Source organism: Myzus persicae, unplaced genomic scaffold (assembly GCF_001856785.1).
Source record: "Myzus persicae strain clone G006 unplaced genomic scaffold, MPER_G0061.0, whole genome shotgun sequence".
NCBI lineage: Eukaryota > Metazoa > Arthropoda > Insecta > Hemiptera > Aphididae > Myzus > Myzus persicae.
This window is the reverse complement of record NW_019104110.1, coordinates 22007-149396: the sequence shown is the minus strand read 5'-3', so window position 1 is coordinate 149396 and position 127390 is coordinate 22007. Positions and strand designations below refer to the sequence as shown.

General features: G+C 26.2%; 8 protein-coding genes and 2 long non-coding RNA genes across 21 annotated transcripts in view; 6 read left to right on the top strand and 4 right to left on the bottom strand.

Annotated features, from left to right (window-relative positions):
* The first annotated feature begins 7768 nt into the window (after positions 1 to 7768).
* LOC111038843 (elongation of very long chain fatty acids protein AAEL008004-like) lies at positions 7769 to 16383 on the top strand. Its single transcript, XM_022322094.1, has 8 exons — positions 7769 to 7942; positions 9100 to 9192; positions 10151 to 10341; positions 11193 to 11282; positions 12791 to 12847; positions 13842 to 13947; positions 15458 to 15594; positions 15676 to 16383. The coding sequence occupies exons 2-8, from the start codon at positions 9111 to 9113 to the stop codon at positions 15847 to 15849; spliced, it is 837 nt and encodes a 278-aa protein (XP_022177786.1). The 5' UTR covers positions 7769 to 7942; positions 9100 to 9110; the 3' UTR covers positions 15850 to 16383.
* Positions 16384 to 18579: 2196 nt separating this feature from the next.
* On the bottom strand, positions 18580 to 37387 carry LOC111038844. Of its 3 annotated transcripts, none has more exons than XR_002605017.1 (4): positions 37179 to 37387; positions 34093 to 35729; positions 19537 to 19651; positions 18580 to 19290 (listed from the first exon to the last, which is right to left on the bottom strand). It is a non-coding gene; the product is annotated as an uncharacterized LOC111038844 (long non-coding RNA). The 3 variants fall into 3 exon arrangements; XR_002605018.1 differs by lacking the exons at positions 18580 to 19290; positions 19537 to 19651 and adding an exon at positions 31352 to 31436 and having other exon boundaries at positions 34093 to 34227; positions 35617 to 35729; XR_002605016.1 differs by lacking the exons at positions 18580 to 19290; positions 19537 to 19651 and adding an exon at positions 31352 to 31436.
* Positions 37388 to 49640: 12253 nt separating this feature from the next.
* Positions 49641 to 74661, top strand: LOC111038842 (elongation of very long chain fatty acids protein 4-like). Its single transcript, XM_022322093.1, has 8 exons — positions 49641 to 49932; positions 68039 to 68153; positions 68390 to 68580; positions 69025 to 69114; positions 69224 to 69280; positions 70854 to 70959; positions 72722 to 72858; positions 72945 to 74661. Exons 2-8 carry the CDS (start codon positions 68063 to 68065, stop codon positions 73122 to 73124), a joined length of 852 nt encoding a protein of 283 aa, XP_022177785.1. The 5' UTR covers positions 49641 to 49932; positions 68039 to 68062; the 3' UTR covers positions 73125 to 74661.
* A 5300-nt stretch (positions 74662 to 79961) lies between these two features.
* Positions 79962 to 81939, bottom strand: LOC111038837 (piggyBac transposable element-derived protein 3-like). Its single transcript, XM_022322077.1, has 2 exons — positions 81482 to 81939; positions 79962 to 81422 (listed from the first exon to the last, which is right to left on the bottom strand). Exons 1-2 carry the CDS (start codon positions 81929 to 81931, stop codon positions 80610 to 80612), a joined length of 1263 nt encoding a protein of 420 aa, XP_022177769.1. The 5' UTR covers positions 81932 to 81939; the 3' UTR covers positions 79962 to 80609.
* Positions 81851 to 83225, bottom strand: LOC111038839. Of its 3 annotated transcripts, none has more exons than XM_022322085.1 (5): positions 82844 to 83225; positions 82552 to 82696; positions 82299 to 82445; positions 82027 to 82235; positions 81851 to 81965 (listed from the first exon to the last, which is right to left on the bottom strand). In XM_022322085.1, exons 2-5 carry the CDS (start codon positions 82690 to 82692, stop codon positions 81938 to 81940), a joined length of 525 nt encoding a protein of 174 aa, XP_022177777.1. In that variant the 5' UTR covers positions 82693 to 82696; positions 82844 to 83225; the 3' UTR covers positions 81851 to 81937. The 3 variants fall into 3 exon arrangements, with proteins under 3 accessions (XP_022177777.1, XP_022177776.1, XP_022177775.1); XM_022322084.1 differs by having other exon boundaries at positions 82962 to 83223; XM_022322083.1 differs by having other exon boundaries at positions 82552 to 83224.
* A 226-nt stretch (positions 83226 to 83451) lies between these two features.
* On the top strand, positions 83452 to 90409 carry LOC111038838 (elongation of very long chain fatty acids protein 4-like). Of its 4 annotated transcripts, none has more exons than XM_022322081.1 (9): positions 83452 to 83697; positions 83928 to 84072; positions 84328 to 84518; positions 86025 to 86117; positions 88493 to 88549; positions 88657 to 88762; positions 89481 to 89617; positions 89707 to 89967; positions 90053 to 90235. In XM_022322081.1, exons 2-8 carry the CDS (start codon positions 83985 to 83987, stop codon positions 89944 to 89946), a joined length of 912 nt encoding a protein of 303 aa, XP_022177773.1. In that variant the 5' UTR covers positions 83452 to 83697; positions 83928 to 83984; the 3' UTR covers positions 89947 to 89967; positions 90053 to 90235. The 4 variants fall into 4 exon arrangements, with proteins under 4 accessions (XP_022177773.1, XP_022177772.1, XP_022177770.1 ...); XM_022322080.1 differs by having other exon boundaries at positions 83453 to 83697; positions 90028 to 90235; XM_022322078.1 differs by having other exon boundaries at positions 83454 to 83697; positions 89707 to 90409.
* Positions 90410 to 92608: 2199 nt separating this feature from the next.
* On the top strand, positions 92609 to 103758 carry LOC111038835 (elongation of very long chain fatty acids protein 4-like). Its single transcript, XM_022322076.1, has 8 exons — positions 92609 to 92833; positions 97103 to 97207; positions 97365 to 97555; positions 98210 to 98293; positions 100736 to 100792; positions 101951 to 102056; positions 103041 to 103177; positions 103253 to 103758. The coding sequence occupies exons 2-8, from the start codon at positions 97153 to 97155 to the stop codon at positions 103415 to 103417; spliced, it is 795 nt and encodes a 264-aa protein (XP_022177768.1). The 5' UTR covers positions 92609 to 92833; positions 97103 to 97152; the 3' UTR covers positions 103418 to 103758.
* LOC111038836 lies at positions 97592 to 98048 on the top strand. The gene is made up of 2 exons (XR_002605015.1): positions 97592 to 97824; positions 97925 to 98048. It is a non-coding gene; the product is annotated as an uncharacterized LOC111038836 (long non-coding RNA).
* A 656-nt stretch (positions 103759 to 104414) lies between the features above and the next one.
* Positions 104415 to 120160, top strand: LOC111038841 (elongation of very long chain fatty acids protein 4-like). Of its 3 annotated transcripts, none has more exons than XM_022322091.1 (9): positions 104415 to 104605; positions 114247 to 114413; positions 115131 to 115244; positions 115530 to 115720; positions 116720 to 116809; positions 117131 to 117187; positions 117574 to 117679; positions 118885 to 119021; positions 119832 to 120160. In XM_022322091.1, exons 3-9 carry the CDS (start codon positions 115163 to 115165, stop codon positions 119988 to 119990), a joined length of 822 nt encoding a protein of 273 aa, XP_022177783.1. In that variant the 5' UTR covers positions 104415 to 104605; positions 114247 to 114413; positions 115131 to 115162; the 3' UTR covers positions 119991 to 120160. The 3 variants fall into 3 exon arrangements, with proteins under 3 accessions (XP_022177783.1, XP_022177782.1, XP_022177781.1); XM_022322090.1 differs by lacking the exon at positions 104415 to 104605 and adding an exon at positions 109273 to 109509 and having other exon boundaries at positions 114274 to 114413; XM_022322089.1 differs by lacking the exon at positions 104415 to 104605 and adding an exon at positions 109273 to 109509.
* Positions 120161 to 123982: 3822 nt separating this feature from the next.
* Positions 123983 to 127390, bottom strand: part of LOC111038840 (ankyrin repeat, SAM and basic leucine zipper domain-containing protein 1-like) — a 5104-nt gene continuing 1696 nt past the window's right edge. For all 3 annotated transcript variants that reach the window (XM_022322088.1, XM_022322087.1, XM_022322086.1), the window contains exon 2: positions 123983 to 125336. In XM_022322088.1, coding sequence (XP_022177780.1) covers positions 123994 to 125319 — 1326 coding nt within the window. In that variant the 5' untranslated portion in view covers positions 125320 to 125336 and the 3' untranslated portion in view covers positions 123983 to 123993. The remainder of the gene's footprint in view (positions 125337 to 127390) is intronic.

Below are 127390 nucleotides of genomic sequence, written 5' to 3'. Positions count from 1 at the left end.
TTGTGTATCATTAATGTGAATAATAACGCAAACGTAAATTATAGTCTTTTATTGTCAAACATATAAATCGTAATGTCGTATAATGAAATTATGTGCTGGCTACTGTTCGATTGACAATCCCCTCCGATCGTAATATGATACTTATTATTATTAATTGTTAAACACTACGTTTCTTATATTATATAAATGCTGAATATGCAACAGTATTATAACAGTGTCATAGTTTATTTAAAATATATTAAATACAACAGAAACGAATAACGGATAACATATCGGTAAACGATAAACGATTGAAACGGATAACGGATAACGGAACAGAAACGATAAACGATTAAAATTAATATCGAATAACGCAACAAAAAACGATTAACGATTAAAAGTTGAATCATAACAAACATGTCAGACAACAAACGAAATTACGAAAATATTAAAAACTATCTATAGAATATAATTAGAATTTAGTTAGTTTTGTAGAACTGTTGCTTGATAGGACTATAATAATAAAGTGACTTTAATATTAGGTACTAATCAAAATTAATTAAATGTACATGGAACTATGAACGTTTAAAATAGCCATAAATATTTCAAAGAAATAATACGCATTATCAATTATATTTAGGCTTTCTTACAAAAGTAGAAAATATTTATAAATAATGTCTGGGTAAATAGTATTAAACCCGTTCAACGGATTCTACATTTCTTAGTAATGTATTTATAAAAAGTAACAATAATGATAATAATTATGGTACCAATATTATTGTTATTACTTATTGTTACTTTTTATAAATAACGTTTATTACCTAATTAATAATAGGTACCTATAGAAAACTTCGTTATTTTGAGAAAAACATAAATCCCGACGCGAAGAATAAACAAAAATAAAAACCAATAATGTCCTCGGAAATTAGATTCTTAAGACAGCAAGTTATATGCAAATGCAATGCATATCAAGTACAAATACTACAAACTGAGGTAACTACCATCATAGTATCACGGTGATTAAGTATTAACCGGAGATGGTAATACCATAGAACAATATAGAAGCGAAACTCGATCAGCTGATTGGGTCTTGGTTCTCAACGATCTGAAGTCTGAACCTCCGAAAAACAAGGAAATGGTTCGGTGCACTAACATAATGTTAGACCCAAAGGTTACCAATATAATGAAAATGGTTCCAAGTCGATGGTGGGGTATTCTGTGCGGGGTCAGCTTGTTTACCATTCCCAAATCTTAAGTTAATTTTTGTTCTGTATTTGTTCATTGAAATGTTTTCAAGGTCTTTGTCAATGCTCATATCAAATGGGTACCTAGTAGGGACTAGGGAGATCATAAGATCTATTCATATATGTATATTGTATTTATAATACATCACACTATATGCATAATGATACTACTCCCCTTCTGGCCCTTCTCAAAGAGGAGACATGTGCGGTCCTGAAGTGGGACCTAGTTGGAAATTGGATGACACAATCGAACAAGAAAGTGTAGAACACTAGAACCACAGAATTTTTGTTTTGCACTTTTTTATGAATCAAACTGAATTCTATGGGAGTCATAGTCAATCGTGTGACTCCACTTAAGATTTAAGAAGTTATTTTTATCTTATTAAAATTCTTTCTTTGGTACTTTTATAGTTTTATGTTATGACTTATGAATTTTAATTTATAATCACAAATACTTATTAGTTATTATAATATATTACTTATGAATTTATGATGTGTTGTGTCATCGTGTACCTATCTTGCAATTTAATATTTATATATATATTTCATTATACCTAAATTATAAAATATAAATTTGAAGTAACTAGTAAGTTACTAGTAGTAACAAACAAAAGTAATGAGTAAGTTATAACTAGTATTATAATATAACCCTCCCCAATTTTTCAAGTATCAAGACTAGTGTTTCATAAAGTTTAAACGTTTAAATTCTTTATAACGTTAAACGATAAATCGATCATAACGTTTAATATCATATAACGTTAAACGCTAAATTGATCATAACGTTTAATATCATATAACGGTAAACGGTATTATTTTTTTTTGATTTAAGCCCTGTTTCAAACTATATAATATACCTGCTATTAAAATGTTTGATTAAAAAATATGCGTCACACAGATAAATAGTTCATCAATGTAGTGAACTAAGTTACTTCAAATATTTTAGTTATAATATTAAAAAACTTACTTAACATTGTATCATTATAATATGATAAACTATCATTGAAGATTAAAAAATATTCTCTATTTATTTTACGTTATAAATTTGATAAGTCATAGTTGATACTTAAACAGTTAAAATTAATAATGCTGTATTAACTTACTTCTCATTCACATAAAATATTTATTTAGATGGCGGTGTACCTGTTATGTAGCACCTTGGCTATTTTATCGGGGTCAACTTGTTGTCATGATATTATACTTTATAAAATCGTTTAAAATATTTTGGTAACAAATAAAACTTCAAAACATATAAACATATGACTCTAATACATTCAAAAGATAAAAAGTCATACAAATACAATATTTGCAACTTACTTTTAAAATAAAAACACTGCACCTTTATATCATGTTTATTTAAATAACCGTACTTTATATGTAAGTTTGCTACGTAATTTTAATTATATACATGTATTCATTTTAATTTTTAGTAAGAATAATTGTTTTAATTCGTATTCTTTCATTAATCGAATGTTGCACCTACTAATATAAAGATTAATAATCTATTAATTATAATTACTTTATACTTAGATTATTTGCGAAGGTTTATCTAAATATGTACATTGAATATACATTCCTCTCCATTCCTGTAGTCTAAACTTTAAGTTATTATAATTAATAAGCCGTTAGCCCGGCATTAGATTTATTTATACCAACATTTTCAGAAATATATATCTCTGAACATTTAAAATTTAAATTTTAGGCCGCCATATGAAAATCAAAAGTTGATATTGTTTTAATAACGACGGGAGGGAAATACGATTTTATATTAAAAAATAATAAAACAATATAGAATACTAAATTGGATAAAGTCAAAAGAAAAAAATCAAAAAAAAATTATGGAGAAAATCTCATATAACATTAATGCGTTATTCACATTCAAAAGAAAATGATCCTACCTTTTGAATATGCTATATATACAAAACTAGAATTGCTCAAGGAAAAAATAAAAAATAAAAATGTATTTAGACACAACGCATTTGATTAAATTGCAATCTAAAGAAAAATTTAAAAAATGTCTTAATTCGTTGATATTAATAAAAAAAACAAAACAAAATTGAGAAATCTTACACGAATAAAATGAATTGAAAAGAAGAAACCGAAATAAAATTTGACTAAGGAATAGTCACCGGATTTTTCACCCGATCGGTACGGCATTACAACGTTCGTTTAATCGTTTAAACTGTATATTTAGGTAAACACGATCGTTACTGTACTTTTCACACATAGGTAATGTTTAAGGTTTAAAAACACCAATTTATTTGTAGGAATTGTAAGGATTTCAACTCACAATAATTATTATAAACATATCCAAATAGAATGCCCAAAGTATGAGACAACCGTAAGGAATGCTCACCTTTACCTTCAGCACTATTAAACTGTTCTCCGTGTCCACAAGATGAGAATAACGTTTATATAATAATAACATTCTTAACAAACACTAAAAATGTATAATTAAATATAAAAATATAAATGTGAAAAAAAATATAAGGAATTGCAATAAGTATAAATAGGTTACTTCCTAACATAAATAGTAACTAACTGACACATAAAAATAAAATTACAAATAAATATAACATAGGTAATTCAATGTGATATTCGTAAAATACTAAATATTATTTTTAAATAAATATGTATGTAATAGGGTGGTCCTTATTTTTAAAATTTCAAAATTTCAATATTATTTTAAGAGCAATTCTTTAAAAATTATCTAAATAACTACTAAGAAAAATCGTGAGAAAATAAATAAAAATTCTTGTTGGGATTTATTAAGTGTTCATATTATTATTTTTGGAGAAGACGAATAAATTATTAAGTGTTTTTTGTTGTATAAATAAAAGTATTTTTTTTTTTATTGGTCTTGAAATTATAATAATTTTTGCTTCAACTACTAAGGTCATTGCCATTACAATTGTATATACACTGAATAAAATATATAAAAAGAAGAAAAAAATACAGTTTTAAATTAAATATTTAGATATTTATGTAGGTATAACATTGCAATACATTTTTGGCTATATTAAATTTAGTATTTTGATTGTTTTAAAGTACTCTATTGTGTTGATTTCATTCTCAGTAGTTAGACCTAGACATGTTCCAATTGGCTTATGTTGAGTTACTCTCTTTGATTTTCGTACTTTCTATATTCCTCGAAAATGTGTTGGGTGGTCGTGTATAGGTGCAGCATAATTGGCATGATAGGCATATTGGTGGGTCACCTTTTGCCACAAAATATCCATGTGTCAGTATTGTAAATAAAGTATTATACTATGGTACTACTTCATAACCTTATGAATACAATTACAGACGACTTTCTCAAAAAATAATTTACACATTTGTGAAATTTAACTTTAGCAACTAATTCCAAAACAATACTTTCTTGAACGCCAACACTTAATCAAATAACCCTTTTTTCGCCCCAAAAAGGGAGTGCTTTTTCATTGTTTTAAATATCTATAAAAAATGCTCAATTAGAATTTTGAACTAACTTCCCATGTACCTGTCAATTACCATTTTTTTTTTATACAACGCAAAAAACTGAAATACAATTACAGCTACATAATTAAATTAGGCAACCATTTTAAACTTATTTTACTGAAGTAAGAGATGAGTAGAAAATATTAGCATTATTAATTAATATTATTATTTAGTATTTAGTATTCCAGCTCATAAGTAAAATGATATGAAATAAGTATAAATAGTACACTTACATACATTTTATAGGCACCTTATAGGTATATTGCACATTTACACACAAATATATACTATTTTACTCCTTACATATCCAGTACTCCAGTAGGTACACTAAAAACTGGTATTTGATGTAGTTCAATGAACATTGTTTAAGTTAACACTTAGAACGCGTCGATAACTTCTGCGAAAATGTCAACTGCTGTGGTGCGTACCTATGCACAAAATTGAAATATTGTGTACAGCATAATATGCATCAACGTGCACAGTGTTTATGTTAGACAATTTTATCTGCGTGTGCATTTCTCGATAATTTCAGAGGCAAACTTAAGTTATGCCTGTTTATCATACCGACGGCATGAACATTTATATCCTTAAGATTATATATAATTCATATATATTCTAAAAGTACGAGAAGAACATTTTGGCAAAGTTAATCGTAAGATACTACATTTTACAAATAATTTTAACGGTTTTAAATTATTATTTAATCACATATTCATTATTACGCCCAATATTGAACGTGTCGCGCAACAAACACACAAGATACTAAAAGGAAGTTATTTCAGTGATTTTATAGTTGTATAATATTTAAAGGCATATAGAATTATTTTTGTGTATGTAAAAGATTATGGGGGAATTTCAAAAGTTTCAACTTCTAAAAAATTGAATAAGAATTGAAAACAATACTAAAACAATTTTTCTCTCATCTTAAATTTTAGTTGACTTGATAATTTTATCATTCTCAACAAGTTGATATTGTCAAAATAATGATGTGGTTTTAATCTCATTATCTTCAACATAAATATAGTATAACTTTGAAAATGTATATATTTTATCTTGGGTTAATTTATTTTATTATGATATCGTTACTACCCAATAGTTGTTCAATTCTTCAGTAACATCCAAAATTAATTTTGAAGCTTTTGGAAACGTTGAATATGTTATGAATAAGATTAAACTAACATAAACTAATCTCGTCAATAACAATATTATCCATACAAGGCTATGTTGCTCAAAAACATTAATATATCTAAAATAATTTTAACAAAATGTACCAACTAAAATGTTGATGAATATGAAATGTTAAGGTATAGTCGACATGGCTTATAAATCTTTAATAAAATAAGATATATTTGGTTGATTTTAATAAGTAATAACTAGTAAGTTATTAATTATTATATAATATTACTAGTTGTATTACCCGGATTTGTCCGTGTGCAGTTTTGTTACGTAAAATATTTCAAATTGAATCACCAATGTGAACGGTAAGTAGATCTTTTGTTGAATAATGGTTTGTAAAAATAATTATTCAAAACCTATAATATATTATACATATTATAATATATAAAACCTTTATAAAAAAATAGATTTGTACATAGTTTTGTATAAGTACTTGTTTTATAAGTCTGAACAAACATGCATACAAGGAATTTCATATAATAGTATAGATATAGAAGCTGATAGTCCAATATATACAAATTTCTGTTTACTGGTATATATAGTATTCAAATAGTTCCATGATGATCTATACCCATGATTGGTTGGATACTTTTTCCAGGTGGTATTTTATATTAACCATATTTTTTGTAGTTTCAATAATCGTAAATATACTATGATATAAAAGATGATATTTTAAGCGTGCGTATCCATCCTATTTGTGTGCTTAAATTATGCATTTATAAAAGTTCAGATTTTTGTTATTTCAAAATTTTAAAATACACTTGGAGACTATTTTTCAAGTCATTCAAATTGCTTGTACCATTTAAGAATAATCGGGTAACAATAAAAACTTCAGTTTTTCAAATAAGAACCCCCTTTTTCATTCTTAATTATTAAGCAGATATTTTTTTGAGAATTTTTATCTATATAAATCATAACTCAAGACAGTAGTTTTTGAGTTATGTGACTTTATGTTTTACGGATAATAATATGTCTATGATAATGTTGGGTTGATGAATAGGAGGCTTAGACTATTTGAAAAAGTTAGCAACTACTATTTATTTATCAATATAAATAATTTCTAAAAATGATAAAAGTATAATAAATACTATATCTAACATCACATATAGTTTTATTTTTATAAAACCATTTTTAAGGATTATAGCATCTTAATAACTCAGAAACTACTCATTCAAATTTTGATTTAGATACATCAACATTTTCAAAAAAATCATCCACCAAATAATTTTCAGTAAAAAAGGTGATTCTCATTTGAAAAAATAGAAGTTTGTGTCGCCCCACAGAATACTCCTTAAATAGTGCAAAATTATCAGAAATTTGAAAATATGGTCTTAAGGTTTACTTAAAAATTCAAAAATCAAAATTTTAATAAATTTTCTATTTAAGGAAAGAAGCGATAAGCATGCTTAAAAAATTACATTGTATATCTAAAATATTTATTAAATATTTGAAGAAAACCCGTTTAAAATTATATTTTTTATCAATTTACCGGAAATATTTTGGAAGTCCGTCGTAGAAAAAAATTTAAACTTTTTTAAAAACTGTTTTTGAAACCATGATAAAAAAAGAGGCCACCAATTACAATGAAAAAAAAAACAGCACTACAATATTATTTGCATTATATTTCGAATTAAAACTAATCACTTTACAATTAATTAACAAACTGTACAGTAATAATATACAGTATATGTATAATATTTTATAATTTTAGCCAGTTCAGCTTTTTGTCAAGGATTCGCGTGCAAGTATTTGTTTACACGTAAATGTTAATGTTTTCCGGTTTACTGTTCCTACCGGCAAATAAAAACCCACCTTTGCTGTGCTGTTCACCTCGAATCCCCAAACCTGGTTTCAGTCACAAGGTATCTGAGATTATACCAGTGAATTTAAAATGAATGTGATCATGTCTGGATTAATCATATATATTCAGTTCTTCGTTAACCGCTCTTATCAATAGGTTGTGATCCACAATACCTTTAAAATTTGTTAAATCTATAGCGTAGTATCCATTGACGGATGGCAAACGGATTGAAATCCATCTATTGACATCGACGTGACATCAAACCCGAGTGAGTGAACAATAATTGAAATATAGTTGTCTACGAGCATATTTTTCTCTCTAAGATAGCTTCGTATTTGTTTTATTTGTTTTATCATGATTAATAATTTTTATTTATATGAACTGACCACATATATAAAATGTTATGCATACTTTATAAATATTTGTAATTATGTACAAGCCCAAATTCGTTATTGATTGATTTTAAAAGTTATTTATATGTAATACTTATATAAATACCTTTCTGAGCTGTCGGGTTTTTAACGGTATGTGTAAGTGTTTTATAAGACACTTTATAAAGTGGAAAAATACTCGGATATAAAACTTATAAAGAGTTAAATTGGTATTTTGGGTGGTCAATATAGTATACATTTGCCATAGTAAAATTTAAAAACATTATTTCTGGGGTACTTGCAACTTTTCAAATACCTATATTATTTTATTTTATACACTCAATGTAATTGTTGAATGCATTGTTTTAGTTAAAAATGCATTTAGCCTACTGTATTACTAAAAGTAAAATAAATTATAATATCAATTATATTATACAATATAATAAGTAATATAGGCTGACAGACCGTCTTCACTCAGAAACGTTTTTCGTATACAATGATTTTATGTTATCATTGAGTTCAAATTTAACACATCCTTTACGACAACCCACACGACATTATATAATGCCATTATTAATAATGTCAACGAAGATAATTTTTGATTTTTAACTATAAATTCAGTATTAATAGTATAGTGTTAATCGTAATAATATAAGACTACATATTATATTATGCAATGATAAAGTAATAATTTCTCTTGACTATAAAATTACTTGTTTGAATACAAAAAACAAGGGCATTCGTTTCTCGTATCGACCTTACTTCAGTTACCTGTTTCTGCAACGGGTAGTTCATACCATTGACAGGCTTTTGGAGCCAACCAGTTTTGATGGCAGTAGGTACATTATGTACTACATCTGACATTGAAAGTGTTTTACAAACATATTCAAGGATAACAATATTAAACAACCATCAAATGCATTATAAATTTAATATATTTTATATAAGTGTATAGCTATTTTGAATTCGTTTTTCCAAAAATATTGGACAAAAATAACTAAAAGTCTTGATATCAATTGCATTCAACATTAACTGTCTCGATTTCTTTTTCTAGCAACAACAATCATGGCAAACTTAACTAACATCCACTTCATCGCGGAAGCCAAAAATCAATTTTTCAACACATTGGAAAAAGAATTAGTATTCGGTAAGTATAACGGCTCACATTTTTATCGCCGTGTATATTATATATTGTATTGATTGTTTTGATTTGAAGTTTTCTAATGATCAATAATGTGAATTTAGTACAAAGCTTTAATATTATAGCCAATAGAGTTCGGGGGTTCATAGATCTCTTTATTCTGAATCAAACTATGGTTCATTACATATCTTATTAAATACCTAAAGCATTCTTTCTACTTTATTTAAGTGTCTATAATCATAATTTTGAAAAGTTTCTTCTTTTTTTGAAAATATTATTCATAATATATCATGTTTGTTTCTAATAAATTGTCATCGTATAAGTTTTACTTTGCCACTTTTATTTTTAAGCAAAATATTTTTAGAAATATTAATTGATACATCAAAACTATATTTCGAATAAGTAATTAATTAACTATACGTATTTAAAGCTTACGTAAGCGGAATAGAGTTACACAGTGGTAGGTACCCTGCAAAATGTCTTTTCACTATTTCACACATCAGAACTTTAAATACTCATAATAACGAAATAACTCCTCACTCGTTCAAAGTTTGATTTTTATGTAACGAAATACTCTGAAAAATGCTCAACTTTGTACTATAAAATTAAAAATGTATTATATCATTCAAAAAAGTAAGACTTAAGACAATTAAGATGTTTTCAAAAACATTTAACATTTTTTAAATAATACATTTTTACTTTGATAGATCATTTAATATAATATATATTATACTTGAAGGATGATATCACTGTTTTGGACTGAAAATGATTACCTAAAATACTTAACTGGTTCAACTCCTTATTTTCATAGTTTATGGATCTAGGTGTATTAGTATTTTCATACAAGTTATTTTATTTTTATTTTTATATAAACCATCCCTTAATAGGTATTCAAATAACATATTACATTTAGTTGTATATCAATTGTGCATTCAAATACATTAACAATTATTATTATTTATAGACGATGTGGTTGATTCGTGGTTTTTAATGCGATCACCATTGCCAGTTTTTTCTATTGTAGCAGTTTATTTATTGTTCATTTTAAAAATTGGTCCAAATATGATGAAGAACCGTGAACCATTCCGACTCAAACACATAATGTTAGCTTACAATCTTTTTCAAACAGCTTATAATGCATTTATACTGTATTTGGTAAGTTAAATATTTTAAATACATTACTTAACTATAATATTTGATAAGGTTTAACATATAAGCATATAACCTCTGTATAATTGTGTATAATTGTGTAATATTGTCTTGCATTTATGAGTTCAACAACTAACCATTGTGATTGATTTTGGATGTCTTGTATACATTTTGTAGCGCATCATATCCTCTATAAAATTAATTTATAGTTCAAAATTAAGTTTAATTTGAAAAATTCAATAAATTCTTTGCAATTCGTGTATATCACAGTTATCAATTACCACTTTCTAATAGTTGAAAAAAGGTTTTATTATATTTCATCAACTGTAAAAAAATACATATTTACAAAATTATAACGAAATTCAAAAACATGGAGCTCAATTTATAAAAGAGCGGTCAGATTATAAAAATGTTCTATTTATTGACAAAGATTAGAAATTACCTAAAGAGTCAATTCAGATTAAAATCATGAAATGTATAAAGTTATCCTGAGAGTGACAATACACGTTTTTTGTAAATAATCGATACATGGACATATTAATTTTAAATCTTAAAACATTAAAGTATTAAGAAACAAAAATACTATTTAGAAAAATGTGATACTCCCCACTTAATTTTTATGGTAATAAATTCATACCTAGCTACTTTAATGCAAACCTCAACCTCTCATATGTGATATGGTGTAATTTCTTCACACCCTTGGAAGGAATATTCTTTTCACTATCCACATATTTTAAAATCTTAAATAATTTGTTCACTTTTTATACAGAATACAAAAATTACTTTTGAACTATTTTACTTAAAAACAATATCTAATAAATAAAATGTAGTATTATACTGTGTGTGTTTTTTTTTAGTTATTTTTTACACCAGGAGGATTGAAAAGCATGTGGAATCATTCATGTCATCCAATTGAAAGAAGCAAAAATACATTCTTATTATATGAGGTAATTATAGTATTGTAAAGCTGCTAAATATTTTAGTCTGTGATCAGTTGTAGCCATAATATGCATTTTATTAAAACACTAAATAAGTGTTTATATACAAATATTTACAATTATCGCATATTCACATAAGTTATAATAATTAAAGATAATAATATATTATTAACGTCATGCAAGCGATTCACCACTACCAAATTTAAAATTATAACATTATTTAATTAAATTATAGTATTTTATACTAACTATAATAAATACATGGTAGGTACACAATTTTAACCTGACTAATGTATGTACAAAGTTATATGTAAATCTAAAGTAGGTCAATAATAAGGAATAAGGACTTAAGTAAGTTTTATTACGTTTTTACTCATATCATCATGATTTCGAATTTATCTCTTGATATTTAATAAAAATATTATAATTTTTCTATACATCATTTGGTGTTAATAATAAATATAATAAATTATACTATTATAATATTTCATAAACGTTAAATTTAAATATATATATATATATATTTTTAAATTCATTTTCCAGCTTCAAGTCCTAAAGTTATTATATCACAAAAACAAACATTCATTAATGATATCAAAGAGTATACCTACTCGGGGTAGAGTCTAAAAAAAGTTGTTCATGTTAATTTTTTTTTGAAAGAAAATAATTTTCTTAGGGTTCTTTTATTGTGGATTCAGACCATCACTCTCATCATTGCTCTCCGTAATTTTTAGGTTTGTTTAGCATGATATCGGCAATGCTTAAGAATAAATTTGATTTTTCCAATATCGACTCTAGCTTAGGTATAGTCTAAAAATCATCTATGATCTATCGATTCAGCCAGCTATCAATGCTTACCTAAAATCATATGATTTTCTTCTTACCCTTATTAAAATTACATTTACATTTGACTCGTTAACTAACTAATGCATTAACCAACATTACATGTGGTAATATTAATAATTTCCATATATTATATTGCATTCAAGTGGAAACTTATGATGGAATATCAAATGTAGGTTAGATTTTTTGTTCAAGATAATCTCATAATTACTCAAATATAACTACTTAATATGCATTATAGAATTGATATTGACCAAATCATTATTGTAACTCTTCCACTAGTACCTATAAAAAGATCTGGTGGAATCGATGAATCTCTTTCACGAAAGTGTCTAACTAAGGTTCGCCACATGTTTGGTAAAATCTAGTGTCCCTCTTCTCAAAATATGGCTTTTTGGTGTTCCTTATACTCAGTATGTGTACAATAACTTAATTTCCATGATTAGACGATCAAGGTTCAGGCACAGTTTTTGATTGCGTTAATTTCCAGTATGTTGTCATGATGTTTATATTTTTGTAGGTATATTTAATTAAAAATCAAATTATAATATTAAGTTTGATATAATAGTATAATAATATGAGTGCTAATGTACATAAATATTGGTCGAATATTGGTCTAGATCTAGTGAATAATATAGCGCATTATGTGTTCATGTCGTATTTTCATTTTTCAGTTGAATAAAGGTTCGTGGTACTTTTTCATCTCCAAAGTCATTGATTTATTGGATACGGTGAGAATATTAAGATTATTTAATCACATTAGTATTTAAATATGATTGTAATAATGTTGATAATAGATACATAGGGTATTATGCTGATTGTGTATAAATTAAACCATTATACAGAGTGTAACAGAAATATCTGACAAATTAATTAACTTTTGTTCTATTCAATATCTTTTTTTTTATAAATAATTTACAGAAGCTTGCGTTACACGTATAGTATAACATTTATTAACAATTTATCTATATTTTATAATACTGAAAATAAAAAATTTAAATCTGATTTAAATGTTTTTTGAAAACTTCAAAACTGCTTATTTGTAAATTTGGCTTTTAGTAACCTTATTATGGTAAAAACATTTATCTAAGCCAACGGATTTATTTTTTTTAATTTTATTTTTTAAGTAACTCATTATTTTGTTAAGTAAAAAATTTTTTAAAATTTATTTAGATTTTAACTTACAACTTTTTTTTAAAGTTTATACTTTTTAAATTTAAAATGTTTTTCTTTCCACTAGATCAACTTTATTTAACAAAATTAATAAAATTTCAAAATACTGTAAAAATAAACTGCTTTAAATAAATGTTTTTACTGTCAACCTTATTTTAAAAAACAAATTTTCAATTTGACTTTTTGAATTTTTCATTGAAATGTAAATCAGATTTAAACATTTTTATTGTTAGTATTGAAAATAAAAATAAAAATCGTTCCTTTATAATACGTGTAACGCAAGCGTCTGTAAATTTAAAAAAATTAAAAAATAGTGACCAGAACAACAATTATTTGATTTGTCAGGTATTCATATTACATCCTGTATATAATGATTTATTGTGTTATATATTATTAAATTAATAAGTGATTTTCAAATTATGATCTATAAGTCAATAATATTACAATTTTTCTAAAAAATATATTTTCAATCTATAAATAAAATAAAGGAAACAAAATTAACATACCCAAACCCATATTTAATGTTTTATATTATGCTTATCTGTATTACAGATATTCTTTGTTTTAAGAAAAAAACAGTCCCAAGTTACATTTTTACATGTATACCATCATTCAAATATGGTTATCACGTGTTGGGCATATTTGAGGTTCATCAAAGGTAAGACTGCACAATATTACGCATTTAATTTTAATTTCTATTTTTTTTTTTTTTTTTGAACAAAACGCTTCAACGGCAATTGTTATTACAGTTGGTACCGTACAGTTGTTTAAATATTTTATTATTATTGACCTAATACTCGAGATATCGTCTATGATAATTCTGAGCTATGATTAAAATAAACACCATGCACCTTCCATAATAATATTATGGCAACGACAAAGCTTTTTCGATTAAAGGCAGAGTGTCGAGAATGGCAGGTAGTAAACGAATAATAATTAATCGACGCTTATTTCTCATTTAGCCAGAAAAAAAATGTTTATGTCCTAGAGAAAAAACTCTGACCAACTTCATGAACGCTGATAAAGTATGGTTAACCGTCGGAGGCTTAAAAAAAAACTGACAAAAAATATTTTTTCGATATGTCCTTCCAATAATTACTGTTAAGTTTGATTTTTAGAATTTCTTTTTAGAGTACTCTTAAATTACTCATTTTTAAAAAATCAATAATTGAAAGCAAATATGATAATTATATTTATAGCAATATACTTATTGAAACATTATTTCTATTAGCAGAGGACGTTACATCAAAAAGTCTTCTATGTATATATTTTCCCGTCTCTCGCATAAAATATAGCAAAAACCAGTATATGATCAGATATGATTTTGAAGAAGTAATTTAAAATTGATTTGAGAATTAAATCAATGATTTTTAAAACTTAAGTATTCATAAATTTTGAGGGTATCCAGATGCGTTATTTTTAATTATATACCTAATAATATTATACAATTTGTGTTACCGGACTCCGCCCGGATGGTGATTTGTTGATAATCTAAATTGTAATTTTAAAATGTCATGATCAAAAACTTATAGATAGCGCCACGGATGTACTTCATAGGTTAATTTCATTGGAAAAGGCTCACTGAATTAAAACCATATTGAAAAAATGTGTTTTTTATTAATTTAAAAATAACTACTTGACGATTGCATAAGCGGTATCTTTATTTACTGTACCTTTAAAATACAATATCTTTTTTATCAATACATTCTTAGAAAAATATTATGTCACGATATTATGAGTAAATGATATCCTCTTGACATAAAAAAAAAACATTTATAGTTCCTTCCAAATAATAATAAATTATAGATAATATTACTTATTAATATTGTCATTAATAATTTTAATAATATTTTCTATGTATTAACAATGGCAAATTGTCAATTATTAATTTAAGGCCACTACTGGCTGATATAAAATATAGAAACTAACTGAATAATCTCAAGTAAAATACTCTTAAACAATTAACAATTAGTGAATGATAAATTATGATAACCATGATACAACTACAATATAGTATTATTATAATAAAGTAACGTCAGGTAATGAAATTAAATACCATGAATAAATACATACTTGAATTTATCACAATTAAATCTAAGCATGTCAAAATCAATCCCGGGAAATAAATTTCCTTGATTTTCTAGGAATCTAACAATTATTATTTTCAGGTGAACAATCAACATTACCAGGGGGAATTAATTCATTTATCCACACTATCATGTACTTCTATTACTTCCTAGCGGCCTTAGGGCCACAAATGCAACCTTATTTGTGGTGGAAGAGATATTTGACTAGAATGCAAATTGTAAGTATTTAATAATTTAAAACACGTATGCATAAATCATATTATTGCAGTTACTAATTACATTTTTAATTGTGTTTTCAGATTCAATTTGTAATTGTTTTACTCTGGTATATAGGACTTGTCTGTTTTAATTGCGATTATCCGAAAATTTACATTTATTACATGTTTGCGAATGTAACACTCTTTCTATACTTATTCTCGTTGTTTTACAAAAAAACGTACACCAAAAAACCCAAAACTGTCAAATCGAACTAAATATTAAAAAGAGCACATCATAATTATTGCAATAGTCTGAATGAGTCTATAATACCGATGAAGTATTATGAAATGATCTATTTTGACGAAACATTATGATATGTAAATCTGTTTAAAGTTCGAAATTCTGTTTCTGTAAATAGGTATAATTTATTATGTATAAATATTAAAAATAAGATGTAATTACATCAAGACGTTTAAAAGAATAAATTATTTTAAATAGATAAATTATTATAAATTATTACATATTTATTTTTTATTTTTATTTTTACTATTATTATATTTATGGATTTCAAGGTTATGATTAATATATTAATTTATCATCAATATTGTTCAATGTTTACATAAAATATCTAATATAATGAGTAATGCGTGTCAAGTTGTAAACATGCGATTTTGCAATGAAAACATGTTTTAATTAATTACCTGATATTATTGTTAAAGGTATGTGACTTAGGAAACTCTACAGCCTACAGGTATATAAACTTATGATATTGATATGTATTGTGTATGTAAATATTTAATTTGTAATATTACTGGTGGAGACAAATGAGTTATCCTGATGTAGCAAAACAGGAATAAACTTAAATAACTCAAAATTTAAGTTAAACGTCAATAACCGATTTATAATTATTCATAAATCATAAGTACACATTTGGAATTTCTTTACTTACGGTATTTTCATTGAACGAAAATATTCTTACTAGCTATTATTTAGTATAGACTACTGAGCAGCCACATTATCATAAGACATTAATTATATGAAGAGAATTTGGTTTACAAAAATATGAGATAAGAAGTAAGAACCAAACCGTTTCAGCTTTAGTTAATTAAATTCCATATGTTATGCATTTTTAACTATAAAATAAAATTTACTTACTTTCATAGTTTTGGCGATCTTCGTATACATTTGAACATTAGATGCATGGTGGATTTAAAAACAAATAAATTAATAATAAATATAAATAAATCATTTATAATTTATAAATCCACCTTGTTTATATGCTTACAAATAAATTTCCCAATCTATCTTCGATTTTTCAAATTGTATTTGTTGTTATTTTAATACATATTAAATGTTTAAGCTGCCTTACATACGAACGAAAATGTTATGATAAATCGTAAAATGTAATTTAAAATGTCTACAAATATCACAAAAGATGTCAATAAAATTCGAAAAATATATCTTGTATAAAAAATGATTATATATAAATATTTTGAGAAAAAGTTCAAGTGTCTACAGTTAATACATTTTGAAATACAACTAAATCCATTTTTAGTCAATAAATGGTTTTTAATGAAAATTTCCGATTTTCCTTAAAATTTATTTTTTCCTTGTCATGAAGAATAGTACAGACAGTTTTTAATTTTAGCATTTAGTTGAAAGATTGGAAGCAATTTTACTGATCCGAAATATCTTGTTACGAAAATATCAAGAAACAAAATGATATAAAAAACTTAAAAACATATCATTGTTAACCCAATACATTCATCATCCAGCACAAAATCTAAAATGTTGTATTATATTTTAAGACTTTAAAATGAAATATTTTATTTGGCAATAATATAAAATGTCATTAACAATTGATTGTTTTATAATTAAATTATGTTTCAATCCGATAACATGTTATTGTGATACAAAGAACAGCAATGTAGTATTTTGTGTATCATCAAGTTGCATGTGCAACTATTAATTTTTGTATCACAATACTGAACTTGTGATATCCGCTGATTGTTTATATATTTTTTTTGTGTGCTTGTTATAGTGTTTTGTACATATTAATCAATTATAAACCCAAGCAACTCAATAATAAATAACAAAAAAATTATCATTTATAATTCGTCTAATCATTAATGATTCATATTTTGTATTGTACTTTAGTATATCAAATAGTTTAGTTTGTATTTTTATTTTTTATACGACTATACAGTATCCAAAGAAAATGTACAATGTACATACCTTCTTGTCATATAATATTGACAATTGTTACACGTCGTTGTTTTTGTTGTATACGTACCTACATTAATATTAACACTACAAAAATAATTCTTTAAACAAAATTTATATTTGTTTTTTTAATGTCAAAGAGCATAAGACATACACAACAGTGATAAACCATACACAGAATAGATGATTTCATTTATTCTATGGTAATAAGTCACATATTACATAGGTACAATACACTATACCTATATATTGAGAGCCTCTACCTATATGACTATATATATTATATACACTATACAATTTAAACTGTACTAAAGTAATGTGTATTGTGTACCTACAACCAGAGTTGGATTTAACTTTTCTCGGCAGTGTTTACATTTTTAAAACGTTACCTGTTAAGTTAGATAAGATAATTGATTATATTATGTACTACCCGAAAATAGCGACAGAAATATAGGTACGTTTCATACGTTACAACATTACTTTTAATACATAAGACGTCTGTCAAACAGAAGTCGAAAAAGAAAAATGAAAGTGACACCGAAAACTCGCATGTATAGGTGGGCTGAAGGATAATTGCAGCATTGGCCGTTTGTGTACCATGTTAGGTCATTTTACAACGTTCAAATAAATTCGGGTTCCTGCAAGAAGGACTGGCTCTGAGTTACCACATTCAAGACCATTCCTATTAAGTACGTTACATATGTTGTAATAAGTATGCAACATTATGTGTTATAATGTTTTACAGGGCGAAGGAAGCATTGTTGTCGATTTCCTGATGGTTACTGAATCGCAATATTATCCAATATACCATTGCTTGGATCTGGACTGTATGCAATATTGACATAATATGTCACAATGTAAAAGTTATTAATAAAACACAAAAAAATATACATAAAATACTTGTAAAGCTAATAACCTGTGTAGTTGATGCTTAACCAAAAAAAGAAAAAATATATACACATAAAACATGATTCATATGTCTTTATTGAATCCACAGCACAATGGGCATAGACGACTAGACACTGTAAAGTGTTACAGCTACCTATCAGTCTACCCAAAGGTAATGACAATGACCGAGTGCGCATTTTCGTTTACCCGATCTTTTTTTCAATTTTACTGCCAGTATTTGTGGTTCTACGGTGGTGGCAGACTGGCAGCCGATTCCGCCGCCGTTGGTTTTTACATACTCGGTTTCTCGTTTTCTCGAATAGATATCTGAATAGCCAGTCGATGTTTCCATAGGACGGAACTTCCGGGTTTTATGTTTTTCCATTTTCACAACCATTTCGTCGATTTTACGCCCCGCAGTTTCGTTTTAGTTCCGTCCGCCATCGACCATATGATCCTAATTAAGTTAAAACCATGACATAATAGACACATGGGTAATACCGAATTGGCTCCCGGGTCTAAAAAAGTGTGTCTCTCAATCACCGATCACCCCTGCAGCATTCCCGATGTGGCAAAAACCGAAGTCGTAAAATCCTTATCTACAGCTTGAAAGGGATAAAACATATCAATATTAAAATTTTATTATTTGAATACCAAGCATATAACATTTTAATACACAACCATTTGATATAATCTATGTTGTTACTTGTTATATCATAACATTTTTACAGTTTGCGTGAAGAAGATATATCAGTGCGTGCATTACAACGACACTATGAGACCTTTAATGGACAGTGGTTACGAGTTGCCGTAGAAAATCCTACATTTGACTGAGCTTTGTTTTAACTTACCCAAAAACAATCGAGATGGTCTGTTCGTGATCCAAAAACCGTAGAAAAACTTGAGATATCAGCTGACCTGGTATAGCTTTGAAAGACGGGACTTCGTTCATTTTTCTGGATGCGACTGTCAACAAGACGAGCAGAATTATAATTTTCGGTTTTTTATCGAGTAAAAGTGCGTTGAAGGAATATTTCAAATTGTTTGTGTATGAAACTTTCAAGACTTGTAGTAATCAATTCACACAATTGTACACGTTTCACATCGATGTAATGCTCTAGTTTTTACGAGCCCAATGCTTTCCTTATCGTTTTTGTTCTTTTGTCCGATAAAAAGCATCAGTATTATTGTATCAACGTCTTTTTGACGAAATGAAAAATATTGGATTGAATCCACAGTATTTACACTTCGACTTCGAGAAAGCTGCAATCAACGCGTTGAGAACTACTTTTCTTCAAATAAAATGGACTAATGCCTCACAAAATTGGCCATATTACCGTCAAATTAGATTGATTATGTATATTTTACATTGAATACTAATAAATTGTTACATTATATAAAACTATTTAATTATCACATTTTACATTTTGCATTTCAACTCAGGGTCAACTACACTGAACGTATTTAACCCTCGTTTTTAAACACTCAGGGGTATTGCAAAATGCTCTGTCAGTCATGAGCCTGACCAAGTGTGAAGGGAAATGAGTGTGTACGCAAATAAGACTAGATTTTATTCTGGATAATTATGTTGTACGCAAGTGAGACAAATTGTCACTAAAAATAGACTGTACGCAAATGAGACTTACTCATCTGTGCCAGATCCGTACAAACAGTGACCAACATATTTTTTGGATGTATTTCATAATATGTTTCTGTTATGGTTGTGCTACCAACTCTTTTAGAATGGCAATAATTTAATATCGCGTTTGGTTTATCTGTCTTAACAGACGTCAGCGTTGAGCCCGCTTTGTCGATTAAACACGCAGTATTATTGTTCTGCTGCTGTTTCGTTTACTGCATCCACCATCAAAATTTGGCTTGGCTTTTTGCGATTTGATATGGGATGCATTTTCAATGTATTATCAATGCCCATATTATTTGAATTATATCTTTATTTTATGTGTACCTAGATAAATGTTGTTCAATTACCTTTTATCTTTACCTAGATTATATTTTGCAGTTATCTTTGTGCAACACTGCAGACGTGGACACGTGGTTGATTGTATCGATGTAAACCGATTGATCGGTTTTAATAAATGTGCTTTCTTACATTTAATGTTGTTCAATCGATTTCCATCATCATACCCTTTACTTTCATACAATTATTTTACACATCATTTTAAAATCGATACCTTCTTCCAGCTCTCAGTTTCATAAAAACTCATAATATAAATGGGTAATAATTGACATAATATTTCTATTCGTATGGTAATAATAACTGAGGTTTGCAAAATATATTAGTTAGTGGCAAAGGCATAGCCAGAAATTTTATATGGGGGAGACCTACAGAGGGACCATAGACTACTTAGCCCCCTTGGCTACGCCTCTGACTAGTGATCCTGCGGTTTGGCTTTCCTTGCCTTAGACGTATAAACACGACTACAATATATCAATTTTTTTTTTTTTGTTAGACTGCCTATGTATAGTTGTTTAGCTCGTGACCTAGTTAATAACTTGATTCCAGGAAGGACATCTCAAACCTTGTCCAGTTTTCCCTCTAATGAATGCCCTTGGACTCAACGTAATACTATTGAGTTTAAAATCGTTCATATTTTCACGCAGTAGAATATCATGCAATAACTAATTCTATTTTCTTTTTTCCCTCCTAACTTCTTATAAATAAACACACAATGAATTTCACATAATTTACATACAAAACCTATATCTACATTCTATTTATCATGTAACTCACAACTTACTTACAATTATATAACTTTTTTGTATACTACTATATTAATATTAATAGTTTGTTTTTATATTTTAGTTCTTGTGAACCACTCATTAATCTGACCATACATTATAATTGTTGAGTTATTGTTTAATATTGTTTTATGATTGTAATAGGTAATAAAAATTTAAAAAAAAAACAAATAAGTTCTATTTTGGCTTTTAAAACGTATTGCTTGAATTGTTATTGTATCCTTTTATAGTTGAGAGTTCATAAAAATATGGTAATTATTGTGGGTTCATACATTTGAATCCTAGATCAATCAACCGCAAGGGAAACCAATACGCTTTTTTTTTATTCTAAGTATAAAAATCGATAATATAATAATATATTGTATTATATCCTAACAGTAATTATTAGTGGTCTTATACTCACTTGGACAGTAATGAGAATGTATTGATTTTACATTGACTGCTGGATATTTTTTTGGTCTGTACATACAATATACCTATATAGAAGAAAAAATGCTTTGACTTTCAACTTCATCGTCTTCTTTGATAGGGAAGTGAACGCAGTTGGTACTTTTAAAATGCTCAAATCAAATATCCCCCGTACATTAATTAATAATTGGAAAAACATAAAAAAATGTATTGAAAACAGGAATTACAGTTTAACAGAAACGATATTTTACAGTATACATTTCTTATATAGTCAAAATATTTTGACTATTTTTGAGCTATTTATAACAAAAATGTTAAATTTATATAAATACGAAGACGATTCTGTGCGAAGGAGGTTTGTCAGTCTAGTAGAACATTACTAAGGATATTTTTTTATATTATTGTGATCAACATAAATAAATAACTTATTTTACTGTTAGACATTACTACATTAGTAATACAACAGTATCATCAAATAATTTTTGCCAAAAATATTGCATCAAAAAAATGTCAAATATGTATAAAATAAAATTATATACTTTAAATGTTTTTAGAACGCATGCATATTTATAAATTATAACAGAACCGATGAAATTTATTGAAACGGTTCAAAATATTTTGAAAATTGTATTATAAATAAAAATTGATAAAATAAACATTGTCTACGTATTTACGGTTAATAGTTTTTAAATAACAACAAAATAATAAAATGACTTTGTGAGAATTCGTTAATTTATGGGTGAATGTCTAATGTGTAACTCCAGTACTTCAACGTCATAAAAAATGTATTTGTCTTTCCGGAAAAACACTTTTTTTGTTTAAATGTATGAAACCTTATGAGTAATTTTGTAAATAATTTTTACATTAGTGCTATTTAAAGTAAATGTATAATTACCAGCATTAAAAACAATGATAAGTACCCACTACCATTATTTTTAGTTTGTGGATTTATGGAATTATAGTTTTTAGCGTTGTTGTGGAATATTTTTAGAAACCGGGAATTTAGCATGGTCACAGAATGAGCTTTCCTAACTTGTTTATCATTATTTTATAGATTTGATTTACAACATAGCTCCATTTTATTAGGTTTTATTACTATTCATCACATTTTTTCCCAGTACCTAGTACACTAGTCGACATATTTGAACGTTAACTTCATTACCTATTCAATTGGTTTGATTTTCACTACTTTTATTTAATCTGGTTTTCCAACAAACTAGGGTAACTTTTTTTAAAATAAATTATTATTTCATACCGTAATCTTTTTTTTTATTATTGATTATAATTTTATAGGAACGACACGTGTTTAAAATATATAGGTAGTATTACGCACCTAAATATTTATTAAATCTTCCTTTAGAAAGTCTAACAAATGTCAACATTTAATTTCAGTGTCTGCCTACAACCGTAAAACTCATTAAACGAAAGTTAATTTATAATTATGATTATTAATTGATGAGAACAGTGACAGTGTATTTAATTTGTAGTACCTTAATAGTCTTAAAAAAGTTGCCCATGCATATTGCCATTGTTCTCATAATGATATTTGAGGTCGTACTAATTTCTATCCCTCTTTCCTCGAAAATTCCACGACTCCATGCAGTACTGATAAACACATGAACCACGCATTACTTAGAATTAATTTAAAACAACAGTCAAACATAATATTATATATTTATACAGTGCGATTCGCCAAGCAAGCTAACCCCCATTTTTCATTTAATAATTAATGAAATTCTAATTCTAATTTTTAGCATTTTTAAATATACCCAAAAACCATATTTTAAAATTCTTGAATTTTTTTTTGTCCTACTTAAGAGATTCTGTGGTGATACAAACTTCTATTTTTCAAAAGAGAACCCCACTCTTTTACTGTAAGTTAATTAGTGGACAATTTTTTTGAAAATTATGATGTACCACATTCAAAATTCGAATGAGTAGTTACTTAGTTATTAAAATGTTTGTATTATGGATAATAGTCCTTAAAACTGGCTTTGCATAAATATAAAATATACTTAAATTAGGATCTAGTATTTATTTTACTTGGGCCATTTTTACAAATTATTAATATCGATAGATTTATATTAATGACTACAATTTTCAAATCACCATAGCAACCATATCTTATAAACTCATTACTATGGACCTTTTATCCTTAGAACAAAAATTGAAACAACTCAAAAATTGGTAGTACGAATTTTATTTTGATACGTCAAAAATGTCAAAACAATTATCTACTGTTTATTCTATAGTCGAATAGTGGTGTTATCATTCGAAAAACAGAAGTCTGTATATTCACAGGACACTCCTTAAGTAGAACAAAAAATCTGAAGAATTTTAAAATATGGTCTTAAAGTATATTAGTTATAAAGTACATATTTTAAAATTTTAAAATTTTTGAACAACTACGTTATTGAAGAAAAAAAGTGGTGAGCATGGTTGTTGAATCACCCTGTACGGTATAATTGTATATTTGTATTACGGTATACAGATAAAATATAAATGTATTTTTACATTGCACAATATATTGCAGTATTATATTTTATTATTATGATATTGTATTATTGAGTAATATAATGAATTATTATGTTTGTGATTGTTAATACCTACGGTGCTACGCAGTGATAACTAACATTACCAGTGTAATTTAGTATTTGAATAAAAATATTTTAATACTATTATTGTCAAGTATTTAAATCAACATTTTCTTAATATTTATTATTGGTAATATATAAGGTTTTGATTTCAAAGTTATTAATTTTTTTTCTAATAAATATTATAAAAATGTATAATTTGTATATACAAAATAAGTATTTCATTAGTTTCCATTAAATTTAATAAGTTTCAAGTTTTTTCAATGTTTTCGCTTTTTTAGCTTATAATTAAATTTTTTTATTTTTCCCTATAAACACTTTTTTGATATATTGCGTTAGATTATGAATGTATTACAATAATTTATATGTATTTGTGGTAACGTAATCAATAATGATAATATGACAGGAATTCGTCAATAACTAGTGTGGAGATTTAAAACACGAAAACAATTATCTAAACATGTTAAGTATTTATTATTATTAAAATCGATTGTACAAGTATATAATTTAAATTAATTTAAATAATATTATAATACTAAGAAATGTGTAGCAAGTAACAACTATAACATATTATTATATATAGCATATATTATTTAAAGTACGAAATCAAATTTAAATAGTAGTTAAATCCAAAAATAAATGTTGTATGAAATCATTACTTCACAAAATGAAAAAATCAATACAAACAGAAATTTGATTCGCTAATAAAAGAACCATATAGGGAAAAAAGCGACGGTCATCGTTTGCGCATCGTCTGTTTACCTGTGCCAAAATATCGTACATCGTTTACGCATCAGCGGCCAATGGTGTAACACGTTTCTACTAAAATTGTACCTTTCCTTTTTCCACCAGCAGGTACTATCATTTTCTCAAAATGAGATATTGACCAAGTTTCCATCAAAACAATTTCTGTACTTAAATTAATTTGGTAAGTTTATTTTAAATACTATGTAACATAGAAAAACAGTTTAATATTATACATTATAATTAAGAATTTGTGCAGCAATGATAATGTAACTCTGTGTCGGTACCTAAGTAGTGAGTTCTTCGAATACGTACCTACCTATTAATGTATAATATATTCATTATTCATATTTACGGTTTCTAAACGTACCTATTGTAATACAACCCAATAAACTATAATTTCATTTACAAATTAAAAATAATTTCGTAACTTTTAAATGTAGGTATCGATGTTTATAATATTTACTAATAGCCAGGTATAAATCTATATTACCTAAATACTGAACGCCAGTATTCATTTTTTTTTCATACTGGCTAGTTTACACTTTCCTTGTATAAAACTATAGAACCGTTGTAAAATATTGATACAAACAATCGTAACTAGTCTACAGACTATCAATTAATATCTTAATATCAACAATCTTAACTGTTTACTGCTGGTAACTAATGGGTGGGCGGACGGGCACAACGGAGATAATACAAGGTGTTCTAAACTTATATCTAGAAAGCTGAAACCCGCATTGAATAATAATAATTGTTATATTCAAAAATGCCCATATGCTACGATTTAAAAACAATCATACATGCTACACACATTATATTTTATTTTATTATTATTTATTTAGAAAATGTGACGTTGCATAATTCTGAATGAAATTTATTTTTAAAAAAAACTACTTATTACATATTGACTTTTTTTTTTTTAATGTGCATTTTCTATATTATGTAATCAACCAACTCACGACTTCGGGTGGATAGTTGGTACATAGTTATTAGAATTGCTTCATTATATTACTCAAATTAAAAATTCTCTGTTGTTCCATATTAGGTATACACCCACCTAGTTTTTCAAGCTATGAATTTTGATACTGAATTATAGTTTATAATAGTACAGCAAATAATTAGAAATTGTTTTGGTGGAAAGGAAACATATAAATTAGAAACATACAATCTTATTTGGTGTATACGAGTATCGTTTAAAAATTAAAAATAAAGGTATACTTTTGGTAGAGAAAAAAAGCAAATTCATGGCAGAACCGGGTATCGTCAGCAGACAATTATAGGTATCTTTTGTACCTGTTTCATTGTGTCAAAATATCGTACATCGTTTCCACATCAACAAATCGATGAAATTCAAAAAAATTATTAAAAAGTGTACAAGTTGCACTTCACGTACATAGTAAATCACCACAATCAAATTTATTGTTCACATAGTGTAATTTAGTGTGTAAAACAGTGAGTTTCGATTAATGTGATTACATTGGTGCATATCATTTTGATACTATTAACCAGTTGATGACATAAAACATTTTATCTTATGATTCTTTATTTTTACTTAAACATTAAACAAAATTAAAATAACCCAAAAAAGCGAGTAAATAGATGCTGTACATAAGTCGTCTAGACGGTCGCAGTAATGGGTGGTATTAAATTTGAATTTAATGATATAATATCATTGTATACGACAAAAGATTCTGAGCGGAGATAGTATGTCAGTCTAGGATATTTTATATAATATTATTATTTATTATTAATACGGTAGCCGGTAAGTTCGATTAATATTATTTATAATATTATTCTTAAAATATCAGTGATGCTGGGAACAAATTATATACATTTATGTAAAATTGGGCTGTTTTAGAACGGAATTACAACAAAATGACTAAAATCGTTATTTATTGTGTTAAAATGTAATTTGAACTTAAAATAACAATAAAAAAAGCTGTGTTTATGTTTATTTTTAGATTTTTTAGCAATGGAAAAAAATGTAGAACCTTGTTTTATATGTTCAGTTATTAGCTATAAAAATTAAAAATTTGATACATTTTTAACTACAAAATCATTTTTCAATTTTCAATTTAAGAAATGTTATTAAAATTTAAAATTTAAATGCTTATAAAAAAAATGTATTTTTAAAATTTTTTAATAAATATTGAAATAATATATAAAGAGTCCTTTATTAAATTGTCATGCTTTTTGACGAAACCAATACAATTTTATTGAAACTTATAGAAAAAAAATTTTAATTTAAAATATCTGAATACAGCTCAAAACGTGTCAAAATATTTTGAAAATTTCATCAAGTATATGAATTGATAAAGTAAACTTACGGTGTAAATTTCAAGTATTTTAACTATTTTTGTGTTTTTCCTTGATGTTATGTTTGTTTTTTCTGTTGCTTTTGAAAATTATTGGGAATTTCTAATGTTGACCTAAAGAATACACCAACTAGATTCGATTTTCTACCAGAAAATTTGATGTTGATAAAAATTGAAGCACTTTTACTGCCCTAAACCATGATGACAGACACAAAAATAATAAAAAGCACATCATTAGAATATCAATATACTCATCGTTCCTCAAAGAATCTAGAACACATTCAAAATAAGAAGAAGAAACTATCATTTTATTTTTAGATTGGATTTGAGTGACGTGTTACTTGATTTTTATATTAACCAGAAATTAAAACCCATGGATGCAATTGTCTGTTCGGTTTTCGGAAAAAACAAATTGTTTTTTCAACTTTCATCGATTTACTTACGATTTTTAAAATTTGGTTTAATATAAGGTGGGGAGTTTTCAAAATGAATGTCTCTTCTCTACGGGAACATTTTTCTAATTTATCAAAGTACCTAGTAAACCTTTTTTCTTTTGTCGGTACGTAACCTAATATCTATACCAGCTGTTGGTCTAACAAACTGATTACAGTTTGAAAACCCATATAATCAATAAAAATGTTTATAAAAGTGATTCAATTATCCGGTACATAGTGATTCCAATAAAAGGTCAATTCAACATTCGTAACATAAGATTTGGTTTATGTTTTTCCTTTTTGATCCCAATGATCGGTTGATTCTAATCAGCGATCACATTAAGCAAAACTCATTTTATTATTATACTCGTATTATAGGTACTATAGGTAATATAATATAAGTATTTGATAACACAAAATTGTATACTATAATATTATATCAATATTATAATATACCTTAAGTTTTGTTCTAGTACTCTTCAATACGCCATTATTTTGTCACCGTGAGTATAAAATATGTACCAATATAATAGTATCATTTTAATAGTTATAAATTATAATAAATTAATAACTGATGTTATTGGGTAACTAATGAAACGTAATTTATGCAGTTATTCTAACTTAAATGGCTTTCATGGGATTTGAGTTAAGTCAGAAATCTTTGATTTTAGTTCACATTTGGTTACAATATATAGTTACAAAATCTTTTGAAAATTTATAAACAAATCATTTCGAAAGATACTCGCCTTGTGTAGTGACGTCACCCCAGTATCCGGAATGAAAGTTTGGAATCCTGAACTATCTTATACATTACAAAAAAAGTTAATGTGGTTAAATAATCTTGTGAAATTTTGGTACAACAATTCTGAACTTGGGGGGCTGGAGTGACTGACTTCAAAAAATAATAAATAAAAAAATAATTATAACTCGCTAAAAAAAACTGGTTGTTTAGAAGGTGGCTGTTAGTTGATATATATATCAATTATCATTATTAAGATGTTTTTTCGTTTGTTTTAATCTGATTTAAATAAGTATTATTTCTTATTTTAAGGTATAAACGATAGGTATAAGGTACTAATTCCATTTTTAAAACCATACATCGTATGTATATTTACATTTAACTAAGATAGAAGAACCTTCTTGCGCATGCTGCTGGGTTCCCCTCGCAGTTAAACACATAATCACAAGAAACGGAGTGCAGTGCATCTATACAGCAGAGAAAGAGGAAGGATGCAAATATCTGACCACCCTGCTGAATTACCTAAACCCCGAACCATCCAAAATCATCAAGCTCTGCCAATTTCCTTCAGCAAAACACCTGATCAACTTATTATACCACAAATCATCATACCACATCAAATTATATATATACTAGCTGATCCCTTGCACTTTTTTGCCCGTTAAAAAAGGCCAACTCTATATGAGACTCGATGGTGATAATGCGAGCAATATATTATGCCTACCTGCTGTGGATTGCTGACCCCGCTTGATGAGTACTATATAAATAACATGTTTTATTTTTATTTTTATTGCATACAAACCGATGAGCAGCTATAAGTGCAACTCAGTCACCTTGGTAGGCCATTGTGTGCATGCGTATAAATGATCAGTCCGAAGAACCAATGCAGGCAAAAAATACTAATTTCTACTAAATATATTTATATTTTTTCTATAACCAATAGCAACCGTATATAAACAATTTTTTTCTTCGTAAATCTTAAAATCCCTGTTTGAGAAACTCCTCGGATCGCATTTATTTTATTTTATTGATCGTTTGACATTTTTTAATTTAAGTTCGACCCAAACAGTCCACAAAAATCTCATCAAACGATTTATTTAAGCATTTTATTTGAATATTATTAGTTTTATATAATATTATTATCTAATTTTTCTTTTAAACATTTTATTTTCTATATCATATTATAATAGATCTATATTAAATCGCTTAACTAAAAGCATAATTTTCATTTTTGTGTACCTTACTGATAAAACGATTTTTTTTATTTATGTTTCATTATGTTATTTTTGTTGTTGTTCGGCTTAAAATTAATTTTTAGTCAGTTGACGCGTGGGAACTGTGATTTTTAATAGATGTGTACGAACAAATAGTACATTATAGGTATAGTATAATATGGAGGAGGGCGTATATCAAATTATAAGGAAAATATCTGGTTCCGGCAACAAAATACATATTGTAATATTATTCTCATCGAGTATGAATTATAATATGGCTAATTATACATCGGAACAATTATTTGTTAAAATACATTAATTAAAAATGTATCTAATGGTAACCTTCAACGTTCACTTTCCTCGAACGATGTTTAAGTTATGCGGAACTATTCAATATTTCAAATTTATCGATTAAAAAATAAATTCAAAATATTCGGCCCAAAAGCAGTTATTGACAGTCTAGTAGTGACTTGCATCTAAAGAGTCTAGAATCAAGATAACAACCATTAAAATTGAAAAACAATTTTGAATATTTGGTGGTAGGTACCTACTGGTCCACCCTCTGCTACTAACGGTGATGTATTCGAAGGTGACGATCGGTATCTATTACGTTTCCAACGAATTGATAATCATCGTCTCGGTGCGATTTTATCAATTCAGTATACCGTATATACCATCTAAATAGGCTATACAATTGATGCTGGTCTCGGTGCCTTGGTTCACCGATTTCTATTAAAATCCATATGTATATCTTGTGAATAATTTATTTTCCAAAATAATGATTTTACAAGAAGCCCACCAGATAACGCAATCGTATTATCTGCAGTTCAATCTGTGCACAGTTATTTGAATAAATGGGTATTGGGCTTAAGCCGTCTAAACATGCTGCAGCAATGACCTACGTCATTAAAGTAATATATTATTGCGTTGTTTGCCAATAATATTTTTCTTGTTTTTTTTTAAGTTGCACTCTTGATTTTTATCCCGTATGCCGGATGGTTAAAATGTATTTCAATCATCACGTCAAAAGGAATAATTTAATAACAAATTGCATTTTTTCTATACATATACTATGTAGGTATGTATTATTAACTTAATCAACATAATAAAATAATTAAGGATTAAAGTATCGCTCAAATTACACACATGTCGTATGTTTATCGTAATGTAAATTTATAATAAACCTAATATAATTTATACAATAAAATAACTGTGGGTAGATACTTGCTACATCCAATAATTGTATTTACCTGCAATAATAAGTATGTGTTCAGCTATGCTAATCTTACTTTTATATTATAATTATCTTGAAATAATATGTTCAAGAAATTGAAATATAATTTACGGAGTATTTTTTGGGTGTTTTTTTGTTTTTTAAGCCAAAACGTATTATTTGGATCTCGAATGTGTTGTTTATCGACTCGGTCTTATGAGAAGCTTGCATTGTGACGCATTGATGAAAGCAAAAAATCCACTGGGAAATCGGTAAGCAGTTTAATGTTTAACCATAAGTAACCTGTTGTCTATTTAAACGTTTCCACTGTAAACAAAAACAATAACCCAATAGTTCGGTTTATTAATCACTACTTGAGTCTGATGCAAAACAAAAGATGGTTTTCAGAACAAAAACATAATATGAATGTATAAGTTTAACCCATATTATAATATGCCCATTATAAATATAATAAATGAACACTGATTAAAAAAAGAGACCATCTGCATTTAACTAACATGTTTTTAAAATGTACTTTTTCATTTCAAAATAAATATGCTTCTTTTAATAAAAAAAATCTATAAATACTCAAAATTAATATCAAAAATTAATTTGATGAATTAGAAATTGTTTTCACTCAACTGTAAACATTTAAAAATCAGATTCAAGCCATTATTATTATCAATGTTTCATATCCTACTTTATATTATATATGTATATTATTATATTTTTCAATAGATTTCATAACACATTGGAACTCCAAACGCCGTTATATTAAGAGAAGTAGCGAGCTCAAAATTGTGTGGTGTATATATGGCAAGCATATCCATTACCAAGATTTCCCATGGCTCTAGTCATAACAATAATATAGGTACTCTATTCTTTATAACCTTATACAAGTGAATAGAGTAAGTCTGCAGTGTATTTGAAATGTGTATATTAAATTAACTGCATATCGTTTCAATAATAATCTTACCCGATAGGTTTACCAGAACAAATATTGATTACAGTATTTAGTACAATTTTGAAAAAAGGATTGCCAATCAGTAACTTATATCAACTAAACAAAACTAAGTTGGTTCAGTGAAATTATTAAACATTTATACCTAAGCTATTGGTACCTACATAGCAGGTACTTCTATTTTGTAAATATTAGTTAATAAAATATAATACTAAGAACAATTAACAATGTAGAATATAATATATAATGTAATTCAGCTGTTGATATTTTCATGGTCATGAAAAAAAAAGCTTTTGCTGCAACTGATAATTACAATTGATATTTCTTAACTAAACTTTATAATACAAATTTATGCAATCGAAAATATATTAATAATTAGAAAACCTACCACTATAATTATAGTAGATATTATATAATATAATAGTCGCTGCAAAAATTAAACATTAACTTAAAGTTATGAATTTATGATACAAACATTTTTTGAATATAATTTGTATTCAGCTATTTAAAAATATTTAAATACTGGGTAAATTGTAAGAACTTATATTTAATACTTAATTGTCATTTCAACGAACATTTTCATGTAAAAGTTCATATCGTTAACCACGTAACCATCTGCTGACTCGAGCTGAGCCATAGACGTTATATTATAGTCTGTGTTGGGTAAAGTATTATTTGGATAAATGTTATTATTGAATTATAATCTAACTATCTCTCATTAATTTTATTGATTTATTATTGCTTTTATAAAATTAATTTTGTATAGATATCCGCCAATAAAATGTTATTATAGTTCTTTTACATTTATATTCACACTTTTTATAACCAACAACAACTATTGTAAGCAGTAAACATATTAGTTATAACACTTCGTATAATATAATTATTGATTTGTTATAAAAATTTGTATTCATATTTATGTTGCAAGCGTAGTGCAACGGACAATGGTATTCTCAAACTTATTTTCCTCGCGAAGAAAACATATAAGTTTACATTATATTATTAGGTAGGTACCTACTTAAAGTAACAACACATTTTCGATAAACATTCCTACAACATTGAACTTCTCTATAAAAAGTATCTAACAAGTCCAATAAAAACTAAAACTGGAGAAAACAAACATTAACCTATTCATATTAAAATATTTTTATGAAAATTACAAACTCGTATTTTTATATATATATACATATTACATGTATATAAATGTATATATATATATATATTAATTGTTATGTTTCGAGTAATATCAATTATACGTATTGGCAATGAAAATATTTTAGAAACTGTTTTTATAGTATTTCTAGTACCTACTATTTGTTATAGCCTAAACAAAAAAGTATACCTATACATTTTTCTTTGAAAAATAATATTTTAATATTAAATATGTATAATGTATATCAATTTAAATAAGTAAGGCTGGTAAAAAATATTGATTGTATTGTCTATATCTAAAAGTCTAATGACAAATGAAATATTATAATATTATATAAAATGACATATTAATACCTGAATGATTGCAAACACACACTTATGTACTCATATTTATTCATTTTAAAATATATATGTATTCAGTTTTTATACTAATTCCAAAAAAAAAGAAAACGATGACAATTTCCAGAAAAAAATGTATTTATTTTTTTATTTATTTATACATTTTATAGTAAAATTATTGTCTTTATCTTAACTTGATATATTGTTTGTTGTATCTAAATAATTCTTAACTGATTACGGTATTGTTACCCATAGAACACAATAATTTCTATTATTATAGCAAGTAGGTAATTCCTAAATATTTGTTTTAGACTTAAGATTACCACACATATATTGATATGAGAAAATGTTAAATTCTTACTGTTAATAAAAACACCGCTACTTAGCTAAGTTCCTACTTGTTGCATAAAATAATCACTCAAATTTGTTTCAAGGTATTTTTTCATTGTTTATATGGACTTATCTAGATTGATAATGAGTATAAAATTGTAGTCAAACAAAATTATTGAAACTAAATAAAATTCTAATTACCAGTATCACCCAAAATGTTCTCATCACAAGGAAATAAAAGTATTTATTCCAAACCTTGTGGAGTTATATTGATACTCAAATTTCCCAGGTCAAGATCGAGAACAATCTGGAATACTCCTTTCTCTCTCCAAACATCTAACAAAACACAGTTTCAATCAATTTCTTACAAGAAACAAATCTTATCAATCAAATTTTAAACATAAAAATATAAAAAATTAAAATTAAAAATAGAACCATGCGTATGTATACAGACACTATCTTATATTAGTAATCATTCTTAGATTTATGTCCATTAATGTGAAGTTTTCACTTAATCAATAACAAAAATACATGGAATAATAGTTAGGTACCGTCAAAAATCAAGCAAACAGCTCTTTACTCATTGTGATAAATAATAAATATCTGTCTGCCAGACATCGAAATACCTACGCATAATATTTTCAACCTTGCATTTAATGCGTATTAAATCAAATCAAATACCTATACATTCATCCGGCTTCTAAGATTGTTGTTATGAAAAATAATCCAAAACCCGTTTTTTTGTAATTGATTAACATACATTATAAAATTAAAAGTCTGTTACTACTTATCGACTAAATGACTTTACTACAAACTTTGACTATGTTTTTTAATAAATGTATCAAATATAATATATACAAATAAAATGTACAAATGCTCGTTTAAAAATATAAGGTACACTGTTAATATAGGTAAGTATTCACATTTTAAATATGAAAACAAAAAAAAGCAAATATTATTTTAACATAAGAATAATAAACCTATTTTCAGACACTGCGATGACATACTATATTAGTATAACAGTTTACAATGTTGAAGTAAATAGTAGGAAAATGTATTTATTACAAACGTAACTATTGCAGTAATTGCTATTTAACGACTCGCCATTGAAATCATATTTAATTTCTGATTCAAATACCACACAGACAAAATAAAACTATCAACAAAATATAATAGAACATTGTTATATTTCGATGTTTCATTATACAAATTATAGAAAAATTAGGTAGTTAGGTACTTAAAATGTATATTTCACTTTAAAAGGTTTACCAAAAAAAAAATACGTGTGTGTTAATATATACTAATGCAGGTGTCATGTTTATATTATTATGCCAAACTTCTTTATGCGTGCTTAAGCCATAGTTTAACATTTTTGATTGGTATTAACAAAAAAATGTTTGTACAGAGGCTTGTGCACATGGGATATATATAATATATAAATATTATACATTGTAAATATTGAAACACGAAGCTTTACTAAGTACATTACTATACTATAGCGATCACACAAGTATGGTTACATGAATTGTAATTGATAAGAAAAAAGTTATCCGGGTATTTAATGATATGGATTACAATTATTATGTCAAAAATGGTTTCAACTAAATAATTTATAATAGTGACATTTTCTAAAAAAAAATACTTATAATCTTGTCTTATTTTTTTGTACACGTTGAATTAGTGTTTAATCACCAAATAATGTGTACCATTTAATGCTGGCCTTACCTGATACGAATAGTGGTTAATTGATCTTTATGAAAATTGAACTGTCTATATTTCAATAATTTTTATCTGACCAATGACAGAAAATAAAACCATTTGTTTTTAAAACCAAAATGCTGAAAATACACAAGTAGGTACAATCAGTCAGAATTTGTGTTATATTATTTAACTTACAAAGTTTAAATTTAAAACATTAATTTTTTTTGTTATATTTTTGCAATATTATAAATTACACAAGACATTTTTCTCCATGAACATGTTTGTTATACCTTTCTAGGTAAACTGTGTTAATAATTTTAGAAACAAGGAAATAAGTTGCTATAATTCCAAAGTTGGGAAAAATTACACATTAGATAAAGCCACAGCTAGAGAGCCTTAATAATAATTATTATGATGTTAAAATATTCCATTTTTAAATTAAATTTGTTACATTTATGCTTTGTGTCATTCAGTTTTAAGTTATTTGTGATAAATTATCTGCGTCAACAATTTTTTTAAAATTTGTATTGGTTCATTCTGATTGCTAATATGTTTTACTTATTTCAATTTAAATACTAAGTGATAAATAGATTATAATTAATCGTAGTTTAATGTACCCCGAGCAATGCCAAATTATTATTTATTAAGATCATATAAAAATATATTATAATTATATATTATTTAGAAGTCTATAGATTAAACACGAGTGTAAAATCAAACAGCGATAAACGTTTAATAATTGGATGTGGTAATTAACGCATTAATTAACAAACTAACAAATTAACAAACCTGACTAAAAACTTACTTCACCTTAATACAATCAAAAAATAATAATAATTTGTTTACACATAAACCATTTTTATAATTATTGAAATCGATTCAATTATGTTCAATTTCCCCAGCGATCAATTCACCTTATAACGCTTGAACATATACATCTCAAGTAACATAATTAACATATATCACATTATATGGCCAAACACTATATTATTTAGTGCTGGGTAAAGCGGAAAAAAAATTTTGGTTCCTATATGTATAGTGATTTGTGATTATTTTTCACCTTGAATGAACACATCTCGGGACAGTTAAAAATATTTATACTTAGTATAATACTAAAGTAATAACTATAGTATAATAATTATTGATCTACATGTACCCATAGAATATTTAATATTTATTTATTTAAGTAACAAATATAAATTACAAACTATATAATACATACAAATTACAAACTTTTCTGGTTCCAAAAACCATACGAAAAATAAGCACAATATAAATTAATGACAAGAATATCGTATAACAAATCACGAATTTAGAGATGATAGAAGGATCGGTGCAAATTAGCTAATGACATACAATACCTACCAAAGAGGTTCATTATCTTCATAATGAGTAGGTAGCAAATCTAAAAATATAGAATGAAACAGAAAGAACAAATTGTCTTGGTACCAATTTGGGGAACTTGTAAACTATATATTGATTTTACTCTTAGCTTGTTATTTTTTTATTTTCCCTTACATTGTTTTCGATACGATATCTAAGACCTGTAAAACATTTTCAAAGGATAATTAGTGATCAATATTCACCTATTTCTAGACAAGGCAATGCCTGTTATCGATCATCACTTTTAGGAATTGATTTGAATATATTGATACATTTTTACATTAAACTCCTGCAGAACACTTTTGTTTTTATAAAATGAAAAGTTAAAATTAGAATTAGAAACATTAACAAATAAACTATGAGTTGAAAACACTTTTTACATAATGCGAGTATGCGTAATGACATTTGAAATTATCGTACGTAGAACATTTTTTTTTTAAATAAAATATAATGTAATTGTACGTGAACACGCAAGAACTGAAAACTAATTATGCTCATGAATATGAAAATAAATTACAACGGTAAACAGGTAATGGAAATCCAAGTGGTTGTCTCTGTTATTTTCCTTCTTGTAATCTGAATAAAAATTAAATTGCGATTGACTTTTTTAGTACCTATGTACAAACTAAATGTAGGTATGAAATATTTTATAAAAATAGCTTTGTCTATCATACACCATCTGAACATTTAATTAACAGTTGTAGTGTTTAATTCATTCTAATACTTAATTTATTTCACCAATAATAATATCATTATTAATTATAATGACTTTTAAAATGTAAAATATAATATATTCTTATACTTGTTATCACTAACAGTATCTTAATATACCTGTATAAATTGTTGAGTGTCGTTATTTAAGAGGTCTTGTACCACGATATTAATTGCAAGGGACCCAAATTTAGAGCCAAAAAAACAATGTAAAATATACACATATAATATACAATTTATTTAACAAATAATCCATTTATATTTATAAAATATTAGATAACTATTGAAAAGTATATTGTAGTAAATATTTATCAAGCATTATAATAAAAAAATTTAAGTGCATTGACTATCATGACGACTGCAACACATTAATATTTTCTTTTCTCGGCAAATCCTCAGTATGTTAAATTAGGGTTAAAAAAAAAGCTGAAGAGGACTCGTACCAATATTTTTTTTTATTAATATAATTTTATATTGAACTTCGTTATCATGAATATTAGCAGAAATCTCGTACTATTATTGGGGCCTAAATAATAAAATAAAATGTATATATATATAGGTAACTTTGCTGGAACTACCGATATTAAAATTGCACTATAGATAATGTTACAAAATTATTTGGTTTTTCCTTTTTTTATTTAATAGATATTCAAATACTGAAAATTCACAAATTATTTTGTTTTCAAACTTTATTGTATTTTGAATTTATTTACTTGAGTTTTAAAAATCTGGTACAATGTTCCACTGACGTTATTCTTATAGTAATTTAAAATATCAAAAAAACATCAACACAATTTTTTATTTTACGCGCAATCTTCTAAAGTTCAAAATTTCCGTCTCTTCAGCTAAAAACCGTTTTTATGTGTATAAGGTTTACATACAATGAATTGTTGAATTTTTTTTAATTCAAACTGATTAAGTTTCAAAAGTAAGCCTTTTAGATTTTATAATTTTTCTTTAAAATAAAGAAAGCCGGTTTCTGTTCATAAAGCACGTCAAGGAAAATAATAATATTAATAATAATAATTTTTTTTATTTAAAATATTATCACATATGGCTAAAAAAATATTGTGTATACATTTAATTTCATATACAATTATATGAACATTTTGGACAGTATTATTATAAGAGAATAGTGTATTATTTTTATAATTTTTCATTGTTGCTTGAAAGAATTTTTAGGGGACTAAGCCGCTCAATAACTCCTACTACCCACCAATGAGCATTATGGATCATTATAAGCATGATTAAAGAAATACTTTTTTTCTTTAACACCAGGTGACTCTTTTGTCACGAACAATTTATTATTTCAAACGGTATTGATGTTTTTAAAAATATTATTTTACATGGTTTCAAGTTGTTACAAAACGTTTTTTTTTTTTTTAAATTATATTTTTAATTATTAAAAAATTAATTATTTTTAAAATAACGAGTGGCTCACGATAAAAGAATCACCCTTTATACTCGTATTACTTTTTTAACTATGATTTTAAGTAGGAATCTATATGATATAACTGATATAAGATATTACAATATATTATTCCATGTGCACATTATAGACGATAGCAAAACAACAATGATATTATTATTCAGCAAACCTTGATTGTTCGGTAGTGGATAAAAGTAGGTGTTATAAAAATATGTGATTCATTTTAGTTCCGTAAATACTAAGTAGTGTGAATTAAAAATTATTGTCCTGGCGAGCGAGTTCTTGCTGTATTCGACCAGTGGCGGCTTTCCTGATGTGTTATCAAGCGCATGGTCATGTATACTCGTATGATGATCTCAAACATAAGAACATCGATAGTAAGGCGATAGTGATGAACTGATGATATTACCACAGATTATATTAAATTATTAATTATTTAAATAATAATTAATTAACTATTAAATATTTATATAATCTGTGATATTACGATTGACACGACTTGTGATTGAACATCAACTTATTTCCAACCCATCTGTTGCCCGTACCTTTTATTTGTATGTTTACAGTGTACAATCTTGTTGGGTGTTAGAACCTCAATCATATAGTTGAATAGAAGTCACAATTTCTGGTAAATTCTAAAAACGATCAGTTCTTGTAGATGAGTGAAGGGCCTGGAATTATTATATTCACTAAAAACGTACTAAATAGTAAATATACAAAGATTTATGCACTAAAATGTAAAAAATAAGTTAAAACTAAAAACAATTTAAAAAAATATTCATGTCCATTTAATTGAAACATGTTCAAATATATTATTAAATAATTGACTCATCAGGTTGCATATTGTACATTTTGAGTATTATTCGTTCGCCATTTAAATAAAAAGTAGTGAACGTTAATCAATTTAAAAAAATGTAGGACATTTTTATAACGTTTTTATGTATTACCTGGAGAGTTATGTTGAGTACAAACGACAGCCGACAGGTACCTACATTTTTAAATAAAAGTACAATATGCTAGTGTTCAGAAAAAGTATTGTTGAATCGGAAAAAACTTTTTTCTATACATCCACCTAAAAATAAAGTACACTAAGTTCTTAAATAGGTTTTTACACTAGATTTTCGCTATCGACGTCATCGCTGAGGTACCTACGGCAAACTTTATCTTATTATAATAGCTATCTCTATCGATGGCCAATAAAATGATTAAAGTATTAACAATGATAAGCCAAAAGGTCTACTATATAAAGGTAAACATAATTGATATATGAACACCTATATATTAAATAAACAATTAGTAATATTATATATTTTTAATAATATACAAATTCATATAATTCCGGTACCAAATTATTAAGCCAAGTACGTTGGAGAATCGTGTGTACTGGTATCATATCATATATTTTATGTATTTATAGGTATTTGCACGAAGGTACTCTTGTAAGTTGTAATTTATCAGTGGTATTTCAGGCATGTGTTTCTGTATTTAAATATGATAAGAACCTTAGCTCTAAATCTTAGCAGCGGTAACTTCGGTATCTACTCACAAATAAAGTCATCGCACCATAGTCTTCTGGCCAGAAAGAGCAGTTTCATAAATTTGAGTAAGTTGCCCGCAAAACTCAAATACAAAATGTACACAATTTATGTATAAACATTTGTGAATAAATATACAATTTACAGTTTATAGTTTATATATTTGTGTAAATATATAGAATAATACATTTTTTAAATGAACCAATTGTATAATAAACTTTGAAAATTATTTTTTGCATTTTGGGGTTAGCTCATCTTTGAATGATATAGTAAGCTACGGACAATGGGCTAAACATCTAAAAGAAACATCAGTAATCACTGTTTTTACGGAACTGCACTCAGACCGCTTTGAAAATAGAATGACTTATCATTAGTTTTAATTCTAGGACGCCTACACCAGAAATATATCCAACCAAGGTTCTTTCTTTCCTTTTATGTTGTACAATTTTATTTTCAACTTATACAAAGTATTTGTTTCACGCACACTTTTAATAATAATTTTCTCAGTCAAACACTAGAATTATATATTTACAATACAACCGAGATATAGCTATTGTTTAAATGTTGAAAATATATTTTTTCATAATAGAACCAATAATTGACTTTTAATTTTTAGGTATTTAAATTTAATTTTGTGGAATGGTGCATCATTATTTTTTTAGTTTTTTATGAATTAAAGGATTTTTACAGAGGAAATTTATAAATATTCTATGTTTTGCGATTCATCAAATTTATCCATCTAATTCCATGAACTTTAAACACGAAACTAAAAACCATGAAATTAAAAACACTAAAAAAATCCTATTTATTGTGAAACAACATAATATATTATATTAGTATGAATAGGCAATATATTATTCAGAAAAGAAAGAAATCTATACATTTTAAAAAGTTATGTGATGTACATTATAGACACAATTTCTTAACAATAATTATAATATTTATTAAATAATATGTAATATTGCATAATTTATTGAATTGGTTTAGCAAATATTATGTTATAATATTATATTTGATTGACAAGTTAGTATATTTTATGGGCATAGGTACAAATACTGTTCTGTCCATGAAAATTTTTTGTTCATTGTTCCATTAAAACTTTTAAATGTGTAATTGTATTATACAATTATTCTTTGTTGATAAAAGTGAAATTAGTCTAAAAACTTTCTTTTAAAACAAAAGTTTAAATTACATGACGGATGCAAATCTGATGATTGATGAGTCTCTTACTGTTTTTGTCTAATTTTTAAAGCTCGCGTGAATTTTAATTTTTCATTTAAATACAGTCAGTTTTAAAATTAATTTAAACACTTTAAATGTTGCTTAAATAATGATATAATATCACATTAAAATATTCATTAATAATATTAGAGAAATATAATCAATTATATAGTAAGTAATAACAATCATTTAAATTAAATTGTGTTTTACTTTTTACCAAGAATGTATATGGTTGTATTTGGCTACATTTAAATCGTTCCCAAAATATGTCGATACCCAACATATCGATTATATAGGTTGCAGGTACTTCTATATAATAATAACTAATAATAACTCGGACATTGAAACACGCAAGTATTTTCCGAAAATGAATGTGTCAAAATAGTGGAATCAGTTTTGGCAAAATGCCTATGCAAAATCCATTATTTTATGGGTGCTCTAGAACAATGCGTTTCAAATAGATACTTAATTCTTTTCATATAACAAATATTTTCTTCAAAAGTGAAATTTTTTTTTTATCATTTGCAGGTAATTTTATTTTTTTTAATGCATATAATATTAATATTTTAGTGTAAATTATAAAACTTAAATATTAGGTACCTATATCAAATAAAATGTTGTTTTCATAATATTTGGTTTAATAGTTTTTAGGAATGTTTTTCCGTATTAAATTCTAAATGTTCTATATAAAAGTGATAACGTTCAGTCTTATTTTCTATCAAAATTCAAATAACAACGAATACGTCAGTTGGATATACATAGCGATCAAATTTATTTGAAGTAGGTATCAATTCTGTTCCTGTTTATTTGCTTAAATTAAGTATTTAGTTTTTGTGTGATTATTATTTGTTAGTTTAGTTAAGATTAAGTCTTGAAAATTTCAAAAACTAAACATCGTGTGTCCATCAGTTGCACGGTTGTTGTCTGTAAAAATATTTTGGTTGTTTTTTAATAGCATTATTGCATTGAAAAGGCATTTATGGTAAAGCATTTCAATCTGGGCCTATCCATGGCACAGTGAATACGCAACATCAATTATTTCCTGAACGAGTTTTTAAAGTACTCATTACTATTTTTTATATGCATTTAAAGTTTAAATTTTAACAAAATTCATCAAAGTTCCTAGAATGAGTAAATTATGTTTCAGTTGAAAATTCATAAACAATTTTATTTTCATAGTTAACATTAGAAATTTGAATAGAAGATTTCCAACAAGTTTTTCTAAGTCCTTGAAAAAAAAAGTTCACAGGAAAGTTTAGCTATTTATGGCTATGAGATATTTAAAATTTTTTTTAACTATTAAGTTGTATTGGTTTGGAACAAGTATTTGTGGCAAGGATGGTGGACGTGTCTAGGATTTTGTTGCTACAAATCCCGAGTGGTCACCCATCCGCGAACTACGAGCTATGAGCCTTCACTCGACTACTCATAATACTTACCTATTAGTAAGTTAATATTATAATACGATTATCGTGAATTTTGGCGGTTTAAATTTATATATTTACATATTTATGATCATAAAAATATCTTATAGGTTCCTATCTATATTGATGTATTATAAATTTATAAGGCATTTTCATTCCCCTCTCATAACACTGCTGCAGAATTATTTTGTATTTATTTTCAGTACTTAGTACTTGCCAGTAGGTACCCATTATAATATTGCCATTAGTAAATATTCTTCGATCGGTTACTTATAAACGTTTATCTTAGTGAATACACACATAGACATTATAGTTACCCAAGTTTGCCATTAATTTTTTTTCTTAACTTATTAATTGAAGTTTAAGTAAAATCAGTAGTGTTTTTAACTTAATTTTTAATTTAATAGAAAAAAAAATAATTAACTTAATATTGTACTTCTACTGATTTAAAAAGTTGCAGTGACTTGCCTATCCCTTCCTATAGAATATCTATTATCTATTTAAACTAGTACCAAATTTAATATATTATGATGTTTGAAATTCCAAATACACGTGTATACAACTATTAGGTACTAATACAAATGCAAATTATAATTTGATATTAAGTAAATGCCTATTATTTTAAACACGTATGCACCGGGAGCAAAAAATAATAATTCGTTGACACAACCGTTGCTTACTCGCGAAATATATAATATTTAAGCGTACACAAATGAAATAAAATAATACAATTAATAAAATACCTATAAATATAATATAAATATCTATTCGAGACATTGTAGTATTAAAACAATCACCTATTCGAACCTAAGCATTTGATGACAATTATTGATGCCAAACACGATTATTAATATGATATAATAATAATAATGAGCTATTAGAATTTAGAGCTATACAGAATACAAATATTTAAAACACGGATATTAAAGCCTACAAACAATATTAAATAATTTATACATCGGGCAATTCGAATCGATTCATTTAATATACAATATAAGAAAAGAAACTAGTGACCAAAATTTAGCCACTGCCTGGTAAACATAAAAAATACGTAGGTTTACGGATCGGTAACTAATATTTACGGTGGACGAACACAGTCTAAGAGGGAAGACAACAATATACACGGGCGTTGGCCTTTCTTACATAATAGTGTATATTTGGTTATGTAATGGTGTGTGTGTGCGTGTAACTCAGTAATAGTGACAGTGAAATTAGACTTATTTTTACCTGAGCAGTATATTATATATGGTGATAGCGAGGGATGGCATATGGAGCGGTAAAGAATAGGTTCCAAGTGTTGTCGGATTCAACGAAACGTGTATCATTATATTATTCAATTCACTTGAATCAGATTCTTGTTTTTTTATTTGTTGAATTTAACATTTTTTAAATAAAATAATATTATTCATAGTGATACCTTACCTTTAATAATTAATAAATAAACATAATAATATAATATTGTTATAATTGTTGATACTAAATATATTATATCATATTATAATAATATGTATTAATAATTTAGACACCTACATACCTACTACTAATTTCAATATTCTTTTAAAGGTCTTTGCATTTAAAATGTGGGATGTGTTATAAATGTATTGTCTTATAAGAAATAATTGAATTTTAAATAATAAAGTAAATGTAAGACCATTGAATACATTGTATGCAATTATCATTACAATCTAAAGTATCAAACTAAACATTAATAAATTCAAATGTATTTAATTATTGTAGGTTTTTACTTATTGAACTATAATAACTTATCCGCATTAATACCTATATCTATATTCTAGCTACTACTATCTCAATTATTATTTTTCATTATTGTTATTTCGAAATGTATCTTATGTGGTTATGTATATCTGTATAATTGTTGAGCTATCATAGTTTACATTAAAAGCTAAACAACAAAACTCATCCATATTATTCAATTCATTTTAATCGGGTCTAATAATGTAACAGTTCCTATCAAATTTTAATGTAATTGATTTACAATGTTTAAAGCTGTCATATAGAAACACAACTAGATAGTTACTGAACACTGTCTACATTTGTTAAAATTGCTTCATATGTTAAATAAAATAAAGTATTAATTTTAGAAAATATCCTTGAATCGCCAACTTTAAAAGGATTTAAAATTACTTATTTGTAATTCATTCTTGTTTTTTTTTATTTCTCATCGAAAGTTGAATTAAATGCCCATCGAGATTCGTGTATTAATACATAACAACATCGAAGGATCAGCACTGATCATAACGAATAGTAATAAAAAAAAAAAAAAAATAGTATTGAATGAAATTAAATATCTAGAATGAAAGTGAACTATTCCCATATTTACTTTACACCATACGGTAACTTCAAGGTCAGAAGTATGAAGAAAGACTGGATCAACTGGTATTTTGTTTCAAAAAAGTGTCATAAACCTTTTCTATAATAATAAATCGAGCAACTGTCATTTTATACCAATTATTTTCATCAACTGTGTGTATTTGTAAGCAATATACAAACGTATAACAATATTATGAAGTTGGTATTCAATTATAATTAAACACTCCTAATAATATGAGACTAAATCATAACTATACAGATTAATTTATAACTCATTCACTAATGGTAGAATATAGAAATACATATTTTGTGTATTCAATTTTAAACATATTATACCTATAATACATAAAAACAAAATGGTTCACAGCATGAATTGGTCTTAAAGGATCGTCAATCCATTTAGTACAAAAATATTACCCTTTAAATGTATTTTACATTCATGAATAAAAAAGAAAAATATAAAAAAGAAGACACGCAACTGTACTGCAAGTTGCAACCATAATTTTACCAACGCAGTCCTACAAAATATTTGCGTTTTCCGTATATATTTTTAATTAATTAATTATTTAAACTTGCATCAAAACTTATTTTTAACTGATTATGCATACATAATTCATTATTCAAAACTTTTTATATTATTCAACAATTATTGAAACTACAAATTTTCCAAATTATTGAAAAGTTAGTGAAAAGGTCAATATTTTATAAAATTAATAAAATTACATGATGATAATTGATAATATTATTTTAAAAAATGGTTAGTGTATTAAAAAACATAATACATACTATTGCAAATACCCATATATTTAATTTCTCTATTCAAATCTATAAAATATTTATGACTATTGATATTTTTTTTTATAATTATTTAAGTACTTAAAATACTTAAACTAAATTGTACAATTTAATATCTTTCATAAATAATGAAAAATTTGTTTAATGGAATGTTCGTTGGTGCCAAGTGCGTCGTGAAGGTGCTCGGGTATATAGAATTTTTGTCGGGCCTCTTGTGTGTCTCTGCATTCTGTGATACCTAATGTGTTTGATTGGAGTTTTATAGCCGCATGTTTTGCAGGTTCTTCGTAGCTCTTTTTTTTATAAGATGGGCATGTGTGGAGCGCATAATATGACCTATTCTAAGGTGATTTAGTACAACTTCGTCTCTTTGTTTGAGAGACATTGAATTATTCTATTTTTCTGTTGTTCTTTTTATTTTATTTAGAGTTCATTTTTAACCATTTATTTTTAAATCGGTTATAGTTAGTTTTTTTGATATCTTTGTCTGAGTTTATATTCTAGAGATGTTGTTGATATGGATTGTTTGCTTTTTCCTTGGCAAGTACACCCGTTTTTTCATTACCAGTTATCCTACAATGCCCGGGTATCCACGAGAAAATTATGTTATAGTTGAATTTATTAGTCAAGTTGATTATTTTATTAATATTAATGAGGCTAGATATAGTTCTCATGAAATCTGTTGAAATGATGTACTTTTTACTTTGCAAGTAGGCACTTATTATATAGGATAGGTCTGTATAAATAGCAAGTGCCTCAGCTGCTTATATGCTAAAATCAATAATCATCCGACAATCTCTCAGAAAGTTCGGTTTGTTTGATAATTGTCTCAATTATGTGTACGTAATCTGGTAATTACATTTTTGTATGTATGATTTGGGGTTTCTTTTTTGTTATAATACTCAAAATTAACGTATCCTGATATTTAATGAATATTATGTCTTTGTCCATGGTGGCTCTGTGAAAATTTCTGTTGTAATTATATTTTTTTATTTCTAAATTGAGTTCTCGCCGTTTCTCTTTCATCTTTTAGTACATAGATTGAGTTAATTTGTTGTTTTTATTAAACGTATTTTGAAATAGATTAAGGAAACTGTAAGATAAGTTGGTTTATTCGATGATTTATTATTTTACAATATTATTTTTATATTAAGTAGTTTGTGATAAACATGTTTTAACAAAAAAAAATATACCTCTATTCCAAAATAAAGCAAATATTTATATTAAAAATATACAAAATTAAATGTCGGGTGGTGTATGACAAGTAATTTAATTGAATCGAACTAATTGTGCACCATTAAGATCAAAATGCATTTTTTGAAGTTGTAATGGATTATGATTATATATAGGATTACTGTTTGTGTACAGATCTGATGTGATTTTCCTCATTTTCTCGATCCATAATTTCTACGTTTGGTATAATATAACAAATAAAATATGGTCTTCTGTCTAGAACTTTAATTGTACCTACATACCTAAGTACAAAACTTACAATTATATATAGTATTAACGGACCATTTTTGGAATGTTTTAAATATTTTACACTTTTGAGTTAGTAGTAGATAAACATGAACAAAGTGAAACTTATATCTAGAAACGTCCCAAAGTATTTTGTTTACCCCAAGTTTCAAATGTCGTTGAGTTGCATTCATCACAGTACACAAGTTTTTGAATACGTGATACGCTATTGTATGTGTCCTAATATATTGTAACACCAATTGTTATTCTGTAATGTAGACTTCATAAAAATGTTTGTTCTTATCTTTTTGTTTAATTTCTATTATAAGTTCAGTAAATGAAGATTGTTTGTTCCAGGGTCCACCATTTTTGACTTCATAATATTAAACACAACGTTTTTCAATGGAAATTTCAAACTATATTCATAGATATATCATGATTCAAAAACTCTATTTATCTTCTTAAACTCTAAAAACGATACACAGAGTGTCATTGTGATGTATAGTTTTTAAGTCTTTTTAGTTTAATTGTTTATTATACTTATAATATGTTATTGGGTACTTAATTAGTTATTTTGTATCTTAGGTGATTTCTTTTTCACTGTTAGCATATTTATAATGGCTTTATTTCCGATTTTCCAACATTTTCCAAAACATTCAAAATGTTTTAATCGCAGAAGTGGAATACAATAAAAAAATGTAGGTACCTACAAATATATTAATGCCAAACTATAATTATATCATCACGAATTCATAAATTTCATCATTTATTATAAGTCGTTGTTTAGTGTTCGTTTTATAGCCATTTATCGTAGAGTACAATAATATAACACCTATTTTGATGTTAAAACATTTTATAAAATATGGTTAACATTAACATATTTATGTAAAATTGTGCATTCAATACATTCATATGACTGTGAGTCATAACTCATAAGGATTTCTCGAAAGAACCTTTTTTGGTTTGATTTGAAAATATGTAAGAATTAATATTATATTTTATAATAAATTATGAAAAATATATTTCATTACGTTTTATAGACATGTGTACTTAGTAACTATTAATAGTGAGCATTCTACTAATGTAGGTACAAATAATTGAGTTGCATAACATATAACTTACAACTTACTAATCGTTAATCGATCATAACATTCATATAAAGGTGATCGAGGACGTTTCAGTGATAAAAAGTATTCTGTCAACATGTATTCTGATTCAAAGGTATTAATTACTATAAGTAATTTTCAAAGAATAATTTTTAAGTATAACTTATTTATATGTTATTAATGCGATATATCTAGTTTTTTTGCAAAATGTGTATGCACATTTCTAACAGAAAACATATTTCGATTTATTTAAGGCAATAACATAAAATTAAAATCAAAAAAAAATCAATGCATAAGATACATTGTTTAAATACAATATACATATTTGATTTATCTTATTTTACAATTTTACTTAATATAATTTTATTTTAGTAAAAACGTAATTAAGTTTGTATTGAATATAATATGTATGTGTACTACCTATGCATTGTTATTGTATATATATAATATATATGTAGTTCTTAGATAAAAACAAAAACAAAATATGAATATTTTTGTTCTTACATTAAATCTCTTACCAAGTTCAAGAAAAACCCAATAATAAAAAGAAGATAGTATATATGTTTTAAATAATAATTGTGCAAAGAAATTGGAGTCCAATTATACATTTAAGTTGCTCACCTCGAACTCTGCGATCATCGGTTAAGAACGCTATTCACTCAAACACAACTATCACTAATGCGTGTTATCGGTTAGCGTACAGTTCGCAAATCATTTTTTGCAGAATGATATAAACTTATGTTATATTGATTGTTCTATTAAAAATTAAAATTAGTACAAAAGTAATTTCATTTGCCTAATATAGTGGTGGATAAAATTGGATACGTGTTGGACGATGTAATCTTCTGTCGCATGGAAAACATGAAAAATTGTCAGAATTTATAATAATAACTGACAATAATCTTTTACTTGTGTGGTGAAAAAGTTTCATCTTTAAACGGCAAGAGGTAAGTGTCAAATGGCAGTATTAACGATAACACTATTAACAGGTAGTTTTAAAATATTTAGAACGTAGAAAGTTAAAATTATATTTATCTGCACGGTTTTTTTTAAGTTCTCAAATTTAATCTGAGCGTAATAATAACATTTAAAACACTTTAAGTGGTTTTCAATGTTATAAAGGTTGAGTAATATTACATTTAAATTAAAAAGTCAACAAAAAAGGTATTTTATTAAATTTAAACAACTAGGAGAACAATTATTTTATATTTGATATATGTTTATTCACTACATTATATTCTATTTGACGAACTATCCCAAAAAAATATATTATATCAATATTTTTTTTTACTGTGGAAGGTTATGAGCATTTTTTTTTATTAAACGTAGTATTTTAAATGTGCACACCCTCACGCCTAGACACGAAAAATTCTTCCAATAATTTAATATCTACTAAAATTATTAGTTGTTTTATTTGTAGATAAGTTAATAGGACATAACTCTTTTATTACCAAACAAAAAATATAGGTTAAACTTTAATAAAAACAAAAATTGCTGAAAAAAAGGGACATCGTTATATTATAAATTATAATATTGTTAAGTATACAATATGTAATTTAAAATAAACAGAGTAATTACTCTGTTGTATGGTTTATTTTGTGTGTACCTCATAGTTGAGTTGGTCGCTGTAATAGATGTGTTAAATTTGAATCTAATGATAATAATTCCATACCTATACGAAAAGTGAATTTGAGCGGAGACAGTGTGACAGCCATTATTATTTATTTTTAATGTCATTTTATAATTTCTTTGTATTACAATTAGTAATGACACCCCAAGACTTTGGTCAGTGGATGGCTTATCTCCTCAAGATAAACTTAATTATAAATTTACTTAAGCCTCTAACACAAAAGTTGTATAGATTATTAACTAATCCAAATAAAAAATAAAATGTATTTCTGTAAGTAATTATCTATTCTTTTAGTAACACAGTAAGTTGAACGAGATTTTTTCCAGAAACATCGAATATATTTTTATATTATTATTAATTATTTCATATATTATTGCTATTAACTTTAAAGTCAATACCGAGAATCTAAAGAGTCTTCATATCTTTAGATTGGAGTGTACCACATAGTAGTATAGTAGTATAATTTATAACTTAAAATATTTTCTTAATTGGATTGTGTACCTATAGAAAAGTATAGTATAGACTATAGACTATTTCAAGTTAGAATCATCAATTTTTGAATTACAACAAAATTACAAATATAATTTTGAGAAATATGGTATATATGTTTAAAAATCAAATTTCATCAAAATGTTAACTTCAAATCCTCATAAAAAATGAACTTTGTGATAACCTTTTTTTATTCCAGTAAGGAAAACTTATGAGGAATCTTGGATTCAATTTTCTATATTAGATATTTAAATAAAAATTATAAGAATTTCGGTGTACAAAACAATTTGCAACTATTCGTGAGTTTTCAGAATTTTGTTAAAATGTGAACTTCAAACGCTAAAAACAAAAATGTTAACTAGATTTTTTAGATTTCATTGAACAATACTTATAGGAACCTTGTTTTTCGTTGTAGTGATCTCAAAACAAAACAATAATATATCAATGTAAATAAAATTTTAAAAAAGGATTCATTGCTCCACTCAGAATCCAAAAGTTGAAAATTTAAAATATCCTATAGATAGCACAAAAAAAGATGATTGAAAACTTGAAAATTATAATATTTAAAATAAATGATAACAGACATATTTGGCATATATTTCAAGTCCTTGCAGATATTGATTTTTAGATAGGTACATTCAAAAACAGAATCCATTCAGTCAAAAACTGGTGTTGCGTAAATATTCCAGTTTTTCTGTAATTTATTTTTAGTTTTCCAGTTTATTTTGAAAAGTACTGAGAACTTTCCCAAAGTAAAAACTAGATCCAATTTGCTAACCAAAACTATCATAAATATTGAAGTTTGAAGCATTTGTTCTGCTATAAAAAGTGTTTTTAGAAAGAAAAAAAAATAACATGAACACACACACATATCATTTAAGATGATCGTTCCGATTGGAATCTAAAAGTAGGAAAAGACAGAGAATTGAATATTAGACACTTGTCTCAAATCAGCTGATCATAGTACTCATTTGATAGTGGTATTTATTATGATATTACATTAATAGTAATTATTAATTAATAATTATTGCTAATTCTGAGCGAAGCACAGTAATTACAACCTCGATGTCTGATATTTCTTCAAAATGTATTGATTGTTTTTTTCTTACTCTCAGAAAAACTACTAAAAATTCATCTTATTGACGTACAGCTAGAAAAAAAACTTGATTCTTTTTAAAAAAAAAACATCATTATTATAAAATGAAACAATTACTTCTCAGAATTTAAAGCGTGAATACCTACATGATTTTCCGTGAACATTTTACGGGTGAAAGAGATCAAAAAGTTTTATATACTCCTGTTAAAGATCAAAAATTGAGTCTGGTGGTACTTAGAAGTGTTAATTTGTCGATTTTCATTTAAGTAAGAAAGAAGTATGAAAACTGTAGAATACTAGCATTTACAATTTTAAAGAAATTTCTAAAATTCAGGATGTTTTCGTGATGTCTGGCATAAAATCGCTTTTTGAACACTATATAATTTATCATTGCTTTTAAATTGTATACCTACTCAAATACATGTCACCATCCTGCACTGAACTTACCGAAACGTGACCTACACTCAATTGCTACACTATATAATATACTGCCCGGCTTATTTTACCGCCTAATAATATTTGTATCATACAATTTTAAATGTTAAAAATAATATCGAATTTCAAATTGCAAATGGAAGTGTAGATATGGTTTTAGTTTTAAACTATCAAAAATAATATTTTTCTCAAAACATCAGTGAGAGAACATGATACTCGTAGACTAATGAATTTCACAAATTTGTACAAACACGAAAGCATAAAATAATATGAAGGAAAGACATTGCATGTTTAAGTCGAATATGAAGTGCTACCCTTATCATCATTGTATTAGGCACACATATTATATTAATACTATGAAATCAAATCTATTTAATATTTTTTTACTAAAGATACTCTAATCAACTCAAAAACTTATAGCAATTATAATGCTTGACCACACAAGCAATACAGAAGGACTACACATATTATTATCTGTGTCGATGTTTATTAGTAGGTTAAACCGTAAATATCCATTAGATGTGTTAGTGTAAATTGCAGAGTGATACTTTTTGTAAGTCACTCAATATCTTGAAGAGTATTTACATTTTTAAAAATATTTGTTTAATATGATTTTAATTTACTTCCAACATTTTTAATGAAATAAAAGTAATCAAGTAGGTAATCGTTGTGGTGTACAGTAGGTTTCGAGTGTACATCGTCATTGAGTAATGAAAGTGTTAAACTTTGATTTGATTTAATTATAAATTATTATATACAATGAAAAAATATTCTGAGTGAAGATAGTTTAACTTTTTGATGACTACGGCATAACTAATATCAAATAATTATTTTATATTATTATATTAATAATATTGAAGTTGTAACAAGTGTTCGTATTTTATTTTTGAAATTCCTAATTATTATATAAATAAATAAGAATTTTTAAACTTTACCTCCCAAATATATATCAACTAAAACCAATTTACTACCAGAAACTTCCCCTCCAAGTTTATGATCTTAGAGTTTTTCTATTAGAAAAAGGGTCTTCAGCCACAAAAATAATTTTTTTTTAAAACACAAACCATTGTAAAATCAATACATTCAGAATCTAAAATATATGTTTTACATTTTTATAGCTATACATTTTCAATATTTTTACTTTTAAAAAAAATAATCACATTCTTAAAATGTCATATTCCAGTGTATATAATTTCTCTTAGAATTTTGATGGATACATTAAAATCAAATGTCTACCGAGTATAGTTTATGTTAAATGTATTTGAAGATTATGTGAGGAGAGTAGTCGACTAATATTTTTTGGGATACCTCTGTTTCACACCTTGTTTCCGTTAATCATATAACATTCAATATTTATAATTGATGAACTACTCGTTCAACATTATATTTGTATACATCCAAAATTCTAAAATAAAAATATTCTGCTTCGAGATATGAAATAAAAAATGTTAGGTATTTAAATACACACATACTTTCTATAAAGAATTATAATAAGAATTGTAATTTTCTTTCAAAAATTTTTTTCTGGTAGATAATTAATTTAAATTACGAAAAATATTTACGAAAACGTTAATATTTTTCAAGATAATGAATGTTTACTGTTAAGTGATCACTCAATGTATTATATAATTTCGTTACCACATATTATTAAAATTTGAAGTGTGAATAGTGTTTTATAGCTATAACGAAATACATACAGTATACTCATAAATTGTATAATCCTCATGAACATTTTAACATTCTGAGTAAAAAATTATTTAAATTATCCATCATCGATGCATGAAAAAGTATAGTTAAAATTATTACATTAGAATAACATGGCAATTAATACATTCACGGGTATCTCACTATAATTCGAAAGTATTACACATTGTAAGTAATCATCGTCATAGCCGACAATATTTCTGATGATGACATAAATTAGGTCCGTTTAAAGTAAGTGTATCTTAACTATTGTGCCGAACGTTTTAATCAATTGATGTAGGCGTGTTGCAGTACTTGTATATGTCTGTAATTTATGAAGAAAAAACACTGGTGTATGCATGCCTTACAAATATTTTGCATAAAATATATTTTAAAAAATATAAACGTTAGCCAAACATGTTTTTACATCATACGCAGTTCACAGTCCACACTGCGCATGCAATACTAATAACAGGTTAAGCGTAGGTCATGCACATAATATGTAGGCACATTGACCTTACATACCTACTACTTGTCAACTTCTTGGTTTCAGTAGGATTTACTAAAAATTAACTCTGCCCTACAGACTACACTCTGTTTATTTACATATACGATGACATAATACGATCGTTTCGGAGACCCTATGTCAATGAATACTATACATGTGGGGCTTAAAAACCATAAGTGCTGGTATTGACAAGTCACAATGTCACATTATATGGTCAATAAACCCGACGTGGCGCTGTAATCCAAATTACAGTTTTTATATTAGCGCTTGACCCGATAATGGTGGTTTGTTTTTGTATGGATTTCGAAGTTGCATTAACACCGGAAATTAAATTATTTTATAGGTATGTAGGTATTTCAGATATCATAGATCGTGTATACACCTACACAAAATTATTGGAATATTATTAAAACTCTAAATTATATAGATAAATAAATTTGTAAGCCACTAAATATTTATTCATGTTTCTATTAGTATATATTAAAGATATTGATAATGATGAGCAATTACCTAAACAATTTTAAATGATATACGGGAATTATTAAACTTAATAAACGACCGTATATCTAAATTTAAAAAAAAAACAGGTTGAAAGTAAACCATAATGATTAGTTACAAAACAATTATTACTTTCATTATCATAGATATTTATGATTTATGAATATATTTTTCTTATTTAATAATTTTCATCTCAACACAATTCAATAATTTTAAACTTCCAAATAAATTAGCATATTTTTATTGTATAAAATGTTTATTTTTTCTGGGAAACAGTTTTCGTATACGAATAACGTCTCATACATATTCATCCTCCTAGTCGATATTATGTAATTACTATTTAATGTTTCAAACAAAATATCACAGCCAATATTACTACGCCGAAGTATGTTTTGGAGTCTTACTCGACGCATGCATAATATGGTAATGCCATGTAATATAACCCCTTAACCTATAAGTACAATACAGTTCAACAAACGTAAAACATAGTATTTTTTAAATAACAATAGTAGCACGCGTACTACAATAATACATACCTTTACCTCTAAACAAATTTAGATTACTGTTAATTTGTTTAATAAATCACATTGGATTTATTGATCAATGAATACTCATACCTACAACATTGTTACACAATTATTTAATTTATTGATGAATTATTTAACTGGCATCCACGGGTTATGTTAATTTCTCCACTGTATTTCAAAATACATTCTACTTTGATATGATATTTTAAATTTAATCTAAACTTCATTATTTTCAAGACTTACAGAATCATCTACTTAGAATATGTCTAGTGACTAGTTCTGCCCAATGAATATTCACCAATAATTCACTAATTTCAATTATTAAACATTTTCTACAATTATTTGTTAATAATGAATGTTATAATAAACAATTATGTTTGCCTTGAAAGACTACAGGAGGAAGAGGAGGGACTGTTGTGTATCTCGACATTTTATTTTAACTATTTAAGAAAGTTAAATGGGACATTTTTATTTTCAATGTTGGGACACAATATTTTTAGAGTACGCTATTAAGTGACAAAATCCAGATTCCAGAGTTAACCACTGATATTTTATACCTACAATACAATTTTATAATATTATGATATATAACTATGTTTATTGGTTTTTTTTTTTAAAATAATTTTCTTCTATTTTATGTTCCACAACTAATTTCGTAGTTTATTCATAGTCAATATTTGACTAGGTAAATTTTATTAGATGCTATTACAATTGTATTTTAATAAATCTATTTTGAAAAGTAATATACCTATACAATATAAAACGAAGATTGCAAGAACAGTAATTTTCATAATTATGAACAAATTTAAGAAAGTTTATCAGATTTTACATAAAAAATTTATAGGTGAATTTCATATAACGCAACAGCCAAAAATATGTTTACAGCAACAGAATTAAAGTTTTAATTTCAAAATATTTTTTTTGAAATATATTATTCAATGTATACAAACGCATATTGTATAATAAGTCACTTATAAAAAAGAAGATGCAAATCCTTCGGGCAGTTTTAGGTAATTAGTATATTATTAAGTAACGTTTTATGCATATAATTATGATTATATATATATTATTCATAAAACATGTGTTTCTTATAATAGTTAAGTTACCTAACGTAAGTCACTTAATCAGTTCATCGTGACCACTTTATATGGCAAATTAGTTACTAACACGTCATGTCATCAATAATAATAACATAGTAGGTGTATTAAGAATTTGCATTGGGATAGTGAAACTTCTTTACTACAAATTCTCGTAAGCAGTTTAAAAAAAAAACTCCTGTTCTATAGAAAAATTTGAAATAACGTCAATTTTTATAAGAATTAACATTAAAATGTAAGCAAATATTTATAACACATATACTACATAGTTAGATTCCATTTGGGGGGAAAGTATCAGTATACAATATACATGTTTTGTCTTCTCTCGGTAGTAATAAGTTTTAGGATAATAAAATATATTCAAATTACATAGAATTTTTATTTAGTTAATAACATACGACGTGTTCTGCAGAATAATAGAAATCTTCTTTTTTATCAAGATATCTTGAATTTTGAATTACATTTGTTCATTTTATGTGTTAGAAAAATACGAAATTATTCGTACAACTTAGTATTATAATTCAACAAATAACACTTCTTTCAACCCAACATAATATCTTGAAGTTCTTAGTTCAATATTGATTTAATACATAAGGTGCTTACACCATAATCGTTATTATTTTAATATTGTGGTTGTTGAACAATAAAAAATGTAAAATTATGATTCTGTTACCCGTTTTAAATATAATATAACGATGCTGGATGTTTAAGTTTTAGTTTAGAACAATTACATTTTTACCCTTTTTTTAATTTTTAAGTTTAATATCTTTAATATTATGTTTTGAGAATAGTAATAAGAAACACTACACTAAACCAATATTTATAAGATAATCAGTGTTAAGACTTATAGTACCAGAAATATCAAATGGCATAATATGCTCATTAATAGTGAATAATTCATGATAATTCAATACCATAATTGTTAAGTCATCATATTTCACTAATAAAATTCAACTAAAAACTTACTAAAATAAAAATGTTTCAAATAAATTGTATATTTTAAACAAAAATACGATTGTCAATAGTTATTATTTATTTTAAATTATTTTATAATTCATACATCATAAAATTATAATAATATTATAATATTAATTATAATTATAATAATATATTAATATTAATTATAATTATTATTATGATTATATTATTTAATACAGTTCTTTATGGATTATATTTCCTTGATACACATTTACATGCAAAATAATGTAAATATATGTCATAAGTTATAACTTATAGATTAAACCGGTACAGCATAATATTGTTACTATATCAAAATCGAAATGGGTTTCCTGAAAATATTTTATTGCCGAGGGCATATCAGTACTCTTTAAAAATATTCTACACATTTATACTATCCTCTTTCCCGACGAAAACAAAATAATTTTGGGTTTTTCCAAATTATTCTGTTTGTTAACGATTAGTGGAAAAACTTATATCGACTCAAGGCTAGTAGGTAGGTAGTTATTACATATAATTTTGAATGTTGGTATTTCCTTCTTTTGATATTTTAATAAACTATAGTGCCGGGGTGGGTATAAATTATTGGTGTCACATGGAAGCTTTTGCAAATAATAATAATTATATTTGTGGACTAGAATGATTTCCTTATTTATTCAAGTATTTAATCACTAAAACACGATACGTATGTTATAAATTTGAAATTTGCCAAGAATTTACCTATCATTAATAATTTGATTAAAATTGGAACATGTTTGTTTCTAATAAAAATAAGAATAACAGCAAGTTAAATAACAACAATTTTAATATTCCTGAAAAGAGCTGATATTCACCGCCCCATTCTATCATGGAGATTCTATACCTCTATAAAAAAACACCAATCATAAGAACCAACTGAACATTTTAAATTATTCAAATAAATTAAAATACTATAAATTACTATTTACTATTTATAGTAATAATTTACTATTTTTTTCAGTACTTGAAGAAACTTTGTAAAATCCAATTAACGTTTTTAGTTCATAAAAATGCTACACTAGATACTTTTGAACACTTTTTGAAGTTTTTACTAATTAAATCACCAACAAAAATGACATTTACATTTTTTTTTTCAAAGAAAACGTTGAACATTTAAAAGAAAAATCATGTATACAATTCATAAATAACTACTTCTAAATTTAGTTAGATATATTCTACATAATATTATTATCTAACTAATAATAATATCAGCTACATTAGTGAATATTTTAAGTTATCATAAGTATTATGTATTAGTGCAACTCTTGTACGAAGTACAATGATAATATTTATTAGTTATAAATAAAAAAAAGTTAAATATGATGTTTAAAACATGATTAGACATGAATAATTTATTTTTATAAAAAAAATTATCATTGTGGTTGTAATTTCAAATAGCGTTAACTACTGACCATACCTAACACGATGATAAATTATGTTGAGTCTATAGTGATTTTAATCACTACTTACAGTTTTGGTAATTCAATTGTGTTACAGCATACAGCTAACTAAAAAAAAATGTTTTAATAGATACAAAAAAAGTAATTTCAGTTTTTCTTAGATCTTAATCAGAAAGTATTAGATACAACATAAATGATGTAATATATAAATGCTATTAAAGTGCATATCGAACCGGATTGCTATATTTTGTAAAATTACCTATTGTAGAGAGCCTTGACTCAAGTATGACATGCTAACCTTTTCTCTTTATAAAATATAAATATAATTTCTTATTTCTACATAAATATGAGTTTATTAGGCAAGTGGGTTTAGTAACACATTTTAACACTAAATTTTAGTGTACTTAATATTTATATAAATACTGAACAATAAAATAAGATTTTATTTAAATTTTAAGGTTTTTTTTATAAAAATATACACTTAGATATTTATTTTTATTTTATTTTTATCATCATTTTCATATTTTCATTATATAAATACATATTGTATACTATTAAAATAATTTTAATGAATAATTAATTAAAAACTATAGTACATATTATTGTTTTAAAATATGAGTAAATATAAGCCTATGTAGGTAAATATTTATAATATATACCAGATACCAGATACCTAATCATTTTTACCATACTATGTACCTACAATATAATAATTCAAATATTAATTTCAAATTAGAAAACATGCCATCAGTGGAGTTCTGAACTTTTTTGAAAGATGGAATATGACTTTTTTACCATTCTGAGGCTTCGGTGTACATACATGTATTGCTTTATCATATCTTTTATGTGACAAAAATAGGCCAAACGGAGGGGGGTACCCCCCCCCCCCTTGATCCCCCCAAGCATTTCATCATAAATTGTAATTTCTATCTTAATTAATGTTTCCGTTTATTAAGTACCTACCTATGCATAATATTCAATAGTATATAAGTGTAGGTAACTACATAAAGTGAGGATTGCTTAATTCTCCTACAGACGATATTATATTAAACATATACCAAATTGGTACGAATATTTTGCACAAACGTTAGTTGTATAATATGATTTAAAGTCCTAATGTCCTTTACTAGAAAATTCAAAATGTAAATACCTGGGACAAAACTAAGAACATTCATTAAACTACAGAGTAATAAATCACTTAAATATATAAAATTAATAAATACCACTAAGTATACAATTTATAGTCTGTAGAAATTATTTTTCCCAGATTTTTAAAAATTAAATTTTCATTAACCAATGTACAAAAGGTGAACAATTAATATAAAAACAAAAATTAATTAAGTATAGGTAGATTTGTCTATAGTGATGTGCTGATGTATATAATATTATTTTATTAAAAAGTTGTAGCTTGTCTGTTATCAATGTTACAAGTGCGTACTCGTAATCCACAAGGAAAATCTATGAGTCATAAATATATTTTTGTTAATAAGTAACAATGACAACGAAAACCTTACGAAAAATCAATTAGAAACAAAAACGTGTATGCAGTCAAAAAAATGTTTATATAAAAAAATAACTAAAACACTAGATAAGTGTGATAGATGGAGACGTGTGTGATACATTGATACCCACTACGCATGACAAACACGTAGATGAATTTCCAAATAACTGACAGTCAAGTTTTGAAAAATTATTTCTCATTTATTCATTAAACCGTATTTAAACTGATACATTGGAAGATTAATAAAAACATTTTCTATACGTAAATTAATCGAAAATCATTTCTAGCCAACAGAATATTTGTAGACAAAAATAGAAATTAATTTCAAAACAACATAGCTGAGAATCTAAAAGTGTGCATTTATTATAAGTAATAAACTAATAACCAGTGTATTACATAAGAAAGCCGCGATCCATTGTAGAAATATTCCCACTAAATTATCATGGTATGTGAAGTATACTCAAGTGCTCACAATGATCAATATCGATCTTAATGTGCGTATTATAATACAATTACAGTTAAATATGTCAGTTGCAATGTTTAAAATTTAAGACTAATGTGTGTGGATGACCGAAATTTGATCACCTAGGAATAACATTTTATACCTAGTATAGTGTACGGTTCCATTGAAATCCGCAAGGAAGTTATTAAACGCGTATAAATAATATTAAAGTTGGTTAAGTAGACAGTATTATTGAACATATTTGACATACGTCACGAATACGGGTTTTTTATGTTCAAAACAAATAATAGGTTTTGAAGCATCGCCCGTGGTCATGGCGATCTATTGTTGATAAATCATAGCTCATCTGTTTCTTATAATATTATTGTACGATTAGTTCACTTGTCGTTTCAATAATAAGTTAACTATAATTGCATTTTAATGAGAAAATTGAATACTATAACTACTGGGAAAAGTGAGGTGTAAATACACATGTATAAACGAGACAGATTTTATTACAGCATGACCTTCGGAAATGTCCACTAACTCGTTTTACAGATAGTCCTAAGGCTTGGTCGTTGTGCATTTTTGAAATATCACCCATAATGTTAGAAAGTCAATGCCGCCCATTGTCTATTTATGTCTAATTTTCAGTTTAATATAAAAAATACCGTACACGGGCAACATACAGAAACCTACTTTAAATAATACATAATACCAATAGGTGTATAAACATTTAACGATTTTGCATAATATCTTGTACGAGTAAAAAATAATAAAATCCTATCAGATACCTAATAAAGAAACTAGTTTATACTTTATTCGCGACCTTGACTACTAACTGTAATTTTAGTATTTGTAAACAAATAATAAAAATGTGAAATATGGGGATGGGGTTTTATGAGAAAATCGAGAATGACATGCCTATTATTTTATAGAATTGCATTGTGATGATAAATAATAAATGTTGTATGGTGTGTAGGTATTTATTATGTTTTGTCATTTTGAGTATGATAGTAATATGAGTCAAAATACAAAAAACAAAAGAGAAACACTTTTTTAGATTTAAATTTCTGTTAAGTAATTTAAATTTTTCTGTTAAATGTTTATGTTAGTTTAAACTACAAGAAAATAGTACTTTCTGAATATTAAACTATAATAATACAAATTTAATTTCCGTGTTGTTTTTATATTTTTCAAAAAGGTTAAAGCATAAAAGCAATATGTAAAACCATTAAAATTACAATGATTTATTTGTTATCAAGTAGATTTTATTGCCTTATCCATTAGCGGAAGTAGGATTTTTAGCATCTAAAAATTTTATAATTAATTTTTTTATGCAAATAAGATGAAACACACATGTAATTAAATTATAAATTCTATATTATAACCACAATATAATGAATATAATGATAATGGTGCTTTACCAAATTTATAGAAGTACACACCCTTGTAAACGTCACAATGGTTTTAACAACTTTTGAATGTGCTAAAATAATAACGTTGTTCACTGAAACACGCAATTTCCTTATTACTCAACAGTTTAATATAAAGTTTTAAAATAGACTTTGAAAAATTAATTATTAAAACTTAATGGAAATATTGTTTAGAGACATAATATCACATACATGTATTTTAATTTATTTCCATTAATGGGTGTATGAACGGTATATAGTCGAATAAATAATAATATTTTATAATACATACATTATTTTTATTATTATTATTAAAGCCTCGGTGACTATGGCCATTGACTGAATTGAATTAACATACGTTAACACTTAATCTTAAATTGCATTGAGTATATATTATAAAAATCACAGTTGATTTATTAAATTAGACTTCATAATAAAGGTTATCGTAATATCGGGTATTTAAAGTTGTCCGGGTGAAGGGCCTCTGATAGAATGTTGGATATTATTCCAGTCTCGTCTCTCCGTTTCGAATGTCAAGCATTCAGATATTATGATGTGTTTGATTGTGAAGGATATGTCACAACTGGAGCATATGGGGGGGGGGGGGGTCTTCGATCTTCATAAGTTACTGGAAGATGATCGAAGTGTGTTCGATTCGCATTCAATTAATGGAAATTCCTATTTTTCTTGTGATGTTCGGTGATGCGGGCCATAAGTGAATAGTAATATATAAAGCTATCTGATGCAAGATAAGTAATTCACTTACACCTTGAGGGTTTGGTTTTTTTTTATTGCTTATTTTGAAAGTTTTATTTAAGTATTGCTTCAAAATTTACATAACTTTGTATGTGCATCGATTTCTAATTTTTTTTTTAACTGGAATTTAATTTATACGATTTATTTTAAATGTATGACGATTTGAGCTTTAAAAAGTTAAAAATGCATATTAATAAATAATCATTATTATATTATAACGTACAAGTAAATCAAAGAATTTTTTGTAAAAAAATAACTTGTAAATAGCATTACAAGTATATATATAGTACTATATACAAATGTAATTTGTATACAATTTTTTCCATATTGTTTTAACTAATACCCGGAATCAATAAATGGCTGGGGTCTGAAATATTACATGTTAAACAATTATAATATACTATTTCATTGCACTTGACACATTTGCTATACTTTTAAAATATTCAGAACCAACATTATTAAATTTGAAATTTTTTTTTTTTTTGTAAAATTAGGAAAAACAAACTGTTATTACTTTACACAAAAATCGTTTTATATCATAATCATAATTTTCAAATTAAATGATGAGGCACACGCCCGATTGCAGTGACTTTTTCAAAATAAATTTCCAGTGATAAAAACATGATGAATATTCGTTTTAATCTTTACCTCGCATCATTTATGATCACCATTTGATGAGACTTGTGGTTTGCATCTATAATTTTAATCCATGATTGATATTGTCGTAGGCAATGAATTCTACGAATTCATTCGAGGGATCGTAACGAAAAATATTATATATTACTATTTACTATACATTAATTCAACGAATTAATACAATCAATCATAACGAATAATAAAATTTAATGCAATATATATATATATGTAATTTCATTTATATTGACAAAAAAACAATGAAAACAATTAAATACCGTGCAATTATTTTCATTTTTGCGCGCGTACGTAAAGGTACAGACTAATATTTTTACCTGAAATTACCATTATCATTTCTCAATAAACAATATACATTAGTCTCGAATCTATTATCATCTAATATTTTGATACTCAGGGCATAGTCATTTTTGCTCTTGTTGGGAAAACCATTCGCGTATGACACTGCAACATCGTCACCTATCAGATAGGCCATCAACAGACGTACCATTATTATATACATATACGCACCGCCTGCCGCCCGGCTGATGTACAACTTTCTCGATCGGAAATCACACAAAATTCGTTATTTGTTTATCGGTCAAACTTCATATTGCATTGCAATTAGCATAATCACCGGCTCGTTTCGTAAACACTGTCCGTCAACCAATAATCGCTGTAGACAACGTCTTTAATAGTTATAACATGATCGGTTGTCGACTGGAGACTTCCATAATACGATCGTCGTCGTGAGTGCACCACACTTGGTTCATGTTTTATTCGAGCCCAGTCTCAAAACTCGTACGATATAGTATTCTGTAAGCCACCGTAATTCAGAACGAAAGCGATCGAAGACATCTACCGAGGACGGACGCAAATTGTTTAGTAAGAATATTTTCGATAACCGTATAGTAAATATTATGTACATATTCGCCTTGACATGAATTCAAAAGTTAATACTGGTCGATGACAAAAAAATTTATCCGCGACCACACAATAATGTACGATTTTCAATTGTGAGAAATTACAACTCCGTGCACTGAACCTGATTTGTTTGTGTTGCATTATTTTATGAGTGTGAATCATGACTATCTGCGATGCTGTTGCTTTTATCTGGTCGTTGAGTCATGTATTATGTAATTGTTACAAATCATCTGGTCTCTGGCAGGTAGAAATGTACCATAATAATAAAGTCGTGTGACACAGTTTTTAAGTTGGAAGATTAAAAATTTTACAATGCTAATTTAAATAACTAATTCGATCACTATTCTACATTATACATGCTGTACCTATGGACGAAATTATTAAAGAAATTAACAGTTTATGATATACCTATATTGGCTGTTTTGTCAATAATAATGTGTACGTTCATAATTATAAATAATCACATATTAACTTTTTATAATCATCCATTAATAAGTCAACCATCTATTTGAATATTCAATAAATTATAAACTCCCTCTGGAGTAAATAAAAAATAACAAAACGAATTTATTTAAATCACACTCTAAATATCTAATATTTGATATTACAGTGTTTGAATATGAACTTTGATACAAAATCATTTTAGTATGTTATTGTTTTAAATATTAATTTGAAAGCAATGACTGTTTGATGAAAACTCTAAAAACGATTTTCAGTGGAGCTTGGTTTATTTATGTATTTAAAAATTTAAAGTGATAATAATTTATAATAATATTTACTTAAATTGTATAAGTTATTTAAGTATTTTAACTAAACAATTATTTTAAAAATTAATTTAATATATAAAGTAATAATCAAAGTACTGATGAATATGAAATTAATGAGGTTTACAATAAGAATCACAACAAAATAATAACATCGATTAGGTCCAAACTGGTGTTGCGTAAATAAAGCGTTTTACCTGATTTTTTAATGTACTATTTTTTTATTTTTTGTTTGATTATATTATTCAAAATTATATATTAGGTTTTACCAACATTAAATAAATTATAAATATCCATTGTCATTATTGTTTTTATAATAATTTCAAGTTAAAATGTTGATAATATTCGTAAAAAACACTAAATTCTTAAACTCATTTGTGATTCGATGTATACCTATTTAATAACTTAAATTAATTACAAGATTCATCATAAGTTTTTCATACATAAATCAAAAATTGAAGTTTAGCTTAAAGTTAAAATTTTTTCCACTCAGTATATATTCTTATTATTTCCCATGCATAATAAAATAAATAATATTATAGTGGTACACTTAGGTACATACATACTATATTATAAAATGTCTATAGAAATATAGGAAACAGACCTTGTTTGCTGAGAATTGTGTTTGTAATCAATAATTTATCACTTTATTCAAATTTAACACATCCATTACAGTGACCTAGGTACTCAATAATGAGCTGCACTTGAAATCTACTATTCGTCAGGTTAATAAAACCTTCAGATTATTTTTGTTTTAAAAATGTAATATAATAATGTCTCCCATTTAATATAAATCAATAGAAAGGATTATATTTAATCATTTACTATATTTTTTTCTTTATAAGACAGTTTTTTAAAATATGAGACACGAATAAGGACACAAAATCAAGTTACCTGTCAATGTTTCAGTAAAATTAAAAGACACTTATATTAACATTAAAAGACGAAAGTATTTACAGACAACAACAAAATTATAACATCATTATTTTCTTAACCTTAATAATTAGAAAAATAGAAAAATTTTCACCGAAAAACATGGATTGTATAATAGTTAACTATCTATAAATTTACAATTTATATCATATTCATAACTTACATTTAAAAATAAAAGCAAATATAAGTCAACAATATTGATATCGAGAGTTAAATAATGCAAGTGTTTCATCTTCCATTAAATTTTTGTAGACAGCATAATATATACAGTATTATACACCCTATAGAATACTATAGTAGGTATTACATTATTATAGCTGTATTACCTGACCTAACTGGATTAAAATTTTCTATCTTTCTATTGTTTTCCGTTTTGCTTCAGTTTAAATATACAATACAAACACAATTTGAATGATTAATTTTATTATTTTTCACTTTTTAATCCTGGACATAGTTTTCATGTAAAAACCAAAAAATGGAGACAGATTCTACGAATGCTTAAAAGTTGACGTAAATCCAATATCGTTATTATTATTATTCGTCTTCATATGTTAACACAAAAATATTTCCAGAATTAAGAAATTTGATCATGATTATAAATCATTAAAGCAATCATTGTAATTATTGTATTCATAGGTATTTGATTTTAACATTTATTTTTTTTTTAAATATATTTGTAATACATTTCAGATGCCACATAAATTATGAAACTAATTATAATAGTAAAATAATATGTAAGCAAGGACAACTATTTAAATAAAGAGTAACGTATTAAATTTTCGTGAGCCAAAACTAATTTCATGTGAGGTCCACCATGTAGGTTGCTACCTATAGGGTAAAAAAGGTGCCTGTTATGACTTTGTTAGTACGCACAGATGAAGTGAAACTTTTTTCTGAAAAAAAAAAAATGCAAATAAGCCGGTTCCCTCGACCGGAATCGAAACATCGTGGTTAATTGCTCGTGGTATTGACCATCACACTACCTATTGTGTATGTCGTAATCTTTTTTTTTCGTACCCTCTGCTCTTGAAGTTTCACTTCAAAAAAATAAGATATAAATACCCTCCAAGTTTCAAGGAATCTGTTCATATAACTTTTAATGAAAACGGTTTTATAGTTTTTGAGTATACTACAGAGAACAAACAAAAAACATTTAAAAACAATACCATCTTTTATCATTTATATTTAAAATCATACAAATTATGAAAGGATTTAGACGGAGACTAAACAGTATAGATTCATATATCGCATGATATAATCCCCATATTGTATTAAATCTAAATTATTATCATCATTATCATTATTATTATTTTAACTATTTCAATGGATATTTTTTTTGTATAATCTTAGGAGAACACATCAAGAGAAAACACCATGGCGAATTTGACGCAAGCTAAATTGAATATTTTCATGGCTGAAACACAGGATCAATTATTAAAATTATTTGAAAAGGAGCTAGTTTTTGGCAAGTATTCAAGTATTAATTAATTATTTAATCATTTATACATTTTTGTACTATAAGGTATTATTACCAATCGTCGATTGTCATATTTTTTCCTACCCTCGAGAATGCATTATGTGTACGCAGGTACTCACGTATTCAGTTACTCGTTTACGAGTTGAACAATCATTAATAAATATAATTACGCACCTACCTACTCTTAAACTATTATGATTAATAATGATATAATATTATTATAGATGAAGTGGTCGACTCGTGGCCGCTTATGAGTTCACCATGGCCAGTACTTTCAATACTATCTATGTACTTATTCTTCGTATTGAAGCTCGGCCCAAATATGATGGAAAACCGGAAACCGTTTAATATCAAATATGTGATGCTTTTGTATAATGCTATACAAACTATTTATAATGGTTGGCTTGTATGCTGGGTGAGTTGATTTTTTGTTAATTTACTATACTATACCATACTAAGTGTTAAAACATTCATAATATGACTCCTTAATAAATTATTATGATCATAAATATATTTTAAAAGTATCCGTTAGTTGTAAGTTCACGTATAATATAATACCCATGTGACGTGCAAAACGTCGGGAAATATTACCAAAACCAGTTTTGAAAATATTTCTTTTTCAATAGAACTTAAAAACCGTCGTTATGATGTATACAAAATACAAATATATTTATTTATTAAAAAATCAGCAACTCTTTTATTACTTACGAGGAGTTGTTATGATTCTTATGAAGTTGAGTAGGTACTGCATTAAAATCTAAAATATATTATAAGCTAATCTTTATAGATACACCAGTATATATATATAAATACCTATACTACGAATAAATATTCTTGTATTACTTTATTCCCATTTTAGTTTTTTTTCACGCCTGGAGCAGTGGACTACCACTTGAATCATTTATGCCATCCACTTCCACGAAATCTCAATCAATTTCTTATACATGAGGTAAATAAAATCAAACTGAAAAATTTAAATCCTTATATTCCTACAGGTTAATGCATTTTATATATTTGTTTTTATAGAACTTAAATAAATTGTTTTTAATTTGTTTCAGTTAAACAAAGGGTCATGGTTTTTTTTCCTATCCAAAGTAATCGATTTATTAGACACAGTAAGTATTTGCCTATTTTTTGCCTTAAAAAATAAACTTAAATAAATTAAAAATATATTGCTTTTCTTAATAATGTGGTTGAACCGTTAAAACAGCATACGATTTTTATTCTTATTAGTTTTTAGTTATTATCGTGTTATTAAATAAAATACCTACGACATTATTGAAAGATACAATGCAACTGAAATAGTTCTTCGATCTAACTTAAATTATATTATGTAGCCGAACACATTTTATCCATACGAATTGACATATTTTAATCCCTTAGTTACAGAAACTAAATCCATTAAAAAACTAGCCATTAAGCCACCCAAATGTACTAACATTTTGTGGTCTGACTTCACTACCAACCACGGAGTTTGTACAACTAAATTATAGCTTAAACACTGGGAAACGATCCCACCTCATTTTGCCACCTGATAAAGCAATATTTCCCCCCCCCTCAACTCTGATTTTACAACTGGAATCTTTCTAAGAAATGCATAATAACGTTCTCTTGTCTCAAAAAATATTGTCGTCTCCATTGTACTACTCTTGAACCATCCGAGGTACATGATTTAATTTTTCATTTGTATATATTATTTATATATTATTCTAAATTACTTTTAATCTTGTAAGTCAATATATTATTTGTGGAAGTCAATTTTTAAACAAAGTTTTAATTTAAAAAAATCATAACTATACTTTTAGATAAAATATCAGAAGGTATCATTTTTCCTTCTGTAAGTGTTATTAAACATAACTCTTTAAACTATTAAATAACTTACCTTTGAAATCAAATTATTTTCTTGTCGTTTTATCATACAGATTTTAATAAATATGCATGTGTTTTAGAATTTGTATGTTAAATTCTAATAAAAAGTAATATTAAATTGGTTATTGAATCTTTAATAAATGATTGTTTACGAGTATATGAAATTGTAAATAAATTCAGAAAATAGTATATTAGTTTCTTAATATGAAAAAACAGACATTAACTTTTATATTATTCACACAATCAAACATATTCACTCACTATTTTTGATATTAATTTCTGTACTGAATTAATTTAGCATCATATTACATTGATTTAATAATAATACCAAAGAATTCACTTTAATAAGTAATAACTAATATTCAAGTCAAACGTAGTAGGTAATAATTATTGATATCGTATATTATTTTTCGAATATTAGATTTCAATAATCATTTGAAGTCCATCCAATTCCTGTAGTATCTCTAAGTACATATTTATGTAAATAATTAATTTATTACATTTACTTCACACTTATTTATATTTTTGTAACGCATTGTGCAATAACTAATAAGTAAAACAAAAAAATGTGCAAGAGTTAATGAATTATAGTAAATTATGTCGTAAGTCTAAACATATTATTATAATATTTAATTCAATAATTTATGAACAGCTAAATTATAAACTGTAAATGCCTTTCCTCATAAAAATATAAGTACAATTCAATTATTATGAAACCATTATAATTTTGTCTACAGAAATTGTATTTATTTTACCTGACAATTCGTATTAGTTATTACTATTATGGAATAATTTATTTACTTATTTATCACGTTACAGGTTTTTTTTGTCTTAAGGAAAAAACAGTCGCAAGTATCTTTCTTACATGTTTATCATCATGTAAACATGGTAATCACTTGCTGGGCTTACCTAAGGTTCATAAAAGGTAAAAATATTTTTTATTTTTTTTTTTACAGAAGTAGAATATTTTACACATAGTAATTAACAGGGCCGTTCCGAGGGAGTGGTGTGTTGGGTCACCCACACACCCCCCAAATTGTTGCTGTTTAAATAAGAGTCAGGAAAATCATAATATCCGACTAAAGTAAAATAATTGGGATCAAAGTTTATTTAAATTTAAATTTTGTAACAATTAAAAATTATAGTCATTTGTCAAATAATTTTACATTTTAAAATGTATTTTTACAATAGGTAATCCGATTGTAAGACCTAAAACTAGTCATAATAATTGTAGGGACATGTATCTGGCATCTACTTTCTGCGCGGCTCCACGGCTGCTTGAATTGCACTACAACGATAATATATCGATATTAAATGTATATTATTTATTAATATTATACTATACATGGTCAGATTACACAGCCCGCAGCTGACAACTTGCAGACTGTAGTCAGCGTAATCGACAGTTGTAATAATTTATGGTTAGTTAAAAACATAATTAACTTTTCATTTTTTTTTTTTTGTGGTTATAGTGACTGGATATTGTTGACTCATTATTTCTACATGAAAACTGAAAAGAAAATTTACCAACTTGATTATCTATACAGTTGACTATTATTACTTCATAAGTGTTTAAGATGTTTAAGTTAGTTTTTTTATTTACTCTGCAAAATATACGAAAATATTGTTTGAGGCTTTGTGAGAGGAATGCATTTGTGAATGACAAGTCAGTATTTTAAAATATATCGTTAATTGGATGTATATGTACACGTTGGTTAAATAATGTTAAACAGTACCAGATTGTCGTTTTCTAAGATTGAGATATGTTGAGATAGAGATTTGCTTAGAGGGATATATGGATTTAATTGATTTAATGAATAATGTTACTCCACCACTGGCCCTAAGTCCAGTGGTTCTGTGTTTTCTAAGTCCACTGTAGTTGGAGGGTTTTGCAGTATTTAGATTTTTAAAATTAATATCTTGTAAGCAAATTATTTCGGGTGAAATTTCAGATATTCGTATCTTTAGTTCGTCTAGCTTTTTATAAAAGCTATTCATGTTCAATTACATTATTTTCATTCTTGTTTTAATTTTTATTATTATTAAAATTACTATTAGTTTTATAATTTGAATCAGAATATTTTTTTAGAATTTTTGAGTATAAAAATTGACCCGAACAAGTAGATAATTTGCTATGGATATTTAAAGTTTCGACAAGTGAAGTAGTGGACCAATATTTCTCGAGGTACCCCTATGCCACAATACTACGGTTACTTAAACTTTAAATATTTATAATTATTAACAACCTACTTATTCAATATCAATTTTTATCTATTGAAATACTTTGAAAAATATATCAGAATGTATGTTGAATGTTGATAAATAAATAAGTAAAAACTTCAGAAACAATGAAAACGAGAAAAAATATTATTTCTTCAAAAATGTCGATTTTTAATGATTTCAATTAGGTGTGTACAAAAATATTTTAAAAAACCTTTACTTTTTGATATAATGAATGTTAAATTTTTAAATTATCACCCTTTTTTTAAAAAAAGCTCATTTATTTTATCTTTTTTAAAAGAAAAATATTGTTACCGTTGTATAATAGGTACCTACATATTCAAATGTACCTATATTCCATTCTTTATTAAATTAAGTTGCAGCTTATATTAGACAGCAAGAATAAATCGTTTAGTAATTAAATAAATAGACATATTGAATAATGAATGATCAAACCGTATTTTTAGGAGAACAACTGATATTTGGTGGAATTATTAACTCATTCATTCATACGGTTATGTACAGCTACTACTTTTTGTCAGCTTTGGGCCCCCATATGCAAAAATACTTATGGTGGAAAAAATACTTGACTCGTATGCAAATTGTAAGTACAATTATTTGATTTTAAAATATTCTTGTATTTTTGAAAATAAAATTATTTTAACCAATAATATTATGACATTATTTTAGATTCAATTCCTATCGATCATGGCATATAATGCTGGCCTATACTCATTCAACTGCAATTTTCCGAGGTTATTTATGCTGTACGTGATTGCTGATGTTACATTATTTTTGTACTTGTTTTTGATGTTCTATAAAAGAACGTACGAACAACAAAAGCTCAAATCAAAAGTACACGTAAATTGAACGAACAAGAAAAAATGCCTACATTTTCATTGTTTGCGAAAATGTGATTTTCTAAAAAATTGTGTGTTATCAATATCATTACAATGGTTTTGTTTATTCCTAGAATAAGTACAATTAATAAGGTTGCTTTGCATTATATGTTTTGTAAGATTCAAGTAGAATCAAAAGAATTACACTGCGACATATAATGTAGGTAGTTGCTATATTAATAATATATTTGTGGAACAACTACTCATACATTTTATGTCATTAGTATTTTAAGGACTTTTTGTGCTTAGATGCACATATGCAATATCGACTTCTAATTCCAACTAGCTGAGGACAGTAATTGTCTAAATACCATGTATTTATATATTTTTTTTTTATCTTTTTATAATTTATGTATTACAATATTTAAAATGTTATGACTTATTTTATATTTGAAAAAATGTGTAGGTATTGTATATATTATAAACATAGTGTCATATGTATCTACAATATTTAGTAATTTTCATATTATATTAACTTAATGATCCATAAAAATGTATGTATTTATGTGATTTATTATTTGATAGTAAATTTATAATAAGCAATTTTGTCTTAAATAGCAATTTCAAGACATTCTAACACTTACTTAAAAATCATTATAAAATAATTATTCGCCTACAACATGTAAGCTAAAATTATGATTATTATTAAAATGATATAAATACGCATTGTAAAAATATCATAAATTATGAGATGGCCACACATAGAATATTGAATATCCCATGATGTGCTAAATATGTTGTAGCTGTATTCTAATATAATATTTCAATAGCACTTACCATTTAAAAGTTTAAAAATAATGATAAATTCTGTGAGTCATGATTATGATCATAAAATATTACTTCAGTGTTTGATATTTTTAGCATTGCTTAAATTACTGATATATTTTTGTAAAATGTATCATAGTTAATTTTTAAAAGTACAACCATTTCCCTCTATAAGGAATTAAATTGGTTTCTTAAAAAATAACTGATTACCTTTATTACAATAAAACATTGTACAATTATAAACTATTGAGTTATAAACATTAAAATAACTTAAGGAAGTGCATATATTTTAAAGACCAGCTCAAATTTTATAAGCCTTATATCTGTTTTCATTAATATCTCTTAATATATATATAAATATACGATATACCTATAATATATGGTTTATACGTATGGTTCAAAATATAGTCAAATATTTGATGTTTAAACCCGTAATAATAGCTTCATAAATACTTAGTGGATAGCTTACATTCTTTATTCAATTACTGAATTACCAGTATTAGTTTTAGAATATTGTATTATTGTGAGACTATTTATATATTAGTTATCATATTTATAATCAATTTTTGTAAAATAAAATTTTAAATAATGCATAATTGTTATTTATAATTTAATACTAATCCAGCATTTGTATTTATTGAAATTCAATTAGAGCTATGTTTTATATTGTAAAGATGCAACGTACCTGATTTCCAACAGGCTATACGATTTTATTTTTAATAAAACATTGTTTACGATCTTTACAAGAAGTATAATATGTAAATATGACAACAATAATATAATATAGTGATACAAATAGCTTAGAGAGTTTGAGTAGAATACGATTCTATGACATTTCCTCCTATCCATCTATATACCAAAACCTATTTTTAATGAGCAGATCCATCGGGGTGGTATATTGGTGTGTCAACAACATGGCTTATAAAAATTTGAATTCGGAGTTAAGTGTGATTCTGTGCTGTGCAATATTAATTGTTTTATCATTTAGTAGGCATTGTAAATAGTTCGTTTTTATATCAGTTTAGTCTGCTAGTATTAATAAGGGAGTGTTTATTTTAATATTTTAGTCGGCATTTTTTAGTAATATTCTGTTAAAAGTTAGATGAGTGGGCTTATAAGAGTTGTAAATTCGATTGGAAAGAAGGTAATTTGTGGTTCTATGTTTTTGTTATGTTTGTTCAAGTAAATATTCATTGTTGTGTGTGTACGTTTGGTTTGTGTTCAGTTTTGTTGCCTGCAGAAAATAAGTACGGCTATTATTTATATTATTCGAGTGCGGGGTGCTGTTAGATAATGAATTTGACACACTATTGATTTTACTATTTAAACTTTCTTTAAAAGTGGTTGTTGTTTTGATAATTGCAACAGATTTTTGAAGTTGTACATCTATCGCAGTTGATGGGATGATTATCATTATGACATTACATATTGCATATCTTGCCGGAAGGTCAAGACTCTTGTTGCAGGTGTCAGTCTATGCATTTGAGGTGATTGTTGCAGTATGCACTTGCTTACATTTTTATTTTGGAATACCATAAATATCTAAGCTATTGGATACAAGGCCGTAGCCAGGGGAGGGCCAACCCCCCCCCCCCATAAATATGTTTCTGGATACGGTCTTCATTGGATATACAGTTTTTGTTTAGCGTTACCAAATAATAGAGTTAGGGGTATTTTGGATATTCTGTGCAAGCTTTCATAATATTTTGTCACACCTGCAATGAAAATTTAAAATATGCATGCTGGATGCTAACTGGAAGATAGGTTACTTCCATGCTGTTCTATATGAAATATAGACGTCAGGGGCAGACACAAGAGAGAGTTTGAAAGGTCAGCTGGCCCACAGTTTTTTTGTCAATGAAAATTGTCCCTCAAAATGACAAACTACATACTAATTTTATTTTTTTGAAAACATACAATAGTCAATAATAAAATAATACTAAATAATACCTAATCTTCTTCTATATATACAATGGAAAGTGTTCTTCTGGTTCATAATCAACTCAGAGCCGAACCTATTAGAGTTATCGACTTGAAATTTTGAGGATAGATTAATATAATAATTTCACCTTGTTCTAAGGATCGATTCTTCAAAATTTTGATTTTAAAGGGGCTGAAATCGGAAAAAAATTAATTTTTTAAGTGAAAAATTGTACATATACATTATACATATTGCATATCACGGCTTGTCCATGGGTTTCCATAGCTACATGCAACACCTGACCTTTTTTTCCGTCAAATTATGTCTTTTTTTTAGATGAATTGTTCAGAGAAGTAAAATTCGACAATTTATCTATATATATATATACACATAAATGAATCCTTATTTCCCTTCTTCAAGGCATCACGCTTATAGTGTATCGCTATTATCGTGTTTAAGACAGATGCATCTGTCTGAAATTATATTCATATAAAATAGTTAATTTATCATTTTTAGTTCACATTTCGCAGACGGTTCAATAAGAAAATAAAAAATAAAATATAACATATTATTCATATAGAGTACCTATGGTGGGGTCCGTAATCCACCAAGCCTCATGTATAGTTGGCATTTTTAGCGGGCAACGAAGTTCACTGAATCAGCTAGTAATTTATAAAATATGCACAGGCTCAAGAATGTTTATATAAAAATATAGTTATACATTTATAAGTATATTATGATGTATAGACAGCAGTGGCGATATTTCAGTTCTTAAAATAGGGGGCAAAAGTTTTGACCAGCCTAAAAGAGTGATTTATAAAAAACGGCTAGCAAACGCATGTCCGTTAATTCATTATTATGTTTCCTTATACCTTCATAAAACAGACACATACCAAATTTCAAGCACATCCAAGCGTCTAAATATAAATAATTATTCCAACTATTAATGAGTAATTACCAATTTATCATTGTAATAATATTATGTCTTAGTACACAACAAAATATTTCCACAAAATATTATAAAAATAGACATGTTTTTGAGCTAATAAAATGTGATCATGGTTAAACTGAAACAATCGATCACTGACTTATCGGGTTGCTTTTATAATCAGACAGGAGAAAACCACCTTGCCACATAACAAATGACCGCACTGATATACAGACTAAGTATTGAAGTATATTAGTGCTTATAAAATCGTGCTTATACTCAGTAACTTGGCTGCATCTGAGTTGGTTCCTAAATTTAAAATTGCTACACTAGTTGGGTCCTGGATTTGTGTAGGTATCACACTAGTTCGGTCCCGGATTTTTGTAAGTACTACACTAGTTGGGTCCTGAATTATTTTAGCTACAACACTAGTTCTTGAATATTTTTTGTTAAGTACTACTCTATAATAACATTTTCATTCCCATTTTAACAGACTTAAGTGGGAAGACGATTTCAGTCTTGAGCGATTTGCAGCTGGCTTGTACCGACGTCAATGACTGAAATTGCTCACTTCTCCGTCTTGCCTATATATTGACATTATTGACATTTGTACATTTTTGATAACAACAGATATAGTTTATTTTCTTGTGCAAGTAAAAATTTAGCTTTTGATTATTTTAAAAACAGATTGTATCTTGATGCTTTTATTTACAACTTTAGTTGGTGACCCTAATGGCTTTTGTTTATCGCGTGTTGTCCTCTGTTTACAGGAGAGCGTCAACTTTCTGTTCATTGTAGATATCGATGGTCATGTCCGTGTGTATTTTGTTAATTTAACATTTTTGTTTTCGAAGAGTGGTTGCGGGTAAAATATCCTTAGGGCAGTATAATACACACAAACACGTGTTGAGCGAAGATTCCCAAATATATGAGCATTACTTCAAGCAGATACAATTAATCAATAATTTTAAGCCAACGTTTTTTTTTTTAATAGTCTGACTTAAACCTAATAATCTAACCTTACAAGAGTGTGCGAGTGATTGAAAAAATATATTGTTTGGCAGTATAAGGCTAACACGTTAAGATATTTTGAAGCTTAAATTATCATCCATTAACTTCACGTCGTTTTTAAGTAAAACTTAAGTAAAAGTTGGTAGTAATGATCGTTTTGTGCGTGGTAGATACCAATTATTGTGTTGAACACACTTTATTCCAATGCCCAAAATAGGGCTGGAATGAAGGCTGACATACACGTCAAGTGGCATCCTTTGACTGTAGTCGATATGCCAGATCTACTCGGTGGGCCTGTGTTTTCGGATCTTTCCCACTAACATAACCGAGAGGGCTATGGTGTTGCAAGAGGCTGGAGAATCATACAGAGTGTTCTATAAATCGGTAAAGGCTATCTTGTCAGTCAAGAAGGACGAAGAGCATTCGAAGCAACTCGTGGAGAAGCAGATTAGATGATACTAACCTATTGTTAAACATTTATTTTTTATCATATTCAAATGATTTAGGCTCTGACCACCACGGAGTGTGTATTATGTTTGTGTATAATATTTATATTTTTTATTTGTATTTTAAATAATTGTCTGCTAATTATTGTTTAATAAAAGATTCAACTGAGGTGAAAGAAACCACAAGGGAAAAAATAGATACCAACTACTGTACTTACGTCCTATATACTAACCATTATTTAGTTAATTTAAATAATGCTACAAATAAATACGCAGAAATATGAATAAAAATAATATTTTTCAAATAAATAAGTAAGTATGTTTGGCGTTTCAAAAAACCCTAATAATAAAATAACTTACATAGTGAATCAAGTTTCCATATATGTGCATTAAATCCTGTTTTTCAACCAACATATTTATAAGTATTTAATGACTTCCACTAATCTTCGTTAATAGTACCCACACACATAAAAATATAAAATTAACAGTAAATACGTACAAAAAACATTAAAAATCTAATTAAAAAGTTTTTTTAACATGTTCGATAAAAAAAAATGTAGAATTTAAATTAGTAAAAAGTCTTAAATAATCCCAGAAAACGATAAAGAAGTCATGGTTTTTAATTTATGTTGATTAAAAAAGAAAACATTTTGTTCAACTCTATGTTATAGGTATTGGTGTTTTTTTTTATAATTATAGTTAATACGTAAATCCAATATAAAGTTTAGAAATACATTTTATTATCAAATTCTGAAAAGTATAGAGGATACAAGTGAAAAATTACATATATTACTCACAATCATCTCATGTAATGAAACATATTTTTAACAGAAGATATTATATAAAATATCTGTTATCAATTTTCGTTATTAAAAAAAAAAATGTATGGCACATTGGTTCGAAGTTATACAATTTATTGATACAATAGTGTAATATAATTTACATATTATTTACACAATGTTTGACGTTTTTTATGTATTCCATAAAAATAATCTTTTATTTTAGTGCACATTGCAACTCATTTAAAATCAAAATAAAACAATACGTTTTTAAATTTTAACACGTGTATTTTCTTTTGTTACTGGCCATAAAATCAATGGAATTACATTATCATCGTGTAACAAATACTGACTTAAAATAATAAAATTTATCAATTTATGAATGATTTATCACAACTTATACAATACCTACACCCTATTTTATAATGTACTAGTTCACTAGCTATAGTGCCTAATTGGAATCTTAAAACGTGTATTCGGATATTATTTGTGTGTGCATACAATATTGTATGTTATATTGTACGTACCTCCTATAATTGAGGTTATCCATTTCAATTATTTTAAGCACAGTATTTGTTAAATGTTAACACTATTAATTATCTATTGTAATCAATAATCATCGAGCGGTAAATAATTGTAGAAATAAATAGCAACCCTTAAATAATAATAACAATAAAGTGTATTTGAATGTTTAAAAACCTAATCTAATATAATTATTAGGTGGAAGTTTCTGATATTTTCAAATACCAAAACAAGGGCAAAACTAAATTGTCACACTATATTATACATGTGCATTGTATACCATGTTGGGGTATCGATGTATACATTTATATTTTGGATTTCGGAGAACATTCTACTATTTTGCTTTAAATTCAATATTTTATTTTATTATGTATATGGCATGTTACAATGTATAAATCTTTGATATCAAGAATCGTGAAGTATTTTTCTTTTATCGTTAACCCTTTCAGGCCCAGGCATGACAATTTTTCAAAACAAAAATTTTTTTTTTGGTTTTTGGTATATTTGGGACTAAATAAAGGTAAAAAATTTTTTTTCAGATTTTTCGATCATTAAATGACTTAAGTACCAACATGATGCATATAATAATCACTGGGCATATAAAGAACACATAATGAACACTTTCAAAAACAAAATTTCTTTTATTAAAATGAAACATAATTAATATATATTATTATATTAAATTATAAAATCAAATAAAAATCAACTACTCTATCCTTTAAAATTCAAACAAAACAATTTTTAAAAAAATATTGGAAGTTTAATCCTCAGTCTTATGAGTTTTTCCTTTTCAATACATAATAGTAAAATAAAAAATTAATTTGAATAGATTAAATTAAACAATCAAATAAAAATCAACTAGGTACTCTTTTCTTTAAAATTCAAACAAAACAACTTAAAAAAGATATTGGAATTTGGAAGTTTCATCCTCAGTCTTATGAGTTTTTCCTTTCATTACATAAATATTACAATAAAAAAATAACTTCAACAGTTTAAAATTATATAAACAAAATAGTAAAATAATTAAATAAAATATGTTTGTTTTTTTATTATTATTTTTTTGTGGACTATTTTATTTTTTATTTTACGGCTGTTTACGATGAAAAGCTATAAAACACATTCTACTTTTTGTCAAACAGAGATGCATGTTACATTTATTACATGTCATAGTGGTATATGCGTTTATGCAATGTTTACATCTTTGTTTTTTATCAATAGGAATTGGCCAATGTGCAGTTTCGTCATATTTTACATCATCCACGGGTCTTGGAGTAAATAATCTTTTTTTTGGTTTTGGTGGTGTAGTTGACAAAGGTCTACCTCTTTTATTGGGTTTGTTTTTTCCAGACAATAGTAATGCATGTGCTATTTCAGATTTGAATTTTATAAGACTTATGTACTTTTTCATATTTAGTTGCTTACAGTGTCTCCTGTATAAGAGCCACGAGTTCACAACACACATGTCTAATAAATGGTATATTATACGTAAATAAAACCGTCTAACTCTTATATTAACACGGTAGAGTTCTACAAGCATATCATGAAGATCTATACCACCCATGTAAGAATTGTACTCTCCAATTGCTGCTGGTCTGGGGACTTCCACATTATGTTTTTGAGCTACTGACCACCTTTTCACATTTTCCACAGGAAGTGGTCCTTTATAATTTGATATAACATGTACTATTTTGTTGTCTAACCATTTTGTCACTACAATCTTGTTTTCGGTATCAACAGAGTAATCAAAATATCCACGTCCCTTTGATTTTATTGTCTTATCGTTTTCTAATGGACAACCAGCAATACGGTTAGACCTCACAGTACCAACACTCAAAATACCTTCATATTTTAATTTGCATTGTAAATTATATGAATTGAACCAGTTATCCATGGAGAGCTACAATAAAAAAAATCAATCAAATTTAAAATAAGTATAACAATATATTAAAACACTACCTTATAATTCTCATTTTTTGGAATACATTCAGATAATCTCATAACAACATCACCACTTATACCTAAACCGTGTTCAGATGGAGGTAAAGTTCCTTTACCAATGTAAATTTCAAAGTCATGAACAATACCACTTTTTGATGCAATTGCAAATAACTTAATTCCCCATTTGTGTGGCTTGTTTTTGTTATATTGTTTCATAAGAGTCCTTCCCTTGAAAGGTATAATAATTTCATCAACAGAAGTAAACTCTTCTACATGTATCTTCCTCATGTTACTGCGAATATAATTTAAAAACGGTCTAACTTTGAACAGTTTATCATGGTCTTTTTGTTCTCGTGGCAGCATTTCAGTGTTGTCATTAACATGAAAAAAAGTTCTTAAATTATCAAATCTATTTCTCGACATTGTATCAGCTACTGTAGGGAAACGAGTTTCATTGGACCAAAACATACGATATTATGCCATTTTTACTATACTCATATACCTAAAAAAAATACCAATATTTTTTTAGAAAATAGAATATCAACAATAATAGTTATACATACATATTTATGCCCAAAAACTGTTCAATTTCTTCACAAGAAGTATTTATGCATTTTCCTGTTTTTTGGACTGAATACAAATTTGTTTGATTGGCTATATTTTCAACTATATCTTGGTCAACAAATAGTTTAAAATATTCATATGGTGAATAAATATTATGTGCTTTGGGTAATTTACCAGTACATTTATGATTTGAACTGTTCCAAAGAACCTAAATAATTTTATGAATTTAATACTTAGTTTGTTAAAGTATAATGCAAACAATTTATAATACCTTTTCCCATTTTGGCTGTCTTATAAAATCTTCATAAAATGATTCCACATCATTATTTTCATCCAATGTTTGCATCTCTGGAACATCATGTGTTCTAATCTGCAGAATGTTTTCATCAATCTCCTCAAATACAATGTTATTACTATTCTATAATGTAAAATATATCAATATGGTTGAATCAATGTACAATTTCTACTCTCTTAATTTTATATGGAATGTAAAAGCTAAAAGTTTGTACAAAAATTATAATTACTTCAACAGTATCAGGAAATTCCAATAGTAACTCATCTAAATTTTCATATGAAATATCGTCTCCTTCATCAAATTCCTCAATATCAGATACATCTCCATTCAATAAATCAGCAATTATGTCATCAGATAGTATACGAGACATTTTTCTAAAAAAAATATTGTTCATGAAGTTGATTATTTGAGAAAAATACACATGATTCCCATAGTTATCATTGGGACATGGCATCCATATTCTAAATACTTATAAATATTTCTATCTACCCAGTGAGAACAATAAGAATCATATTATTTACTTTGTTATATCTTATGAAAAAAAGTCGTAAGTTATAAAATGTTGCGTTATAACGATCCAAAAACAAGTTCTTATTAACTCAATATTTTTAATATGAAAATTAAATCAATATTACTTACCTAAACATCAGTTTGAAAATTGAGTTTTGGTCTTTATCCGTTACTATGAAATACGACAAATAAACATGTGTTTTTCTCACCAAATATGATAATAACAATGACAACCAGTGTGACCGTTTGAAAGGGCACAAAATTCTCTATGTAATGATAAGCATTAATGTTATCTATGAGCATTGAGGTTTATTTCAGATACAATTATAAAACATGAATCTTAAAGTTATCATTGGGCCTGAAAGGGTTAAGGCGGGACTCGTAGTCAAATATCGAGTACCTACTGGGCCTCTTCTAGAGGTCTTAAGCTTGCCTGTTTCCCTCGCATTTATTGACATTCAAACTTAAGCTTTACTATATTTAAGCATTTGTATGGTTCCAAGATTTACCCGTTTGAAACCAAAAGTGAATACCCAATTGAAAACTGGTATTATAGTTCGTCAAATGCGTTGAACAAATTAAATCAATACACGCTCGTGACTGCGCATTAATTTAATTATAAATATACAATAGTTCACGAGAAGAATATGAAGTTCTAATAACGAAAGCAGTGTTTTGTCTTAAATTTATCGACGTGTAGACATAACCAAGAAGTAAACAACACGGTTGTTTTTTGTTAACCGAAAAAAAATTGTTCAAAATCCATTTATATCATAGTACAATTAACATCAATTAGATTAATTAATTATTTTATCCTCTATTAAGAGCCTGAAAAAATATTCATCTTGTTTTAGTTAGAAATAAGGTAACTACTTTGAATTAAATACATTTGTGCATTGTATTTGATAAGTAATGTAAAAGCTTATTAAAATAGTAAGTAATTTTACATTATAACTTAAACACTTATTTCATATGGAGATATTTTCAATAAAAATTGTAATTATTCATTGCAACGAGTTTTACATAATGTATACTGTTCAGATATCATTATATTTTGTAATATTAATCGATATAAATATATTTTTTCTGTTCAAGAATCTACGCTTAATATTGATGAAAAACGATTTAATTTAAAGTGAATATAAAACAAAAATGAAGGAAATGTGTACATCTATACTTAACTACATAATTCAAACAAAAGATTCTCTCAAAGAGTTCGTGAAAAGTGAAGTTAAATACGGTGAGCAATGATTTGTAAAGTCAATTTTTTTAAATGTACATACAGATCATGAATTTTAAGCAGATCCACGATACCTGCTCCTAATTATTTTTTATTATGTTTAAATAAGTCAACTTTAAAACTTAGGCAATAGTATTCAGGTTTCATACATTTATCATATTATGTATGTAAAACATTCAAATGTGTTAAAATAATAAAAATAGGTACATGTTAGCATAAAGGAAACTAAATATTAAAAACTGTATTATTATCTAGATGAAGAAATCGATTCATGGTTATTCGTAAACAAGCCATGGCCAGTGCTTGGGATAATCATTGTGTACTTATTATTCGTAATGAAAATAGGTCCCAAAATGATGGAGAATCGACAACCATACAACATTACTAATGTCATTCTGGTTTTCAACTTTCTACAATTCTCTTACAACGGTCTCCTTTGTTTATGGGTGAGTTGATATTTTAATATTTTACGAAGATAATTGTTATGTTTAAAATACATTTAGTATTACAAATACTAAACAGTTACAGTTTTAAAGAATCTTTCAAGGTTATTTAAAATTATAAGTACTGCATGAATTCTATATTTAATTACGCCACGTTGAACTATTTCTTAGTCTTTATAACAAATACTTGAACTTAAATACTCAATGATGTTTGCGGCGAACGAAAGTTTATACTTATTCAAATTTTATTAAAATTCTAAAAAATTTTCCTTTATAAACTTTTTTCTTTTAAAATTAAACTCTAGGAAAATGTTATATAAAACACAATTATTACTGTAATAATTGTTCAGACGTTGATGAAACACCGAATCATTAACTATAAAATAAATACACAATAATACTGACTACAAATACTTGAGAATAACTTCTGATAAATTATAAATCAAAATCAAAAATCATGTTTCTTTTAAGTACCTGCCTAATTAACAATAACATTGTGTAGCCTCCACGTTTTTTAAATTCCAAGAATATTTATAGGCATGTTTCATGTTAGTCAGCAAACAGCTGTAGTGAACAATTTCAATTGTTTGCTTATGGTTTTAATTGTAATTATTGTATTAATTTAATAATGATAAATGACAGTAAAATATTAGCGAAGTTTTTGAGATACATATTACACGTGTGTATATGATGATAATTATTTTATAGTATGCTCACAACAAAATTAAATATTTTAAGTAATTAAAAATTCTGAACGCTATTTTAAACACCCGAAATGCATTTTTTAGTGCGTTGTGCAGATTCAAAGATAAAAAAATATAGGGCGTCGTCTATAACTACAAACAAATTAAGTTACAACCCACATATTTTGTACTCACGAAAATGTGTCACATCAAAAAATTGTTTTATACAAATTAACTCAGCCACAATTATTAAAATACTAAACAATCATAATAATAATATGAATCTTGATGAACACTTTAAACATATTCTCTTAAATTATTACTTTTACTATAAAATTTAAAGAGGAAACTATAACATGAACTCACTTTAGGATTAAGTTGATACTGATTATTAAATTGCATTATATATGGATATAATTAGGTATTTTGATAGCTTATAAATATCTCTAACTAAAAATCATAAATAATATTTCGAAATGTGGTTTTAGTTCTCGTAAATGTGTTAGTATCTACCGTTTAACAAAATCTTAAATATAGGAATACATTTTTTTAAGCAAATGTATTTATGTGTGAGATTTATAATATAAAGACTGTTTTTATGAGATATGTTGTGTACTTGTGTCATAAGTTATTATGTGTGTACATAGCTATAGTTATCAATACAGGAAACATAATGTATCTCTTCTCTCACCCATAAGTAATAAAATTGAAAAATGAAAGTGACAATATCCGGAGCCTGGGTGTTAAAATAAATAACATTAGCCACCATGCGACAAAATCGTAAAAAACTAAGTTTATATTTAAACATTTATATTTTTTATTTTAGATACTGTTGACTCCTGGCATACCAAAGTATATATTTACTCACCTATGTCATATCACTAATGAAACACAACACGAGAGATATTTAATAAAATGTGTGAGTATATTATTTTATTCATTATTATTGATAAAAAAATACATTAAAAAAACACTTAAATACAGTCTTACAAAATATTTTCAAAAGCTGAAATTGACAATAATAAAAAAAAATGTAATAATTTTGAAATTATTTTCTCACGATCAGAATATATGTGATAAAAATTATTTATCCTTGTATGAAATAAGCGAATATTCCACACTCCCGGCCCAAACTCGGTAACTACAACAGTGACTTAAATATTATACAGGGATATGTCCATGAAAGTGATGATCCTAGTGGAGCGATAAATGTATATACATTACAATGATGTGAATTTTTAGACCTGCAGTTGGTTAAATTTGTTTACTACAAAACAACTTTTAAGTTTCAAGTACCTAACATTTATATCTTATTTGAAAATGTTAACTAGTTAAAACCTAATTTGCACATGTAAGATGTAACTCTACCTCAATTCATATTTCATTAGCTTTTTCCACACACATGTGTAAAATTGTGAACAATATATTTTCTTTTAATGACCGTGTCTGACTTCCAGTGACGATGAACTTTACTAAACTTTATGTTAACATGTTTTGAACAAGCCATTTTTTGGTTTCATAATCAACATTGTAATAAAAACGACTAGCAAAGTATACTAAATCGTAAAGATAAAAAATAAATTACGGCACACCATAAAGTTTTTAATAAAATCCATTTTGGTTGTTTCATTGTGATTCATTAATACTTATTCCTATTCTACAGTATTGAAATTATAAAATATAACTTTAAGGTGCCTAACTGATGCGTGCAGGCAGATATACCTATAATACATTAGAAATGTCCACATCGAACGTCGTCGGTTAGAACGAGACACTGCTTATATATAACAAGCAGGACGATAGGTTCCGGTATGAGTTCATTTTACTGTACATTGCAGTATATACCTATATACCAATACAGTATATACCTACGATTACAACGAGTACCTATTATAGTACGTACAAGATATTGGCTTCGTGACCTAAGTACTCTGAGCATACACTGATACATACACCGTGTGCTAAATAGTTATAATTGATTGTGTAACCGTGGATATGAATTAATATAAATTATATATATTATATACATACCTACATGCACTGTTCTACGTGTACAGTACACCTGATAAATATATTTAAACAAATTACTGCGAATCATGTTGTTTTCAAGTTTATAATGTAGCATCAGCAGTGTGAAAACATCCAATCACGTCGCATCGTAGTCAGTTTACGTTAGACAAAAAAAAATGGTTTTTTTGGGAGGGAGAGAGGGGGTTTACACTTTCCAACTTACAGCGAGTTGCTGGTTACAATTGTTTTGATTTATTTTATTTTGTTGTATTTATCTTTGTACAACCGTGCCAGTATGCCAATCGGCAGTCCACTTTGTATATTTCTAATTACAATTTGTTCTCTCTCTATTTTATACTTCCACCTGTACCTCTATCGTGGATTCCATTTGAACTCACATGGACATATGAACATAAGTTCAGAGTGACACCAAGTGTAGGCAAGGGCGAGAAATTAAACACCCTCAACATGTCTAAAGAATATTTTAACATATCAAACTCCAATAGTTATGAAAAACGCAATACACAATAAGTAGAATAAACTCAATAAAAATGATTGATTTACTTGGAGCAAAAATTACCTTCAATCTCCTTCCCCTAGGTAGATAGGTACCTACATATTTAGTCTATTATCCTATATAAATCTACTAATGACCACAATGATAATAATGACATCTATAATCAATATTATGCTAGTAACAATAATTGTGTATATGTTATGCATTAACTAATCTCATTTTTTGTACACAATATTGACTTATTGTAATACTACCACCAAGCTGTGTTCCTGTGATATTAAATTAATTCGGTCGTGGTAATTCAAACAGGTGTCAAAATAACTTGAAACATAAACATACAATAAATAACATTGACAAAAAAAACATTTTGATAATATAATTAAATATATTTAATTTACTACAGGAGCTAATAAATAATGTAGTATGATGAACTGTTTATTATGCCAAATCCTTTATTTTATCACATTTTACTATAGAAATCGTATAATAAATAGTAGCTTGGTATTCATATTTCATACTCTATCTGAAATTGTATAGTAAAATTTTTTTACACTCAAATATATATTACTGTTATGTATCTATACAATAATATGCGTTAAAAAAATGGATGGGATGTATTAAAGGAGTTATATTATTTTAGAACCTCTGAACTTGCCTGACAGTGAAATTACTTACTGTAGTTCACCTTACCAAGTTAAAAAGGCCTGTCACCGCCACTGTACTAATTATATTTAATAATGTATTTATTTAAATTTTTATTTTCATAGCTACACACAGTTTCATGGTTTTACTTCATGTCCAAAATCATTGATTTGTTGGATACCGTAAGTCTAGAGAGTATATTAAAACTTAAAATAATGCATTATTATGTATATTATCAATATACTAGTACCTATTACTATTAACAATTATTACGTGATATTCATTACAGGTATTTTTCGTTTTGAGAAAAAAACAATCCCATGTATCTTTTTTACATGTTTACCATCACACAAAAATGGTAATCTCGTGTTGGATACATTTAAGATTTTTTAAAAGTAAATAAATTTGTATTAAATATTTTATTATGGGCTGCTATTATACTAAGAAAAATTAACGTTTACTATAATCAGTAACCTATCTTAATATTTAGTTTAGTAAATAACTGAAAGATAACATTTTTATTTTCATTGTAAAAATTAAAATTAAAATAAAGATTTTAAAATTCTAACCCCACACTATTGCTTAAAAAGTTAAAAATGATAATGATAAAAAATTGAGAAATTTTTAATTTTCTTTCAAAAATGTTGATTTGTAAAGATTTAAAACTATGTAATAAAAATATTTAAAAACATGTAGGTATACATTACCATGTATACCTTCATAGAAAATATATGTTCAACTGAACTCCCCTGTATATATATATACATAAAATGTATGTATAGAATATATGTGAAGAATTCAACAATTCTATGCTGAAATTACACAATATTATGTCCTGTATAATGAAAAACGTAGGTATGTGTGCTTCGTATCAAAAACCGAAAATCAACGCACTAATTTAAACATCATTAAAATTTTAAGAATAGTAGATACCTATAATTAAAATTCTGAGTGTAAAATATACTACTAACAAAATACCTAATTTTATTTTATCTAATTACTATTATATTATATTGATTTGGTGTTTGAACAATTGTTAACATATCTCGCATATTTATACCATGTGGGCTAGACACGTTGGATTAATAATAAAATAAATAATTACTTCTGCAGGCGAACAAGCGGCTTATGGTGCGTGGCTTAACTCAAGTGTTCATATCGCTATGTACGGATATTATTTCCTTGCTGCTCTTGGACCATATATGCAAAAATATCTGTGGTGGAAAGTTTATGTGACTCGATTACAAATTGTGAGTAACCAAAAATGAAATTATCTTATGACTAATTGTTACCTAGTAAAATCGCAACAAATCATGTAATTTTAAATTGTTTTTTCTAGGCTCAACTATTCATCGCAGTAGCATATATGGCTTATCTGTATAAATATGACTGCACCATGCCACGAGCATTGGCCTTTACCGTAATTATCGATCTCTTTGCATTTATTTATTTGTTCATGGATTTTTATAAATCCGCATATAAGGACGAAAAAATAAATATAATTGGCATAGCTGACAAAAACGATAAAGAAGATAAAATTGACAAAATAGATACTGTAGATAAAATCAAATCATCATGAGCGTTGTTTCTGCTATATATTGTAATTAGTTATATTATATACATTTTACATATACTTATTTATAATTAATTATATTCATAGTTCATACTCGAACAAAATTTGACAGATTATCTTAAGACATTTTGAACCATCAAATACGTACATCAAAGAGTCAAATACAACCATGTGACTAAAAAAAATTGCAGCAATTCTATTAATAAGCTTCCTCCCCAATATTTTTTTCTTAAATATGTCTCTCGCGTTACCTGCCAACTATTGTTATACAAATTAAAGATAATATTTTCTGTGATTTTATGGATTTTTATTTTACCCAAACAATTGATTATATTTGAAAATATTTTTTAAAAATCTATCATTATTTAAATATTTATATAGAAATTATTTCTGTCAAGGTAAACAATATTACTTATAATATAAACAACTGTATATAATCATCAGAATAAAAGTAATTACCAACAATGCAGTTGCATATAATATATTCTTTTAACGAACCTAATACCTACTCAATTAGCATTATAAAATAGTAATAGTAATTATTAGTTATAATTATTTAAAGAAGGAATTTTATAAACACGCCCTTCCTTATGTGGTTTTCTGTGGACATGACGTGAGCAGGTACCAATCATTTTTTCTTTTACTAGGTGGATAAAATTTAATTTTGCAATTTACATTTTAAGCATTTACATAATTCTTGGAATATAACCTGTTATTGAATAGTTATATTCGATAAGTAACAATCAAACGAAAATTAATTTTTAAATAAATCTTTAATAGCATTGGTCATTGGAGGATATTTATCAAAAATATTACAAACATTTCGTTTTTTCCAACTATAATTTCCGACCAATTTAATAAAGTTAAAAAAATTTAAATATTTTAAAAAAAACATACAATTTATATTTTGACTAGTTTCTAAAAATTGTTTTACACTGATCAATTTAAAATTATTCGAGCAGGAATAACCACTGATTATAACCTGTAGCTGTGAAGCCATGTAGGTGGCAGTATCGTGGGTAAAAATAATTTTGAGTTCATGTTTTCAACTTTTTAGTATTTTTTAAAAACATGTAAGTTGTGACCAGTAAATGCAGTAAAAATATTATAGTATAATCTAATCAATTATAATCAATTATACAATAATTTAATTTTGCTGTAAATTATATATATTATTTAATTTAATTTTTAATCGTATTAACCATTTCAAGATGGATTGTAGCCGTCAGTGAGCCAATGTCTCCGTCTATTTATGCCAAGATTATAAATAAGTACCTACTAATGAATTATGAGAAATAACGTCATAAAAAAAATATTTTTTCAACATGATTTTTCTTAAGTTTACTGAGAATCCAGAAAAATAAAACATAAATGGAGAACTTCTATTTTCAACAACTTAATGTAGACCTTTATTAAAGTTCACAAATAGATGACTTAATTTTGTCTACCTCGATAATATTTTATTAAATTTCCTTTCCCAAGTCACTTATATTGATGGTCTTACAATGTCCTTAAGTTGTGAAAAGTATAAATCACTTGGGTTCTACTATAAAAATGAAAACAAATAGTTTCATAGTCCAAGTGTTGATTATTCTCAGTATTCATATAGTTTATTTCAAGAGGTTGAATTGATAATTTTTCAGTAATTTTCATTAAACGTCCATTATAAATATCAATTAACAAAATTTAAATTAGGTTTTAACCAAACATACTTTTTATATAGTTGTTATTTTTTCTACCACCGTTATTTAGTTGTATTTGTGTTACACAATAAGTAACTAAGACTACGTAAGATAAATTGTATGATTCAAAATAGTTTAATAATGTTCAATATATTTTTATTTTTAATCCAACTAAATTCATTGTGAAGTACCTATATATTAATATCTATACACATTTAAATCTTTACTATTTATTTCGGGACGTTACAATAAATAAAAAACTAAAAACACTTAGACTTAAATTGCCTAATCATAACATAATATATTTTGAACCGTAAATTTTTACAATCGAATGTCTTCCAAAAAATAATAATTTAAAACTATGTAAACAACCGAGTATAATTCGTCATTTTTTTAGTACCTACTTTTTAGTAGGTAACTAATAATTTAACTGAAGTTGAAATACTCATAGTATTATCAGAAATGTATACTTCTAATGGTTATCTTTATAGTTTATCTCTAGTAGGCACTTGGCAGTACCTAAGTAAACAATAATAAAATTAGTCATAAATAAATAAATATTAAAATGTGTTCAGTAGAATATTAAAAAAGTTATATTTATAATGTTATATTAATCAATGTAGGTAAATGTACTAAATAAAATGTTTTTTTATAAAATAATAACAGACAATATAGAAAAAAAATTTAATAAAATACAATCAGCAAATAATTGATTTTCTATTTTTTCAACTCAAATCATCATAAGATTCATATCGGGCAGACATTAAATGTTTAAACAAGCTTTAACAAAATCAATCTAGGTGGATTTTATAAAAGTATATGATCAACACAATTATAATGTATAGTATAAGCACACAATAGTAGTAGGTATACAAATGATTGTATAACAATTATCAGAAACAAGTAACCAATCTATTATCAACGATTTTTGATTAGGTATTAAGTATATCTACGTCACATACCTACTCAAATAATTAATAGGATAATTAGCAAACGTTTTAGTGCAGTTGATATATTAACAATGCTAGGGAAAGAATACTGTTCAGTTAAGAAGTTTGTCTCTCGTGGATACCTAACGTGTTGAGATCCGACTAACAAATTTCAGTGTTTAGCAGTATAACTTTTATGTTTATTTATACAATTTTATACACAATAATAAATATGATTGATTAAGCATTCAAAATAACGGCACGTTTTTTTTATATTTGAAGGTAAGATAATTATTAATTCTTTAAATCAATATATTATATTTAATATTATATATTTATGAGGTATAAATAAACTTAAAGAATTGGAATTTGTATTTAAACAGTTGAAAAGTCGATTAAATAACTTGTTCAAATCTAAATATTTAACTATTTATATATTGTAGTGAATTACAAATATTTTTAAATAATACAAGAAATATGTAGGCACTAAGCTCTTTAAGTATTGTTTTTTTCTATGACTATTTTAAATTGCTTGTTATTAATAGTTAAAATAACTTAATACCTAATCCTAATTTAAATTTTAAAAAAGGAAAATTTTATGTTAAATATTTTTGTATTTTCTATCAATAAAAGGTCTTTTGAATTATTGTTTAAAAACCTTTTCAACAATATTGAGGTGACAAAAACTTTAAAATATATAGCAATATAACTTTCTTTTTGTAATTTTTGTTTAAGATGCAACCATTTTTTTAAATTGTACAATATTTTAAAGATAATTATAATAACCAAATGGAGTTAATTTTTACCGATGACGAAATATTTGAAATCGACTTAACACATATAAAAAAAACTAAGAAATTATTCTAATTTAATTAAAAACATTCCTTCTTAGTCAGCTATTCTTGCTTTATTCAAAATTGGTTTTATAATTTTTTTAAAAAAATCTAACAGTATAAAAACCGTTTAAGAGGATGTCGTACCCACATGTATTATCTTTGCCATACTCACACATAATATATCAAATTATACGTCCAGTAATTCCAATTTTGTGTTAATAGCTTAAATTTAAGTGTAAATTGACCCATTATACAATTCAAAGGTAAGATTATTATCCAGGACACAACGAGCAATGTGGGCTTTTATTGATATTATTATTTTTAAGTAAATTATGACTATTTTGAAACAGTACATTTCTTACTTTTAAAGTTTATAATTTACTTTTATCTCTAATTTTAAAAATAACAGAATAAAATAGATTATTGTTAACTTATAATTTGCTACGTTGTACGTTTTTAAGGCGGAGACAACCCATTATTTTATCAACTAAAATATTTTTATCATTATTAATAAATTGATAAGAATAAATAAGCTATTAGTATAATTGTATTACATCCATACAAACATTTTAAAGTATTTTAAATTTGTATACATTAATAAAATTAATATTATAACTGTCTACTGTTTTTATTAAACTGTTATCAGTTTTTGTACTCAAAATAATGCCATCAATTTAAAAATATATATGCTATAAATATATATGTATTGTATGACTAGATATTATGTATGAAAAATCACGACATTTTGCTTAGTTAAGTTGATAATTAAATAATAGGTATATCTAATAAATAAAAAAAATGTCCTGTTAAATGGAAAATAAAGTGTACAATTAATATCACCATTACATTATAATATTGAATACATAATAATAGCTAAGTAGTAGTATGGCTAGATAAAAAGGTTTAGATATTATACAAAATAAACCTACCATTTTATGTGGTAGCACCACAGCCAACTATCAGGTAGAACGTAACAAGAAACCATTACAGATAACAAGGAACCAAAACTCTGAAAGTAATACACAGAAGGTATTCCCACAGAATACCTAAAGAACTAATTGTTTAAATATTACTTGAAACTAATGAATTCGATGTTCGAATATTGATATTTTCGCTACGTGATAACTTCATATTAATATAATGTAGTCAAGGTATACACTTGCTACCATTTAGGCTAGAGGCTGAAACTATTTGTAGAGGGCGTTATACAACTGACAGTCGGAAAATACAATTTTTAGAAAGAAAAACTGACAAAATGTACAGATCAATGTTTATGGCTTTAAGTATGTGACAAAAATAATGAAATTATATCATTTTCAATAAACAAATCTTTATTAAAATATAATACATTTATTTTTCAAAAAAAAAAAATGTTAAAAACTTATTGTTTGTTAGGTAATAATAAATAGTAATAATACAAATGTTTACTTGAATAGTTGTAAGTTCATCATAGTGAGCATTTATTTAGGTGTATATTTATACTCGTATTTTTAGAGAGATCATTTTATACCCTACACCAGGGGTTCCCAACCTTTTTTTCTTCCGTAAGCTTGAAATTGTGCTACACATACGTTACCCATCATTTAACTTTTGAAATATTTTCACACAACTTTTCTTGTAAGTAACTGTTTAAATAAAAAATAACAATAATAAAATAAAATGTAATAATGTATAATTTTTATATTTTTACCCAGGTGTACGAATGTGCGATAACAATATTGTTATTACTAATAGTTTAATCATACATTTAAACCGGACATAGAATTACGCTTAAACCACCATTATTAATTGTTTTTTTCGAGTACCCCAAGGTTGGGAACTGCTACTACTCTATGCATACCTTACGATAAAACCCTTACACTATAATTACACAGGCACCTTATAAATATTTTTAGCAGCATTTTATTATAACGAAATACACACTAACAAACTGTAGCTTACAACAGAAGCTAATTAACTGATAATCTAACATTTATGAATACAACCAACAGCATACAGTTCAAAATCGAATAAATGTACCTATTGAGAGAAACCACCAACGACGTAAAAATGTTTCAATGCTGAGAAACAATAATATTACTGAATAACATATTCGGGTAACTGTATAAGATGTCTATAGTGCTCAGATCTGTTTTATTTACAAATCGATTATATATTATAACCACAAATCAGATAGTCACAACTGATAGGTACCTATTTTATACAGAGTGTCCACCGTGTTAGGATTATTGAGTACGTATCATATACCTTTACCTTTCTTTTCCTGCCTAAAATTTAAAAACTCCATATTTTTAATACGAATAGGTAGATCATGGATCAGACTCAATGAAACTGATGAACATTCAACTTTTGTAATATATTCGGTATTATAATTATCGATGAAGACAAACACTTTGACATACCCTGTATAATAAATAATAACTAATAAGTATTAACACATACAATGTGTTTATATTGCGTTTTATATCTAAAACCAATATTTAATAAATATTATAGAAAGACATGGTGGAACAAAATGATAACAATAAAATACCTTTCGTGTACATAGGTAATTCAGTATTATTTAATTTTCCATTACCTAGTTAAAAAAGGGCTTATTTGCCACGTTAAAAAATACGCACCTTTTAAATTAAATTTGGACCGATATATCATATGAAAACGCTTTTAAATAATTAAAGGGGATGGATACCTATTAACAAATTAACCCTCACGTATTCAGTTACAAAGAATCATTAACCATAGTATGAAGAGTGAGATACTAATACTCACGGCTTTGTTGTTCTTGTGAACAGAGATTTAATATAATAACCAATCACATACCTTCATGATGGCGAGTTCTAGTGGTTAATTGTCTCCTTCCTACCTAGACATCACAACGAAGTACTTTTATGTACTTTCGGCGATGCAGTTTTATTATATTTAATACTTAAAAATTGATCTTTTTCAATCAAAATTTTCATTCATAAAAATAATATCATTTTCCGTGTCCTGTTGTCAGGTGCTCTGGTGAATTATTAGAACATTATAGACATACATCATACCTATATAATTTATTGAAATTTAAACATTCTTACATCCCACGTTACAATATTGAAAAAACCTAACGGAGAACACTGGTAATTTTTTTATCTACCTATTGATGATAGGTAAATGCACTCCAACATTAAAACTAATAAAATCATATCAAATTATGGTATCGTAAATTTATTAGGTTATGTGAATATACGACGAAGACAACAAATACGGGCATCACGTCCTCTATAATCACATTTTTTTCTAACATTGGGGACATTACATTAAATGTATTCAACTTTGAGTCAAGTTATAAAGAAAAGTTCACAATACTTTTGGAGAAATACGATTAAAGATTATTTATTGTGTAAGATCGCAAAATTAACTATGCCATGTTTATTAAAGTAGAGAAAACCACTCAAATCACTATTATAGATTCTGTAGTCATATAAATGTCGACTCAAAAGAAAATTATGAATACTTCCTATTTTACTGTTACTGTTTTACCAACACTCGGGGAATCAGGAAGTTATGAACTGTAATTTATAATACAACTCAACTAAATTGAAACTTGAAACCTATAAAGAATTTTTTATTTTGAAAACAATCTAACAATTAAAAAATATTTTGTATTTTTAAATGTGTGTTTAGTGATGTGCCATATAATATCTAACACATTAATACTTAATCATTTTTGTTTTAGGTGATACATTTATAATAGTAAGTTTAACAATTGACAGAGGTGATAAAACCATGAATGAAACAAATACTCATATTTTACAACACTTATACAATGAGTTAAAATCAGGTTAGTTAATACCTACTAAAAGTGTATGTTGGCTATTAAATAGATATTATTATAAATTATCAAATGTATTCAAAATATATTTGCCGTTTTTTTTTCTATAATAAATGTTATGATTTAAAACATTTCATTTTGTACTTAATATAATGTTTTTATTTAGACAGTACGATTGACTCGTGGCCATTTGTTGATTCGCCATGGCCAATATGCATTATTTTAGCACTGTACTTGACATTTGTACTCAAGCTTGGTCCAAAATTAATGAAAAACCGAGAACCAATTAACATTAAGTACATAATCCTATTCTACAACTTAATGCAGACTATATTTAATAGCTACATTTTGGCTTACGTGAGTCTATAATAGTTATAATTCATCATTTGTATTTATATTATTATTATTTTTAAATTTTACTAATTATACAATAAATCAATCACGTGTATCAGTGCAGGTATACATATTTTAATAACAATACACTTAAAAACTCCTAAGGACGTTATACCCGTATATGTTGTCTCAGTCGTACTAACACTTAACATAACACATCTTTGTTAAGAAGTATTCATTTTACTCTGTTAATTTTAATACTGGAGTTAATCGATATATTCCCAAATTTAAAGGTAAGAATATTATCTAGGGAGCCTCAAAGGTTTTTTTTGTATTTTAATTTTGAAAAAAGTTATGATAATTTTAAAATGTTTAATTGTTTGCACATTTTAGGATAGAATTCTTACCTTTATTCTTGGTTCTTATGGACGTCAAAAATACCATGTTATGAGTTAGTAATAGATAACACAAAGTGTAAATAAAGTGTTCAAGTGTTCAACAATTTCTAAAAAAAAAATTAACAGTTCAAAAATGTTATTGCTGAATCATTAATATTATTATTGCATTGGATATATTTATTAGTTTTATTATAGTACTTAAATTTAATTTTTGTGTTTGTAAGACAATTTTAAAAGATTGTGATTATTAAATTATTTTATAATGAAATTTTTATTTTAGCAATTCATTAGACCAAACGTTTTTAATTATTTGTGGAACCATGCATGTCATCCTGATTATACCAAAAGTAACATTGTACACGAAGTAAGAATATTGTATATTAAGCATTTAAGTACCTATTATTAACATTGAAATATATACATTTGTTTACTTTATAGTTTATATTTACTTTACTTACCTAATTAGTTCCCAATTAGTATTAAAAATTGTTTTTAATCATTGCAATATTAATATTGGTTTTATAAAAGTGACTAATTAGGTTAAGTAATTTTTGGTATATGTGTCAATAACATAAAATTACTTAGATTAGTTACTTGTATATACTTTCTAACTATATAAAATATTAATTCTATATTTCTATAAGTCTTTGAGGTAATTTAATTATTCTTTCAGCTCCAGCATTCTTATCAATAAACAATTAAACGTTTATAAAAAAAAATACAGTAATAAAATATTTTATAAAAGACATTTGTAGGACCTAAATTCATAAATTAGAAAAATAAGAACGGTATCAATAGGGTCATTTGTCACATCAATGGTTAATAATTATTTTTAAATAATATATATTTTATTCAACAAACTTAACATTCCAAGAAACTGAACATTGGGACCAATTTACATATTATATTAAATTTGGCTGAGTAGATTAGCAGAAATTATGAATTCGATGGTGGTGAAAATGGGGCAATTCGACCATTGATTCCGGAAATTTAGAATTTTTTCTTTCCTGGGTACCTATATAATATGTGTGACCATCGGTTAAAACATGTTTTATGTTGACATGAATCCCACAGGAAGTGCATTATATAGGAGGGTCTTCTTTTGTCATTAAGATGTAGTCGTGTGACCAATTTATTCAGTAAAGTCATAATTACTTTAAAAAACAATATTATTCAATTAGAAAATAAATAAACCTAAAAATCAAAAAAATTGAAATAATTAATTTGATTTGGTAAATACTAAATGGTAACTATATTTCCATGTTTTTCAAATATCAAAAGATATTACACACAGTTTTCCTAACCATTCACTAAATAATTAAAAATGAGAGAAAATTAAATTTTATAAGACTACACCTATATGAAACAAACATCTTCCAATTCAATAATTAGTTTTTTGAACTAACGAATAGAACACCAATGGCAAATCCATTATCTCATTTCTTAGATCAGGTCCTTAAAGTATTTATACATCGGTTTCAAATAGACACTAGAGAATTCTTGGACAATTTCCTAAAATTTAGATAACCTATGTGAATGAAGCAATTATAGATAAAGAACTTAACGTAGAAGTATTCTACGAAAATATAACAGCCGATACACTCCAATAAATTACACAGAAATTTAATTAGAAAAAGAATTTAAAATGTACATGAAAAAAACTTGCACTTGTAGATTTTCATCAATAACCCAAATCAGTAATAAGACATCGTAGTAACGAAATAGTTTAGTTTGTATTTAATAAATTAAGTAAATTGTTTGTGAATTTTAAGTTTATATTTTAAATAAAACAAATAGTTTAACTGTTCTTATACTTTTATATAATATCTTAAATACCGACTAATGGGTACCGCTCTGCTTTATAGTACCTTTAAATCATTTCATTGTAATGGGTTATACTTTAATTCAATCATTGCACACTAAAAACAATTCTTACTTCTCAGCGGAGTCGTTGTGTTATCCTACCATATCTTTAAAATTAACAAAATTTAATGATTAAAAATAAAATTAATAAAAATCGAAAATATCTAATGGCTATAAATAACACAAAAAAGATAAAAATATTTACCATGTATGGAAAATGCTAATATAAAATATTTGGTGAAAATTGCAAGTGTCTACGGCTATCAAATATCGATCAATTAAAATTCATTAATACCGAAAATATCAAACTGTTTGCCTTATTTTTTGATTCCCTATTACACACTTGAAATAATATTTTTTAAATAAATCTTAAAAAATAATATTGTTTTTCATATTCATGTAACAAATGTGGTTATTCACATTGAGTGCATTTGTATTTCACTATAGGTAATACATAATTCATAATAATATGTTATGAAGAATATACATGACAGCAATACGTACATTGGTACATTAAAATTACTATGTTATTATAACTTTGATATAGTACAACCATACTCTATTTGTAGTTATAACTTATAAGCTTTAATGAATATATAGTACCTATAGTATAATATACATTAGATCTAATCGCCTTATTTGGCCTATCTCTCCATCACTTGTTAGTCAAGTCTTCACGATGATAGTGGCAATACAACCGTAATAGGTAAAACGAGCAATCGTATAATGATATACTTAGTTTATTTAAGAGATAGTAGTCGTGATGATAATATAAAAATATATATGCACCTTTAATAGTTACTGTTACAGCATACAATGTCACACTATCAAACAGGCATGATATAGTTGATGGTGGATTTGAAAATTGCCATTTATTTATACTATTTGTGTACCTATATACATAAAAAAAATATTTATAATATTTATAATTTATGTGTTCTAGATACATATTGCTTCATGGTATTTCGCCATTTCAAAAATCATAGACTTATTAGACACGGTAAGTAAAAAACATTTTATAAATGAACATTCAATACATACAATTTATTAAAATTACTGATTATATAAATAAATTCTTTAAAAAGTACGAGTACGTAAATGTTTTTTTACTTAACTAACTTGAATATTTTGATAAAAAATAAACCTCCAGCAGTGATTTAGTGATATTCCACATGGCACATTGCACCTATGTGTGTGTCAAATTCGTAATATTGTAGTGCAAGCGTTGTATTTTGCTAAAATATTAAACCAATATCTAATTAAGTGATAGAAAATGTATGCGGTAGGTACTGTTTTAAATTTGATTAGACCTTTTGAAAAAAATGAAGAATTTAGCGATTATTCCGAGTTAAAACAAAAACAAAGATGTGTGTTTGGCCGCCGCCACGGCCAACAAAATTCTTGATGCGCAATCTAATAAATGTCCGTAACTAGCAAACGAAAGGTCACAACAAATTCTAATGATAGAATTATTATGTTACTCAGACTGATTGCTATTTTTATTTTGAAAAATAAATTATCGATATATTTTAGTCGGATAGTCCTTTAATATTTTATCTAACCATCTTAGTTAATTTAAGGAGTATTTGTTAATGGGAAACATGCCATTTCTAAGGAGTTCAGTATAGGCTAATTCCATATCATTAACTGAATAATTTATATTCGACTTTTTTACTAAAACTACAGTAATTTTTATCCATCGTACCCGACAAAACTAGTAATGCGATAAGAAAAGTGAAAATATACAAATATGTTATGAAGTTAATTTGAGTTCAATTATTGACTCACTCTTTTGATTTTTCTTTTCAATTCCACATAATATACGGTTTAAAAATTCTTAAATGTTTACACTTTGAAATCACATTCAATTATATTTGAAAAAGTGAGATTAACAATCTGAAGTAAACTTCAAAAAAAATTCAAATATGTTTTTCAGATTGCTTATCGCAGCACTAGTTTTATTTGTTTAATTATACAAAATCTACAGTCTGTAATGAATCCTATTTTTAGTTTTACACATTAAATATTAGAACAAAACAAAGTGCATGATTCAGAGTTGAAATTTATTTAAATAAAAATTACTTCAATGATAAATGTATATTTTATAACATTATATTATAGTATTATACAATGTTTTTTATAGATTTTTTTTTTTTAGGTGTTTTTTGTATTGAAAAAAAAACAATCACACATTTCATTTTTACATGTTTACCATCATGTTAACATGGTCATCACTTGTTTTGTCCATCTCCGATTTGTCAAAAGTAAGGATTGTAAATAATATTATATAAGTACTCGTATTATTTGTTTGTTAGTACATAATGAATACATAAAAATTAAAAAGTCAAAGTAAAATATACATTGTCTTAGTGTTCAAGGTTTTTCACAAGGGATTACTAATATAATGTTTTAAGGTTATGTAAATTGCATACAATTTGATGTTTATACATCTTTATGGACACTGTAAAGTAATATAAATGCATTTTAAAAGCTAAATACGAGTAGAAGCCAGTTGATAACAAATATAATATTTCTACTGGTCATAGAATAATGTGTCTTTTTATGAATCTATATTTTTAGAAACAGTAGGTAATAATAATGCTAAAACTATGAAATTATTGCAATATTTGTAATTTTAAAACGATTTTTCTTGGAAGTATATTAATTTCTATTCATTTGAAACAATGTTCTCAAATCATCACACATCTACTTATATATCATAGATACTTTTTGTAAAATTATTGTTTAAGTTCTAGCTTAAACATTGATAACCAAACAATTGTATAAGATATATATATAAAATAATTTAATATATATTTCGAAATAATAATAATAATGTATAATTTTGTAGAAAAGTATTATCAGAATGTACTGATTTAATTCAAACATCCCGAATTCAAATTTTGGAACTTAAATGTATCCAAAACCTAAAAATTTCTGTTGGTTTGACTTACACACGAGTAATTTAATTGAAATGTCCATATTATACGCTGCAATATCTCAATGCATTGATTCAATTAAATAAGTATACATACAATAATACTTAATAGTAAAGTAAAATTCCATACTTACCTTCTACATGTTTTGTATTTCTTTGATAACTGATATTCAGTGTCCTTACATAATGACTATTTTAAAAAGTGATGTGAAAAATATTTTTAACGCATTAAATTATCATCCATTTATTTACTACGAGTAATTATTGTACTATAATACATTAATACCTAATTTATCTATGTAATCACCAGGTGAAAATGCTGCAATCGGTACCATTGTTAATTCATTTGTCCATGTAGTCATGTACAGTTACTATTTCTTAACAGCGCTTGGGCCAAGCTTCCAAAAATATTTATGGTGGAAAAAATACTTGACCCGTGTACAAATAGTAAGTACATTAATTCACAGCTCCTAAAATCCTAAACAATAAATGCGTGTCTAACAAATAATGTGTAATTTCCAGATACAATTTATATTTGGCATACTTTATTGTGTCGGCCTTTTCGTGTTTAATTGCACTTATTCTAAATTATTCATTGCATACATATTGGGAGACGTATTCGTGTTTCTTTATTTGTTTTTGAAATTTTATAAAAAAACCTACAAACCAAAAGGCAAGACCCAGTGAACCCGACAGCTCTAAAGACATTTAAATGTTTGTGTGTGTATATACTATATATACAATTTATATCGTTAATTTATCATTAATCATTAATGCGTAAGTAACGGTAAACGTAATTCAATATTGATTAAAGTAAATAAAATTATGATTTGTTTTAAAATGTAAAATTTATATAATATGCCATTTATATCTTCCAAGCCATTATTATATTAAAATTTAAAATTTAAAACTTGATAATGTCTATTGTTAATAAATAAATGTAAGTTGTGATTTCAATTAAGACATTTGTTATGTTTATGTTGCAAATATAGTTTATTTCTCATATTTTGTGAGTGCAATGTTTAAAAGTCATTATTTACCGCATTTTGTATTTTACAACGTATGTTTATTGTTTATTATTAAATAGTAAGCCGTAATGTGTTATTAAAATTAATACAACCATAAATTAATTATTAAAAAAAAAAAAAAACAATACCTTATGTATAATGTATTAATAAATATAATATATTATTTCTATTCCATTTTAGAGTATTTCTTATTTCCATAACTTCCTTCACTAAAATGTAACACGTCACTAACACGAATTAATAATATTTAATATTTTGTTATGTTTATCACATATATTAATGAAAATTATTAAACATTAGTCAATAAAATTATATTCGATGAACACTTAAACAATATTAGTGTAGTAGGCACTAATATATTAGGTTAACAGTTAGCATTCAGTCATTCAACAATATTTATTAAACGCTGTCAAAAAAAAAAATTATGACCTCATTTTATATATGATATGAATTATGATAATCATATTAAAATTAGATTACAAAATTATGTTGCATTGTTGTCAATTGATTTAATTTGAATAATATTCACTACTCAAATAGTTAATTAAAAACATTGATGAAATAAAAACGACAAAACAAGAACAAAATAAAATAAAATTTAATTTAATTTTTGAGAATAGCTTCTCAATGTCAGATATAATATGTAATTTGCACATGATGCACGTGTACGATTAATAAAAAATCAGACAATTTTCATTTTGAACAAAAATATCAATTTTGGTTTTAATATACAAAAGAATAGTACCAATAACAATTGCCAAACTTTTAATCTATTTTTATTCATAAGTGAGAGTAATTATAAATTTTTAAAATAATGCTTTTTTAAATTCTAAGCGGAGCGATTTGTGTAAGTATTGACTTTACAATGATGTGTTATTTTATGTTTTCAATACTTTCTACTTGGAGTATAGTTTCTGGTAACACATTTCATCTGCTTGGTACTTTAATAGTTCAAAGGTAAAAATTCCCCAGTACTTTTCAAAATAACCCTATTAGACGGGGAAAATAAAAAATAAATTTGAAAAAAACGGGAATTTCTAAACAAATCCATTTTTGACAAAATTAATTTTGTTTTTTTGTTGTAACCCAAAAATGAATAACGGTAGATGCTTGACAGTTTCATCAAATACTCATAAGAGAATTTTCTATGTACCAAAAATTTTAGAAATTTTTTTTCTCTTTTTGTGATATTTATAATTATTTTCAATTTTCAATTTTCAATTTTTTTTCGATTTATGTATGAATGTATGATAATGTGATTTTAATTTTTGGATAAGAAACTTACACCAAAATCAGGTTCCCCGTGAGCTTTTCATAATATACCAATTAAAGATTAACGAAAATTCAATGTTTACAATATTTTCTTACTACAAAGCTTTTAAAGTTCATATTTTAACAAAATTTGAGAACTATTTTGTAGTTATAAATGTATAAACTGTTAATAGTATAATATTGATATACTTTTTATATTTATTATTTATATGATGTTTATTGATAGCTGACAATGTAATGCAAAGTTAATCATAAGTAGGTCATGCTAATCCCTAAAAATGTAAAACATTAGTAATTACAATTTTTTTGATGGACATTTGAAGTTCAAAAATTGACGAAATTATACATTTAAAAATAGAATAACGATTTTAGTTACTTTGTTGTAATTTTTTATTTATTTGTAGGTATCTTAGATATATATAATTTGTAATTTATTCTTTCAGATATTTGACGTAAGAGTTTAATTAAATTTAAATTCCTTAAGGTTTATAATTAAGAATTGTTTATTATGTACATTATAATCAAGCGATTTATATTCCAATTGCATTCTTCTATATTATATTTAATCTTGTAAACTTCAAATTGCATTAAAAAAATATCTTCCTAGATAAATTACCTGATTGAATTTTATCCTTAACTTCTAAGAATTGCATTAACTTTATGTTTATTTGAAAAACAACTTCCATTATAATATAATTATTCTGTGTTTTGATGTAGGTATTTCCATTTGCAACTTTGATTAACTATAATAAATTGATACTTCCTATTTCAAATAAGTAACAAATTATTTAAGTTCTGACCTATTTTTTTTTTTAAGTGCAGTTAATACCTGACAACGAATTCAATGAAATTGAATGAAATATGTAAATGTATTAAAAATACATTGATACAGTAAAACAATAATAAAATATTAATTTATTTTAATTATTTGAAAAAAAAATCCCGGAGACGTTGTTATGCTGTACCGTAGGTTTTGAGTATACCTATCCTCATTGGGTGGGTCACTGTAATATATGTGTTTAATTTGAACTCAATGATTAATCATTGCATTCAGAAAATGATTCTAGGCATTGACTGAGTGTCAACCTCTATTTCTAAGGATATTTTATAATTTATTTTTCATAAATAATACAGTAGGTATGTAAAGTATGTTGAACTAAATTTTTCACAAAAAAAATCGCATATATAATTTTTATGATAGCATATCATTTATTATTGTTATTACCTAACTTACAAGTGAATATACCACGACCTACATTAAAACAGCTTGAATAGATTTAATTTAAAATAATTAGGTAGATAATCATTTGATTAGGTAAATATTTTTAAAATTTGATTGTATGTAAAAAATAATAATATACTAGAAAAAATCTCTAAGATTAAATTTTTTGTATTGCTGCACTAAAATCATTAGAAGAAAAATCATTATTTTTCCTTCGTTCAATTTTAACAAAATTTTTACTTCAAACTTAAATAAAAAATGTATTATATTTATTTTTGATATTTTTAAATTAATGTATGTAGTATGAAAGACTTACAAAGAACTTAAATATATACAAACAAATCCTATAATTTAAAATTTTAATAAATAGCTAAAAGAAAATAGGGCCATAATAATTTTAAAATTATAACATGTCTATAAAATTCTAGTATAAATATTTGGTGTAAATTTAAAGTAGGTAAACTATGGTTATACATTTTAGAATAACAAAACAAATTCAATCAATTTCCACTACTAAAGAAGTCATAATCGTCGCTCAACTGCAAACCCAAATTTAAAATATGTAATATTAATTATATTTCGTTATACTACTATATAACTTAAAAAACATTTTCATTCAGAGTTTGTAAATCCACTAAAATTGTAATTTAATCTTGTTTGTCCTTTGGTTCATGCCAGTGTGCTACCAAGGGTTTAATAATAATAAAAAAAACAAAATCATTTTTGCCAAAAACTGGAGCTTCGTAAATATTCCCGTTTTTACTCATCTTTTTTTTAGTTTTTCCTGATTATTTTGAAAAGTTATGTGAATTTTTACTTTTTATCACTTAAAGAACATATTAGATATATTTTATTACCACAAGCCACCCTTAATATTTAAAAAGATACAATTAAGTTTGCACGAAAAAAGATATAGGGAACAATACCTACGCAGAAGATCAAAAACCAAACCATTAAATTTGATGATAGAAAATGTATTTAATAAAAAACGCAAAATGCTAAAACGTAAAAAATAAAACATTAAGTTTTCACAATAATATATTGTAATATATTCTTTCAAAAATAAGATTAAACTATGAAAGTGACATTAAACCTACAGTTATTCGAACAACAAATATTTGTGATAACAAATGCTAATTTGTCCACAGTATTTGGATAGATGCAAAACCAAGGGCGTCCCTAGAAATTTTTTTCGGGGCGACGTTTCTATCTCCAGACCTAGCCTAATCAAGCTCCACATAAATATTATGTTATGGTCAACTCAACTTTTATTAATAATTATTTTTATTTTTTGGGTTAGGGGGAGGGTGAACATCATCGCTAGGCACGCCCCTGTGCAAAACATACTTGGTACATCTGAGATATTTAATAAAAATAACTTACGCTGCTTATGTGAAGGGAAGAATACAGTTTTTAGCCTCCCATAGGTTAATACTTTTTCCATTTGTTGGATGAACAAAACAAACCAAATAAAAGGTCAATTTTGTTTCAGCTTCTCAATAAATAATTCCGCCCTAGACCGTAACCTAGAAAGCCAATTAATAAGTACAGGTTTGTTATTTACGTGATATATATATATATATATATAAATATCCATGGAGGTATATATCACCTGAACTGTTACAACTGTTCAAATCTTGATTATCAAGAAAACACCAAGTCTGCAGGCTATGTACGGGAACATTATTAAAAAAAAATAAGGAACTAACCTAGAACAAATTAATTTCTATGAACAACTGAAATAAAATAATTTCAACAACCCAGACAACCTGTACGAAGCAACTGGCCCATTTTCAAACTTTCCAAACATAATTTTATACTTAAAAAAAATTTAATTGTATAATAGTATACAACCTCAATGTAAAAATGTAACACTTGTAAAGCTAATAACGTGTGTAGTTGATGCTTAACCAATAAAGAAAAAATAATAATAACAATTTACTTTACTTACTGATTATATGATACTATGTAGATAGTAAAATTCGTACTTTGTATTTTACTACGTAAATTATTTTATTTTAGCTATATTCAGAAAAATACATATTTTCTAGGTTAGTCCCTTGCTTTCGCAATAATGTTCTAGTATAATTTTTATCTAACCTGCCGACTTGATGTTTTTGATAGTCAAGATTTTAATAGTTGTAGCTATAGAGCCTTAATAATAAATAAATAAATAAATAAATAAATAAATATAATATAATATAATAATATCATTATGGCTCTCTAGCTGTAGCAGTTCAAGTGATATGATCCTATTACAACTATTCCATCTATGTGATGCAAATAACCTATACCTACAGTAAAATTTAACTTGGCCTTAGCCTTCAGATCAATATAAAGACTGAACTGTATATATCTACATTATACATGTGCGATATGCCTAACCTATACGGCTATACCTACCCTAAAAATAAGTAATTCGATAATGCTGTAAAAATACCATTATATTTACACATTCGTATTAATACACTTTAGGTCTTTGAATAGTTGCATCATATAATACATTTATCATTATTATTAAATTATTAACGAATTGATACATCAACACGTGAGCGCAATAAAATTATTAGAAGGATAGGTTGATAAGACTAGAATTCGAGAGAATATAATTGACTTTTTGCAGTGTTTACAAAAAATCATGTTTGGCTAAATGCTTTGAGTAGAATAATTGTAATTTCGAAGTGGCTTAACCTTTCATTTAATCGTGTAGCAGTAGACACAAAAGCAAGTAGGTAGTTAATATCTATAAATATAATTTAATCTTAACATAATTCAAATTATAACGTGCAATTTTCAAGTACACGTGGCTTTTCGTCTAATTTAGCCCTATTTTTCGAATCACATGACTCGCCAATATTTCTCCGTGAACTTTTTGGTAACTGAATTAGTAAGTTCTTTCGTGGTGGCATTGCTAATGGTGATAAATAGTAATAAATTATATCAACGGTCTCTGACCCTGTATAAAATGCAAATTTGATTGTACAGCTGTTGTTTCTATTTCATTATAAAGTAAAACCGGAGACACCGTATCGTTTAGTAACATTCCTATAATCATGCATAAACATAATGCCTTCCCATCAATGTAATACAACACTATAACGCGAATATATATTTATGTGTGTGTGTGTGTGTGTGTGCGTATGTGTAATAAATTGTACTGAAATCGTTTTTCACTTATTAAGTAACCTATAACAGCAGTTGAACCGTTAAAACTTTGAACATTTCAACTTCTGACAAAACGGTTTTCATTATATAAGGTAAGGCACTCTTGAAACTATATTAGTTATTATTTTTTTGATTATATTTAACTAATTTATATGATGTTTATTTCTCAAACAATCTGGTTTTATGAATGACTTTTTTAAAAATGCCTTCAATTTGTGTAATAAATATTAATTTTCAAGAACTATAGGTTGGTAATACTTTTTTTTAAATAATACGTGTGTACTATACAAATAATCACTCAATTTATACTCTTATATATATACTTATTTCGTAGTCATGGTATTTAATAAATAAACTATAAATAAAATAAAAATAGACGAAGACTAAAAGTTTTAAATAAACGTAATTTTTTTATTTTTGGTACAATTATTATACATGCCTAAATTCAATGGATGTATGAATATTTACATTTTAAAAGTAGGTGTTATAGAAACAATTAGTTTAAAAAATGTAAGAAAAATTATTGTTGATCATTTTCATAAGTACAAATGTACAGTAGATAATATTATATATGTATAAGTAACTTATAATTGTCATAATGATTTCAAATTCCAATATATTATTAGGAATCATAAAAAATATCCCCGAATTGAATAGTCTTTTGTAAATTAGGTATGTTTTATTATTTAAAACTTTAATTGCTATGTAATGCTAATTTATAACATTACAAATTTACAACTCAAATATACTCTGGCCATAATAGTTCTACATCACTATATCAGTGTGTCTAACTAGTAACCTAATGACATTATATGTCAATACCTACGACTTCTCACTATTAACTCATTGGTTCAACTATTTCAACAAGTTAATCTTCTTCAGTCAAATATATCTACATTGAGCTTGTTGCGATACTTGCGTATGACCATGCGTCCCGCTCTGGGTGGGACAGTCCCGCTTTCCCCAAAGAACGCAAATGTGCTGCTTTGAAAAAAACAAAAAAAATGCTATATGTAGCTTATATTCCATAAAAAAAAATGTAGATAAACATTTGTTTTATTTCAATATTACATTCATACATAAGTATACTGCAGTAAATCCTCATTGGTAAAAATGATAATATGATAAATGATAATAATTAAATATACGTTATTGCGTAAACCGCTGGTAATTGGTACACAATAGAAGTCGTTGGGACGGGTGCATATTATACAGTTATCTATGGTTGGGTGGAAGACATTATTTACATACTTCCATTCTAAGGACCTATCCCGCTCAAATCTTCGTATAATTGTAGAGTAGATTTAATGCCTCCAGGCGCCTGATGTTTTTAAGCAGAATTATCGCTCATCCAAAAAATATAGAAAACCAGCCCACCAAGCCATTCAAGATTAGTTATATTTTAATTTTCTAATTTTTAATAAATAAACATCTAACATATAATATATAATTTTACTTATTTTGAACAATGTGTATTATCATTTCTACTATATAGTTTTACTTTATTTTTACAGTTGTCGTTTTAGGAGAAAAATAATAAAAACATTTTTTTTGTATGTATTTTCTCTATTCAAATTCACAGGATTTCGCTCTGGGGGGAAAACATGATGGTCACTTTAAATGGATTGCACCGTCTGGTGCCTAGTGCCTACTATGCTATACTACATACATTTTCATTTTAAAAAGTTAAATACTCAATAATAAATAACATTATATTTAGCCCTGCAATACAATAGTTTATTAATAAAAATATTTTCAAACGTTATATTAATTTCAAAATGTTTCTATTATAAACCATAAGTAGCTATAATCTTTAAAATATATTGATTATGTATTATATTATACTATTGACATTACAATAAAATATATTCTTAGCTCTAAATACTGAAAAGAAAAAAACCTTAAAATACATACCAGATTGTCATATTTAAAATTAAATAATAGCTAAATTCAAAACAACTATATTATTTTCTGTATTTTCCGATTAATATTTTTAATTATTATACTATAAAATTCAACACGTTTCTAACGAGTATTTAATTCTTTGTTCAACAGATTTTCAAAAGTAATTGTTAGCTTAGTTTTAAATATTTAAAAGATGAAAACGAAATTACGATACTTAGATAAAGTATAAACATTTTCGATTATAAACGACACAACCACAAGAAATGAATTGTTCATTTAATGGTGTTTTTTTTGGTATGGATAGTTATTGGATAGTAGAACAGCTCTAAAAGTTTTATGTGACAGCTTTATAGATAGAAAATCTTATCTTAAAAACGTTATTTTTCAATCTTCTCCGTAGTTTCCTAGGCATCGCAAAAACAACAGAGTTGTGGTAAACATTGGATAAATGTATATTGTATTACCAAGTGGGGTTTTGAATAATCTCTACTCAGAATTGATTCTAAGGATGTGATTATTAATCGTTACCATTAGATTTATAATAATAATAATAATAATACACAAATATTGAAATATCACATCTGTTACAAAATTATGAACCCGGTCTTTAATAGCCTACATGGGAGATTCTAACATCCAAAGAATTATTTATTATCTTGAGGTAAATTTTAAAAATGGTAAATATTAATCAAATATTAATATTTTTTTGTGGGGACAGAGTAGAATTATTAAGCTTAGAATGATTTTCTAAGGTAATCCAATTTTAAAAAAATGTATAGGTATAATAATATTTACTACCTATTATTCTATTATTATCCTATGATAAAAATAACTGAGGTATAAGGATATCATTTATCATTAGTACTTATTACAGTGGTAAGATAATTCAAACATAACATTTGCAAATAAAATAGCGTGTGTGATTCTGTATGTCTCTTTTGTTTTGTTAATCTGGAAATTTTTTTTTTTATGACAATAGTTCTGCGTAAATTGAGTATAAAGATGGTTATTCGTAACAATAGTGATGCACAAACGTCCAATGCCCAAATATTTTATAGTAAAACGACCGTTAGGGCCTAGAAATTTAACATTTAAGCAATGAATACTTTAGATTTTTCCATAATGTTCCATTTAGAATAATTTAAAGTTATTACAATTTGTGATTCAATATACCCACTGGCTATCAATACTAAAGTTTAAGAAATAAATATTTCAAATTAACCACCTAACTAATACAAAATATTTCAAGGATTCCAAAATCATTAACCAGTGTCTGATAATAATGGTGAATTGATTGATTTCTGTTGTTTTTATTTAATACAATATTGAAGTGTCGAGACATTGTCTAATTACATTTGAAATAATTTATACTGAATAGCTTTATACGATGTTATAATTTCTAGTCAAGTAACTAATTATAAAAAATAAAATAAATTCAATATTTCTTTTATTAAACTTTGGATATTATGAAAAATATATACAATTGTTTATATAATAAGCGGAGTAAACTCTTTTGTAGAATACAGTATACTGTAGTATAAACTATAATAAGATTTATTATACAGTATCGGCAATCAACATAATATTTTAGTATACATAGCGTGCCATCTGCAACACGACATTAATGTTATGTAAATACATATTAAAATATTATATGGCACAGCTAAATACCAAAATCGAAAACTATAATAACTGGAAATCATAAATCAATTTAACCAATTGAAAAAATAAACGTGTAATTGAAAAATCAAACAACTGGGTTAGGTATCTATTTAATGCACAATATCCAAAATGTGCATTTTCTAGTTAAAAAAGTTAATCCTCAGTCCTCACCAATGTATAATATTTCATATAATATATTTTATAATGTATCTATAATATAATATCATAATACATGGTACTTTAGTACTTACATACAAAGTGAACTGCCTCAGACATATGTAACTTAGTAGAATAAATTATTAATAACAAATAAAAAAATGATGATAATTATATGGAACTAAATCACACACATCACAGAAGAAATAAAAACATTATTGTACAGACATTTATTAATTAAAAACTCTTTTGTGTTTCTTTGAACAAATAGTTGTATAACTATTTTTCGATACCTACTTAAAGAAATTAATTAGGTGAGAACGAGAAGGTACAAAATATAAAAGATGATGAAGTTTGTCATCTTATAATTGTATTTTTTTAGAATAAAGTATGTAAATGTAAAATTGTTTAAAATGTGTATGATATAGCTAATATAAACGTTGTATTTTATGTTTATCTATAAATATATTAAAGTCATTGGTATCAACATTTAAATAATTTATATAGCTCAGACATGTTGAGCATCATTGCATCACATTTGTAGAATAAAATAGTAGATACCTACTCTTAAAATATTCTATCGATTTGTGTATACCATTTTTATTATTTACAATAAATCATTATTGTCATCATAGATACATGATCTTACACTAAGGTATTTGTGAAATGCATTTATTTAAAACAGCTTATGATCGAATAAGGAAATTCCTTCAGTTTTCACTGACATTCAGATGTGTGAAGATCACTACCAACTATAGGAAAAACTAGGTTTTTGGTTATCCTTGTGAATATAGGGACTCTGCTATCAGTGAAATTTTCTTGGTGATAATTGTTATTGTTGTTTACCTTGGAAGTACCTGAGAGTGGGTTACCTAAATTAAAATCTAAATCTATGTAACTATTTCCCATACCATCACACAAATTCTACAGAAAGGTTGTTATTAAAAAAACATTAATATATTTATTTAAAATTCACTTAAAATGACAACCACAACTTGTGTTAAACTCGTTCGTTCTTGAAATGTTTAACATTAGTACTTTAGTAACCTTAAATAGTTAAATACTAATTTTAATTTTTAATTCTTTATTGTTCGGTTATTTTTCAGTAAATTATTGTACATTTTTACTTAAAGGTAAAAATATTGACGAGATGACAAGACTGATCGAGAACTCAATAGTGAAGACATGACAATACATTATTTGTGATTACATGACTTATTTCGTTTTTAATAAAACTATACCTGCAACATTCGCTGTTCAGTTGATATTTTAGGTAACGCAACTTGTAAACATATAATATTTATTATTATTATGTATATTTTTTAATTTAATTTAAGAAAACTTTGCCTACTATATTTAATATTTAAAAAAAATCAAATGCAATAGTTATTTATATTAAATTATAAAATAGTCTCTTGATATTCAAGTCTATTTTTTCCTTCCTTCAAAATGACTAACACAAAATCAGTGTATAGTTTAAATATATTTAAATGTTAAATGTATTTAAATGTTAGTTTCATATATCATATAGAAATATCGAATTATTTATGTCATACTAAAATAACATTTAAAACTTATATTTAAACTTAATCGTTAAATAATAATATCAACTACCTACCTAGAAAATATTTGTATTTTAGCCATAACTATACATAATTTATCATAACCATTACATATCAATGTATACATAAACCATAACCTTTAAACTCATATTATACAATAATATTAAAGTTCCAAACTGTTCATTGTAGATACGACTCATATTTAAGAAAATGCAATTATGGTGATTAACCCTAGCCACAGTAACTAGAAATATTTTTTTTCTCAACAGTTCATTCGGTTGTTTTTAACGCCTACATCTAAAAACTAACGGTATCCCATAGAATATTTAATATAAAATAAATATTTAAATATTTAGTTTGATCCTCATATAAATCATTTACACAACATCCTTGTGTCACTACTTTTTAAGATGATATTTTTGTTTTAGTGAATCCTCAATTGATCAAATCTATTACAAATATGACTAATGTGAATTTGAATAATTTCATTAATGAAACGCAGCATCAGTTTTTAAACTTATTAAATCAAGAATTGAAATTTGGTTAGTATATTATACAATATTATTATATAAATCAGCTATAAGCCTAAAACATTGATTAAACTTAATTTTAAATAGCTTTTTTAGTATACTTTTTTTTCACAATCTATAAAAATTATTAACATTTTTATGGGTGCCTACCTTACTTACTATAATATATTTAATAACTAAAAATGCAATGTTGTGCTACCTATAATTAGGTAATGTTTTTAAAATATAAGATTGCAAATATAAATTTAAATTATTGACAGTTTGCCTTGTAATATTGTATAATATTTTATTTTATAGATAAAAATGCCGATTCGTGGATGCTGATGAGTACACCATGGCCAGTTTTATCAATTCTTTTAGCTTACTTGTTATTTGTGTTAAAATTTGGCCCAAAGATGATGGAAAATCGTCAACCGTTTAAAATAAAACGTATTATCATGGTTTATAACATTGCACAAACCATTTATAACATTTTCATTGTATCGGAAGTAAGTGTAATACATTTTAATCGTAATATATACCATAAACGTATAAACAAGATACTGAACAAATACACGCATGTAAAATCATACTAATAAAACTATAGTGGTCAAAATGAATTCAGCTTCAGATTTTTCAATTTTTCAAATTTCATATAACATTTTATCGATACGGTAGGCAAAAGATAAGACCTATGTACTTTTCCTTTTTTGTGGAAAATGTTTTCTTGACACTTCGGATTGGTGATATGTGCAATTATAAGAGAGCGCCACTATTTATTTTACTACATTAACAAATTTAGTATAACTCAAAATTGAATAAACATAGATACTTAAATTTTCACCAAATGTTTACCACCAATTTTCATCAAATATGTTGATGATATTTAGGCATTTTACTTTTTTTCCATGAAATTTTGATATTCTATAATTAAATACAAAGTTCCTCATAAATTATTCATATACTAATTAAAATACATTGTCTATCGAAAATACATTGTCACAATATTATTTTATAAATATTATTTTAATTCAAAAATTTGTCAAAATCGAAAATTTGGAAATTATTTTGTAGTTATAAATTCATACAATTTTTCCTTTTTATATATTACACGGTTTAATAATTGAACACAAAATTTCTCGTAAATTTTTCAAACTATAGGTAACCAAAAATAACGTTTACTGGAAAATCACATAATTTTTCATGAGTATCAGAAGTTTAAATTTTGATGAAATATGATATTCAAAATATAGACTCTAACCCCCCCCCCCCCTCTAAATATTTTTCTGGCTACGGCCTTTCTTATGATACAATACGTATCCTAGTAAATTGATATAACTGGTAAAAGTTCTTAGTAGGCATTGAAAATCACACAGAATTTAACTCTAAAATTTATTATGTTACAATCGCAATTTTAGAACCCACTTACGTCGATTGTACATTGTTTCGGAGCCAATTCAAAATGTGTACAACGAAAAACATTTATTAAAAAAAAATTTTAATTACAGGTATTTCTTACACCCGGTATATACACATATTTAATGGTCAATGTATGTAATCCAGATGAGAGTGAAAGTAATCGTCATATTATAAATGTGGTAAGATAAATGTGAATGAATTAACATTTTATTAATAAAAACCCCTAATTATAATAATTCATTTGTTTTTTATTCATAATATCTATTATAGTATTATTTAAATAAATTTATGGTTTCAATTTGTATAAAAAAACACAAAAATATAACACTTTAATAATACTTCAATTGAACACGTCATGATTCATTATAAAAATAATTATTAAATATTATATTTCATGTTATTCAATCTGAAAAAATATGATACTATAATTTTAGTTTCCAATTGTTAATTTAAAATAAATAGATATTTATTTATATAATAATTACACATTTTATTTTCAGTTCTATGTCCAGTCGTGGCATTATTTAATATCAAAAATATTTGATCTTCTTGATACCGTAAGTACCTACATAAAGTTTTTAACTAAAATAATATCATTCATACCTTCATAATAAATCACCTTAAAATCAATTCAAATAACATAAACAAGTTCAAGCTTTTGCGTCTATGAGTTCTCAATTAAAAATGTATTACATTTTTTTCAAAAATCGAGTACCTACATTTTAACGCAATATTAAAATGTTGGTATAGTCATTATTTTTGTTATTATTAATATATTTCTATAGCTGTATACAAAAATACAATGTAAAATATATTATATTACATAATATACATGTATGCATATATACATACAAACTACCTATAATATCATTATTCATTATAAAATAAACCCTATAAAGTCTTTGGAAATTAATAATTTAATAAATATTATGTTTGATTTTAGGTATTCTTTGTGTTAAGGAAAAAACAAACTCATGTTTCATTCTTACACGTTTATCATCATGTAAATATGGTGGTCACTACTTGGACATTTTTGAGATTTATTAAAGGTAATTCTTAACTTCTTATACGTGATAATTGTGTTATTTTTAAATTTGGTACTTTATTAATTATTATATGCAGTATAAGTCATTTATGACATAATGACGATCTAGTGAACAGATAAAATAGATCATAATAACATACAACACATTACTACCAACATTTTTTAAATAAATCATTAACAGTAGTCATAGGTAATAGGTGCATTCTATTCGTTTTAATCACAAAATTCGAACTCTATATTATTGAAACATAAGGCATATTTTTATTGCATATAATTATTATTTATTAGGTAAATTTGTAAATAATATATTAAACCAAATATATAGTAATGGGTGTAGTGATGATGGAATTACGAAAATAATTATGTTATTTTACAATGTGTAAAATTGAAATCACTATATTAGTTTTTAGATTATTGGGTATCGGTAACAATTATATATTAGGTATAACGAGTAAATAGTTGTATATTGTATAGTATATAGTTGATTTGAATGTTTTATTTATAGTGCTCACAAAAAAAATCACCTAAACTCTAGTTTAAGGAGGAGAATGAGATTTTAGTACATTTATAAGGGGACGTAGATTTAAAAAGGTCAGGAACAGCTGATCTAAAATCTACAAATCTACGATCTACCTTCTAGTAAATAAAATTGTTTTAAAAATACTATAAGTATATATATATATATATAAGGGTGGATCGAAAAAATGAATCTTAAATAAAAAACTTTCTAATAGCTTGGGAAATATGTTTTTTTTTGGTCCCAATATGCTATATATACATTTGAATATGTCTAGAATGAGATTAAAAAGTGGTGTGAGGCGTTTTAAATATAGTATATATTATATATAATGTATAAATACCAATTGGTTTTCACAATAAGTGTTTTTATTATTATTTTTTGGGTCATTGCATTTTGAATTCGCTTAATTAGAAAAAAGTCGCTCTGTTGTATAGGAGGTGTCAGATGGGTCTCCGTAATGGATGTGTTAAATTTGAATTCAGTAGTGTAAAATCATTGTATACGAGAAACGATTCTGGGGGAAGACCGTTTGCCTAAATATTACTTACTTAGACTTAGTTTATTTTATGATATATAACTTGAAATAAAACGTACAGGAATTCACATAATATACATAGTACCTAAATGTGTCACCGTGATAACAAAAAAAAAACGGTCAACAAATTAATGCAAAAATTATGTTTATGCAGGTCAGCAAGGAGCTATTTGTGGTATTCTTAACGCAGTAATACATTCAATAATGTATAGCTACTATTTTCTATCGGCTCTTGGTCCTCAAATGCAAAAATATTTGTGGTGGAAGAAATACTTGACCCGTTTACAAATTGTAAGTAAAAATTATCAATGCATAGCATATTAGCTATAGGTACAAATCGTCGGGGTAAGTAGGTACCTATCTCATTTTATACTTTATACAATTCTACAAATTGAATATAAACTATATATATTTATGAGCAATAACCTATTACATGGGAAAATCGCAAAAAAAAATTAGTAAATTATAACGTATTAACACAAAATACATGATCGCACAATGTGTAGGGGAAACGTAAGTTACCACACGAAAAAAATTATAACTAATACAAATGTCCTTCCCACTTTATTCAGACGTTAGGACAGACAACTTAACGTAGTTGGTGTGGTTACAATTTGTTTGTTTTTTTGTTGCATAAAAAAGTCTAATCTATTTTTTAAATGAATCCAGTCTACATAATGTATTATAGGTATAGATGTATACCATGTATACGTAAGAGTCCACTTATTTTACATAAATTAATTTAGACCTTTTTTATGCAACACTAAAATAAACAAATTTTAAGCTCAAATTTGTAATTTCTTTTTTTCTTGTTGGGACCAAAGTCACTCACTTATTTTATTCTGACGATTTGCGCCTATTAAAGCTAATATTCTATACCTACCTACCTACCTACCAACATAGGCGGAAATCCATTGAAAATATTGGGGGTGCACTATTTTTCAAATGAACCTAAATCGAAGGGGCTTTACCCCATTTACAATAACTATTTGATTTATGGAGGGTGTTTGGTGGACTTTTGGGGGCTTAGCCCCCTTCCCTGGATTCCGCCTATGACTACCAAGGTAGCTTAATGAATAATATGTATCGTTTGGTTTACAGGTCCAATTCATATTAGGCCTTATCTACGCTATATGCCTTTTTATTTACGATTGTAAATTTCCGAGACTGTTCACCATTTACATGATATTCGACGTACTTTTATTTTTGTATTTGTTTTTAATATTTTACAAAAAAACTTACAAAGACAAAGACACCTAAGTCTCAATAAACTTGAAAAACAACATAAAACAAGTTTTTTTAAATTGTGTCTATGCATCTATAATATATATACATATTTAAGTGGATATTCGTAATGTTAATAAATTATCAATTTAACAGTATAAACTAACGTAGGTATAACTACGACCTATGTAGATACCTATACCTAAAACTATTTATGTAGAAACATCAAACATTGAACTGCATATACATACTAGTATACTACCGATACATCACACCGTGATTATATATAAGTATATTGTATATACCAGTGTTTCCCAACCGGTGGTCCGCGGTACCATAATTTTTTCTTCGATTTCTATTACAATTTTTTTTTTTTTTTAATAGCAAAAAAACATTTCGATTTATTGAAGAACCGTATTATACTTGTTAATGAGCAAAATAAAAAGGTCTTCCTAGTTTTCGTAAAATTGAGGTGGTCCGCGACGTATAAAATATTATCGATGTGGTCCGTGGTGGTAAAAAGGTTGGGAAACACACTGCTCTATACAGTATAAGCGAATCCACAAGATCCTCTGGAACCAGGATTTTATTTGTCGTCCCTTACATAGGTGTAGTACCCGTGTAGCCACGATTTAAGATAAGTATACCAACCTTCTTACGTAAATTGTGGATAGGTACTACCCGTACTCACTCAAAATGTGGTTTTAGGTCACCTTGTACGGTTGAAACGTGAACGGGTACAACTTTAGATTGTAAAAAGCGGACACTTTGTACTACTATAAATATAATATCATAAAACTACATAAAGTATAGGTTATATAGCCTTATAAGTATAATATAAAAAAGTCTGAATAGTCGCATCACCAATTATATTTAAAATGTAATTAAGTTCAAATACCATTTGGTAATATAGGTACTAATTATAATTTATAAATATATTATAAAGTAGATAGGTACCTAATATTTGGTTATTATACCAGCTAACCAATAAATAAAAAAAAGTTTGATTATTTTGGCTAATTTATAAAATCTTTAATTTAAAATAAATAAAATAATATTTAAAACTCATCAAACTTTATATCATATATTATAGGTAGTCGGTCTTTATATTTACAATTTTCATAATATTTTATACTGCCTATCTATAATATAATAGTACCAAGTGTCCACATTTTGAAATTAACACTCTTACCCGGTCGTACTGTGTCCGCGTTCTGCAAATTGCAATGTTCATTTTTACCTGACTATACAAAATGTCTGTGTTATACATTTTAAACAATGTACATTACAAAGTAACCGTTTACCCCGAAATCTATTAATCATTCGTCCTTCTCTATTGAATCTTTTTTATAAAAACAATAGCACCCCTATAAAATATAAATTACAGTGGCGTACATAGACATATTCTAATGGGAGCAGATATAAAAATATCAAAATATTTTTTAAATTGTATTAATTTGTATGCATCGATACGTAAACAGGGTAGTTAAAAAGTACCAAAGGTGGTGGGTCAAACAACTCCTCCCCCCCGCGTACGCCCCTGATAAATTATATACATAGTTGGGTCCATGGCTAAATAAATTTATTAATTATAATTATAATAGTTAATGATAATTTATCTATATATTTATTTAGCCATGCTTAGGTCCATGAACGAATAAGTATTAGGTGCCTACCTACCGACTGCGATACCTTGGACCTATACGAGTACCTACAAACCCCATTCCATTTTAAGCCAGACGTATGATTGTGTGCAGTTCAATGTAGATACTTACAGAAGATATGATTATGTAGGTAGGTACAACTGATAGATTTATTGTAATATTGTATTAAGTAGAAACCGATTATGTAGAGACGAAATCGTAAAGGATTCGACGAATTTACTACTGCGTTAGGGGCGTTTTTATGGGGATTGCTGAATGGGCAGCAGCTCCCCTCTGATAATATGTCTGGTACAATTTTCAAAAATAAAGTGTCTTATATTCATTGGTATCAGAATATTTTTTCCTGTGATTATTGTACTATCCGTTGGCAGTTACCATTTTTTCCTAAGAACAAATTGACTAAAGTTGCCACGATAAATAATAATATTCCTTATACTTCATATTGTATAGCAACAACGTACAAGTCACACGCTCATTGCAAGCAAGAATTTTTCGATTTTAAAATAATCTGAATTATACATATCTATATAATATTATATAACAATAATTGCAATCACGAGATCGTTGCACCCGCCCAAAAATTAACACCATTTTTATTTTTTTTTTATTTCTACACCTTACAATATTAGACGTTGATTTTAGTTTTGAACGATTGTATTTTACATTGTGTCTTACTGTCGAGGGGGGGGGGGGTGTAAATGTATATTAAATAGCCAATAGGTACCTACTATATTTGTTTTCCAGAGTAGGTATGAAAATTATAAATATGATTTCAATTAAACTCATTTTAAAATACATCTAAATAAGTGTGTAGGTAGGTAGGTTATAATAGGTCTAATTCTATTATTTTATCTGAGATTCTAGTTGAATTCATAGATAAAATGTTTGTGAGTTAACAAAATTACTTTTGTATGTTTATATTGTTCATAGGATTTTATACATTTAATAATGTGCATATGGATATATTAGATACCTATTAACTATTAGTAATTAAATAATACATTATGTTGAAAATTAAACTTAGATTATTGATTGATATTTGATAATAATAATTATTATACAATTTATTTTAAGACTAATCAATAGGTACCAAAATAAAAAATGTTATAAAATTGAAAATTATTTTTATAAATCAATTGATAATAAATTATTGTGAACATTGATTAAACCAATTTTAGTTATTTAGACAATACACTATTGTTTATTATTATTTATCAATTATCAGAAAATATTTGTTGCCAAATTGATTAAAAATAATTCTATAGTATTATTAAAGCAATGTTATTATTAGCAATTTAAATCTATTGCATATATCTTGATTTATTATTAAAATATTATTGTCTTGTAGTTACTATTCTTATTATAGGGGCAAGGTAGTGTAAAAAAAATATTTTTGAGAGTACCTTCTAATTTAATATTTCAATATAGATAGGTACCTGCTAAACTTCCACCAAATCATGGAAGGTATCTTCCCATTTACTTTTTTGGAACTCTACTCTCCAGACATTTTCTAACGAGTTTTTGGCAGTAGATACTCAATTACCTATAATGTAGGTCTTATAAGAAAAACACACATAGATTTACTGTGTACATGCCTAAATCATATTATAATGAATCAATGTGACAATGTAGCCATGTAAATATTGCTGAAAACCCAAAATAGCTTCACTACTTCCATAAATACCTACTAAAACAAACAGAAATAAATTTCCATTATGGATTGTACACAAACATTATAATTTCAGTCATTATAAAACAATCAACCTACAAGGTTTTTTTTCTTATTGTTCTTAATTGACATCAACAATGGCCAATTGCTATCATTTATGATTTTTTTTTTTTTATTAAATTAGGTTAAACAATTTAGTTTTGTTTAGGAACTTTAAAATTTGTGTGGCGGTGTTCTCTTCAAGTCCAAGTGTTACATCTCAGTTGTTGGGTATATTGAAGCTAACGAATGCAAGTTTTTTATTTACTTATAAATTATCATGCAGTATTCATGACTATTCCCTATAACATATTGCAAAATTCCATAATATTACATTATATTCTGACACTAAAATACAAATAGGTACCTAAGGTATACAAATCATAATTGTGTATTTGTGTCATTAATGTGCGCAATTAATAATAAAATTGTTAATTATACTCAATTGTAATGTCAGTTTTTAGTTGGGTATACAATGTACGTATGTTGACTTAAATAGTTAAGTCACCAGAAGAATACAAAAAAAAATATGATGTTAAAATAAGTAATTATATTGTATTTATTTTAAATTGATAACAATACAAAAATTAATAGTTAGTTTACAATTTAAAACACCAACAACATTTTATATTTATTAATCGATCAAGTATAAAATTAAAAAATATATTTAAAATATACGCAATAATACTAAAAGAACAGCTGCACTAGCAAACAAGTTATCCATGTTTATTTTTATATTTTGATTTCTTATCTTATTATATCCTGTGTAGTCCACTTGACCTATTCTCACTTCTTGGTCTAATATTTTAAATATTTTATCCTCTGTAGTTCTAATCCTTTTTAAAAGATTAAAGGCTTCTTGACCTTTTTGTTGATTCAAGCCATAACTATTATTTCCTAAGTACTTTATTGAAGCATCTAATATATGCAATTGTCTAACTATAATCCCCAATGTCTGTGCAATTTTTTCAGCATTCATATTGTCTTTTTTAACATCTAAAGTATGACGAGACCAACCCCATGTATGAAAACATTTAAGCGCTGTAGCCAAAAGTTTACGATGCGGTGATAAAGTGATTCCCATGTTTAAAAGTTGATCATTATTTCCAGTAAGTAGACTTTTAAAATCTACATTATTGGCAACTAGATGATCTGTATAGATTTCCATTGATAATGCTTCTAAAAATGATTTTATGTCTTTACTAAAACCATTTTCCAATTCAGTCATAACTTCATTCCAGTAAGCATTTTCTTCTCCTGAATAATAAACTTCTAGTTGTGGATTTTTATAATCCATACTCAATAAATTTAAAATATCAACCATGTTTTTATTTTCAGCTATTCTATGCACTGTCTGACATTTATTGTCAGTGGCATCCTTGTCAGCTCCTTTTGATAATAGAAATTTCACAATATTTACATGATTGATACGTACTGCAAAAAATAAAGCCGTCTCTCCAGACTCATGATCTTTCAACTCTATATCTGCACCATGATCGACTAGAAATTCTACTAACTTCAACCAACCATTGGAGCATGCATACATGAGTGCTGTCAGTCCAGTTCTATCTCTTGAGTTGATGTCAATACTATCAAAATTTGCTAAAAGCTTTAGACAATTTAATAAGTCCGATTCATTAGAAATGCAAGTACAATTGCATACACACATTATAACATTATGACAGTCAAACTCAAGTAATGGGTCTGCGCCATTCTGTAAAAGATATGTCACTGCATCTAATGCTCCATTAAATGCTGCATGCATCAAAGCGGTCCAACTATTATGCAAATAACTATTGATATTAACAGTTCCAGATTTTAAAATACGGTTGATTTCAGATACATTATTTGTTGCACAGGCAGTTTTCAATGTTAATTGAAAATCTTCTTCTTCTGGTTTTACATGATATGACTTGTGTTCAATAAGATCACCAAATTCATCATACTCGTCGCTTTCCCAACCAGCTGGAACAATGCTTTTTTCAAATTTCATTTTGATACTTATTGGAACTAGAACAAACAATAATGAACATAATTAATTGATATTTTATTTTAATAAATTTGGCACACACATATTTAAATAAATAAATTAGACTTGTTAGCTATATATATGTTATCATCATATGGTATGCTTACTAATATATATAACTTATAATTATTTTATTATCTCAAAATTGTCAAGCACCAGACATGAGAAGAAGATAATTTCTCTGTAGAGCAAACAACATGATGTCTTTAAGGCTTTGCCCTACATCATAGTAAGTTACAGTGTATTTTAAAATATTCAAGAAGGTGCAGACTGCAGATGAGCACTTCAGACAAATTTTTAAGGATGTTACGGATTTGGAAAATTTAGCAAAAGTTAAAATATAAATTCAAAATATCTTGACATACATTAAAATGCAAAGTTTAAGAAATTTAACCGATTTGCAACCAGGCTGAGTTCTGTAACAAACTAGTTAATTTTGATCTGTTTTCTAAATTAAAAATGCATGTTTAATTGATTGTATTTAATTCTTGATTTGTTGTATTAATTCTTATGTTAAGTAAACATAATATTTTCTGTACCTTCGCAGTTTCACCGGTGTTAAATTATTAAATAAAAATAAAAACATGGTTGTTTTTTAACTTTTTCGACTTCATCATTTAAATATTGTGTATAAAGATTAATCAACAACTCAGTGATATTATGACCTTTAAAGGCCTCATTCTCGGAACCGGAGTAGGTTTTCGAGCTAACAGAGAATATCTTGGTGGGCCGCTCACTCAAAAGGGGCTCAAAAAATAGGCCAGTTATGGGTGTTTTGGTACTAATTTTATTTTTATATGGTAAAGGAAATTGAGTACAAACATTAGTAGAAAAAATAATTGAATCAAATTATTAAACCGTACAGTAGTTATAGCTATACTCAAATGATAGAAATCCTAAAACTCAGTGGCCTTTTCCGGTACGGCTTGATCCATAAAATTTCAGTATGAAATAAGAATGACACAATTTTTATGGTGGCAACTATCTACACTTAAGATCTTTTAATTTATGATTGTTCAATTCTTGAAGAAGTTTCAAGTTTAAAATGCCAATGAAAATATAAAGGATTAAAACTACATTTGGCTAAATGTATTTGGCTTAATACATTAGGTACCTAATTGTGCAAATGTTTTACGAACTGGCAAGTATTTAAACACCTACAATTACAATTTCTAGTTACTTCAGCAACACCTAAACATATGGTTTATCACTGAAGCAATTAAAAACATATATATACAATCAATCTGGTTAGGATCATCTCAAATGTATAGTATTCATCTTACAAACATAATATAATATACCAAATTTTAAGTACAAAATGATTAATTTTACTCGTCATTCCTAATATTAGAATGAATTGGATCTATCATTAAATTTAATAGAAAAAATATTATCAAAAGCCTAATCATATATTTTAAGATACTTCAACTTTCAAATTAAAACATCAATAAAAGCTTATGTGAATATAATCATAGATAATATTTTTACTTTTAAATGTTATAATAGGTCATAATATATTCTTTCTTATATTTACTTATTTATAATTGAGGAACAAGTACAAAAACAGTTTGGTCAAGAGGAAATTTTGTATAGTCTGTATAGTCTCTAACTTACTACATTTAATTCAAGTTAAGAACTAAGTAAAATGAGTTCTTCAGAAAACTAAGTTATTAATGTTATATGTAAGGAAGACGGAGACAAAATAAACGTCCTCTTGACCATATTACTTTTGTGCTTGTCATGTAATTATAAATACATAAATATTAGACAGAACAAATGATAGCATATTTTGAAAATTTATAATGAGATCCAAAATAATATTTTTACTTTTTTGATTAATATTGCATTACTTTTATAATTTTACATGATATCCATTATTCGCCATACCTCTTCCTCAAATAATAATATTAAAAGTAATCAAGTAAAATTGATTATTCTAAGCGTAGAATTAGCTATGTTGTATGTTAATAAGACCAAGATAACACATGCAAGTAAAACGTCATCTGAACGGATTGGCTTTGGCCAATATACATTT

Excerpts from the sequence above, each read along its gene's own strand:
- LOC111038843 (XM_022322094.1), top strand. The coding sequence starts at position 9,111 with ATGGCAAACTTAACTAACATCCACTTCATCGCGGAAGCCAAAAATCAA. Across the intron at positions 10,342-11,192 it reads ATGCATTTATACTGTATTTG|TTATTTTTTACACCAGGAGG; the intron begins GTAAGTTAAATA and ends GTTTTTTTTTAG. Across the intron at positions 11,283-12,790 it reads ATACATTCTTATTATATGAG|TTGAATAAAGGTTCGTGGTA; the intron begins GTAATTATAGTA and ends TTCATTTTTCAG.
- LOC111038842 (XM_022322093.1), top strand. The coding sequence starts at position 68,063 with ATGGCGAATTTGACGCAAGCTAAATTGAATATTTTCATGGCTGAAACA. Across the intron at positions 68,154-68,389 it reads TGAAAAGGAGCTAGTTTTTG|ATGAAGTGGTCGACTCGTGG; the intron begins GCAAGTATTCAA and ends ATATTATTATAG. Across the intron at positions 68,581-69,024 it reads ATGGTTGGCTTGTATGCTGG|TTTTTTTTCACGCCTGGAGC; the intron begins GTGAGTTGATTT and ends TTCCCATTTTAG.
- LOC111038837 (XM_022322077.1), bottom strand. The coding sequence starts at position 81,931 with ATGTTTTGGTCCAATGAAACTCGTTTCCCTACAGTAGCTGATACAATG. Across the intron at positions 81,423-81,481 it reads CAAAAAATGAGAATTATAAG|CTCTCCATGGATAACTGGTT; the intron begins GTAGTGTTTTAA and ends TTTTTATTGTAG.
- LOC111038839 (XM_022322083.1), bottom strand. The coding sequence starts at position 82,776 with ATGCCATGTCCCAATGATAACTATGGGAATCATGTGTATTTTTCTCAA. Across the intron at positions 82,446-82,551 it reads AATTTCCTGATACTGTTGAA|AATAGTAATAACATTGTATT; the intron begins GTAATTATAATT and ends TTTACATTATAG. Across the intron at positions 82,236-82,298 it reads GACAGCCAAAATGGGAAAAG|GTTCTTTGGAACAGTTCAAA; the intron begins GTATTATAAATT and ends AAAATTATTTAG.
- LOC111038838 (XM_022322078.1), top strand. The coding sequence starts at position 83,985 with ATGAAGGAAATGTGTACATCTATACTTAACTACATAATTCAAACAAAA. Across the intron at positions 84,073-84,327 it reads GAAAAGTGAAGTTAAATACG|ATGAAGAAATCGATTCATGG; the intron begins GTGAGCAATGAT and ends ATTATTATCTAG. Across the intron at positions 88,763-89,480 it reads ACATTTAAGATTTTTTAAAA|GCGAACAAGCGGCTTATGGT; the intron begins GTAAATAAATTT and ends TTACTTCTGCAG.
- LOC111038835 (XM_022322076.1), top strand. The coding sequence starts at position 97,153 with ATGAATGAAACAAATACTCATATTTTACAACACTTATACAATGAGTTA. Across the intron at positions 100,793-101,950 it reads TCATAGACTTATTAGACACG|GTGTTTTTTGTATTGAAAAA; the intron begins GTAAGTAAAAAA and ends TTTTTTTTTTAG. Across the intron at positions 102,057-103,040 it reads CCATCTCCGATTTGTCAAAA|GTGAAAATGCTGCAATCGGT; the intron begins GTAAGGATTGTA and ends TGTAATCACCAG.
- LOC111038841 (XM_022322091.1), top strand. The coding sequence starts at position 115,163 with ATGACTAATGTGAATTTGAATAATTTCATTAATGAAACGCAGCATCAG. Across the intron at positions 116,810-117,130 it reads ATCGTCATATTATAAATGTG|TTCTATGTCCAGTCGTGGCA; the intron begins GTAAGATAAATG and ends TTTTATTTTCAG. Across the intron at positions 119,022-119,831 it reads ACTTGACCCGTTTACAAATT|GTCCAATTCATATTAGGCCT; the intron begins GTAAGTAAAAAT and ends TTTGGTTTACAG.